Source organism: Dipteris shenzhenensis, chromosome 8 (genome assembly GCF_047967505.1).
Source record: "Dipteris shenzhenensis isolate YYH24624 ecotype China chromosome 8, Dip_SZ_1.0, whole genome shotgun sequence".
Taxonomy (NCBI): Eukaryota; Viridiplantae; Streptophyta; class Polypodiopsida; order Gleicheniales; family Dipteridaceae; genus Dipteris; species Dipteris shenzhenensis.
In genome coordinates this window covers 737505-881683 of record NC_141603.1, presented here as the reverse complement: position 1 = coordinate 881683, position 144179 = coordinate 737505, and the positions used below count along the sequence as shown (strand labels likewise).

The 144179-nt window shown below is 42.6% G+C and overlaps 4 protein-coding genes across 5 annotated transcripts; 1 reads left to right on the top strand and 3 right to left on the bottom strand.

The window, feature by feature from the left end:
• Window positions 1–5795: 5795 nt before the first annotated feature.
• Window positions 5796–19578, bottom strand: LOC147898928 (Endosomal targeting BRO1-like domain-containing protein). The gene is made up of 7 exons (XM_087378186.1): window positions 19204–19578; window positions 18936–19103; window positions 18580–18841; window positions 18253–18419; window positions 16628–16777; window positions 16400–16541; window positions 5796–6148 (listed from the first exon to the last, which is right to left on the bottom strand). The coding sequence occupies exons 1-7, from the start codon at window positions 19246–19248 to the stop codon at window positions 5943–5945; spliced, it is 1140 nt and encodes a 379-aa protein (XP_087234312.1). The 5' UTR covers window positions 19249–19578; the 3' UTR covers window positions 5796–5942.
• LOC147898927 (ATP-dependent helicase/nuclease subunit) lies at window positions 19302–19812 on the bottom strand. Its single transcript, XM_087378187.1, has 2 exons — window positions 19606–19812; window positions 19302–19441 (listed from the first exon to the last, which is right to left on the bottom strand). Exons 1-2 carry the CDS (start codon window positions 19705–19707, stop codon window positions 19364–19366), a joined length of 180 nt encoding a protein of 59 aa, XP_087234313.1. The 5' UTR covers window positions 19708–19812; the 3' UTR covers window positions 19302–19363.
• A 47787-nt stretch (window positions 19813–67599) lies between these two features.
• LOC147898926 (Vps51/Vps67 family (components of vesicular transport) protein) lies at window positions 67600–78202 on the top strand. The gene is made up of 6 exons (XM_087377868.1): window positions 67600–70390; window positions 70707–70901; window positions 71707–72020; window positions 72144–72326; window positions 76904–77063; window positions 77459–78202. Exons 1-6 carry the CDS (start codon window positions 67907–67909, stop codon window positions 77645–77647), a joined length of 3525 nt encoding a protein of 1174 aa, XP_087233994.1. The 5' UTR covers window positions 67600–67906; the 3' UTR covers window positions 77648–78202.
• Window positions 78203–91129: 12927 nt separating this feature from the next.
• LOC147898925 (nucleobase-ascorbate transporter 1-like) lies at window positions 91130–125358 on the bottom strand. 2 transcript variants are annotated; one of them, XM_087377938.1, is made up of 15 exons: window positions 124912–125358; window positions 124590–124772; window positions 123864–123961; window positions 123519–123695; window positions 123174–123274; window positions 122971–123046; window positions 111816–111875; window positions 111477–111661; window positions 111149–111245; window positions 110783–110869; window positions 110610–110668; window positions 110422–110513; window positions 93639–93716; window positions 92130–92290; window positions 91130–91894 (listed from the first exon to the last, which is right to left on the bottom strand). In XM_087377938.1, the coding sequence occupies exons 2-15, from the start codon at window positions 124678–124680 to the stop codon at window positions 91682–91684; spliced, it is 1575 nt and encodes a 524-aa protein (XP_087234064.1). In that variant the 5' UTR covers window positions 124681–124772; window positions 124912–125358; the 3' UTR covers window positions 91130–91681. The 2 variants fall into 2 exon arrangements, with proteins under 2 accessions (XP_087234064.1, XP_087234065.1); XM_087377939.1 differs by lacking the exon at window positions 124912–125358 and having other exon boundaries at window positions 123864–123977; window positions 124590–124768.
• Window positions 125359–144179: the final 18821 nt, after the last annotated feature.

Here is a 144179-nt window from a genome sequence, read left to right as displayed (position 1 = left end):
CATGAGACACGATATAGGGTCTGATAGGACCGAATTCTCCCTGTAAATGTGAGGGGTGGTGCCTTATTACTGACTTGGTGATGTCCATATTATTTGTGCCTTTTGGGAGTTCAAGCCCAATAAATACATGAATAAGACGATGCTAACAAGAGCTCGTTATTCATCCTCGTTGCAGAGTATACAAAATTTTGGCATGGACTACAACTATATGAATAAAGGTGTTGATGTCCTTCGATCTTACATCCAGCTTAGCTTTCTTGTCTCCCTCGCATCAAGAACATGCATCAATCAAAAGAGAGGAATGTTGTAAGAATTTAGATTGAAAGAAGCAATTTTGTATGGATGAGCAATTCAAAATATATGTATGATAATATATAATATAATTATTGTAACCACATAGTGTGTGGGTAAGGAGGCACAGTGTGCTTCCTTCTCCAAAGAATTATAATCTGAGGGAATGGGCCCTTCCCTGAGCATCAAGTTTTTGAGCATCGAGAATATTAGCACCAATAATAAGTTTCAGGAATGGATAAGATACTAGAATATTACCTAAATGTTAATAGTTGTATCAGTATTACAACTTGAAAAATCAACATCTCGCATGCACTAGTGATCTGCTGCTATTTTTGTAATTTTCAAATCCAATAGTTTTGCTATTCCATCAAAACATATCGTGACAAATCCAAAACTATTGTGCCTATTACCGATGAAGTCCAAGAGTCCTGAATCTTGCTCCTAGAAGATACTACCATAAAATACACCTTGCATGGTGGAGAACTTTAAATTTGTGGGTAAAGGACTTCATGTTGTAGTGGTGCGAGATGAAGCATAGAGTCATGGGCTGGTCACCAAGACGGTTGCACATAGAGGTATGCACAAGAGGTAACCTCGTGCATATGCTCCCTGGGCTAACAGAAGGCATATTGTTCCCTTTTTCATGTACCTTGTGCATTATAATGTCATGAAAGAGGGGCAAGATACTTTCGCAATGAACTTTTTGGTGCTTAACGAATTTGAGCTCGACAAAAATATGGCAAACAATCTATCCATGTAAATCTATCCGTGTAACCATTTCAGCAAAGTTGATCGACATTCCTCTATTTGATTCCAGCAAAGCTAATCGACATTCCTTCTGGAATCTGATCCTCCTCTCTCTCCTCGCCCCTTCTCCTCTCCCTCCCCCATCCCCATGCTCTTACACCTTCTTCCTCTCCCACTCTTATGCTTTCCCTACCCTCTTAGAGTACTTCCTCAACCCTTGACCTCCATGATCTATGAGGGAGATGAGTTCTCCACCATGCACTCTACTCCGAACCTGAATCCTCCTTCCAACCTTAAACCTCCTTCTGAACCCTCCTTCTAACCCTGAAGCCCTTCTGAACCCTGAAACCTTTTCTAAACCCTAGAACCTCTTCTAAACCCTTAACTCTATTTGAACCCTGAAACTCTTTCTAAATCTTAAAACCCTCAATGGAGGCAAAAGCCTTCATTACCCCAACCATGTTGATAAATGTTCCTTTAACACAAGCATGCGCAATGTTTGCTCAAGTGTTCCCCCCACTTGAGCCTATGTCTCTCACTGGAATACAACCTGAGGTCTTAAGCTACAATTAAACTACAAATGATGACATCGACATACTTATAGGTGACAAAAAGGCTTGGAACCGTGCACACCTTGCTCATCCCAATGTCCGAGAGAGATAAACCCCCATGAGTCTAGGCAGCTTGAGTTGAGACCAAGGGACATAGTGATACCTTCTAGCATGACTTTCTTCCGCCCATAGGAAACCCCTCAATAGCCTATCTATCCCCTTCCAATGACACTCCTTTAACGACCAGACGAAGCAACATAAGTCATAATAGCAACCAGCACATGATCAATAATAAGTACACGAGCATTCCACCCTAGGCAAAGCCCATGCCAGCAAGCCAATTTTTGAGAAATCCGCTCCTTGAACCACATGAATATTTGACATAAGCCGAGTCCCAACCCTAGAGGAGCTCCTAGACAACGAACTATTTCTCCATGCAGGACCCATTGGACAAGAAAAGTATTATCCCACTAAGGTAGAGGGTCCATACTTACCCTGATAGCAAAAGTCTTGGGTAGATTGCACACCAATCTAGAGATATCATAGTAAAATTGAATCACCCAAAATAAGGCATCCACACACTCCAAGAATAAGGCATCCACACACTCCTTGGACTCCAAAGAATTAGACCACCAAATCATCTGCAAACATTTGCAAACTAAACTGACATCCTAAGGGAAGAGCTACCCCCTTGCAAACCCCCTGTTGCATCCTTCCTTTATTAAACTCATCAAAAGCAGTGCCAAGGGCAAATAAAAGGAGAGCTAATGGCCAACCTTGCCTCACAGATCTGCAAAAATTAAAATTCCCTACGAGCCCATCATTGAGGCAAAGGATTGTAGAGGCTTTCCCAAAGAGGGCACGAGCCATCTTAACAAAAATAGACCCAAAACTAAGGTAATCCAGCTGCCCCAATATGCTCCCAAGAAACACGATCATATGCTTTGTCAAAATCAAACCCAAACAAGATGCACTTCTGCCTTGATCAAGCATAATCCAAAATAGTAGACACACTCATGATATTTTCCAAGATATCCCTCCCTTTAATGAAGCCATTTTGTTCCCTATCCACCAAGTGCATGCATGTCGCTTGGATTCTTAAGGCTATAGCCTTTGCAATGACTTTATAAGATGTGTTCAACATGGTGATGGGCCGCCAATCACCCACCCTTGGCCTCACCTATCTCTTAGGAAATAACTTCAACAAACCAACATTGACATCAGCAGATAAAAACCCCACTCCATAGATTGATTCGCCATATTAACCAAAGCAAATTGTATAAGATCCCAAAAGTGTGAAAGAATTCAACAGTGAAACCATCAGGCCCACGAGAACGCTCTTTCTTCATCTGTGTTAGAGTATCCCAAAATTCAAAAACTATGAAAGGTCTTGCAACCCTGGCCCTATCCTCTACAAGAACCCTGGCCTTAATAGAATCCAAGGCCTGAGCGATCTTCTCTTTGCATACCGTATCATCAGAGAACGGAGTGCTCACAATCGCACGTAACTCTGACTTGAATACCTCTGCTATCTTCCAAATATCAGTGTGACTATATTTCCCTACTAGTCTTGCACTCTATCAATATGGTCTCTCACATATTTCCTTTTTACCATTTGAAAAAAGAATTTGGATGGGCAATCACCCATGTCCAGCCAAATTTGCCTACTAAGAATACAAGCTCTCTGCTGCTTCAAGAGCTCCATGCTCTATGTTTCAGGATGGCTTACCTTAGTGGAGCTGGACATGGAGAAATCGGAGCTGCAGGGTCGAGGACTAAACCGATTTGTTTCTAAGAGCTTCTTCATGAAAGTTGATGAAGCATTTGCATCAAATAGTGGGTGTAGGCCCACAATTGGTCGGTGAGGGGGGGTGTTGGAATTTAGTAGGCACCTCACCACCTCTAATCCCTAAATGAGGACATGGGGGAAGATGACCTGAAATGGTTAAGTGGTCAAAGAGAAGCCACATGGGAAAATGGAGACATGATGTGGGAGCAAATATAGCAGTGCAGTGCAACAGGCCTTGCACTCGGCAACAAATTCGTACAATAGTTGTATGGCTATAGGATGGAAGGTACAAGTAGGTACCAAGCCATTCAAAGGTCTTGAGTTGGTCGACAACAATTGTAGACAAGGTAACAGAGGGCAGACAAGCAACTGGTACAAGCAGCTGCACGCGGCCATACAACTGCACTATCACTGCCATGTGGCAAGGTTCATACAGCAAGTTGCATATTGGCAATAGGGCCAACCTCTGGTCGCCTGGTCTGTAGGTTGTGGTCAACAAGTTCAAGGGCTTCCAATCCCTATAAAAGGTCCCATTTGAGGCATTGTCATGCAGTTCAACCTGTAGCATTCATGCACCTCCAAAAGCACTCAGCATAACACAGAAGAGCCTATTGAGGTGCAAAGAAAGGTGCATAGGTGGACTCAATCTCAAAGCTACTGAAAGATTTGGAGGCACATAGTGAACAAGAAAAGTTCCTACAAAATAGGATACAGAGCTCTTTGTGGTGCATATATGTTGGTAGAATTTGTAACAGATTTTGTACTTCATTTCTATATCGATAAGTTTTCCTTTCAGCTGTACTTCTGAGTGTATCCATCCTCTTCTAGATTTGAAGTGTCTCTATTACTCGTGTGCACAAGATATGAGATTCTTGGGCATAGCGTTCTACTATGGGAACGTTGGCTACATGAAGCAACCTCCATCTATTATTCTAACACTCACAATGTCCACAAATCCCCATCCCCCCAAACCTTACTCTCCGCAATTTGACATTTTCCTCGATTTATTATCTCGAGCTCAGAGAGTTGTAGGTTCTTATTTTATGATTAATTCTCACTTATTATTATCACTCATGATATCTCCCAAGCACACCACATAATTGTTTAGTGTGACTCGTGAACAACAATCTAGTAAGAGCTTTTAGCTTTGAAATGTACGTGGATGAGGCACCTCTAGGGCTAGGGAGGGGGAGGGGGAGGGGGAGGGCAAATGGGCATGGGAAAAAAAGGGAAACTAAGATTTCCAACTTTAAAAGACACAGATTTGAACTTACCGAAGTTATCAATAAATTGCTGGTCCTTTCTTCCATCTTATGACCCATGACCTTGCATCAAGCTGGATACTTTTCCGTGCAGTTCATATCTTGCAATGTGTAGTATACACTTACTTCAATGTTCCAATTCAAACTAAGGAGGGTCCCTTTCATAAGGAGACCAATCCATGGGAGATGCTATAAGCCTGCCTAGCAATGGTATAATCAAGCACAATCAAGCTCATCATAGTTAGCCCAGATTCATGATCATTCTTGCCAAAAACAACAGACCCATATTTCAAAGGCAAAGGGAAAAAGGCAGAAGTGATGGAAACATTTTGAGGGCTAGCAACATCTCCCCAATAGGTTAGCTTTGTTAAGTCAAATTTCAAAAAACTTGTGCCCACGCTTTACAATCAACAATAAGAAATGTATAATTCATCCTCTCTGTAGAATGGGAAAACTTTGGTGCACTAACTCGTGTTAAAAATGGCATGCAAATTTCCAGTCAAACCTCAATCCTCTTCTTTCAGATGGCTACTTGTCATCTCCATATGCATTGCAATTTGGAGGCTTACGCTGGGTAACACTAGCTTTCAAAGAGAAATGCTTCATAGTTGTCTCAAATTGCGTGGGGACGTTATAGAAGTTCAGGAATATACTTAGTGTAAGAGAGGGGAGCAGAGAAACCCCAAGTAAACAAAATGTAAACCCATCTTCTACCCTGCCAGAACCTCAATGTATTTTGCATTGATACTGCAACGGCATGATGTTTGGACTTGGAAGGTAAAAATTTTGATGCCCGCACTAGCTACTTTCACCTTGTCTAACATATAGATTCTAATATCACACTATATCCAAAGAGAAACCCACCCGTTTCCCCTTCATGCCATGGACTTTTAAAGATAATTCTCAGAAAGGTTAGATTGCTAAGGTAATGTGTTGCTGGTGAAGCATACAAGGAAGAGCCCATTGTAAAGTTTGATTTGATATTACTGGCCTAAAACCTAAACCTGATGATGATGAAAAGAGGAATCTAAGCTCTCTTAATGCCCTGACATGAACTGCGCATTGGATTGCATTGTAAACTGAGGCTGACGGTGACTTTCCAGGAAAATATTGCACTCAAGAGCCAAAAACGTAGATCTATATCATCATGCATATGAAAACAAGAAAGAGCTTGAGCTATATGCACGGTATGCAAATGCACAAGCTTGTTTTTTTCAACTGGATGATATATTACATATCATGGATTCAAAAGAAAGAATGAAACCTTTAAAGACAAAGACGGCTGTAGCCAACCTATGTTCAAGTTACAAATATGAAATCCCTGTCCAGCCTACACGGCTCGTAATTCAGTGGAGCTACAATTTGCTTGCCTTCTAAGATAGGCAATTCATCTAGCCTGGGGGGCTTTTCACGCCAGATGAATTCATTCTCATTCTCACATTTCCTTAGCAAATCTCCTAAAGCATCAGCTTCTTGCCTGAAAACAGCCTTCCAAGCCTCCTCTCCTACAAGAAGCAGAACATTGAAAGTGAGAAGAGCACAACATTCATAACCAAACAGATTATCTGAAACAAGACCACTTTATTTCCAGGCACATCCAAGAAAAAGCTGCAGCCTGATGTGCTAATTCTAGCATGATTCTGTATAAAACACAAATCTAGTTAACTTCCTACTTAGCTTCACTAACAGACATTGATACTGGAGCAAGAAAACCTTGGGTGTTTTCCAGCCTTCGAATAGACGAAATAGAATTGAGATCTACCATACTAAGACAGTGTTCAAGGTGTTCTAAGTCTAGTCCCTTTATGGCTCATTCTGAATCACTCTTTACCTTGCATCAGAACCATCCCTATCAACATCCCATTCACATCTGTACCCAATTTGAAGAAGAGATTCTCGAAAGTTTAAGACCTGGCACAGAGTTTCGATGCTCAAGCTCACATTTTCACGCAGGGATAAATGGACTGCTCTCTACATAGAGTGATGCTTTCTTGAAAGAGTCTGTTTGCTTAAGGGCCATAGATGTTAATAAAGAGAAAGCAAACAAGGACATGGAAGATATTTGGAGCTGGCCACTCCCAATAATTTTTAACCCAAGGGTGTCCAAAACATTTGCTACAATAATTGGCAGTCACTCAGAAAACAAACCCTTCTTTCTTTAATGGATCAAACTATACTTTATTTCAGTGCCATGTACATGCTGCTTACACATCCAACCTCCAAAGCATCAACTACAACCAATAACTCCTCATAAAAGCTCAATATTTGATTCAGCAGTTTGCTGCTAGCTGATTTCAAAGTCCATTGATGCTGTTCTTGCATCTGCCATCAACGTCCAACTAGCATGCAGGGTTTTGCCATTTTGCAAGTAAATTTTCTAGGGTAGTGTAAATTTAACTCACAAAATCGCACCAAATTTACCCTCGAAATGAAAAACCCACACAATTGCAGTAGCTCCTCTCCCTTTTGCCAAAAATCATCAGCCAGGAAGCCTACACCTTACCGGAAGCAATATTCAGGCATTAAAGTTGAGATTCAAGAAAGTTCCATCATCTAGCATTCCAATCTGTGATGATCATCAGCACAAATATGGAACGCTATCCAAAAAGCTTCAGTTTTGCACCATAACTGGTATCACCTTTCCTAGGTGATGCCACCTTTCCAAGGTGATGGTACATCAGCATCTGATGATGTTAAATAGGTCAACCTGCTGCATGTACTTATTTCATAGACTGGATTAACTGTGACACCCAAATTGGTACCAGGTTGTTAGAATATATAGGTCAACTCCCTATTTGTAAGCCCCTAAATGAGGAGAGCATGGGGGAGTGACACCTGTAGAGAACTAGGGAGCTGGAGAGGTATCAAAAGATTGCCATGTGGGCCTGCCATATGGGCAGGTCACAGACTTCCTTCTTATGATCCACCCTTTAGGGCAGACCTGTACTTCAATGATCAGCCATGGTGTTGGGCCACACAAGGACACTGATCCCGGGCAGCGATGCAGGTTAAGCTCCATTGGAAGGTCACAAGGGTCTACCATTGGCCGTGTTTATGGACAGAAATGGAGCGGGCCTGAGGGGTTTTTATAGGGCCCCCAAAACTGCCCTGATCGGACTGGGTTGGCCAGGTTTACAGACCAGCCAGCCAAGCCCCAGGGCCAGTCGGCCAGTTTGGAGGGCATTCCAGCCCTATAAAAGGCCCGCATTGGGGGAAAACAAAGCTATCATCAGTCCAGCCTTGCAGACTGTGAAAACCTCTGGACTGCTCGAAGGGCACGGAGAGAAGGCAGTAAAGGACAGCTGCAAGGACTGAGAATCACAACAACTACTCCAGCCATTAGAAGTACCTCATGGTACTAGAGAAGGTTGAGGCTACAGCAGCAGCAGGCTGCAGCAGAAGCATAAGCAGCAGCAGCAGGCGTCAACAATTGTGTAAAGACTATCTGGTGAGCTTAACATAGAGGTGCAGGAAGATAGCAATCGTAGGCATTTTGGGGATCCACCCTAAGCGTCGCCTCCTTTGCTGAATCGCCATCTACAAGAGTGTGGAGCTGCTTTGCCGCCGCTGCCATCCTTCAGCCCTTGCACAATGCCAATCTTCTGCACACCTCTAGTTCCAGCAGTGACGCCTCTGATGCACCTAATCCTACTGTTCATCAATTTACTGTTTGAGACTTACCTCGGGCTGGTTGTCACTCTGAGAACTAGCCACTGCCTCTTTCGTCTCCAATTTTACCTTCAAAGTATGTGCTGGTCCCTGCTACCCCTCCAGCTAGCTGTCATTCTGGAGGACACAGATACTTCTGTGCAGCTTTCTATAACAGTCGTGTCGTTTCTCTGCTGCACAGATTACCGTCGGTTTTCTCTGTACTGTCCGTACAGACTGTAGTTACATTTATCTGTGTGCTGTACGCAGTTTTGGTTAACACATTCGACGCAATTCTGTTCACAGTGATTTGCAGCTTCAATTTGCGGACCAGTCATCTGTTGCAGTCAAAGGTTGACTGCAGTCAACTCTCTTGACTTTTGACTGACAGTACAGTCAGGATTTGGGGGTCTTGCGCCATTCACTTTTTGCATTAGGCCCTTGTGCCTCGGGGTCCTTTTCAGGTTCAGAGAGTTGCAGCATTGTGCAAGAAGCACACTTTGGCACACAGTTGCTGTATAAGCAGTGGACCTTGTGTGGTTAAAATTGGACATTTGCACCTTTTTTCAGTGATTTGATCCAGTCAGATTACTTTCAGTTTTGTGCATTTTGCCTCGGTTGCAACAGCAAGCAATGCTTTGTCTGGTATGCTAGCCCTAGAAGACAAGTTGGATGGCACCAACTCTCCCATGTGTTTTACATGATGCACCATGTGTTGGTGGCCAAAAAACTTGTCGAATATCATTGCAGGCTTTAAGGATAGACTTCATCACAAGCACCTGCCACTACACCTGTCATTACAGGGGGTGTGAATGCTCTCGACTCTTCATCTTCCAACACTACTATTAAGATACGATGGCAGAGATACCCAAACTCAAGCGTTGATTGCATTGTCAGTGAAAAGGGTTATAATCCTTCACATGAGATCTTGCAAAACAAAAAAGGATGCTTGGGATAAATCCACCTCTTTTGTATCAGATCCACAATGAAGCAAGAGTTGCATACTTGTAAGAATAACTTGTATCATGGTAATTACTTACACTTGCAATTCAGTTCACACTTACGGCCGTCTACATATGGTTTTGTTGCTCAGCATTTGTGTCGCCTTAAGCTCTTGCCTTTGGTTCAGCGTCGCCTCCAGCTCTTGCATTCCCGCTTCCATTACGCTTCACTCCGTTGAGAGGCGTGAGTACCAAGAGTGTGTAGAACCGTGGGCAGCTGTACATGGCATTAATACTAGCACTAATGGGCAGCATCCTGCTGTCACATAGAGAAGTGTGTGAGTGCAGCTTTTGTATCTGTTTTGGTCGTATCTATTGTTGGATGTGTTTAGATATACAGTTATTGGTAGAAATATCTCTCTATCTACTTCACATCTGGACATGGCATATCCTAAGTAGATCTAGATTCTAACATGTGATCTCATGGACAATCCATTTTTCGCTACGTATTCTGATTTGTCAAAGCTAGTATATATCTTTTTTCCAACAAGCGAATCTGTGATTTAGAGGTGTAAGCCTAAAAAGGTGATTGAGCTCCAAGGACCCACAGATTGACGCAGGAGTGGACCAAAGGGTCAACTGGAAGGGTGTGCTTGAAGAAAGGAAATGGTAAGCAAAATCTGCTATCTATCAGTTTACTTTCTAATTTATTTTAAGATCTGATGGCTTCACAAATGCCATAACCCAACTTTGGGGACGATGGCAACCTAGATAACAGCAATACCCGATCTAGAAGATGAAGATAAGTAGCCCCATTTTAAAAGGTCACCACAAGAAAAGAACTAAAGCCCCAAGATTTTGCCACAACTGGAAGGGTGTGCTTGAAGAAAGGAAATGGTAAGCAAAATCTGCTATCTATCAGTTTACTTTCTAATTTATTTTAAGATCTGATGGCTTCACAAATGCCGTAACCCAACTTTGGGGACGATGGCAACCTAGATAACAGCAATACCCGATCTAGAAGATGAAGATAAGTAGCCCCATGGTGGCTAGGAAATTTTGAAAGGTCACCACAAGCAAAGAGCTAAAGCCCCAAGATTTTGCCACAACATCAGATGCAATGATTGCACACATGCAATTGGTGGATACTTCAGAGGAGGTCCAAACACTACTAAAAGACTTGTACGAGACAACACTGTCCACATCCTTACACTCCATAACCAGTTGTTTACAATGAAGATGGAGGAAGAAGATCTCCTAAGTGAGTGTTTGGTTGAAGTCACGGTCGACACAAATCAACTAGCGTTGTCATTGTTGAATATGCTTTCCAAGAGCTTCAAGGGTTCGGTCACGACACTAACCCCTACAAAGTGATCCAAGCCACTAAACTTTTGAGGAGCTAGGACCAATGCTCATCAAGAGGAAGACAAGGAGAAGAAGTACGGGACGACGACGCAAGGCAACTTCAAGCAAAGGAAAGGCGAGCAAGGGCGAACTTGGACAGCATAATCCCGAGGATTAGGAAGGCCCTCATTGGGGGGAAATACAAAGCTATTCATCAGTCCAACCTAGCAGATTGTGGAAGGCCTCTCAAGAGTGCTCCAAAGACCCCAAGAGAAGGCAGTAAACAGCAACAAGGGCTGAGGATCAAGACAATACCCCAACCATCAAAACTGCAACAGAAGATGGAGACTACAGCAGCATCGTCTTTGTTTTGCCCGTTCTATTGCCATTGTCAGCAACCTAGAGTGTCTCACCTCGCATCATTGTCCTTGTTTTGCCCATTATGTTGCCATCATTGGCAATCTAGTGTGTCTCACGTCAGTTACCAAGCAGTCCTAACTGCTGAAAGGAGGTCTAGAGAGAGAGAAAAGGCTTTTTATAAAATCTTTATTTTAGGCTTCCTATAAGCCCATTTCGAGGAACCTCCTCATTAACCCTTATCTTGAGCCTCTCCACCCTTGCTTCGGGTTTCACCGCACACTGTAAATTGGAAACCTACATCTTTTCCATTGCGCCCGATTGCACTTGTGCAATGTCGGGCAGTTGTGTCTATCATTTTGGGGACTCATCTTGTACGTATCTAACCACACATTGGCACTTCATTTTGCTGGAGGGAAAACCTCAATCAAGTGATGAGATCAAGTCTCTTGGTCAAGTGTTAGTTAGGTTTGATGGCTAAATTGCCAACAGTCGCGTTGTATGCAGGTAGAGAGAGAGCTCCCACGTAAGCCATGACCTTTGTTTTGATCATGGCAGATTTCGGGACTTAGCTTAGCCATTTTTTCTAGAATCGTGCCATGATAATCGGCTGTTGCTCGTGGCAATGCGGTTTTTGGCGAGATTCTTTGCCTCTTATCTTCTCAATCCTATATCTACTCATGATTCTGAAACCGGCCTTCAATAAATTAAAGGGCAGTAAAACTAACAAGTAACCAGACAACTCTATCACATTAACAATACCCTGCATAGCCTTTACTATTCACTGCTCTCACCACTCCTGGCAGCAGGTCTCCCTCCCTAATCCAGGAAGCTTGCACACAACCCGGACTGTCACTAGTAGCCACACTTGGGCACACAGTTCCCCATAGCTGTCACGAGTGCCCAAAAAGTTAACTATCTGCTCAAAGCAGAAAAAGAAAGCATACGTAAGCTTTCTCCACTGTCCAGGACTGCCATGACCAATAGTCTCTCACCTTATGGGTCACACATATCCTGATACATCAACTTGTTTATGGTGGGAAGAAGAGTGGGCTCTTCCGAGTTCTTTCGAGCTCATGGCAACATGAAGCAGAGCGAGGGAGGCAAATAGGATGGGGGGGACGATGCTCTGAAACATTGAGTCCTCACGAAACACAATGTGATCCATATATCTTGCAGCTGTGGTGTTCAGATCTTGGGGACTTTGCCGCTCACCCACTACACCTTTCATGAATCTGTAGAAGCGAGTTCTCTTTGCTGTATACTCAAGTGTAGGTCTCCTACTTTTGCTATATACTCAGGTGTAGGTCTCCTACCCTTTAGTGATTGTGTCTTTCCACATGCGATCCATAACTCCCTTGCCTTTATCAGGACCTCAAAAAGGTTTTTTTCATCGGATATACAGCCGAATTCAACCTGCTTGATTCTAGAATAGAGTTTGAGTCATCATTAAATATGCATATTAAACAAATGACCCATTGAAACTTTTCTATCACTCAAACTGTGGCAAATTTCCTTTTTGTTGCTCATCAAGGGCGATCCTTCAAGCTTCACAAAATTATTGCCCATCAATGGGCTCAAACCTGGAGCTCTCCAAGAACCTACTTTTTGCTAGCATATATCTCTTCTTGATGTCACTCCCATATCTACTCTGGTACAAACCCCCTATATGAACAAAGTAACTCTCTTTCAAGTCTTCAAAGGCTTTGAGAAAATCTCCATTCTTTTGAAATGTGACCCCACTCAATGTAGGATCATCTTCTAGACTATCCAACTCCTCGCCTATTTCTAAATAAGCTGCACTCAAACAATTTGCACATGGAGCTAGAGTTCTTTTGGGTCTATTAGTATAGCATTACCTTCATCTCTCCTTCAAGAATCTCTTGATAGGGAGTTTTCCTCAGAAATGAAGGGAGAAACGAGTCCATCCAAGAGCAAGGCGCTAAGTTTACGCCTTTAACTCAAAATCCCGTACACATGGATTATAATCCAAGTGTGAGAGGGAGAGAGAAGTCTCCAATTGGTTTCTCAGCTTAGCCATATGATTGAACAGTCCATTATGACAAAATTAGGAACTAAGAGGGTGCTGAATTTTGGGGATGACGATTTTAGTACCACTTCAAAGAGAGCTAAATTCCAACCCCAAGAGAGAATAGAGTTCCCAAAGTATGATGGAGCAAGAGAGGCGGATAAAATCCTCAATTGGATTCGCCATTTTGAGCTATATTTTGCCCATCAAGATAAGACCAATCACGAGAAACTTGCTCTTGCCACACTGCCTCTACAGAAGGATGCTTTGATGTGGTGGTCCTTATTACAAACGAAAAAAGAGCCTATTCTTCAATGGTCCAAATTTGTAGAGCAACTTAAGGCCACTTTCATGCCTCCGAGGCATGAAGAAGAATTGACCTTCCATCCGGGAAAGGTTTAGGCAATTCGAAAACGAGAGTAACGCCGAATTTACAACTAGGTTCTAGAAACTCTCTTTAGAGTTACCTGAGAAGAGCGAGGATGATAGAATGAAGAAGTACTTAGCAGCCCTAACCCCGAAAATGAGGTATGAGGTTGAAATGTTCAACCCAACCACCTTGAAAGATCTCACTAAATTGGCTGAGATTGCTGAGAGGAAATTGAATCCTCGTAAACCCTTCAACAAAGGAAAGGAGAAAGCTATTGTACAAAATGTTAACAGCCAATCACATCCTGGATGGATATCATTTCTTTCCATGACTGACAATGAGAACTAAAAGCTACTTAAGGAGGGTAAATGTTTCGGATGTAAGAACATAAGCCAGGGCATCCATGGCATAAATATCCTACTCTATTAGCCAAAATTGCCAAAACAAACTATGTAAAAGGGGAAGGCAAAGCATCCAAGCAGAAGGGTGAGGCTTCTACCTCCTCATCCCAAGACTCTACGGTGAACATAGAACCAAGAGTAAATGCTATCACTTCAGCCAACACTAGTGTATGGATGTATGAACTGAATAGAGAGTAGGCATATACATTATAGAGTATAGACGGAGAAAAATCCATGTAGAGCGTCTGATAGGATGAATAGAGCTGAAATAGAAGAGTTGGAAAAGGAGATTGAAGCTCTATAGTTTCTATAGACTAAGTAGCTCTCCATCGCAAAATCATCTATAGCCAAGGTCTACCTAGTTCAATAACACATTTGGGTGAGAGAACATCTTTTGAATACTGACCAATTTGTTGAGAATGTGTTTCAGCTTATTGAGCAGGTTACTGTAAAGAGATTTCAGCAGCTAAGTATTCAAAAGAGGATTTTGAGCATGAAGAGATACTTAAGAGGCACTGCAGTGGTACTTCTGCATTTTGAATATTCAGCATCAAGAGGAACCAGAACTTGAGGATGGGATTTAACTTCCGATTCAGAAGAGATTGTGTACCAAGAGAAGACTATTGCAGAGTATGTAGAGGAGATGCAAATGCAGAAGTAAAAGAGAAGCATACACAAGAGAAAGAGACAAGAGGATCCAAGAAGAAGAGATTGTGTACTACCAAGAGAAGACTATTGCAGAATATGTAGAGGAGATGCAAATGCACAAGTAAAAGAGAAGCGTACGCAAGAGAAAGAGACAAGAGGATCCAAGAAGAGGACTTCTGCCCATTCAAGCAAGAGGGAGTGTCATGACAAGAGAAATCACCAATCCGTGATTAGTAGACATTATATATTATACGCCAATGGTGTAACATGTATATGTATTTATGATGGACACCGACCGATTTGTTATGGCGGTGGATCATCTCAGTAGATAGGACTAGTCGAGCTGGAGCCACTGCTTCAGATGGCATCAAATTTAGACATGTGATACTTATTCTATTGATAAAAATATGCACACATGTGTCTAGGTCCTAGGGGCAATAGGAAGGGAAAGGTGCATTGAATGGTAGATGCATGGGTCATAGGCTAAGGGTAGGTGTAAATGGGAAGATGGAACTTGAGTGATCTCAAGGGACATTAATGAAAGGGTATCACCCTTTCATTATGAATCTCATGTAGCATTCTTTATTCACCTTGCATTCATCCGCCATCTATCTCCCACCTTGCATGTAGGTCGAAAATAGAAACAAGTACTCTCACGAGGGCGCTCTTCCCCATTGGAGGACCAATTGGCATTCAAATTCTGCATGCATTGCACACATTTGCATTCTCGAAAAGTCTGGTTCTTCACAGAGGTGACCACTAAATCCCAACATTGTTACAGAGAGGCACAACACTTTTCAAGGAATTGAAATCTAACCCTAAAGAGACTCAGTCTTCAATATTATGTTAGCATTACAAATAGTCATGTTTTTATGATAAGTTTGGCTTCACGAACTCCTATCATCTATGGGGTTCATGCATTTGCATTTAGCAATTTTATGCAATAAGCTGTCCCTTCAAGCTTTTCTACAAAAAATGTTGTCTGGGTGCTTGTCGAAGCTCTTTTTCACTTAAGTCTGCTCATCTTCACCTATCTTGAAATTGAGAGTTCTTCCGCAAGGCTTAGATCATCATCGACTCTTGTAAGTCCAAGTCTGATTGTGCCAGTGAAAAGCAAAAATCCTAGGTAGTAGGAGCAAATAAACCCCTGCATGCTCAAATCGTTCATAGATGGTGCCAGAGAAACTCAACGCTGGCACTTCTTCCACCTTTTGCTTGTCTCAGGTACCTGTCTAGAAATTGTAATTTGTCCTGAAAGCTTCTTGTTGCACTTTATATTCCAATGTTTGGGCCTTCTAGTAATTTTTCCTACCTATTTTCCTCATTGATTGTTGACCTTGCAGGATTTTGTGGCTACGCTTGCACTTATGTTACAAAATTAGACCTGCAGGCATATGTAATAGCCTCATTTTTTGATTATTTTATGTTCTATCTTGTTCTAATCCTACATAGGTTTAATTTCCTGTAAATCTATCACAGATACCAAGGTGATTGGCTTTGGACACTCTCCTTGGAAGACTTACTCCGTTTATTCCACTGGATCAGTCGTAACATCCATACACTGTATTTTATATACCCGACATTTTATTTTTTTTTCAGTTATCGCACCTATAATTTCATCTTGTGCATAGACTACTAATTTGTGTGGAGTTTCCTTTCAACAGGACTCTACACGACCCCGGTCATCAAATTCGAATGCTCCACAAAAGATTGTTCCACTAAAGATCCAAAAGGACGGAGCACATGTGAACAAATAGGAGCCCAACTATTTCTCAACAAACATCCAAAATGGTACAAGTTGATACAAGAGAAGAAGCAAAATGAGGCACAGCACCTACACACACACACACACACAAACAGACACACATAGACAGAAAAATAGATAGAAATGTGGATGCCAACAAGCTCCTCAAGGCATACTCACAAAAGTAGAAATTTCCATCCAGAATTTTCCTTTCATGAACTTCCCTCTTTTTCAGCGCACAGAATATAAATGTTGCTCTAGAAAGAGCACTCACCAGGGGACTTCCCTTGAAGCTTGCCCATAGCATATCGCAAAACACCAACTGCTACACCCAGCTTTTCCATCTTCTTGTAATCATTTGCAATATATCTTTGACTTCGAGCCTCATGCAGCACCATGCACGTGTTGATAAATCTCTGCAACACCCAGCTTGCTATAAAGTTAAAGTTTGTCAGACATCAACGTGTGTGTCCAGTTCTCCCATGTACAAATGTTTGACTACCTTAAATTTTTCTGAAACATCATTCCAGTCATCAGCATGTACACGAAGGAGAATGCTAGCCTCTTCCAAGAACTGCACAACTCCAAAATGTAGCTTTGCAAGCAGGCCTCCACTTGTTGCTTTTTCTTCCGCTTTTCGAACAATCACAGCCTGTCAATAGAACCCACAAGGGCATAAGAGTAAGTTTCAGTCCAAGAAAATCACTACCGTAGAAAAACAAAAGGAATGCCAGAACTTCTAAATTGCCTTCATTGGCTTAGCCGAACATCTATAAAAGGCATGCATCTAAAGGCAGCAAATAAATCCCATTCCCCAAACCAAACAAAAAGAGAAAAAGGGCAAGTCACCATCACATTCTAGGCAGCCAATCTTGCTAAAAAAAGTTAGTTATGATCAATGCCACAATTGACATAGACAGACTTGGTCCTTCACTACTCCGAACCCAAAAAGGTCACTAAATCTTCTCTCACCCCATTCATGGGGTCGACAAAGCATTACAACTTTGGAAAGACCTTCCATTGACAAAGCATTACAACACTTCATTGTAAGGTTCAGAAATTTTGGATGCCTTGATAAGATGCACTTATGGCTCTTTCAAATCCAAAAGATACACATCAACCCTCACTGATTACTCTGAGTCCAACACTTACAAAACTTTGTATTCCACAGGGAATAAATGCCAAACGATAAGCTCATAAGCAATAAATCAAGCTCAGAGAGTCCCTGTCTAACAGCCACTCCAACTTTAACTTAAGAACACTTGCAAGGGCAGTATATCAGAACTCCACCCAGACTCAACAGCTAAACCTGTCAACCTCACCTGCCTCCCTCTCTCTTCTACAATCATAGTGCATTATCTAGGGGAAAGTGCAGGAAGCCACCTGGTGTCTCCATCCTCTTCTCCAAGCATAAATGATTATCTGGGGAGTAAGGGCAGGATCCATGTGGTGTTTAGTATTAATTTACAGAAACTAAAGTAGTTCCTCACAGTCAGCTCTAGATGTTAGCCTTCTAACTCATTTCAAATATTGTTAACACTTCAATCCTCTTCAGCATAGTCTGCAGCCATGGATTTAATGTCAAAATAGACCGCAGGGCAATCCTCTTCAGTGCAGTCTGTGGCAATGGTTTTAATGTCAATATAGACTGCAGGCCCTTACCCAATAACCTCTATCCAAAGATATTGACTGCAAATCTTTATATTGTGGCACCTTAAGGGCCTCCGACAGCTAGTTCGTTCATACCCATGTACATGAGCCTAAGAAAACCTTATAAAACTTCCATTTCCCTTCAGACTCTTCAATTGAGCATTGTGTTGAAAGCTATGTCAAAAGAGTGTCTCTTTATGTAATCAAGGATTCAATTGATAGCTTGTAATTCTCCTTTAGATTGTAGAGTCAAAAATATATTTAGTGCGGCCACGGCATAAAAAAGTGCTGTACTGTCATAAGCAGCCACAATAAAAGTTAACGGCAGATGCTGCAGGTAAGACAGCATTTCTTGAAGGTTCTGGAAAGTCCCTCACAAGTTTAAAATGTGTAAGAACTTGTGAACAAAGGAAACAACGATACGCTTTATATTGCTAAGTGTAGCAATGAAATACAGCTCTCATTAGGCTCATATACCTGAGCCTCTGCAAGACAGATGATGCTCATGATACTGGCCATGGAAGCCGTGACTTCTGGAATCCGATCTGGTGGGAGCACAGCCTGCAAAGATGGAAGCACCTCTTGTGCCATATGTTGATATACTCCAGCTGCTTTTCGAAACAAAGTAGCTGCTTCCACTAAATCTGCATTAATGTCACCTTATGTCACTTTATAGGCATGTTCATGGTCGTACAAGACTCAAAGAAAATGCTTACAAGAACTGCACCAGTAAAAACCCTTACGACTTCACACATAGAGGCCATTCTCACGACTGCTTTATTTTCATTCGGAATAGATGCGTACCAGTAGACAAAACCTCTAATGCTCTTTCACGCAATAGTCCCCCATAGAGAAAGAGCACCATTCCCAGCTCAAATCTCAACTTGTCTACACGGAAATACTTGAGAGATGCCAACCCAAATGGACCAGACCCACACAGAACGCTGGTCCAACGTATCCTCAGGTCTGTCGTCCACTGCAAAATCTGTGTATTGGTGCTCGCTGCCTCCACACGAATTACCAGATTTGCTAGTAAAGGTATATAACGCTCCAATTTTTGAAGATCCTGCAACGTGCAAAATCACGTTTCTTAAAGAAGTCGCCAAAACTCGGAAGAGTGTTCGTCAAAACATTGGTAAGATCGGTGTCCAAAGTCGTACCTGCAGAATTGGGGATGAAATACCACCAGCCATCTCCCTCGCGATTGCAGGTGTGAGTTGGTTCGACCCATTGAGAGAGTCCTCGATAGCTTTTCTTCTAGTGGTAAGGTCCTTGAGCTGTTCCAAGGTGCCAGAATCTCGGGCATAATATGTTTCCTCAAAAACAACCTGAAGCACCGGTAATGCAAGCCCTTCATATAACACATTCTTCAAGTGATTGAATCATTGCAAGATCGGGTTCAGATTTTGGGAGAAACAGAAGAGACACCTTTTTTGTCTTGATCTTGACTGGATCTTGGTAATGCAGCAGCATCCTTCAAAGCACGCTGAGAAAGGTCCCTCTAATTGGGATTAGAAAGAATGTCCGTCGAGAGCATAAATAATGAATCGAGGTCAGCTAGGGCCGGAACTACTTGCAGTGTTCCGAGTTATGTCTCCTCTTGCGCAGACGACTCGTTCGAGAGCTGCTCTCGGTCACGTCTTGCAATCTCCTCCCTCAGCTTCTCCTGATTGCACATAAAAGAATGCGAAGGTGAGAACAGACTTGCGGGGGTACGGCTTCTATTATTGTCGGCGAGTGGCAATCCGAGGGAGCAACAGATAAAAAACGAAGAAAGCAGAGAACTGTCGTTGATCGTTGGTAAGCTAGAAACTGGAGAGGTGCAAGAACCTTATAGGAGAGCTCAACGTGGTGCTGAACGTAGAAGCCGAAGATGCCACCGACGAGGGTGCCGATGATGATGGCTGCGTGAGATCGCCAAGAGCTGGACATGATGCTGCTAATTAGCGCGTGAACATCGCCGTCGCCATCCACATCAAACGGATGGATGATGAAGAACGACTCGAAGGAAGAAATGAAATGAATCAACCAACGAAACCAAGACCTCTCTCCTAGGATTTGTGACTTTCCATTTGTAATTTCTAAAACAAATTAAAATAATCCTTTGCTTACATCCCAAAGTCCTTAGGAGGCCGTGCTTACGTGCACCTGTGTGCTCTTGTTTATATCAACAGACAAGTTAATCTTCGTATGTACATACATACATGTACATATATGCATATGTATGCACATATATGCTTGCATGTATGTCATATAGTTACATATGCATAATGCACGCGCACATACATAGGTTTAATTTCTACAATATTTCCCATTATGTGATTGCATATGTATAATGGCAGAGGTGAGATGTTTTGCAATCTAAGAACGAATTAAGCATTAAACATGGATACAAAATTTAACATCTACACTAAGTGTTTATGTGTGTGCATGAATGCATGGGCAAGTGCACATGCACCCACAGACACACACACACACAACTTTTCCCTGGACTCGGCCAAAAATCATTCTTGAATGTAAGGGTCTACGAGAGTACAAAATGGCATAGAGTGAGGTGCACATGGTGTCATAGGCAATCATTGTGTCCTATCCATGGTATTAACCTTCCGCTCTTGTTATTTATTTTTTTGTGCATAAAAGAAACAAAGCCTACATGTGGCATTTGTTACAATACTTCTTATTCTAAGACTCAATGACTACACCAACTATAAAACCCCAACAAGCCAAATTATAATGCAAAGAAGCATATACAATTCAAGGTAGAAGGACAAAGTTTGGTGACACAAAGTATTGTGTTGATACCTATACATTTGGTACAAGAAGAAAAAAGAAAAAGGCCTACCCAATCTTCAAAGTAAGAATCACCTCTAAGAAGATAAAATTTGCTAGGCTATAAAGCCAAGTAAAGAGCAACCAAGCACATCAACACCTAGCAAATTCAAATTTTTTATGGATAACATAGGATGGGACAATATTCTCGGAGAAGCCATAATTGACAGTTATGGTGCAAACTTTGACTGGGATCAGCAGATGGAAGAGCTAATAATGCTAAGTTGTAGGGTCAAGTCTACGAGAAAGACTTTCGCATTCTATAAACCCTCTTATTTCCAAGGATAGATCTTCCCAAATCGAACAATATCACAAGATCAAGTAGTAAGAAAGAAGATCATAAGGCTAAAGTCAAACACTCTAATGTGTTCAAGAGGGTGGAAACAAGCACGATACAATGGTACTTTACTAAATTAGTAAAGAAAACCAAGGTTTGAAATCTAGATTGGGATTCCAAGGGGCTTGAAGGAGTCTATACTACAAAAAGAACTACATCTTGGAAATCATCCACAACAAATGAAAATTAAACCCTCACTGCCTAAAGCAAAAAAGTTACAAAACTTTGAACTAAATGTGAGGACGAAATTCAACTCAAAGATGCAAGTGGATATACAAGTCATTACCATTAATTGGAAGTGTAGCCATTGCAATGCTCAAACTAGAACAAGAGTCAGAAGTTGACAAATTGCGAGCATTAGAGAAGACCTAAGGCATTAGAGAAATACTAATGTTTGTCAACGAGCAACTCAACCAAGAAGAAAAGAATGAACTAGGTAAACTGCATGGACCATGTGTCATGGTTCTACAAGGAAATGAAGGGAATCTCAGTATAAATACTAGGACACACCATATTGATCATAGAAGGTGCTAAATCAAAGGTACATGGACCATAGAGAACATCCAAAGCATAGCACCTATGAAATTGTTCACATTGATAGGGCATCCCCAATAGTCATTGTGCTCAAGAAGAACAAGCAAGCAAGAATATGTGTAAATAGAATATGTTAATGCCACCACAATTTGGGACCACTATTCATTACCATTGATAGAAGCATTCTTGATGAGAGTGGCAATGTACAGTGTCTTGGATGTATTCAGGTATATAACTAAGGAAAACTTGCCACATAAAAGAAAGCATTTGCAATGGAATGGGAAATTTTCACTCTATTTGGATTGTGGAATGCTCTTGTGACATTCCAAAGTGTCAATACAACAAATTCCTACAGGTGTTCTTGGATGACTTTTCTGCATTCATGTAAGAAAGAACACTTGAAACGCCTTGAAAAAGTCTTAATTTTTAAAAGATAGTATAGCATTCTTTAAACTCGATGAGATGTTAGTTCATCATTTCTTACGAAGTTGATTTGCAGCACATTGGTCACCCCTGCTTAATGTCAACTATGTGCATGCATTCATGGGTCATGTAGGATATTACAAGAGGTTCATTCTTGTATATTATATGATTGCAAGGTGGAATTCACATGGATAGAAAAATGTGAGCATGCGTTTGAGATCTAGAACCTAAGCACCATAACCCCTTTTCAAAGAGCCCTGATTGAAAGATTGAGTTCCACGTACATATCAATAGATCCAAATATGTAATTGGGAGTATGTTGTACCAGTCGGTTTACTTTGTTGGCATGGAATTGAATAATGTGCAAATCAATTACACTAACATGAAAAGAGAAGCCTTAACAATGATATATATTGTGAATAAATTTTGACATTACTTATTGGCAAATGATTGTATATTACACTGACTCTATCAAAGCCTTAGATAAACCAATGACTTTTATTGTTATAGGAATTTGAATTCAAAATAGTGGTACATACCTTTGTTTAGATCATATGTCCCAATTAGGACTAGAGAAGAACTAACATGGGTAGGAGACAATATCGCAAATGCACCCCTTTTCCAAATAGAAGTTCTTGATTGGTGTGCAAATATATTAGATGTCAGGAGTCAAGAAGACCACCTCCTAAATTGAGATTTATTAATGCAAGAAAGTTAACACTAAAGGCATCCCCATATAGCTCATAGCAAGGCAACTCGATAAAATAAGAAGATATCAAATATTATTAAGGTGTTCTATGCCACATGAGATCTTGAGGATTGTCCAAAAATTCATGGAGGCATAGTAGTTGGGCATTTTGCTTATAAACATGTGCCAAAGGATTAATAAACCTCAAGACAATGAATTCAATTCACCCCCTTAACAATCATTGTTTCTCAAAACTAAAAAATGGGTGATTGATTATCTTGGATCCATATGCCCTACTAAAAAAATACTCAAGTCAAATATACTAGACTATTTCACCAATTGGGTAGAGGCTAGAGTTGTAAGGAAAGAGAATCCTATAGCATAATAAAATATCTTTACGAATAGATGATCTACTAATATGGACGCTCATTTGGATTTGTGTCAACACATTTCAATCAATAATCTGATTTCAGAGATTTTGACTAGCTTTATGGTTATATACTGATAAATATCTCATGCTATCCACAAATAAATGGGTAAGCAAATTCCACAATCAAAATTTGATGCAATGCTCTCACAAATATAGTAGAGCTAAAATGTCTTGGTTGGGAAAAAAGGTTAAATGCTACCTTAAAGGCATCTAGAGCTACATTCAAAGTCAACATTGGATTTAGGCTTTCCCAACTAGTAAATGGTCTTAACGTCTTCAATTTGTTGTACCAAACTTGTGTGTAGAAATTGATGAATGCCTAAGAGGACAAGAATCTCTTGAAGAGAGACTCTACCACCTCACAAAGCACACTTGAGAGCCTATCACATGACAAGGGAATAAAAAAGAAGAAAAGCATGGTGATAGTACGATAGGGAATCTCAAAAATAAAGAACAATGAGGGAGATTTTACTTTTTTTTAAAACCCAAGGTCCACAAAAGGAAACTAAAATATGTGGGATGATGAACATATATAGTCAAGAAGATTGCTCAATCAAAATAGTACTACTTGAGACATTAGACAACATCTAGTTCTCCTCAATGATAGCCAAGAGTAAGCTCAAGCAATCCTATGATGATCAAACCTACCCCACTATAAAGAACCAAAATTCTTCAGCATGAATAAATTTCATAATTAAACACTAATGATTGATGCACAAGCACCGACATGTTTTCGACCTTGTAGACACAATAAATGCACAATAATCCTATGCTAATAGTATGTTAAATTCCATCATATTATAGTATACACCATCACCCTATAGAATTGCAGACTTGTATACAATATAATTCAACGTGAAAAGGCTTGATGGAAAAAACATAGATATACGAGGCACTCACAAAAGAAAGTGCACAGATGTCAAGTATCTATGTGGAAATAGGCATATAAATAATCTTGCTATGCAATGCCACATTGAAAAGGAATAATATTAGAATGGGGGAAGAAAGCTCAAAGACCCCACAAGTGAATGCAAAGCTTGTTAGAAGAAGAAGAGAACAACTGCAAACCTAAAGATCAAATCATAGAGTTTCAAAAAATACTCAAATGCCAAAACTTTCAATTAGAACAATTAAGATTAGTATGCATAACAACATAAGGGCAATTATAGAATGCATTATAAGAGATTGCACAAAACGAGTGCTATTGTAATTCTAGGACCAAAAAACTAAACATGTCGCATCACAAGATCATCGGGCTCAACAATTCAAAATACTCAAAAAGGCCTATACATGTCCCTCCTCAGTACCATCACTATTATTATCACTTATCAAAGCAAGCCACTGCTCTTTATCTTTGCCCATTCTTTATGCCATTACTAACTAATTGCCCACCTGCAAAATTTCTCTATCGGAAAGATTAGACACACGTTAATGCCTAGATACATACACTTGAATTGTATGCTTAATTGGCCAAGAATACAAAGTACTTAAATGTGAAATTGTCAATATGAGCTACACTCGTAAGAGCACTTAAGCAATATGCCAAGTAGCCTTGATCCAATCTTAAAGCATAGTGCCACATTTAGTCAAACACTAGTAGCAATCATCAAAGGCCCCCTCATAATCAACATACATCATCTGCCCCACTCAACTTTTAACAAAACAAGAAGATATATCATCATAACACAACCACCTCTACAACAATGTTAGAACAATTAAAGGTGCTATGTGTATTTATTTGAAAGAATGGTTGATAGACAAACCATAGACTATACAGAGCCAAAGCATTAACAAAGTATCCAAAGTCACATTTAGTTCTCCATTTTGTTGAGTTGGGTTAGTAAGTTTGATTCAATGATTTGTATAAAAATTCACGAGTGATAATGAAATATATATTCACCACCTCTATTTGATCTTAGTACCTTGAATTTTCTTCATATAAAGTTATCGATCAATGCTTTGCATTCTCTAAAGTTTTCTAGTGCTTCAAATTTCTCTATGATGAAATATACTCAACAATATGTGTTGTAAGCATCAATAAGTATGACATGGTGTAGTGAATCGATCATGCTTCTAATTGGAGAATAAACCCAAACATCATGTTGTCTCTTTGTCACATTCTACACCTTATTTGATACTATTTGTAAGCATTGAAAAAAATCATTTAGGATTGCTTACATTGAGGGCTATGTTGGCTATAGCGCTTGGATTTGTTTGTCTATATTTGCTAGCCCTAGTAGATGTTACATCCATTGTGTGATCTCCCTTAGGAATTTCAAGAGCATGATATATGACTTGTCATTGGTGATCGACATGCCCGTGTGTGCATTCACACGTTTGTGCACCCATGCATGTGCGTGTTGAGAAGTGTGTTGCCAAAGTGCACATGGATGCATTCCTAGAGGATAGAAAGAGTGGTATTGAGAAGAAAAATAGTGATTGGATGTGAGTGATTGTGACAAGAAATGATTGGCTAGAACCATCTAGAAGGATGAGATGGACCTTGTACTTGGCCTATAGAGAGGTAGCTTTCTAAACAAGAAAAGCATGAGTTTTTCCTCCTACCATGAGGCTTGTCTTTGATCCTCCCTAGATTTGGTAACCTGATATCAGAGCCTGTGAAAGGTCCTTCCATAGAACCCTCTTCCTTCTATGTTGTAGTGCACACTCCTCTTGCTATTTGCATCCATTTTTCACTAGCTACAAAACGCCTTCCCTTCATGTTGGCTCTTATGCTCCCAGGATAGCTTTGTCGGCTCAGCCCCATTTCTCCTTAAGGCTTGTGATTATTAGCTTGCTGTTGTTTGCTTGAGTCAGCTATCTAAGCCTCATTCTTGACTCCCACAATGCTCAAGAGTAGCATCAGCTAAATAGGGCATGAATTTTTCTGAAGGGCGACAACCTAGTTGCATTCAATATTGGTCATTGGAGAGCTCTTTGTTTGCAAGACTTAGCTGTGATAATGGCTGACCCAAAGCATGAAGATGGGCACGAGAGTCAAGTGATCCTATGCTGGAAGAAGATGTGTTCCCAATAAATTGGTGCACGCTACAATGACCGAAGCACATAGTGATGATCCAATGGTAGCGGTAGCTCGAATGACGATGACAATGTTGACAATGCAAGCCTAAATAGTTCCATAGTCATTACAAAGAAGTATCGAAGGTGACGCTCTTTGAAAATCTATTTTGAGAACGAGTGATGTTTCAAGCCAAAAGGGAAGACGATTTTGGCTAAGTTGATGATTTACATAACAAAAACCTGAAGAAAGTGCCGTGCAATTTCAAGAGCTCCTAAAGTTACCTGATGATAGATTAAAACTCCTGTTCGCGACTACTCTTGATCTTTGCCATGATGGATTTCAATGTTTGATGGGCTTTTAGGTTTTGGCTAAGGTTAAAGGTAGTCTCTCTTTAAGACATGTGACACATAGTAATCTTTTAAAGCACACTGTGAAGTCTACATGTGAACTTGCATGCCATGCCATGTCATTAGGACTTTAATCCTCTATAATGAGTGATCTATTGAGAATTTTGGGTGGTTCAGAAAGCAAAATTGTATGATTTTTTGAGCTCTACATATAGTTGTTGCTACATATTGTAAAGTGAGGTAGACACTACCAAGTAGTGCTTGGGAAGACCCCTCATCGATAGTGCACATCGGCATTAAAGCAACAACTGACAAGTATGAAGAAAAAGATTGAAGAAGATGAAGCTACAGCTGTACTTCTCAATGTTGTCGATAAAAAGCCATATGATACTCTAGTATCCACACTCAAAAATGCTAGTTAAACTCTCAATGAAATTGAAGCAGTGCTACTTGAGCATGAAGAAAACGTTAAAGACAAAGTACTCCCTATCCCATCACGTTATCAAGCACTCTATGTCAAAGGAAAGAAAAATAACTCCTCAACTCTACCAAGATGTTACCATGGGAACACCAAAAATGAATGTCGCAAACAACAAGCACAAACCAAAGTTGGAATGCACATTTTGTGGAAAGATTAAGCACGTAGAAGAGCAATGCTATCACAATAAGAATCAAGCCAACTACTCCAAATCCAAAGAAGTTGTAGTCGAGGATAAAGAAGGGCTTCTATAAGAGCCATGGTATGTTTTCACACCTTTTTCTCTACAAAAAGTGTTGTAATCGACCCTCCAAGAGGCTATATGATGCACTCAAGGTAAAGAGCCAAAGTAGTTACAAGGCCAAAGTTACCTGAACACATAGGGAGAATGAGGAAGAGTGAAGATACCGTGCAGTAGCTATGTTGGCACCAAGGGGGGGTGTTGAGAATTGTGGTGCCAAAGTGCACATGGCTGCATTCCTAAAGGATAGAACGAGTGGTATTGAGAAAAAAAAGAATGATTGGATGTGAGTGATTGTGACAAGCAATGATTGGCTAGAACCATCTAGAAGGATGAGATTGACCTTGTACTTGGCCTATGTAGAGGCAGCTTTCTAAAGCAAGAAAAACATGAGTTTTTCTTGCTATCACAAGGCTTGCCTTTGATCCTCCCTAGATTTTATAATAACACTGCGTGCATGCACACACATACACACATGCACACACACACATTAGTGCCTACATATGTTAGTGCATGATCAATCAAATTTTTGTACCAGCTATTTTGTATATTTCAAAAGTCTATTTTGTACTAGCTATTTGGCATATTTCAAAAGTCTATTTTTGTTTCTAAGTACCTGACAATCACTATGTTTTGTAAATGCTTTTTGGTGCCTAAAAGATGTTGCCATATTATGTTTTAATACCTTAGAGCCAAGCTTTCTCTTTAAATAGAGAAATTTTCCTAAGTTATGGATTTTCTCTTATCAATATGTGGACATATTTTATAACTATAAAGTTGGTTTTTTTTAATAGGTATTTGAAAAACTAGATTTAAATTTTCAATCTCAATCTAAAAGACCAAAACTTATGGAGATTATGAAAAATGTTTACATATGGTTCTAGCTTATTTTGATTTTTTCATTATGATACTCCACTTTTAATCTAAAAATAGTCACTTGGAGGATATGTTGTTTCATTTTTAGAACATGATCCCATTCTAAGATAGCTGTGGATGTGGCACTAGAGAAGATTGGCTTCATGGTATGGAATATAGAAAAGTGCCTTTCAACAAACAACAAATTTAAGAGATGGAATATGTGTGCTTTGCAAATCCAAACAAGATTTGTTAATCATTGAGCAATTTTTTACTTATCTCTATATTTGTAACAATATGTCAATTCTTCTACGTTGAAGGGCTATAATAGAACTAAATATTTGAGCCATGTCAAATACTTATGGAAATGTGTTGGAAATACCTTTTATATGATTTGGGCTTAATTCTAAATATTTGATCGTACAAGATATTGTAGTTTGAGTTAGGAGTTAGCTAGACCAAATTCAATTTAAGAGAAAAGCTAGAGTCATTCTTGATAGATATGAATATAAATGCATAATCAAAGGCAAATCCAGAGCATGTTAATGATTGCAAAAAGCAGCCAAAAAAGGTAGACTTTCCATAATGATAGCATCAATCTCAAACCTACATATAATATCAACTGAGTACCAACCTATGCCCACTGTGAAATCTATGACACCAAGGACATGGTTATCTGAGATTCAAGAGTTTGAGGTATATAAAAAACTAGAATATGGCCATATGCATCTTAATGTTTTTTTATACATCTCAAAAATTAGATTACGGCCATGTTCATTCAAATAAATTTCTAAAGGAATCTTAGAAAGCATGTTCTTTTTCCAAACAAGCTAGAGCTTGCTTTGGAAAAAGCAAACCAAAGTAAAAAGTGGCTCTCAATTTGATACACTCTACAAGAAACAAAGCCTCAAACATTGCCTTTTCATCAAGTGTATTGGGAGCATATCGACACCCACATTAGAGCCTTGTAGAGGAGATTTTGACATAGTAGCAAAAGTCAAAGACATATGAGTGATGCAATACACAATGACCGGTAGCATTACATCACACAACAACTAGGAACAACAAACTCAACATTGCATGCAGAGAAAGAGGAAAAGCCATGAGCTTTCCTATTCCCTACCTCTACTTCACATTTCTCATTGTAGATGTGGATGACTTCACAACTACCCCTAAAGAATTAGGAGTAAACCTTCTTAGAGTAACAAGTGACTACCACACATGCAAAATGATATTGACAAGTGACCAACACACATTAAAAGCTTAGTTAATTTAAATTCTAACTCAAATTGTGATAGCAAGATAAATTTCTTAGCATTGATCCCACATCACATAGAAGGTATTCAAACCATTTTCAAAAGTATTAGATGTATCTCAAAGATTTATCGCTACTTATAGTGCTTTAACCTAGCAAAATTGAGAAATTGATACCAATATAGAGATAAGTAGAAAGATAAGCAATTGATTAACAAGTGTTTCTTGAAGTTGATTGATTTGCATCAAAATGCTCGTATTTCATCTTTAAATTTTGTTGTTTGTGGAAAGAAAATTTAATACATTCCACAACATGAAGTCAATCTTCTCTAGTGACATATCTACATCTCTCTCAGAATGGGTCCATGTTCTATAGACTGAAAAATCTCTTCCTAAGCTTCATCAACATATTTTTAGATTTCAAGTGGACTAACATATAAGAAGAAATTCAAGATAAGCTAGAACCATGTAAACATTTCGCATAATCTCAATAAGCTTTTGGTTTTTGGCTTGAATTAAAATCTCATATCTATTTTTCAAATACATGTCAAAAGCAAAACGATTTCTCAGTTATAGAATATATCAATAGATTGATAAGAGAAAATACACAACATAAAAAATCTCTATGTAAGAGAAAGCTCAATGTAAGAGAAAGCTCACTTTAAGGTATCAGCATAGCATTATAAAAGCATAATATGGGAACCAAACAAAATTTATAAAACATATTGAATCTCATGTACTAAGATTGGTAAAAAGACTCTTGAATATACTAAATAGCTTTAATAAGATTTAGTATGCACAAAGATATCAAAATAGAAATCATCGATGACAAAGCATGCACATGCCTTAAATATAAACAAATGCACACATGCACATGCACAAATGTATGCATGCGCACACACAGCATGCACACATGGGTATGCATGTGTGTAGGTGTGTGTGTGCATGCACACGTGTGCACCTACATGTGTGTGTGCACATGCATGCGTGTGTGTGTGCACGTATGTGTGCATGTGCATGTGGTGCAATTGTGCTATGCACACACTTAAACATCCTTATCCCTGTGCACTTGCTTTCATAGGTAATCCTATATTGTAACTAAAATCATACTTGTTTGAGAATGGAGTATTATTCTTGATCATGGACTTTGAGTCTTTGATTTACTTTGGTTTTCTTTTATATTATGCAATCTCTATGCAATAAGAGTTCTTTGTCCATGGAAGTATGACGTACTTTGATATTGTGACTGATTGGAGTATTAAGATGCATGTTGTAAGAGCGGCACACTCTTGCTTCTTATGTTATTGTTTCTAAAAATGGGAATATTCAAAGCTTTGGTTCATGGATCCATTTTGAATGACATCATTTTTGTATATGTTTATTGTTATGGACTTTGAGTCTTCATTTTACTTTGCTTGTATATGGAATTATACTTATTTGAGAATGGAAAATTTTTATCCATGGAGATGGTGATGTACTTTAAAAATGTAATTGATTAAGTATTACCCCACAAATTGTAGGAGGTAATGGTCCACTAATGGTTTCACCCTTTCCTATGATTCTATCTTCTTGCAAAAAGAAGCTCATCATCCATGGAGATGGTGATGTACTTTAAAATTGTAATTTATTAAGTATTACAACACAAATTGTAGGAGGGAATGGCCCACTAATGGTTTCACCCTTCTTTGTTTCCTATGGATTGACAAGGTTTTTTTCTTTTGGGATGGAAGCTTATTTCGGTCTAGTTTGTCACATTGTGGGGTCAATTTCTTATCTTAAAATGAAGATGAGAAATCTTGTGAAGGAATTGTTATCAATCTTCTTGATGCCACTCAATTTGTCATGTCCATGAGCAAAGACGAGCATGAGGATGTCATTTGGTATATCTCAATCGACAAATTCCTTGAATCAACAAGCAAGGATAAATGACACCAATTCTCATTGAATTTGTGGAAGTATTCACTCATCCACACATGCTTGTATAGGAAGAGGGGGACATGGTCCTTTGGTGTTGTGCGCTTCCACACAAAAGGCAAATCATCAACAAGCTTGGCCAATTTCCAAGCCCTCCTATGAATGTAGTTCTATGATCAAGATCCTGTAGTTGAAGCCATCAACGACCTCAACTCTTACATCTTGACAATGCAAACATTCCATTCAGCTAGATGACATTGCCATTACCAAAGAAGTAATCACAAAGCTACCAAACACAAAGGAGAATACCTCAATACGGTTGCCCAAACAAGGACATCTCATGAGAAAAATGCAAGCCCCTGATGCCAGCAATTTCTTTCATTTCTTTTTGAATGAGTCAAAATCAAGAGCATGGGCATCTGCATAACCCAACAAGTACCATAGAAGGTATTCAAGATGGCAAAAGATGAAGGTCTTAGCTGCTAAGGATGGTCACCAATACAATCACTAATTAAGGCATGAAGATTTAAAATGGCAAGTAGAAGGGATATAAGTGGGGGAACATCTATGCCGAGTAGTCAAAGCAGTGTAGATGCATCAATCTAGCCTCTAATTGGCACCAGGAGCATAATTGATGATCTTTCATTGAGTCTCCAAAGCCCAAACCACTAATTTCTAGTTCGGCAATGATTCATGTGTCGTGGGGATCTCGGAAGAATGACGTCGAAGCCTCTACTCCTGAGCAACTCCTTGTGGGAGCTTCATATGCACAATCTTCATGCTTGTCACCCAAGCATCTACCAGATTGTGTGCAAGTGATCCCACGAGAGAGAAGGGTGAGAGGGGAAAGAGAGGAAGGGAAAGGGGAGAAGGGAATGAGAGTGAGAGGAGGGAGGAAATGGGGGAGGGGGATAGTGGCAATCACAAGGCAATTAGCAAAAGGAAACAAGAAGACTCAATGCAAGAGAATGTAGAGGAAGAGAGAGCTTCTATTTCCAAAGTTGCAAGTACACAATGAAGACCAAAGTCAAACTTTTGGCCTTAAATACACTCCACCTTTTGAAGGGAGGGCTAACCCTTGTACTCTCTAATACCTCTCTCATTCATATTACAAACACGGGCCCATACGGCTCCATGGCAAATAGCTTAGATAATCTCATGCTTTTTCCTACATCTCCGCTTGCTTTTACAATATATGAACCATTAATCATTGCAGTGGTTAACATGCCCCCCCTTCCTATGCCTGGATTGTGTCCGGTGCATAATGTTGAACTTTAGGGCATTGTTCATTATCCGGTACCAATCATGAGATGTGACAAAATGGGTGGAGTGGCTTCCAAAAATGTGTCTTGAACATATCTTCAGAGGCCTTAATATGGTGACCGTGAAGATTGCAGGACACATACATATAGTCACATAACTTGAGGGAATAAGAGTCCCTCATTCAAGTTAAAAATTATCTCCGCTCGAAGTGAAAACATTGGAGGATTCAACTTCTTTTGTGAATGAGTGCGGCTGCCAATATCTAGATGGGCAACTGATAGTCATAGGTGATACATGTAGCAACAAAGAGAGATCCAAACAATGAGAATGCACCTTGAACAATAGTTAGGAAAAATAGTGGACCTTGAAAGCATTGTATCAAGGATTATACTAAGGTGGAAAACGAATTCCTCAAGATCACAAAGCTAATGATTAACTGAAGAGGGAAGGACTTGCAAAGTGAGAGTGCTCTCAACGGAAGCAAGAACGGAAGAAGAAGAGAGAGAGACAGAGAGCCACACAAGTTTGGTGGGTGCAGAACCGCCGTAATCTTCTTTTTCATTCATTTATATATGTGTTTGAGTATTGTACATAACCGAGGTTAAGGCACAGTGACCTTTAACCCCCACAACCTCCCACTTAAAGGACAATGTGCCTTTAAGGGAGAACAACTAGTGAGCATACTATCCAATGCCCATCAATACACGACAATACTCAAACCGCTGACTAGGTAGACTCTTCGTCAGCATATCTACAGGGTTATCATCTGTATGAACCTTGACAAGCTCTATGCGCTTGTCCTCAAGTACCTCCCTGATGAAATGGTACCTGAACTCAATGTGTTTGGTCTTTGCATGAAAGACCGGATTCCGTGCTAGCTGAATAGCACTCATGGAATCACTATGCAATGTCGATACACCTGTATGAATCCCCAAATCTTCCACTAGCCGATCAAGCCATATAGCCTCCTTGCAACCCTCTGTGACTGCAACATACTCAGCCTCTGTGATAGACAAACAACGCACTTCTGTGCGCGAGACATCCATGACACTGCACCACCTGCAAAGGTGAACACATAACCAGAAGTGGATCTCCTACTATCCACATGCCCTGCATAGTCTGAATCTGTGTACCCAAGTACACGCATGTCTCCTTTACCAAAGCAGATGCACATCTCCTTGGTACCCTTCATGTACCTCATGATGCACTTAACTGCCTCCCAATGCCTTTTTCCTAGATTAGCCATATACCGGCTAACAACTCCCACTGCAAATGCAATGTCTGGTCTAGTAGCTATCATAGCATACATAAGACTCCCAACTGGTGATGCATAAGGAACCTTGGCCATCATGGCCCTCTCCTCATCTGATTTGGGACTATTTGTATGACTCAGTTTCACATATGGAGGCAATGGAGTACTCACTGCCTTCCCCCCCTCCATATTGAAACGCTGCAATACTTTTGTGACATACTCTTTTTGTGAAAGCTAAAGGAGTTTCCTACTCCGATCACGCGTGATGCGCATACTAAGAATATGACCTGCAAATCCCAAATCCTTCATATCAAAGGCCTCATGCAACTTGGCCTTTAATGCATCTAGCTCATAAGTATTCTTGCTAGCCAATAGCATATCATCCACATATAGTGCTAAGATTATCAGCCTATTATCCTTAGCCCTTTTAGTGTAGAGGTAGTGATCAATTTCACTCCTTCTAAAACCCTGGGACCAACTGAAAGCATCAAACTTCTGATACCATTCTCTAGGTGCTTGCTTAAGACCATAGAGACTCTTCTTCAGCTTGCAAACTAAATGCTCTTTGCCCTTTTCTTCAAAGCCTTCTGGCTGCACCATGTAAATTTCCTCATGCAAATCCCCATGCAAGAAAGCTGTCTTGACATCCATCTGCATAAGCTCCATATCCTCTGATGCCACTAGTCCAAGCATGCATCTAAGTGTGGTCATCTTCACAACCGGAGAGAATATCTCATCAAAGTCCACTCCCTTCTCTTGCTTGAACCCTTCAGCGACCAAACGGGCCTTATACCTAGGACATTATCACCTGTGACCTTCATTTTGTAGACCCAAATCTTACATGGCAATGCTTTCTTTCCATGTGGCAAAGAAACCAAGTCCCAAATCTTATTCTTCAGAAGTGAACTCATATCTGATTGCATAGCATACTCCCACTTGCGTTGATCCTCACGCATCATAGCCTCTCTGTAGCAAGAAGGCTCCCCGCAATCAGTAAGCATCACATAGTCTACCCCTGGAACAAACCTATCAGGTGGTCTAGACACTCTAGATGATCTTCTCAAGGGCATTTCAGCTTGTTGTCCCACCTACATATCAGCCACATTTGGCTCATCATTTCCACCAATAGATGATCCATCATCTACCCTTGATTGTATAGTTGTGGGAGTACTTGGTGGTACCATTTCTTGCACATTTGGTGCATGGACAGCTTGCTGTCTATCAACATATGCAGGTGGATTCACATCTTGGAAAGTGATTCTCCTCATTTCCACATCCCTCATGGGTGCCTTACGCATCTTCTTCTCATTGAAGACCACATCATGGCTGCGTATTATCTTTTTTTGCTTCTAAATCCCAGAGACGATAGCCCATCTCTCCACTTTCACCATAACCCAGAAAGATGCATTTCCTAGACTTAGGATCTAGCTTCTTTCGGAGCTCTTTTGGCACATGTGCATATGCCTCACACCCAAATATGCGCAAATGAGAGTAAGAGGGCTTCTTGCCACTCCATGCCTCTTCAGGAATACCACCATCCAAACTCTTACTAGGTGATCTATTGATCACATGCACTGCAGTCTTCATTGCCTCAGCCCAAAAACCACCAGAAAGACTTGCATTGGAAAGCATGCATTGCAACGTTTCTTGAATGGTACGGTTCATCTTTTCTGCAAGTGGATTTTGCTCTGGAGTATGAGGGGATGTGAGCTCCCTCTTAATCCCACGTGTATCATAGAAATGCTGAAAGTCATGAGAGAGATACTCTCCACCATTGTCAGTCCGTAGGCATTTAAGCGTTCTACCTGACTGATTCTCAACCAAGGCCAGCCATTTCTGAAATACCTGGAACACATCACTCTTCCGAGCTATAGCATAAGCCCACACTTTCCTAGTTGCATCATCAATGAATGTCACATAGTATTCAAACCCGCCTAATGACCGTGTAGGCATGGGACCACATACGTCTGAATGCACCAAATCAAGCTTTTCAAACTCTTTCTTTCCCCTTCTTTTATGGGCTGATTTAGTCTGCTTCCCATAGAGACAGTGCTCACAAAATTCAAAATCAGAGAAACTCAAATGCGGTACATAACCCAAATGGCATGAGAGTTTCATTCCATTTTGGCTCATGTGCCCCATCCTGCAATGCCACAAAGAAGTGCTTGGCTGCTCGGTTATTGCAACAACATGATCAAATACCCCTGATACATGTAAGGGATACAAAGTCCCACACTTGGTACCCCTGGCCAAAAGAATAGAGCCCTTCTGAATTTTCCAACTCTGAAAGCCAAAAGTGGTGTGAAAACTAGCATCATCTAGCTGACCCACTAAAGACTCTTGGTCAGCTTAGGCACATGTCTCACATGTTTCAAAACAAATGCAGACCCATTTGCAAAAGAAAACTTTATGTCACCTGCTCCCACTATGTCACATGCATAGTCATTTTCAAGATGCACACAACCTGTCTTTCCACTGTCATAAGTGGAGAACCATTCCCTATGGGGAGTAACATGGAATGAAGCACCAAAATCCAAAATCCAATCCTGGGAATATGCATCATCTGAAGTGGTAAGCAACTCTGCAGATAAAATAGACATGAAGAGAACGTCATTGTCACTATCATGTGTGATTGCATTGATCTCCCCGATCTTCACTTTTCCTTTGTCCTCCCTTGGACTCTCTTCCTTTTGATTTGCACCCCAATTTGCATTCTTTTTCTTATCCTTTTGCTCTCTTTTCAGCTTGTAGCAATCCTTTTTCATATGGCCCTTCTTGCCACAATGGTAACACTCAATGTTCCGTGCCCTGGATTTGCTACGAGGCTTCCCTCTTTCTTGGGACTTCCCCCTGAACTGTGATCTGCCCCTTTGCACATTTAAGGCTGCATCCTGCTTGTTGCCGCCGTCCAGAGACTTCCGTCTAATCTCCTCAGCCAACAAGCTACCCACAACATCATCAAATTTCAGTACTCCACCAGGTGCAGAGTTACTAACAACTGTACGGAACGTATCCCATGAGGATGGCAATGAACATAAGAGAAATATTGCCTTAGTCTCCGCATCAAAATTCATTTTCTGAGCCTGAAGCTGGCTGAAAATAATATTGAATTCATTCAAGTGAGAAGCAAAGGAGACCCCTTCCTTCATCTGCAGCTTAAACAACCTCTTCATGAGGTAAACTTTATAAGAGGCAGTTTCCTTTTCATAAGTGGCACATAGTTTCTTCCACAAATCTTCCGTAGTCTGCTCATTTACTACTGTGAAATAAACTGACTCTGCAAGATGAAGTCTAATAGTAGACTTTGCTAATGCATCCAACTCATTCCAATCATCCTCAGACATATTTGCAGGCTTAGCTTCAATCCCTACCAAGGGTTTAATCTGCTTCTTTTGAATAAGCACATCCCTTATTTGTTCTTTCCACAAAGAAAAGTTTGTCCCATCAAACTTTTTAATGTTGAAAAACTCCTTTTCAGACATGGAAGAGGACGCCATGATGCAAATGAAACAAAATCCCAAATGCTAGTGCCTGCAAGAGAGAATCACACCAAATACCAGGTGCACCCAAATGTGTATGCCATAATAGAGTGAAATATCACTGAAACTCATGTTTCAAAGCATCTGACTCATGTGCATACATTATGCAGCCATATGAGCAAATCTGGCCCAAAAGAAAATGCCAACTGCAATGGCAATCCAAAATGCTAATAAGTGCCAAATGACTCAAGCACAAACACCGTCCACTGGCATATGCATTAATAATATCTCATCCAAGAGAGCATAGCACTATCAGTGCATCACCTGCAATGTGTCAAAGCTATCCCTCAGCATAAGATAGCATCCATGTGCAAAGCGTCCATAAAAAATAGCATCCCACAAGGCAATTTCGGCCTATCAACGCATCCAATAAGGACCGCAATGCATCCAAATGGCCTATAAATCATCCACTGCAACCCAATGCATACCACGAATGAGCACACACACTGCTCAAACTGCAACTGGAGTGATCTGCATAAGGTATGCTCAAGAAATCATAGTCCTACGGTAATGAGCGCTACTAAAAATAGAACCTGAGATGCCTCAAAACATGGGCGCCATTGCATAATCGGACTCAGCAAGAAAATCTGCAAATATCTCTCTTCTGCCAAAACTCCAAAATTCCAACCGATCAGTGAGAAATGGGAGTCAATACTTATCCACTGCCATGTGGCATAAATCTAAGGTTTCAAAACCTTAGAATGAAAAAATGCATAACAGAGAGACGAAATCGAATACACAGAGATCTATAACTCTGAAAATCCTCCACCGAATCGCGCAAGAACTGACAGGTAGAGGTTTTTGGGCGTCCGGAACGCAATGGGACAGACAGTTTTGGAAACCGTGGTCTCAATCACTGGGTCCAACACACGGACTGAAAAACGTTTTTGGAAATAGAGCTATTTGTAAACTCCACCGGAGTGCGAATGATGAGCAACATAGAAGTTTTAGGACCTCCTAAGTCCACCGAAACTGACAGATCTGCAAATGGTTGCTCTAAACTTGAGTTCCAACTCCCGGACAAAAAACGCAGGAACTGATACAATGAGTCAGAAATCCAATGAAATGATCCCAGATTCAAGAATGAAGGTGTTTCCAAGCTCCTGAAGTGAAGTGGACACCAAAAGCAAGCAATAGTTGCCTCTACAAGTCAATACGGAGTCTCTGTCATCAAATGGAATAGGGAAAAGCTCAAAAAACGACTTTTTCTTTGAAAACTCTTAACAGGCTCTCAAAACCACTTCGAAAAGCCAAAGTGACTTTTCCAAAGTTCCCCCAAGGTCTCTACACACTCGAATGCAAGTAAAGTCACCCACAAAGCTTCCCACAGAGCTTCTCCTTCCTCCCACAGAGCTACTGAGCTTCAAGCATTCACGCACGCTCAGCTAGATCACCCGAGCTCTGATACCAGTTGAGAGGGCTCTCAACGGAAGCAAGAACAGAAGAAGAAGAGAGAGAGACAGAGAGCCACACAAGTTTGGTGGGTGCAGAACCACCCTAATCTTCTTTTTCATTCATTTATATATGTGTTTGAGTATTGTACATAACCGGGGTTAAGGCACAGTGACCTTTAACCCCCACACAAAGGACCAAAGATGGCAAAGGTTAGGTGAATGGGAAGCCACTCCTTCCCAAATTCAATGTAGCCTACCTGATAATGCCAAAACCAAGATATCCATTGCACCATAGGATAAGTTGTTAACATCCACAGAGTACAGTCGTAGAATGCAGGGTAACTAGTGATTATCTCTCACAAGGAAGTATCTTAGAGTGGAGATCCCACTGGTCTGACAGTCATTGACTCGTGGTCTTAGCGCTTCTCCCACAACCGTCGCTATATTGGTATCCCGTCGATCAGTGCCTTTAGTTACCCCCACGCTCATCGATATATTCATATCTCATCGATCGAGATATGTTGCCGACCGATGTGTTAAGCTCATCCGTGCGACTGTTGCCGTCTAGCTACCCCCACCCATGTGCCCATACCATTATCACGTTGACCTCGTTATCCCTCCGCCTGTAGTCTTAGCTCATCCCTACGACCATGGGGATACCCACTTGCGTCCCATCCCACCGATACGTGGCACTGCCTATCCCACTGATCGATGGGTTAGGCACTATCTCGCCACCCATTGTCATACTGGTATCCCACCAACCAATGCGCTAAGCTATCCCTACAATCATTGCAATAGTCCTATCCCTACGCCCATCGGGATACCTCTGGGATAGTCCATTAAAAAACACATAATTAAAATTTTAACCTGAGTGTGCCCTGTTACAGGTCTTATACATGTACTTGCGGTCTGGAAGAATTTTGTCCAAGGAGCATGTGCCTAAAGACAGCTCTTCAAGCTACTCTTAGCCCACCTTTCACCCTAGCTGGGGATCGGTCTAAACCAGAAGCTTGATTCCTAGCTCCCACTCTATAATAGGACCCCGACAAGAGGATCCATCGACAAGATGGAGAGCTTGGATGAGGAGGTGCAAGCCCCTGTGGGTCCAAGGGCTTCCAAAGCCCCCTTCCTTAGTGTGGCCTCTCCCAACTCTCCTGCTCCTTTTGTAGCATCTAGGTTAAGAGGTACATTCTCCAACATGTTTGGACGTTTAGGCCGAATAGATTCTTCAGACATGGAGAACCCCTTCGCTAGCATGTCAGTGGGAAGGGAAGGTTAGCAAAACAACCAGCTCTTGAAACACAAACATGGACTAAAGCCACCTTTGTGGACCTAGGGCCCACCTCCATCGCAAGGCACCCTCAGTGGGAATGCATGGAGGATGAAGACCCATGGATGAGGGACTTTCAAGGACAAAACTATAGCGGAGGAGATGCGAGAGGCTCCCAAAGAGGGGCGTCTTATGAACCCCCAACCTTTTCAGTGCGACCGACCTTCACCAACTATGTGGCCCCACAAGCTCCACCCTATTGCCCAATACAAGGAACCTCCATGCCAATGCCCATCTAACCATTTCCACCTGCATTTGTTGCTCTAATAAATGTAGGCCTTGGCGCATCTGCCCCAATGCCGGTACCGGCAACTTAATGGATTCCACCACTAGGGCTAAGGCCACCCCTATGTCTCGTTAGGCCCATAATGGCATCACCTCCACCAAGTTGCCCAAACGGTGCTAGTAGATGAGGCGATGCACATCCTACTAAAAGGGCTAGGAAGGGGGGCCACACTACCTCTGCCCACCCCAGTGTTTCCCACAGGGATCATGAATCCCTTAAGGAGCCGACCTATTGCTATCTCCAAGTTAATGAGTAAATTCCTTGGGGAAGGAGACCAGGTCTCCCACATGGAGCGATTTGTGCAAATATGTGAAGCCTTCAGAGCTCCCAGAGATCTAGAAATGGCTAATGCATTTGGTCTCAGTCTAGATGGCAAAGCAAGCCAATGGAATTGGGCTCTCACCCCAGAAGAAAAAGTCAACTGGGAGACACTAAGAAAAGCCTTCATTGTAGGGTTCGCCACCAGTGGACATAAATGGAGCCCGATTAATCAGTTATATAAGGTGAAGCAGAATGACAAGGAATCCCTTTGGGATTACATAGCTAGAATAAAGCACCTCAATTCCCATTGCAAACCATATGAGCAAATGAGCAACGAACAATTGTTACCCCGCTTCCTCATCAGGTTGGCAGACCCAAAGCTATACCCACATGATGGTTATGGTTATGAATCCTACCTCCTTTGAACTATGTAGCAATGTGGCTATCTGTATAAGCAATAATATGATGGACAAGGCTAATTGGATAAAACCCCGACCCCATCAGAAGTATCACCATCGGTCAAGTCTTCCAGTGTGGAGACAACTAAGAAGGAGATCAACTAGCCCAAGGGCTTGGATATGAGTGAGCTGGCCTCAAATTTGCAAAATTAGCTTGGCCAACAGTGGAGGTCAGGGACCTCCAAGGAGGCACCAAGCAACCTCCAATTGTTTCCATGGAGAGACAACTTTGGTGCAAGGTATGTAATGGCAATCATCCCTCCAATGAGTGTCCTCGCCTTAGGGCAAGGCCAGCCTTCTACTCACACATTGTCATAGATGGGGGAGCCACGATACCCCCCAATGTTGATTTCTGAGGTCCTTGCCGCAACCTATGTATCAAGCGAGACCCCCATTAGCCCTGACGGTGACACCTAATCATATAAATGCACAAGGTGCCCCTTTGGCTAGTTTAAGCTAGTACAGAGCACAATAGGCTCTATTATCACTGTCCATACTAGGTCCTCAACCTCCCCTACCCCATATAGCTCTTATCAATCAAGTCTTCGTAGAGGAAGTTCCCAATGATTGGGAGGAGACGGATCTAGAGCATAGACCTCTCAACTACTACCCCTATGAGGAAGGAAGTGGCACCCTAAGTACTACCTCCTGCAAGAGGATTAGCGAGTCCCCATGTTCCAGATTGCTCACTTGAATGCAAGGGCTAGAGACATAAACTTTGCTACTCAAAGGCCCCTGATCCAATGCTATACCTGCTAGGGCCTGCATAGGGTGAGAGCGAGTGCCCCTCCAAAGGTACTTCGAACCCTCTGATGTCATGCTTCAAGTGTCAGGGGCCACATTTCTTAAAGGATTGCCCCTATAGGGACCTTACCCCAGCCGTTCCTCCCATGACCAGCCTTACACCCTTGTGTGTGGGGTGTAGAATTGAGCATTTGTTCAAGGACTATCCCTTGAGAAGACCAGCAACACTAGTCACCCCGATTAAGAGCACTAGCCTTAACTTGCTCAGTATCAAACAAGGCCAAGTGGTCGTGGTACCCTTAAAGGTCATCACAAGTATGCAAGCCAAAGCCATAGGTAGGGTAATGAGGAAATAGGCTAGGAAGGATAGAGGGCCCCTACTGCAAGGCTCTAAGATTCCTCAACATCCGCAAACCCGGTCCAAGAAAGCCATATGGGTAGGTAATGGGCCTGTGACTAGGTGCTCATTCAAGACGGTTCCGATGAGGAGACAACCACCCTCACCATCTCCTCTACCTTAGGATATGCTTCCACCTAGGGTGACATGGAAGTACCTCTGAGCTCACAAGTGTAAACAAGCCAGTGCAGGCCCAAGGCCTTTCACCCCCACTCCCATATAAAGAAACCTACCTGGACCCAATCCTAGAGATTTAATGTATAATAGAGGCCCAGAACTTGGTACAGGATTGCCCAAAAAAGTTTGATCAGAGACTTAAGGCAAGCAGAGGGTCGGATACCATCCACCCATCCCACTTAACTAACCACCGAGGAGCAAAGGCACTCAAGGTGTCGGAAAGGGTGGAAGAAGAGGAATGTTTCAACTTTGATAAGTCAGAGGCTCGACATTTGATGCAACAAATGTTCCAAGAGGACCTAGTATTGCAAAACCTATAGGAATAAGGAGACCTTTATGGTTTTGAGGACCTGCTATCAATGGGAAGGGCATCTTCACAGGAACCATGCAATAGTGTTGGGTTGGCTGCCTTCCTCTCAACTAAGGTAAATGTTGATTGCCTCCCTGTTGAGAGGGAATCCCCTCCTTTGGTGAGACCTATCCAACTAGATGAACAAACAATTCCTGACCCCAGGCCCTGCTAGCCCTAAGGCCAACCAATTGTTGCCAGAGGAGGGGCAAAACTTACCCAAGTTTTCCATCAATAAGCTAGGCCAATCCTTCGAAGGTGATGACATGAACGCGGCTATCCCCATAACCTATCAACACCAAAAGATTTATGCCATCTTGGATGGGGGACAGGGAGTGAGTGTCTGTACCAAGGAATGCTGGGTAAAGTGGGGGAAAACTACGCTCAAGCAAACCCATCTAGTGGTGAAGTTGGCCGATGGCAGAACTACAAAACCCTTGGGAGTCCTCACTAGTATTAACATTAAAGTATTCGGATTCACGTACCCCATCAGGTTCGTAGTCATGGACTTCACCCAGCAGCCGAGATATGAAGCCATCCTAGGAAGACCCTTTTTATGAATGTTTGGGCTCGTACACGACTAGCATATTGATAACATCTATCTGCGACATGAGGAACAAATCATGCAAGTGGACTTACCTATAAGGCCCACCCTTTGTTAGGACACCTTTTCACCGTGGAATTTGACACAACCATTCGGACAACATACCTGAAGCTGTTCCAACACTTTGAGAGGGAAGAGGATGAAAAAGAGTTCGATGAATTTTGGTATGCACCACTTCCCAAGCCGGAATTTTCTCAGAATTGGATGCACATCTTGGCCAACATTGATGTTCGAGAGAGAATAGGATTCCAAATTACAAACCCCAAGCTCGAGAGAATGACCCCGATGGTTCCCCTTAGGATGTTTAACATGCTCAAACCCTGTGAGGTGAGCAAAGGGACAATAAGGGTCAAATCAGACCACTAGCTAGCATATGTTGGCAACACTACCGCCCACCATAAGTTCTCTTCTAATTGGGGAGCTAGGGTGAGTAAGATAACCTCGTCAATTGGCTCTATAAGTGCCATGAAAGAGCCCCCTTTAGGTCTAAAGCTCTCGTTATCCAAAAGCTCGGTTAAGGCCAAGAGGACCACTCCTCCTCAAGAAATAGAAAAGGACAGTGAAGAGAAGGAAGACCTGCGACAGGTACCAGCCCACTACAAGGCCTACACGATCAAGGATCACAAGATCTTATATCAACAGGCCAAGAGATCTCGGGAAGATGAGTGCTTCCAAGGATATGATGGTCTAGCCCCGGTCAAGGAGGTAAACCTGGCTCTGGAAGGGCAAGACCCCCAACCTGTATTCATTGTCGATGAGGAGAATGCCCTAATAGCTCTCCTATGAGAATACAAGGACTGTATGGCCTAAAAATACACTGATATGAAAGGGGTGCCCACTGAAGTTGTGCAGCACATGATACCCATGTTGGAAGATGCTAGGATGATACGTTAATGTCCCTACCCTATGAATCCCAAATACACGCTCATAGTGAGGGAGGAAATCCAGAAACTCATAGATACAGGATTCATCTATGAGATCGAGCATGCCAACTGGGTGTCACCCATCGTGATAGTCCTAAAGAAGAACGGAAAGATTCGAGTATGCATGGACTTGAAAAAAGTTACACTACCACCAGGCATGATCACTACCCCTTGCCATTCACGAAACATGTTTTGGAAAGGGTAGCCAGAAAGGAAGCCTATAGCTTCCTAGACAGATTCTCTGGATAGAACCAAGTGTCCATCACCCCGCCAGATCAACACAAAATAGCCTTTGCAACTGAGTGGGGTGTGTATGTAGCTAGAGTAATGATACTTGGGTCGACCACTGCACTTGCCACCTTCCAACGAATGATGATCACGGTCTTCAAGGAGTACTTGAGGGACTTCGTGGAAGGCTTCTCGAATGACATATGCATGAGAACGATGTGGGATGATCACTTGAAATACCTAAGACTCGTCCTGAAAAAGTGTCGGTTGTACCGCATATCCTTGAACCCCCTTAAGTGCCAATTCTAGGTCTATCATGGCGTAATTCTTGGGTACATAGTGTCCTAGAATGGAATCTCCATGGACCGCAACAAAATCAAACTCATCTTGAATTACCACCCCACCAACGCTGAGGGAGTACAGTGATTTACTGGCCACATGGGCTACTACAGAAGGTTCATCTTGTTCTACATGAACATAGCCTGCCCCTTATACAAGCTATTAGTATTCTTTGAGTGGACTGAGGAATGCCAAAACCCTCAAACTAGCCTTGGCCATCACACCGGTGTTCAGAGCACTAGACTAGGATCTAATATTCCACGTTCATATAGATGCTTCCAATTTTGCTATTAGGGGTGTGTGCTAGCCCAATCAAGGGAGCATAACCTGGACTACCTAATGTGCTTTGCGAGTTGGCAACAACTAAATGAGGCCGAGGTCAACTACACAACAACTGAGAGGGAGGGTCTGGCCATGGTCTATGTAGTCAAGAAGTTTAGGCATTACTTGTTGGCCAACAAGTTCATCTTCTTTGTGGACCACCAAGCATTGTTATACTTGGTCAACAAGCCATGCATGACGGGATGCATCACCAGGTGGATGCTAATCCTCTTGGAGTTTGACTTCATAGTCATTATTCATAAAGGCAAGACCCATGTCCTAGTTGACCACCTATCGAGAATCCCAAATGGCAAAGCCCCGAGGGGAGTCGAAGATGACCTCCTTGATGCTTCCCTCTTTCTCATCGACATCATACCTGAATGGGCTGCCAAGATTGATCACTACCTGGCCAATGGCCTACCCCTGGGCTAAGCTCTCAACAAGAAAGATAGAGCCCACAAACTCATTAAGGACATAGTGCCATATCATTAGCTAATTGCAAGCCAACTATACTGCATGGGCAAAGACGGCATCATGTGTAGATGTGTGTGCTAGCATGAATACATCAAGGTACTTGAAGAAGCCCACTCTGGAATTATGAGAGGGCATTTTGCCACTAATGCTGTAGCACGTAAGGTGCTCCAGGCTGGCCTTTGGTGGCCGACTCTCTTCGGAGATGCAACCAAATTTATCAAGCAGTGCGACCCCTACCAGCATGTGCAAGTCCCATAGAAGGTGGACATGATGCCCTTAACTAGAATATTAACTGATTAGCCCTTTGAGAAATGGGGCATATATTTTATTGGACCTATAATCCCAGTGGCTAAAGGAACTGGGGCTAGATACATCATCTTGGCCACATATTACTTCACCAAGTGGGTAGAAGGGAGAGCCACCGTGAAGGCAGATGTGAGATACACCGCTAAATTCTTATACGAGCAAGTTATCACGCAGTTCGGATGTCCCTTAGAGTTAGTCAGTGACTGAGGAACTCATTTCCTCAATGAAACTATAGCAATCCTAACTAGCGAATTCATGATCATACATAGGAAGTCAATGCCATACTATCCTAGGGTGAATGGCTTGGCTAAGAGCACCAATAAAACTTGTAAGACCATAACTTGCATAGTAGAAGCCAATCATACCAATTGGGAGCATAAGCTCACTGCAACCTTATGGGCCTATAGAACATCCAAGGTGGCCACAAACTGCACCCCCTTCAGTCTCGCCTTTGGTGTGGAGATAGTGATGCCAATGGAGTATATAGTGCCTAACCTCCACCTTACTATCAAAGAAAGACTCACCGAGAATGCCTTGGCAGAAGGCTTAATTGACCTTGAAAAGCTAGATGAGACAAGGTTACGTGTAGCCTACTACCTCTAGGTGGAGAAGGCTCAACATAAAAAGCAGTTTGACCGCAACCTCAAGAACAAAGATCTTGTAGAGGGCAATCTTGCACTCCTCTACAATGTCAGTAATACCAAGCCCAAGCTCAAGTATCGAGGCATGGGTCCCTACCACATGGTAGAGATCACCCCACAAGGGGTGTGCTGAATAGCCACCCTTGATGGAGTAGAAATGGAAGGCTACCTCAATGGGAGCAAATTGAAGAGATATTACAAGCCACTCACACTGCCTACCCTTCAACAAGTGATCCATAGAGAAAAAGAGCTTAAGGTCGAGGTAGCCTAGATGAAACGCCAAGCCATCGAAGAAGCTAGGGCATGTAGCAAATGGCAATTCTTAAGGCAACGCTTGAACACCTAGGACTGACGGATGAACTAACGATAGAACCATCTAGGTTGCATGTCCAATTTGTAGGGTCCGGGCTTGCGCATACGAGCACTCGTGGATCCAAGAGCGGCGAGCCACAAATTCATCTCCGATGAGGTATGGGAAAAGCTACAGGTACCCCTAAACCTCACTGTCGCTTCGATAAGGGCTATCAATGGCCAACTCTTAAGCACGTTGGGTTTTGTGAACTTGAGTCTATAATGGTTGTTCGCAGGAAGTAGAAATCCACTGTTATGTTCTCCCCACAAAAGCAACTAAAGAACAGATCATATTGGGAAGGACCCGGTGTTATGCCGTGAACTGTCAAATTGACTGGCGGGCCACAACAGTTTCCCTCACAAATGGTGGTAGAACTGCATAATCCTGCTTTGTGAAGCATGTCCTACTCCTTCTGCTGCACCTCGGCATCCCAAGGTAAGGAAGTTCTATGGGAGGGCGGACCTAAAGCTCCATCCACCTCCAACCTTCCAAACACTGACCCTCCAAAGAAAGTCTGACACCGAAAGGAGCTAAGAACCAACCGTGGCAGCAACTAGGTGCAATTGCCCATTACTCCACCATTGCTGTCCCCCACTTAGGAAAGTCGTGAATAGCAAGTACAAGAGGCTATTCTCTATGCTCAATGCTATTTCCACAGCAATCGATGACTAGAAAAGATCCAAGTAGGGCATGACTCCCTAATCACTCCAGGGACGTCTCTGTTGAAGGCCACCTCACCTAGGAGAAGGACATGATGCCATCCAATGCCTCAGCTTCTAGGCCCTACTCCACCTCCTCAACCACAGCATGCCCCCAAATGCTGGGTCGCCACCAAGCTCTTGGAAGACTGAGATAGTTACAATAGCAATAGGTCATCTGAAGTTCAAGTCCCAAACCACAGGGTTCTGAAGGTAGCAATACAAGAACCTGTGGACCCTAGATGCAGTACCACATGAACCTACCGTTGAACAGGCCACAACAAACAAGCACCAGAGTCCTAAACATGCTCTAGTACCATGAATTGTACAACTCAACACGACGATCGCCCAAGACAATGAGGGAGCCACACAAGAATCGACCCCTATAATGAGGGGAGTTACACAAGAACCTTCTTCCAAATCCCAAGGCAAACCATCAAAGGTAGTTTTGGCCATACCATCACCAACGGTGTCGCCCGACTCATGACAACAAGTATTTGCACCGAGGGCAGTCACATAAGAATCTGCTTATCCCACGACAAAGGTTCATCTAGCAAGGAATCGTCACCACATCAATGTACCTTTGGCATCCAGAGTGAGACACATGCTCTACATGGCTATTAACATGCTATACGACAGTGCAACATTCATCAACACCGCATTCCTCATGATCATTGAGTCTAGGTCTAAGTGAGTCAGTACGGTAGGCATACCACCCTGACACACCTGCAGCCCACAAGTCACTTCCTTGCACATATGCCCACACGTATGCACGGTCAGCACTAGGTAAATAGGACCAATGCGACCCTTTTGCATTTTTGTATCCTTCCACATTAACCTCACAGCCCATGCCTCACCTATACACCTCATGTACCCAACCACCACTTCTTAACCCTTTCCCTTTTCTCTCTCACCTTCCCACTTCCCCCCTTCTTTTCCTTTCCCTACTTTCCTCAAACAGTATCCCACTGGTCGTTGCCATAGCACTATCCCACTGACCATCACCATCCAACTATCCCATTGACTGTCACCATCTGACTATCCCATCAACCATTGCCATCCGATTATCCTATCAACCATCGCCATGCGATTATCCCACCTACCGTCGTCATCTGACTATACCATCGATCGCCGCCATTCGACTATCCTGTCAATCGTTGCCATCTGATTATCCCATCGACCGTTGCCATTTGACTATCTCACCGACTATCGCCATCTGACTATCTCACCAACCGTTGCCTTACGCCATCCCCTTAGCTGTGGGGATATAAAAATCTATATAAAGGAGCCCTATCCCAGCGGGTTGCCACCATAGCAGTTACCCCCAGACTGTCAAAATTCTGTCAAAAATCTCCTAGTCCCCTGCCCTCTTCCACACAACAATCTAGCACTCAGTATATGTCCTCAAGCTCCCCCTCTTCCATTAATTCCCTCATCACTCAGTTGCCCTCCTTCTTTCTAATGGATCCAAAGAATGAATTTTTTAAGTTTGAGTCAGAGTTTGGCCTCCAACCCCAATCCCCTAACCCACAAGCCACCGGTCCCTCCGACTCGCAAAGTACGCCCTTGGCCACGATCCGTATGCCCTCTAACTTTCCAGCTTAAGATTTACAAGCAAAGGAAGAAATATCTTCACAATAGGCCACCTAGGAGGTACCAACAACAGCAGGCACACCCCCCTCAAGGATGTCAAGAAAGCGCACCCTGGCACCCACACAAGGGGAGTACAAAATCATGCGCTCACAAATGCACTTGCCGCTTAGAGAGGCATGACTCCAACAACTCAACGCATGTACCATCCACTCTTGCTACACATACAAGGGGCATGATTACACCCTCCATTACCACACGGCAGTGACATATGAAGTGCTAAAGGAGCCGACAGTGCAAGATGTGCTCGCAGTGGACACGCTTGGGATCCGTGGGTGGTAGACCGCCTTCCTTACCACTTGGACATGAGGCTCTTGGGAGAGTTCCTCCAAGCCTATAACTCCAACACAAATGTGGGCATTCTTCGAGATGAAATAGGCACTCCTCACTTCTACCACCTCAACGTGGACGTGGTGCGAGCCGTCTTTGGCCTACTAGTCATCGCGGCGACAAATACGCAATGAAGAAGATGATGTCCGAGGCCCTTAGTAAAATATGCCACTACGACCACAAAAAGATCAAAGGGCACATCCATTTCACAGAGATCATCAACCCAGAAGTGGAAAGGCTAGCAAGGGCCCTACAGTTGGTTGACTCAAGTCAGGCACACTAACCACCACTAGTCAATCGTGCCAAACATTTGGTTGCAGCTGGTAGAACCCCAGGTCATGAACTGGGTTGATTACTTCTGTAACCAGATGCCGAAGGACGTTAAAACACATGGAGAGGTCATCGGCAACCCGATGCTATACATGTCGATTCTCTACCATCATACACTGCAACAGCATTCATTATCGGCTATGGGTTGCTCGAAAAGTTAGCCACAGGACCGATACTAGTAGAGCAAGAAGAAGCCAGCCGAAGTGAGCAAGAATAGAGCCCAGCGCCACTCCGGCTAGCCGCCCCATGCAACCTGACCGAAGTCAATTGCTTACACAGTATGAGGCTGGCCAGGTACTATAGGCATTCCTACGTCGTCAGTTACACCTTGAGCAATCGGATCCTCAGGACAAGGGCAAAGTGTACAATAGGAGCCCATCTTGGTGGATGGCCTCTCGGGTGATGAGATAGTCACGATTGGCTTTCATCTAAGAGCTCAAGCTATCCCGGCAACCCCTGCTACGCCCCAGATCTTGACCTCAGTCACAACCCATCCTCATGAAACCACCTCCTTTGTCACTAGCTCCTCCTCCTCTCCATGGGCAAGCCTCACAAAAGCCATACAATTTTGTAGCATGCCCCATTATCGGGCACCAAGTGGTTATAGCCACATGATAGTAGAGTAGCTCTCTCGTGCCAACCAGATGGAGCAAAATTTATTTGAGGCAATGGCATAGCTCCCACAATTGGCACAAACAATTCTCTAGCAGTAGCAAGAACATGCCTCACAACTCTTCGTGACCCTCCCCTAGGCATAGCTCTCCATGTGCGATAGCCACACCCTGATGGTTGCCACCCAAGCCACAGGGAAAATGGCTCTAGATTGAGTAGAGGAGTATCGTACCAAAGCTGAAGCGCTAGAGTTGTCAGTCACCAAGCTCAAGGATGAGCTTGTCGTCGCAACCTAAATCCCTAGTCCAAACGCTCATGGATTAGGTCAATAAAGTAGAGTCTAGCCTCCGAACGGCAATAGAGTAAAAGGTGCAAGTAGAGGCACAACAAGCAAGGATTCAGGAAGGCTATGAATGTTAGATCCATATATTGTAGGATCTCTTGGCACAAGAATGAGCACTGATCGTGTCTGTGTAGGAACAAAATGAGCGGCTACATACCCCGGCCACCCAAAAGACTCAAGGGTGGAAGACCATGAGCAGCAAGAATTTCGGATGTATAGGGGGGTCTTCGCACAATTAGCCACCTACACACTCGCCCCACACACTATCCCTCGAACACTCCAAATGCACTTCGACGCACTTTGCACACAAAATCTCATTTTCCACCTCGACCTCACTACCCCACTCCCTCCTAACGCCCCCACTCCCTCCTAATGCCCTCCAAACCATCCTTTGTCATCGTAATCCCGATCATTGCTGCCCCATTCTTGCCATGTCTTATTTCTCATTAGACCTTCAGCCATCTAGCCTCTCTCTCCTTTGCCCCTCTGACCTCCAAACTCTCACCACCCATCCCATTTTGCTTAATTTCTAAGCATGGTGCCAGGTCATCAACGGAGTCCATAAGTTATCCTACGGATAATGATGTGATGCAATTAGCAAAGCCCGAGGAGCTCAGTCCGTGGGTCTGCACTCTAGATAGTTTACAAGCTGACATTAATGGGATGCAAACCTACGGCCAAGCCTCCATAATACAAAAGCCTCTTGGCTTACCAATCCACCACCTACAATCCCCTTGGCATAATAATCCTCTTTAATCGAGTGCTACAAGCTCTCCAAGACTCACTTGAGTCCTTGGTGAGCAATTTTGAAACAATCCATGTAGCATATCTCAAGGAAGTTGCCAAGGAGGAAGGCCAAGAAGCCATTACAATATTTAGTTCTATTGCCCCCCTACTGAGATTCCATAACCACCTCCCCTGGATCTCGCCTAGCCCACCCAATAAGCCACCCAACCTCCCCCGCCCCACTTCCTCACACAAATCTACCTGAGTACTCTTCCAATGCCTCTAACATCACCACTGCACAACACAGACCTTCCCGTCCATCTCATCTACTGCTCCGATCAACCTCCCAGAAGAGGCCCTCAATACGCTGCTTAAGGCAACCAATTTTGTACATATGCCCACCGATACAATGCCCATAAAGACAGTGGAGGAGGAACCAATGCCGATTGAAGATGATGAGGTTCCTCAAACTCCTCCCTCCTCCTCACTTGAAAATGTACAATGGAGACCCGACCTGCAGTCGTTCTAGGAACTACCGGATAGTGCCCTCATGCACCATTGGAAGCAGCAGCTTGAAGGCTCCCACCTCCACCTCTACGAAATCCTGGAGGTGTGCCCCTCATGCAGTTCATCACCTAGTCCTTCAACAAGACTGGCAGTGCGCGCATCCAAAGCGCACAAGAGGAGGTTACCATCTTGCCCTTGATGCTCCAATTCCCCTGACTAATGTCGATGCCAATCTACAACCTCATTGGCACATTCCCTTTCTTAAAAAGGAGCAATTTTGGCATTACTACTAGAGTGCCCACGTCAATAGCCGGATCCACCCCTTGTATATGCCCATGGAATGTTGATGGAATTGGGACAAATTTTGCGAGCCTTAGCAATGGGACCCCAACATGTTGTATAATTTTCCCAAGTACAACTTCCCGAAAGAGATGATGCAAGAGGGATTTTGCTTTCGTCTCCAGTCCTTCAATGACACATACGGTTGGGTACCCAATCCAATTATCATTGCAGCGGTCCACTTCAACTGCCTTCTCCTATTACTCCTCTGCAATCTCCCCATCCACAGTCGGCCCATTGATGACCACCTCCACAATTTGACCAATCAGATTGTCTTCAACTGTGACATCGGTCCCACTTAGTTTCAAGGCCTCCACTTCTACCTCTGCGTTTGTAATCTCCATAGCCACCACATCCACACGTACAAAGACATACAGGCCACCCATTTTTGGAAGTTCCGCTTCGGCTCACTCCATGCCAACTAGACTGCTACGTAGTCCTTCAAACGGTCCTCTCCACACACCTCCTCTAACATGACTGAGAGGGCAGCTCAGTAATAGGAAGGGGGGCATGTTAACATCCACAGAGTATAGTCACAGAATGCAGGGTAACCAGTGAGATTAGAGGTGATTAGTCTTCATGATTTACTTCAATGGTTGCAGCCATGGAAGGAGTATAGTGCAAGCTCAGGGAGTTTGAGCCCCAAATATCCCAAATGATCATAGGTTCAGGCTGCAAATTGCCACAAACACATCATGTGGTTATTTGCCTCATGGGGGTCAAGCCACAAGTAACTCAAGATCGGCCTTGCCACTCCAGGTTTTGAGCCTCACATAGGGGGTTTGAGCCCCAAATATTTTCGGCCTCAGAGGCTTGATGCTAACACAAGTGCTATTTAGTGCTCTTATATGGTTAACACAAGTGCTATTTTCGACACACAAGAGTGGAACAATAGGGGAGAGATGGAAAGGATAGCAAAGATGCCTTGGCACCCTACAGGCCCAAGAGCCTTTTAAATGTAAAGAAAGAGAGAGTGCTAAAAGGAAAAGGGTTGGCCCTCCCTTCAAAAGGTGACATGTATAAAAGACCAAATGGTTGACTTTGGTCTTCATTGTTGTATGCACAAGTTTGGAATACAAGCTCCCTCTACTCTCATTCCCTTCTCCTTCTCCCTTCCTTCTCCCCTCTCCACTTTCCCTCTTTCTCTCGTGGAAACACCGTGGAAACACACTGCAACAATCCGAAAGCCACTTCTGTGACATAAGTGGCCGGCTCGTGCTTGCATTGCTCTCACAAGGAAGTAGCTTGGAGTGGATGCTCCAATGGCATTCCTTCAAGATTCCCATGACACGTGAGTCACTGTCGAGAGTGTCTCATAAGGGTAAGAGAACAAGGGCCATGATTGAGGCCTTAGTGGATGTCAGGGAGGCCAACACACATAAGATGTGTGAAGTCAAAAGTGTCAAAGCTAGGATGTAATGGCACCTACCCTTCTAATGAGTAGGTGTGAATGATTGTGCATCATGAAAGTCAAAGACTTGTGTGGGTAGTACCCACCATGAATGTCAGATATTTGTGTGTATGAAGTCCTAGAGTTGTCTTATTTAGAGCAATGTGTGCATATAGAGTGTGGCCTCTATACCATTTGTATATTCACTATCGATTGGCTAAGTAATAGATGAGCTCAATTCCAATTTGACGTGCATCTCTTCTCTTTCCTTTCCATTAGTTTTGAAGTAGTGTGTTTCCCCCTTTCCTGCACATGACTTACATATATATATCATCCCTGTGCACTCATTTGCTACAAAGCATATCCAAAGAAGCTAGAGCAAAGCAAAGGGCAATAGAATGGATTGAGACATCAGGAATAGAACCACAATTCGTTCTTAATTATTATGTATATAACCTTTGAGGTGCTTAAATCAATATTCTCTTGATTGAGCTCTCTATTGTCTTTGATTTACTTGTACTATCCCTTGGATGCTTATCTTAGCCTAGCATATCATCCTCGAGATGCTTACTTCCCTATCCTCCCACTTTGTCATATAGTCCAAATTTCCATTAGGTAGGTGAATCTAATGGACCCAAATGCCACCTCAACTCAATGGTATGAGTTCTGTGTACTTAGTTCACCACCTTTGAGTCTTTGTTAACCAGGGGTTAACAAATTGGAATGTCCATTAGGGCAACAAGTGCTAGATGGCTAGACATAGGAGAGCTACTCCAAGATCCCAACACATGCTAAAACGTTCTTAGTCTCACTTAGGCAATATTGATATGATGTAAACTAGAGGCAACAAATATGGCTTTAAGGTGTAAAACAAGGACAAAGGATTTTTGGCATGGCTTTTTGGGGTCCCTAATCCTTAGGCCATTTTAGATGCATGTATCCAAGCAGAGTAATGTTGTCTTTGGGACCCAGCTCTCATGGTCTTGTTGGCTAGAGGGGAAAGTGGATCTAGATGAGAAAAGCGATTACAAGCAACGTGGAAGTGACAAAGATCCAAGTGGTGCTGACAAGGAAGAGTCTGACAGATTCTGAGAGAAGGCAAGAATCCAACAATATCAACCAATAGAGGAATGTAGTCTATCAAATTAGCTAGACTTGGAAAGTGGTGAACTCGCCCTAGGTAGTTGACAAGCTTTTATTTAGGTAAAAGGTTCAGTAGTACCAAGAGATAAGACTGTTGTGTATCTATAGATAGAGTGGCTCTTGTGAGACTATCCAGAGACTAAGTTAGAGAGTCTAGGTAATTAGAGGGCTCATAGAGCTTCTAGCCCAGTTGAGGCATAGGGAAGGTGAGTCCAGGTGGAGCTATTTTGAACTATGTAGCCACAAGATATTGTAATCAAAGAATAATGGAAGACCATGAAGATGGCATGAATTCAAAGCTAATACATGATGGCCGATGGAATTGGGAAGAGGATCCAAGGAATCACCTACTGCGAGATGACAAGCTCAGATAAGGACTCCACCGCAAGCAAAGAAGAGTTGTTCCAAAATACAACATGGACACAAAAAGTAAGCCAATTCTAAGTGTACGTCTAAGGCAACTCGAGCCTTTAAATAGAGAGGAACTTTTCAAGCATCGGCAAGAAGATTCTGAGTAGTCATCCACAAAGAGTCTCATTCAAAAAAGTCCAATAGGTTACGCTGTTGATCGAGATACAAGCACAATTCTCCAAGCCAACACCATGAATCTAGATATGAAAATAGACTTTTTTTATGCAAGGAACAATGACAGGTGTCCATATGAGTGTCAGAGGTAGAAGATCGGGAGACTCAACACAATCATGGCTAAGCTTCTACCCGAGTCTCAAAGTGATGTCATAGTAGTGGTGCATCAAGATAACCATTGTTGTCGAGTCAAAGGATAGTAGCCATCCTCTAGAAATTGAACACCAAGCTCGGGATGTAGCCATACACATCATCAAATATCGAGGCTAGAAATATTGAAGGTCTAAGTGGCTAGCCAGCAAGTGCCAGCTTCTTTAGTGAAAGGTGACAATGCCATGAGTATTTCCATACAGGGGAGTGCCATCATGAAAATGGCATTCGAGCTGAGGAAGAACTAGCAAAACCCGAGTTGCCTATGGTCAAGGTCAAACTGGATATGCCATCAAGGTCAAATTCTAGGATTTCAAGGGGACTAAAGATTTTTTTATGGGTTTGCCATATATCAATGGCACTATGACAAAGCAAAAATATATGAATTACCTCCTATCTACATTGGCTAAGATAGCTCAATGTTGGTTCAACCAATTTCCCATTGTGTACTTCAAGGATTGGTAGCAAATATTCAAGGATTTCCTTAAGAGGTTTTGAGATCTGACTAGAGATCAATGAGGAGGATGTCTGCACTAAACTCAGTGACCTGAAGTAGAAGGAATATGAATCCATTTAGGGTTCTATGCTTAGGCATAGAGCTTTGATTAGCTAGCTTAGTACACCTCCAGATGACACATCATTATGAGGTTGGTTGATTATAGGATCCACTCAAATTGATGTATGATCCCCTAAAATAGTCAATCCCACGAAGACGTATAAAGACTTATTGAAGCAAGATGTTGCACTAGCGAACAATGTGACCTTCAAGAAGAAGCCCAAGAAGAAGATGGAAGCAAGTGATGATGAGGATGCCTCAACAAAGCCTGACAAGTTGAAATCCACTGTGAAAAAGGCCTTAAAGGAGATGGGTTATTAGGAAAAACCAAGTTAGGAAGAGAAATGGTGTAATAGGTGCTTCAAGAAGGGACATATAGAAGATGACTACAGGACAAAATATTGTGGATTTGTTCCAAATTTGGGCATGATGAATCTAATTACTAGTATGCCAAAAAGAAGATGCCAAAAGTGAATCATGTTGAGCTTGAGTCTAAGAATAAGGAAGCACAACCACTAAAGCCCACGCAAGGCAAGGGTAAAAGCAAAAATGGGGAGGACAAGAATCAAGGACTTTCACAAATTCATTGCTACTTTTGTAATGGAAACCACACAAAGGTTGAATGCCCTTTGTGTTCAGAGCATTTGAAGTTGCTCTGATAGACAAAGGTGAGAGGTCGACCCAAAATTCCAGGCAATACTAGTCGAGCTCTCGAGTTTAGTTGATACCAATGTAGTGACCCACTTGTGACAATAGATCACTAATGAAGAAGGTTTGGTCTCACCCATGGGTGACCTTAATTGGAAGGTCCAAAAGCATATTGTCTCATGAATTACTTGGGAAGTGAAAGGGAAAGATCTAGTAGGGGACCCGCCTCCTGATTTGAGTAAGGTACCACTAGCAGATAACATGATCGAAGCCTTGACAAGTTATTCTCAAGAAATCTCAAGTTTTGAAGGAGAAGTGAGTCCTAAAATGAAAAAAGCATGGGGAATTTTCCAATATATAAAGGTTAGTCTCATTATAGAAGAGTTGCTCAAGATTGCCTCTTATTACATGGATTTTCTACTACAACATCTTCAAACTGAAGAAGCCACTATCAAGACTATGGATTCATTGGCTACTATTCCCATCATTGATACCCCAATGGTAGATGACAAGTCCCCCTGATTATCGTAAAAATTAAAAAGCAGAAGGTCTCAAGCATTGTTGTGGATTGCATTTTTGGAGTCAATATAGTTACTATGGCTGTAGTGAATAAGTTGTGGTTGAAGAATATAAAACCATCTCCATTATGAGTTCAAATGGTTGATTAATGATCTTTTGAGTCTATAGGTATGCTTTTTAATGTTGTTTTGACTATTGGTGGCAATCATTATAGAGTGAGTTTGGTGGTTATTCCGATGGAAGAGAATGCATATCCCTTATCGCTTGGAAGACCTTGGTTGAAAAGTGCCAAGTTGTTACATAATTGGGGAATCGAGTTGATGACAATCAAAACTAGAGACAAGGAAATCTAGATTCCAACCAATCCAAGTATTGCGCCAAAGACTTGTAGACCTCAAGATCTGGAAGTCAATAATCTGTTTTCACAAGATGTTGAAACCCCGCTTATGGAACTTCGGATCCGTCTAGTAGGAGAGCTTGACATATTCTAGATAGATGTTGATCTCAAGTAGAAGACTAAAGAAGAAAAGATCAAAACCTATATCCCAGCAATTTCACTAAAGATGTAGTTGGGGAAAGAGACATTGCTAACCCTCAACTCCCAATTACTTGGTTAGGCTCTGAGCAGTTGCTTCCAGAGCCAACTCAAGAATCAAATCTTGGATCAAGATCAAGAGCCTAAAACAATAGTCATCGATGCTTATGTAGTTGATGATTATTAAGCTAAAGTTAAGAATCAGCTCATGCAATATAAGGATGTTTTTGCATGGAGATACACAAATTTGAAAGGAGTTCCTCTAGAAATTTCTCAGCATCAAATACCCTTGGTCCCTAACAACAAACCTATTAGGCAACAAAGGTATAGAATGAACCCAAATTATGCAAACCAAGTCAAGGTTGATCTAATAAGCTCATTCAAGCTAGTTTATTTACGCTATTGATAGAAGTGATTGGATTTTTCCTATAGTAGTGATACCTAAGAAAAATGGCAAACTTTGAGTTTATGTGGATTATAGAAAGTTAAATGCCCAAACTGTACTAGGCCCTTTACCTATTCCATTCATAGTAGATAGTATATATGATCAAGTTGTAGGACATGAGATGTACTCATTCATGGATGGCAGTCTAATTTTTGTTGCATCGGAAGATGAAACCAAACTACTTTTGTGACTAAAGGGGGGGTGTATGCCACTTAGGTTATGCCCTTTAGATTCACAAATATACCTTCTACTTTTTAGAGATTTATGGTTAAAACTTTTAGGGATTATTTGAGTGAGTTAACTGCCATTTATTTGGATGATTTCTATGTTTACTCAGTTGTCTCTACTCATTTGCAATATTTGAGTAAGTTGGTATCTCTCTAAATCCAAGCAAAAGTTTTTTGTGTGTTTGAGTTGGATTACTGCTTGGTCATGTCATATCTAAGGATGGAATCATAAACCTGGCAAGACCAACGCTATTGAGTCTATGCTTGAACCAACTAGTCTAACTCAACTCTGATCTTTTGTTGGGCTCATCAATTTCTACAGGGGTTTCATTCGAGATTTTGCTAAAATATATGCCCTATTACATGAGCTCACTAAGAAGGGTGTCAAGTTCCAGTGGACCCCCGAGTTGTCCAAAGTTTTCCATGAACTATAGTAGAAGGATTCTAAAACCCCGATTCTTAGACAACCATAATGGGATGCCATATTTCATGTGCATGTGGATGCTTCTAGACATGCTATTGGGAATACTTTAGCTCAACCAGAGGGTAAGTTGGATTATCTTGTTTACTATGCTAGTAGACTGATGATCGACCTCGAGTGCAATTATAGTACAACTGAAAAAGAAGCTTTGGGAATGGTTTATAGTGTTTAGAAATTTCATCATTATTTGTTGGGTAACCAATTCATTTTTTATGTGGATCACCAGGATTTATTATCTCTTATCAACAAAACTATCATTCGAGGCATGTTGGTAAGATGGATGCTTTTGTTTTGCAAGATTTAATTTCAAAATTATTCAAAAGCATGGTAAATCACACACGGAAATAGATCATTTGTCTCAACTTCCACAATAAACATTTGATTCAAAAATTACTATAGAGTTGCCCAACGCTAATCTATTTGTTATTGGATTCAGTGAAACTGAATATGATGACTTGGTACAATATTTATCTCAGGGCAATTTTTCTAAGCAAATACCAAAAGATAAGTGCAGGAGAATTGCTATCAAATCCTAGAAATACACTTTTTTGGGTGGTCAATTATATTGCCAATGTGCTGATGGTGTCTTACATCGATGGGTTTTGCCACACTAGCAAACAATGGTGCTTGAGGATTGTAATGGAGTACACTATTTTTGTGATGCCCACGCCTTTACTCTTTAGTGTGATACTTGTTAACATACAAGAAGGATGCTTTTTCCAAATCATATGCCTTTGCAAGTGAGTGAAGATTTTTAGAGCTGGGATCTAGACTTCATTGGTCCTTTCAAAAAAACTAAAAAACAGAATAAGTATCCGATTGTTGTGACTAATTATGCTACTTATTGAGCTGAAGCAAAGGTTGTCAGAGATAACTCGGCTCACACTACTGCTATGTTTGTCTTTGAGAACATAATCTGAAGATATGGCTGACTGATTGAGATTGTAATTGATCAAGGTACTCATTTCATGAAGAAGTATTTGATATTTTGACAAAGGAATTCATCATTATTCATCGAGTTGCTACTACTTTACTGCCCAAGGTGCAATGGACAAGATGAGTCTACTAATAAAACTTTGAAAGTAGTATTGACAAAGATTGTCAATTCTAATCACACTGATTGAGATACTAAATTACATGCAGCTTTATGGGCATATAGAATGTCTTATAAGGTCACTACCACTCTTATTCCATTTTGTATGGCCTTTTGATTGGAAGCTGTAGTCCGAGTCGAGTTTCAGATCCCTAGTTTGAGGGTGTATGTAGGACATGCATTAGGGGAACCTAAGGCAATGTAGCACCGCCTAAAACAACTCACTGAACTAGATGAATTGCACTTAAGAGCTTTGTGGACACAATAGGTAATTCAAAGGAGGAGGAAGGCTTGGCATGAGAGGTATATTGTGCCCAAAAATTTGAAGGAGGGTATGCTCATATTGCTATACCATATACATGATGTTAGGATGAAACTAATTTCAAATTTGTTTGGGATGGTCCAATACAAGTAGGTGGAAGTTTATGACAATGAGACTACTAAATTGGCTGACTTGGAAGGCAAGGTGATTCCCAAGCTAATCAATGGAAGCTGAGTTAAGCCCTACCACAATGTTATAGTGAGTTTAGTAATAGTGGCCATTGGCCAGAGGATGCCACGTGGGACCGAGTCTCTTAAAATCACCACTTCTGGCACTAATCATCATCATGATGATTACAGCTAGTGGGTTCCAATCGAGGAGTCACATGGGATGCTTAAATTAGGTGCAAGTCATCAAGAGCTAGCCGTTGGATCATGCACGACATTGTGTTGTGTTCCCCTCATCTCTCCCATTCTACATTCTCATACCCATAGCCTCCCTTACAACTTCTTCAGCAAGTTTGGCTGTCCCCTATAATCATTGTCCTCCTTATTTTTTTCATTCACACCATAGTCATGGATTTTTCTATGTCTTGCAAGGTTGAGCGAGCTACCAAGAGGCAATAAGTAGCTCTATAGCCTGCAAGGACCCCATTGAGTGACCTACGCTCACTGTGCAGATGCTCGAGAGGAATAGGCTCTTGGACATGGCGAATTTGCCATAAATGGATATGCGGAGTCTCATAGTCGCACAGGAGATCTTGAACTCCTATAAAGAAACACCCCTAGCATCAGTATCTTGGGAAGGAGGATCCATCTAGATAGATGGTTTTTATGTAGAAGTTTTCAGGTTGGCTCAAATGCCGGTAGGACATTCCAAGAAGGAGCAACAAGCTACATGCAGTTCGAAGATCACACCTTCCACCAGTCACAAGGCTAATTGATCAACAAGGCCATCAATGCTGATTCTACAGGTTCCTCACTAAGTGAATTGGACTAAAGAAAAGTCCAGGATACATCTCTCGCAAGTTCGTGGCCAAGGCGCTCATTGCTTATGAGGACAAATTCCAAATCAATTGGCTACACATTTTTATAGAGACGTTCTACAAGTAGCTGAAGGGGATGTATGTGGCACACCAAGCTCATTGCTTGGCCCACACTTATGCATGATTTGGCATCAGTAGGAATCTAGGGCAATAGGGTGGCCAAGAAATCCAAGGCTAGGAAGGCCAACCCCACAGCTAATGCTTATGGAGCACCGAGTAGATTGGGGGAAATCTTTGCAAACGTCGCAAAGGAGGCAACATCAATAGAAGTAGGAGGATCCAACAAAATAGTTGAGGCTAGTTCGACAATCGAATAGTTTGAGGTCAAAGTCATAGGGTCTCGGGGGACCATCATCTACTTCGTTATGAGTTTCTTATGGAAGAAGGGAATTTTGGGCCCGATCCCAAGTCCACAACTATGGTTAAATTGCTAACTAGTGTAGTTGCCACCATGAGCTTAGAAGAAGCTACAATTGAAGTCTGAAGGATCACAGATGAGGTAGTTACATAAGCCCAAGGAAACCCCACTAGTTCCGATAAACCAGTGGTTGCCTAAGTCAACCATTGCAGCTGCCCCTAAGAGCTTAGAAGAAGCTACAACTAAAGTTTGACAAATTGTAGATGAGGCAATTACAAAAGCCTGAGGCAACCCCACCAGGTTCGACAAACCAAGTCTAGACACAACAACCCTGGTAGCTTCAATGGGTATAGAGATATTGGTTGCCCAAGTCAACCATGGGGCCACTGTCGGGACAATTACCTTAGGGGGCACATGCAGCAAAACAACATAAATTATAGTTGAGCCCACAAGCAAGGACCAGTGGAAGGCAAGTAGGGGCAAGGAGATATAGGTCATTGACGAGGAGGAGGAGGAGAATAGAGAATAGCCGTGATGTAGTGAGTTTTAGGATCATCCCCTTTAGCAACTCAGTGAGTGTCTCACCTCCCTCCCCCTCGAACATCTTGCTAAGTGAGGGCATTAACCCTCTATTCTACTTTGAGGATATCTCCAGCCCCAAGTGGTGGCCACCAATTGGTAGCAGCTACAAGAATTAGTGATGGAGGTTGCTCGGATGCTCAATCATACAACAGAGACATGGGTACCACCGCAAGCTCTTTTCTATGAGTGACAAGAACACTCAAGACATGTTAGGGAGATGCAGACTTGGTGACCTAGTAGAGCTCCTCACAAAATGGGTGAAGAAAATTGACAAGAAGTACACTTGGTTATAGGCGGCTCTAACAGGATTGTGAGGATAATGCCATTCTAATGCAAAGGGCTGTCGAGGACCAGGTGGGAGAAATAGTATGTCGTGTTGATGCCAACACTCAAACGTCTCCCCCTTGACTCATGAAATAGGAATTAGTGCCTACCAAGATTTTTGTGTGTAGGGAGGAATCACATTTTGAAGAGACAAATCCTTATACAAAATAAACCCAGGTACTTCTTAAGCAAATCTGAGTTTTGACAGGAGTGACTCTCCCTCGACCTTTATTTTTTACAGGAGAAGAGTGGGAAGATATGCAAGTCCACAATATCTAGTTTTAATCAATCTTCTTGGATCTAAATTGTGATTCAAATAAAGAGGTATCACATTAGGAGTGTGCAACCAGTGCCTTCGATGATGAGGTCTTAGCTATGGCATACGAACAGCAAAACACCTTTATAGCTCAATGGGGCGATTGCCCATCAACTTATCAACAAACCGCCCCTTAAGCATGTCCCGGCTACCCTCTTACTTTGCACCTTGTGAGGCAATTGCTTCTGGGTATAAAGCCTTGACAGAGGTAGAAAATAATTAAGCAACTCTGTCATCTATCTTATGCCAAGTGGATTAGGCTAGGACGATTGGCTATCTGCCAATATAACACAATGTTTGAGTCCCCAATCCTGGATGCAACTTGACCTCAGTGAACTAGTCATGATAAGGATAGATGCTTTCCAATACCCATTGTGTTAGTTGTAGAGGATAGTGATCTCTACTTGTGGTAGCATTTAGATTTTTGAAATTGACACAAATACTCAATTTCTTGTTCTTTATTGGCATAATGAATATTGGGGACACCTAATTGGTGTGCTCAATTTTGTCTATGAAGATGACTTCCAATAGGTTCTCTAGCTCTTTCTACATTAAGGTACCAAACCTTGAATTTGTTTTGCAAGGCTTGCATACCTTTGGATTGGAAACCTTCCCTAATGATTATGGTATTTACTACCACTTTTTGAGATATTCCTTTGATTTCTTTATAGGGCCAAGTATTCCGTTTGTAAAAATGATTTTACTTCATCTTCTTCTTGTTGAGTGAGTTGTTTGCCAATGAATACAAAATTTTTTTCTTCCCTTCCAGGGCAAGATTATATTTTTTAGCCTTGGTTTGAACCCCATTCTACCTTCATATATTAGCAGTCTATTTAATGCTATTGATTTTGCTGACTTTTGACTCTTGATTGGTTTGGGCATTGCTATGATTGTAGTGACTATTGTATACTTATTGAAGTAGTTGGGTACTCTCTGATTAGCTTATGCATGTGAGGCACTCGATTGGCTTTTATTGCTTGTCATTGATGGATCTTGACCTTTATTTTTAATGCTTTCATGTACCAAAGTCCTTGTAGTTGCCAAATTCTATGAGTTGGCCTTCATTTTATGTTTGGCTTGAAATTTCATATCTTCTTCTGATTGATAAGGGTTGATTTTCCATGGAATTTAGATTCCCAAGTAATGGTTCTTCCTCATTAGACTCCTTTAAGGCCTTTTGGATTCCATTAAAAAGTCATAGTTTTTGGCCTTTGTGATGGTTTGGTCAGATATATCTCCATCCTTGTTTGCAACCTTTTGAACTCATTGTTTTGTTTGACCTTAGACTTTTGGGATTGCCTTGACCTCCTACTATTGATTAGTTCAAGAGGGCCCATCTTCAAGAATTCTACTACCATTCGTACTTGGAGAATTATCCAATTGTATTCGTTAGCTTGGTATTCTACTATGGCATTTTTCCATAATCGAAGTCTAAACCATATTATGGCTCCCTTTAGAACATTGATTTGATGTGATCTATAAATATTTTGACTCTAGACTCTTTTGGTTCTTTGTTCGGCATTAGAGATACTATTGATATCATTTTAGCATCTATTTTGGGCAACTTCAAGTTTTGAGTTTTAAAAATTTCAATGATTGCCAAGCCTGTATCCAATTGTTTATATCAATTTGGGAATCACCTTCACTAGTTTTACATATTTTACTATCTGCTTTTTGCAAAGCTAGTCTTATTGAAGTTGTAGTGGAGGAGGTGTCATCAATGTTCTTGGATTAGAGCACCTACTTTCGCAAGTACCAAAATTCCCTTTGAAACTATAACCCTATTTTGGATAGATAGTATGTTGTTTCCCAATCATGAAGTAACAATAATTCTCTCAACCATGGTAATTATGGTGAATTGCATGGTAAATATAACTCTTGCAAACTTGATAGGTAAAAGTCTACAACTCTCATTAACTTCTTTCACGAATGGTTGGCAATTCTTATGTGACGGGTGCTTGCCTCATTGGTGGAAAACCTATCCATCATATAGGTCTTTTGATAGGATGTTCATTCTTGCCCTACCATCCTTTGTGTATGAGAGTTGGTTACATCCTTATGTTGGTGGATGGGACTAGTTACATTTTTAATGTCATTATCTTAACTAATAGGTCATCCATGTCCCTTCCATGTCCTCCTCATGATGAGGAGTTCTTCCTACTTCAACTCATGCTTGGAAACTTTCCCATAATGTAGGACAATTTCTAAATTCTTAATACGTTTCTAATAGATATTGTAACTGGGTGGGTGGATGAGACTGGCCAACATTGTTCCTACAAGCTATTTGCTAAGGCAGAATGGGATCCATGACTCTCTATTTGACTGGAGGTTCAATAGTTATACAATGCTTGGTTCTAGCATTTGCATCTGATATCTTTTTTGCCTCAAAATACACTTAGTCTTGTTCAACCCAATGTCAAAGTGCTTAGTCTCTCGCCTTCTCTTTTTTTGCATTTGGCTACATTTTACCTTCAAATTTTTAATCTTGCTCTTGGCATTGATCTCGCATTGATGAGCTTTGGAGTTTGTTTGCTTGGCTTGAGAATGGGTGAGTCTTGGACTTTTGCTAATGACTTTGCCTTTTAAACTAGAGGTGGTTTTTAGATGGTTGCTTCCTTTTGTCTCCTTGCAATCACAAGTATGAATTGTGACATTTTTGTGTTGCCATGGTTACATTCAACTCTAATTGAAACAAGCAATACTTTGGCTTTGTTTCATTAGGCTATTGAGGTTTTATTCTTAGTGGGCACTCCACGGAGGATTGAGGAGCACTCCATGGAGGATTTGGGGCTTGTGGGCACTGGTGAGAATTAAGATTTCTCAAAAGTTAAGGGACTTCTATCCTTGTCAGGATGGATCCATCCTAGAGCCTTGTGTCATTTGTGCAGATGTTCGCATGTATACATGAGTCAATGTTTGTTGATAGTTTTGAGGCCTCATATTATAAAAACATGGGTTGACATCATGTCCATGCACATTATAATTTGGCCACCACAGGCTAGAAGTTTTTGGTGGTTGATTCCTTTTTGAAATGAGTTTGGATCTCAGTATTAAACGCTCATTTGTTATATGATTGGTTATGCAATGATGGAGCCGTACATTTTCCCTTCCTGGATTAGTTGGCATTAAATAGGTTGGGACTCTCTTAGCTTCTCACCTGAGTGTCCCTATTACAAAATTTATCATTTTTGTTGAATTCTCGAGTGACCTTTGCCATCATTGTTAGTGTCGAAGTAGTCATGATACCATCTTTGATTTCTATTAGTCTCTCATGTGCAAAAACCTATTGCTTGTAGCTACTCACCTTCTTCATGTCTTTTCAAATGGGCTTCTTCAATCCGTCTGAGAGCCAAGCTATTAGATATTGTCATCACAGTGACGATCACCTCTAGATATTAGTATGTTCTGACTTCCTCCATTCTAACCTTTCTTGACTTTTTGAAGTTGTAGTGTAGGGTTGTCTAGTGTGGAAAAAAGCTAAATCCTATTGTTTGTCCAACCTATGAGGTTCGGCCTTATGATTTTTAGATGTTCAAATTTTGGTGCACTTCCATCAATTGACACTTTCCTCAATAATGAGTTTAAATTTGATTGAAAATTTTTATAAGAATTATTGCATTTGATAGACTAAAGATATTAGCGAAGACAATTCTCATTTATGATAAAAATTGTGTAAACTTATGGTTGGTACCGACACTTTAATTAGGATGACTAACATGTCAAAGTAAACGACTATTGGGCTAGAAAAATTCCTTAAAACTTGAATTTTTTTTGTGGGAGATCTTATTTTGACACGGTATGACATCCAATATTTGGGTCAGATTTAAAGTATCTCAAGAACCACATTATAAAGCAAGAGTTATTGGCAATAAGGCCTTCAAGATCTAAGGATAAACATAATTGGGCTTGCTATAGGGTCTAACTAAACATCTAACCTAACCTAACTCCATATATTTATGACATTTAGTCATGGGCTTCAAAGATTGGAAAAAGGGAAGCATGTGATGCTCTTGCTTATGGAAGGCTTAACATGGTTTTATGACATAAGCTTGTTTCTTCCATGGGAACTAGGCATACAAAATGATGTTGTCTATAGGTCTGTAAGAGGTCATCCCCATACCCACGATAGAGACCACCTTTGCAGGTGGGTATGGGGGTTAGCCTCACCAAGCACATCCTTGTAGTTTGCACTACCCTCTATCGAGGAGGGTTTGGGGAGTGGGAAAGGGTACCTACCACCACCTTTGTACGATGATGAAAGGTGTCACAGTTACACGAAGGATAATTTTTGAGGGCTGCTTGCTGTGTCTTGCATGTTATCGTGTTGGTCCCTCGCTTTGCACTTGTAGAAATTACTTTAACTAGGCTTCCTACTCTCGTAGAGGTTTGCAGGCAGAGGTTTCAGAAGCTTGGCATGGGGAGAACTCAGAGTTGTAGAGGCCACCTAGCGAGTGGATGGGGACGGTTGTAATCTACAAAGGTAAATAATCAGGCGACAGGCACAATGGGTGGTGATAAAAGCATCAGTGTGACCACTTGAAGTGGTACTCACGAATCATGGTTGATTAAACTAAGGAAGCACAAGGCGAGGGTTGAGAGAGAGAGAGAGAGAACCCAACCAAAGTTGAGAATTGGACTCACGCCTGAGATGAGAGGTAGGTGTTTTTATGCAGTCTTGGTATGGAACTTTTGTGTGTAAAAATTCAACACATAGAAGAGCTCTCGATCGCTGCACGAATTGCTCGTTTGTTCTCCATCCACCCTCAACCTGCATTATATCGTCTCGATCTCCATAGGCCGACTTCCCTCACAATTGCCATGTTCCTTTCGCCCTCTCCCTAGATCTGGATCTCATTTCGCTTCCTCCTCCAAGATAATGGTCAATGCATCCCTTGCTTCGCCCCCTCCTTGCTTCTTTCTTTGTGATCCATTGCCTACCTTTCTGTGATGCGAGGAGGCAGATTCCAGCAGAAGACCACTGAAGATGCCAGTCTCCGCAATGCCGAGGCTCTCTTCGAGAGCCGCGGCGTGGTGGATATCCGCGATGTGGAGGCCAAGACGCGCAAGGAGATCGAGGAAAAGAAAGAGGAGCTACGACAGCTCGTGGGAGCCAGCTATCGCGATTTGATCGATTCTGCTGACTCTATCGTCTACATGAAAAATTCATGCGAGAATGCGGCTCAAAACATCAGCAAAATGGAAGACGGATTCAAGTCTCTCAAGGACAGCATGGCTGTTCCACCGGCTGCTCCCGAGGTGGATAAAGAAAAGAAGCGGAGAGAGAAACTGTATGGAATTGGAAGCAGAGTCAAGTACATAGTAGACACGCCTGAGAAGATATGGGGGTGCCTCGACGAACACATGTACCTCGAGGGTGCTCAGAGATACTTTCGAGCCAGAAAAGTGCAGACTCTGCTCACTGAGACCGAAGGGAAAGGCGAGAAGAAGGAACTCTTATCTCACTTTCCCCTTCTCCGGCATCAGTGGTCTTTGGTGGAAACATTTCGTGGGCAGATTTCTCAGAGAAGTAGAGATCGACTTCTAGACCCCGGCCTGGATGTACGTCAGTACGCCGTTGCCCTCGCAGCCGTTGCCGTCATAGATGAACTTAGCCCGTCCCAGATATTCACCCTCTTCTTTGAGACAAGGAGAGCTTGGTTGAGGGCACATCTACGCTCAGCAACGGCCATTCGAGATAGGGCAAGGGAAAATAAGGCAATGGAATCGATTGGAATGGTATGGGATCTGAAAGAGGAGAAGACGAACTTCACCACGGCTGAGAGCCGGCAGCAACAGAGCAAGAAGGCAGAGAACGTAGAGAGAAGTAAGGAGAGGCAGGGTGTGGGAGAGCAATCGGAAGATGTCAGGAATGGTTTAGCACTCCCCTTGCCTCACATTGATGCCACTGCCACGGTTTTTTACAAGGCAGCAAACATCATACAGGTCTCCCTCTGTCAAGCTGGGCAGCTTTTTCTGGAAGTGAACGGGGATTCACCGCTTTTCTTCAGTACTGTTCTCAACTCGCCTCCAGGTTCCCAACTGTTTGGGGGCATTCCAAATCCAGAAGATGAAGTTCAACTGTGGAAACTCCATTGGGAGAAACTTGAGACTAGAATGGGTTCTTTGTCAGTTCAATGCATCTCTGAGACCTGTACATCATGGATCCACACTTGCCGTGAGGATCTTAAGGTGGAAGGAAAAATGCTGCTGGATCTCGTGGATCGGGGTAAGGATTTGGAAATAATTGAACAACTCGTTAGGAAAGAAGGTGACAGTCAAAAAGCCCTGGAGGGATGCATGGAGTGGCTAGAGAGTGCTTTTGGGAAATCTATAGGCTCCCCCTGGGACTACGTCACTGCGTTGCTTTTGAAAGAGCCCTTAGATCTGTGGAATACATTGTTCGAGTACATTTTTGTGGAGAGGGCTAAGGGGATTATTGATTTAGGATTAGCCCAAATTAATATCGAGGAGACTGTAGATGGTTTTCTGGCTTCTATCACTTCTTCTTGGTCATCTGATTCACAAGAGGGGATCAACCCTTCGTTCCAGGTCTTGGGTTTGGGATATACGAGTCTGAGATGGTTTGACGGCATTCAAAAGGACAAAATGATTACTGACTTTTTCGAGACTGTAGCTGGAGCTTCAGGCAGGATACAGGAGGAAGAATGGTTTGGGATTTCAACTTCTTATTTGGCTTTGGAAGTCTCTCAAATAAAAGAAGGGATTGATTTGAAATTAAGAACTCTACTTGAGGACTCCGTATGTTTTATCCAGGCCAGGCATAACTCGGCCAGATCACTAGAACTTGCTCCGTACTTGCAAAAGAGTTGCTTTACATGGATGTCCAGTATTATCAACGAGCTTCAAATGAAGCTTCTGAATCTGTCAGATAGTATTGGCCAATCTGTAGGAAAGCTTGGGAAATTTACAAGTTCTATGAAAAGTGCTTTGGACAATCGCGATAAATTAGGAAGCAACAGGAAGGCCGTTGAATTATTGGAGGTCGATGTGGTCAATGTTTCACCTGCCATTGAGAAAGCCCTCTTTTTGGGTCGCATGTTTACAGCATTCTCACAGCGTTCATGGGCTCTTCCAACTATTTTACATCCTTCAAAGCCATGGAATCTGGAAAACTTGTATTCTGCGGAAGTCTCTGTGGCACGAATGCCGTCCTTACGGCACAGGCACTTCTGGTTGGATATGAAGGAACCGACCTCAGAAGGGAGGCAGCCTATAAAAGCAGGGATAATTATGGATCCCTGGAAAAATGATGATGATAACTCAGAGTTCACAAAGTTGCAGTTGGCTTTAAGACTTTCAAGTCTTGTCGCGCATGGCATATGGGTGTCATGGAGCGTTGAAAAGTTAACTACACTTCTTGCAAAAGATTTAGTAAAGGATGATGATCTGGCATCATTGGTACCTTTAAAGGTAATTCTGACAGACTTGTTAAAACTCAAAGAGTGCAGAGAGCACAGTTTCTTGTTGGGATGCTCTAGGTTCAGATGGATTATAAAGAGGCATTTGGTACATCTTTCTTTTTTTTCCTTTTGGGGGGGGGCGGGCATGTTTCCTTTTGGAGCAAGGTGAAAGATTTTTAATGACTGTGCGGAAATTACTGTATTGCATTTCTTGATCGCTGGTCTGGCCAGCCATTTTTTGACAGCCTATTTCAGAATTGCAACCAATATTATTTGGACTTTGGATTCTATTTAGTACTGACTCTGACTACAACATTCATGTGAAGGGATGGGAGGAGACAGTCTTAAGGCAACGAAATGAAGGTGGAAATGAAATCGAAGTTCGACTGCCATTACCAGCAATGCCATCTCCATACGTGATCTTGTTTCTCTTCAAGAGCTGCCAAGAGATTTATCGTGTGGGAGGGCATGCCCTCGACAAGGGCATCTTGCAAATGTTTGCTTGGAGACTGCTAGAAAGGGTGGGTGCAGAAACCTCCTTTATTTTTTGTTGCTTTCGAGATTTCTGCTTGTTGCATTTCCACGAGTTTGGAATGGTCTGGTTGCATATCAGGTGTGGGTAGGTAAAACAGGAGGTGGAATTTTGTGAAGGAAAAAAATCCAGTCACCGGACTGCAAAGTTTTATGGCAAATGCCTGGTTCGAAACTATTAGACTAGATAGTTGCATAATATTGTCGACATTTGTGTCACTTGATACTTTGTGAAGTTGCCACCATGCTCTTGTGGGAAAAATACCCCTGTGTTTTTTTGTACCTTTACAGGGATTTAGCTGTTTTTGCAATTGTCACTTGGGACTTTTCCAAATTCCAGCAGTGCCTGAAATGGGACTTGATATGCCAGATGCTAGTCAATACAATCCCTTTGACTCATGAAAACGCTGCTGTACAGAATTAAGTATTTGTGTGGTAAAGCCACAGCTAGCTAGAAGGTTGGGCTCGGTACGAGTCCTTGAATTTGCAAGATGAAGGTCATGCTGAAGCCTAGATATTTTGTTTCTAGATAATGTAATGATACTAATATGGGTGTTCTTATTATGGAAGGATGCTGTATAATAGATTAAACCTCATGGTTTACCTAGCATGAAAATTAAAGCGTAGAGATAGAGTTGGAACTGTTTACTTGAAAGGTACAATAGCAGGAAATTTTGTGCCCAGTTTCTTTTGGGCCCTTATAAGTTCTCTTTCCATTCGTGTACATGATATTGACATGTAAATACAGGTGTAAGACAATTTTCAGATTGACACACGGCTTTACATGATGTGCAGGTGTTAATTTTATATGAAGGTTTCATTTTGGAACTGAATGGTGCTAATAATCGGGTTTCAGAGAAGGGAATACTGCAAATTCTCTTTGATCTGCGTTTTTTGGGAGACATGCTATCTGGAGGCCAACAGCTTAATTTTGACTCACATTTCTTGAAAGACAAGGAAGTTCTTTCTTCTATTTTTTCAACTTCGAATTTGTCTAGAATAAAGCAGCTAATGTTCGAGACTGATGGAGCTATGCAAGGAAGGAAGAAATGGCTTGTTAGCTTGCTGGAGAAGCTCTCAAGCCTACTTGATCCAATTGATTGGGCCACGTGAGTATTGTGGCTTACACTTGCAAGGCTTATGTACTCTCTTGTGAATATGTAGTACTTTTTTTAACTTCATGGAGGGCATCATGGAGGACTGGAAAAACATCATCTCTTTCTCTTGTGCAGATATGAACCTCATCTTTGGGAGAATGAGCAACAGTCCTATCAACGGTGTGCTGTTCTTTTTGGTTTCTTGGTTCAACTGAATCGTCTGTACCGAGACACTTCTCAGAAAACACCCTTGAGTAGTGAATCAAATACCCTCAAAGTTTCTGCCTCGGTTCCTCGGTTCACGTATCTTCCAATCAGGTTTGGCTATCTGTATGGATTAGTATAAGATTGACGGCTATTATCACCATCTTATAAGTAAGTTTTGTCCTGCTGAAGCTGTTGTTCTTGTTCAAAACATCATGTAGCCTTGCATGTTTTTGCTTCATGGCCTGCAGATTGCTGCTTTTTGTGCAACACCGTGTCTTCAGATGCTTTGTCACACCTGTTCAGTTAGTTTCAGCCATAACTTTGAAACAGGAGCAGTGTGATGATGACACAGTAGGATGTATAATAATTGCAAGGAAAGATTACAGAAGTTTTAGAAATAGAAAGGAGAAGTACAAATGATGTTAAAGAGGCTGTCAGTGGGTGGGCAGCTACATAGTAACAAGGGCAAAATGTCTCTTTCTTGGAAGATCCAAAAGCTTGGGAGAGAGAAAGAAAATGCATTATAGAAGCTTTAGAAATAGAAAGGACAAGTATGTAAAAGAGGCTGTCAGTACCTGCTTATCAATCGAAGCGGTTCAACGTACCTTCATCTCTTTGAGAAATTAAGCCTACTCTCTGTCACAATCAGGCCTCCTGAAAAAGGAATTTGTCCTGAGAATCTGCTGTAAGGCAGGAAGTGGTTGCTGCAGCTGCAAAACTAAACATACAGAAGGGACCAAAGGCACTGATTAAAAACAGGATACTGAGTAGGCTCTGTGGCATGGAAATGGTGTCATCCTGTCCTACTCTCAGGCACGACAGTCTTCTGCAGGGTACTACTGTTAGTGTCCCATCAGGAATTTGGTTTCGAGTATGAGATTTCTGAATCAGGGAACTTTTGTAGGTAGAGGGTCAATCTGTCTATTCTTTTCCATCAGAGGAAAATCTGCTGCAACAAATTCAGGATCCACATGAATAGGTTATGTATTGTAGAGCTTATTGAACTCATAAACAAGGTCCATCCCTCCTGGTTATAATATCTGTATGCAAGCTTTGTATCGGTATTGCCTCTGCAGGATGTATAGGTGGGCAATATCTTATCGTTGAAATCATGGTCACAAAAAAACGCGTTTCATTGATTCTGAAACATTTCGGTGTTTCGAAATGTTTCACAGTCAATGAAACATGGCAGCTTGTCCCCTAAACAAGCTGAAACAAACACAGCTTTTACTACTGAGAACATGGCAACTCATTGCAAGCCAAACAAACACATCTGAATGTGGAAGCATTTCCTCCTATGCAAGAATATTACCCTTCAGTTTGAATAGCATTTCCTCCTATGCAAGAATATCACCCTTCAGTTTGAATAAGGTCTTAGTCACAGATCTCCTGGGCTTTGACTCACGAGCTTGACCTGGGAACCATGGCTATCCTTGACTGACAACCGGGCTCTGATACCATGTTAGAGGATCTCAACATGTACCAGTAACTCTGGAGACTAGCTCTACTACCATGTCAGAGAATATAAGATCATGCATGCACTACTTCACAAGGTCTGGATACCATGTCAAACAAGAGAGCTTGGTTGCTACAGCCTATTTCCTGCACCAGCAGTAGACTTTCCTGAGATCACATGACATGACATGAGACATCAACTCACTCCATGCGTATGCAAATAGAGAAAACACTTCAGATCTGGAAGATGCAACACTTCGATGTACAGCCAAAAGAATACTTATATAGATGCAGGAATCCAAGTACAAAACATACCAAAATCTGTACCAAGACCTGCAGCATACTCCGGCTGCTGCACCACTTGCTGTAGATTCTTCCTGGTCACCATGTGCCCTCCTGTAGGCTTCAGTAGTTACACGGTGAGTACTCTCTTGTGTGCCACAATAGGCTCTTCTACCACTCTGTAGATCTGTCCCTTTGTGTGCTCCTAGAAGGATGAAATCCATGCTTGCTCAACTAACCCCCCAAGGGGGCTGGAGAACCCTGGATCTGGCCGACCAGATCCACAGACTAGCTGACCTGCCAGTCTGACAATCTGGTCCACTGTCCTGAACCAACCACAGACTGCCGACTGCAGTCTGTGGAACTGCAACCAGGGCGCTGGGCCTAAAAATGGCCCCAATTGTGGCTCATTTGCTGCTCCTATGCTTGCCCTTCCCCAGTTTGGGACCCACATAAGAACCTCGTGAAGGCATTATCATCTTCATGTCACAATTCTTGTTGGTCTTGAAAATATTATGTATCCTTTCATTTCCTTGCAATGTAATGCCGGCCATGGTTTCTCACATAAATTGCTGGTCCAGCCTCCCCCTCGTCCTTTCATCCCAAGTCTGTTGTGATACCTCTCATTCAAGAATGAGAGTCCTGTTTGAGGTGAGTGTCGATGTGTATATCCTTTGTCTTCTTATCTTTTCATCTACATTAAATAAATCAACCCAACCTACAGGCATATGTTTCTTGTTGATTATGAGGAAATAGCTTAGTAAAGTTGTAAGATTGGTATACAGGAAACCATAATGGTATTACACTCATTCGCATTGTAGTCCGCATAAGCACCTGTTTGTTTTTTTGTAGTATCTTGTATGTATCTTAAATTTGGCAAGTGGCATGCACATCAGATACCATTTCTATAAGTTACCAGAAGATGCAAACATTCTAGAAGGTGCACATTAGGTGCAGGTTTCAGGATAGTTCTAGAAGCTTTGAACATTGTAGAACTAGGTGAAATCTAGAAGACTACAGATGATATCTCTAGAGACATTCTAGGATATAAAATTCTAGATGCATTGTTCTTGACGTGAGAGCTCTGGAAGCTCTTTTCACCTATGAATCTTTGCTTAAGCAATTAGTTGGGCACTTGTATGAGAGATCCACTATCAGTTGAACCTGCCCTCTAAGAGCTCTTATATATTATTCCTGTAATAAACTCCCTCGTCTTTGGCTCTTATATTTTGTGAGACCTGTCAGCAGAAATCACCTAAGCACAAACTTGTCCATCAGGGTTGACAAGCCTCACGCCTCGTGTGCATGGCATCTGGCACACATTGGGCTGCCTGTGGCGCCGTAGGCTGGCCTGTCTTGTATGGCATGCATGGAAGATGGGGCTCTTTGCAATAGCAATGCAACTAGTTGTTGTAAGGTCTTTGTCTGCTTCCAGGTGCTTGAAGATCCACTCAGCCAAACTGCTTTGTTATTGCTTGGCACGTGGTCTTATATTGATTTTGTGTGGGTGAGGGAGCTGCTACGAGTTGTTTCGCGCTTATTCAAGATACACAACCTTTTCTGTGTGGGACACAGTAGCCTGAAATCAAATCTGGATCATGTGCCCAGCCTGAGTGTAACAGAAAGGCAAGCTATGTTCTTATTCTTATTAGGCTGAACAGGCCAACTAATTGAGTGCGGAAGCAGAAGGACTAACTGAAATAGAGAGATGTACAGCTTGTGCTTTCATTCACGTGTCTGCAATACTGGGTGCAACTAGACCCCCTTTGTAGAATATTTCATATAAATGCATAGAGGCAAACTGTATACAGCTGAAAGCTGAGGGCTGACTGCTGATGTGTTGATACGGCTGCCTGCATGGCTGTTCTGCTGTCTGCCTGTGTGTGGAAGCTGCGTGTACCTGGCAGCCTGCATGGAAGCCATGTGTACCTACTTCTTTTCGGCTGATTATGCGGCAGTATGTACCCTGTTTTTCCCATCCTGGCTCCTCTGTAGACTGGAAAGATGGCACAGGCTGCAAAGCATATGGTGGCCCCATGTGGGCAGCCAACGGCCATGCAGAATACCCAGTATCATCACCTAACCTGGCCTTGAAATGGGACTGCCCAGATGGAGCTTAGTGGATCCTGTGTGGAACGCAACCGTGTGCCCCTCCCCCCCCCCCCAAACACACACACGCACACAAATCCCCTTCCCCCCTGAGAAAAAAGCACCTCTTTCATGGCCTGAGCCACACAAGTGGAGGCTTTGCACTCGTTGGGAAAGTCTAGTGAAACCATCAATGTGCTTTGCACACAGCAAGGAGATCTTGTAATTGATTCTTGGAGCTATAACAGATGTCGAAAAGAGTCGGTGTGTCCTCATGTAACATTTAAAGAACTTAAACAATAATGAATAAAGATATGGCCAGTTATCTGACCCATCTTCTGAATAGATTTGCTGAGGTGAGATATTTTTCACATAAAAAGGCATTAGCATACCTTTAACTCTTGCGGTTTATCCGGGATTGTGTAAAGGCCATATACCGTACCCCTTTGCCTTGGCATAATTTAGGCTGGGATCTTGATTTTTCTCTCCTTGCAACTCTACCTGTAAGCCTTGTAGCATCTGTTTGAATTGCATAGACACCAAGTCTTAATCCTTGAGGCAGAGCTATTTTTGTGGGAGACTTGGATGGACACTACAGCGCTGTGTCACTCCACACCATGAACTCTGCAATGGACTTGCATGCATGAATTTCTGTACTTTTTATGTATTGATTGGTGTGGCTGCTGCTGGGCCTTACACTACATTTCCGTAACTCATGATGTGGCCTGTGGGTTGAGTGCTGATCAGCTTATTAGTTTGTACTCGAGCCAACTGTTCCTGTTAATTGTTGTCTCAGCCTGTATTGTGTAGAGCTTTTGACAGGAGATGGAGAGATCTCAGTTTGCAGTTTCTTGTTATTGCAGTACTCCATCTCTGATCAAGAAAAGTTCCAATGATGATAGTGGGGTAACATGGAAAAGCTTGGCCTCCAATGAGCATGCTTCGAAGCTAATGTTTGATGATGATTCCAGCTTCTCGTCGGTTGTTGGCGCAAGGCCTCTGTTGAGATCCTTCATGAATCAGGTATCTAACCTTCCCCTTGTTTTGTGGAGACTTGCGGTAAATTTAATCAGCAAATTAAGAAGGCACAAGTTACAAGTTTAGATAGGATTTCCTCAATGCTTTTTTATGTATTATTCAAGGTCCTCTACAAGCTGATCTAGAGATCATCTCCTCTTTTATAAAAATCCTTCGAGTTTTGGGTAATCGGCGAAGAAAGGGGGGACTCTCTGATATGTTCACTGTATGTCCTCAGCGCCTTTCATGATGCTCTCTCCCCTTTTCCCCACAATGATATGTCCACTGTATGTCCTCAGTGCCTTTCATGCCTCTCTCCCCTATTCCCCGCAACAAATAGAAAGAAAGCATGAGTTTGCCAAGGTGATTCGATTTCACATTTTAGGGTTCTGTCTTGCCAGGTTGGTAGCAGGTTTGGGGAGGGAACCTTCAAGTTGGGTTCTATGCTGACAGATGGGCAAGTGAGCCGACTAAAAGATAGATCAGCTGCTGCAATCTCCACATTTGGGGAGATATTACCCGCACAAGCTGCGGGCTTGTTCTCTTCACTCACTGCAGGGACTGCCAAGTCAGATACATCGTATTATTGACTCATGGTATTTACAATACGGACATAGGGTATATAGTCAAGCCTTCATCTTTGTTGCGATATTGTGCCTTTCAAACAGGACAAGTACCCATCACCACAGGGAGCAAGGAGCATCGGCAAGCTGATTACAGGCACGGATCACTCTCAAAACAGTGCTGTTTTCTGGAGTATGCACATCAAGAGAATCCAGTGATACCAAAGTTTCTGTTGATGCAAACAGGGTGAGTAGAAGGATGATTCTGGAAGGATCAGCTCTTTTTTCTGTTTTTGTTGACGCAGAGATTCTGCTGGTTCAACCTGAAGGAGGGGGATGTGACTGCATACACACTGGACAGCTATGGCATAAGAAGCACTTCATGCTTTGATGCCTCGCAATTTTTTCGAGGAAAGTACTCTTGCGAAAGCGACACCACGTTCCTTGTACAAAGTCAGGCATGTGCAAATTGAGATGGAGTTACTTAAAAGTAGAATGAGATGTTATTTTCTGACAACTTATTCCCTCTTGGGCTGTATATTAATTCATTCTTTCGTATTTTTCTTAGATCGATATATCATTAAATTCAATCTAGGATTGTGTTTTTTTTTCGGGGGCGCGGGGTGGGTGGGTGATCGTTAGTATTGGATACTCAAAAATTGTTAACGAAAAAGTATGTAACATTTTAATTTACTTGTCTACTTGTCATAATTAGAATTTGCATTCTTGTTTGCAGATATGATTCTTTATATTTTCATTCCACAGCAGTGATTTCAGATCTCGTTTTAATCAATGTTGTATCCATTTAAGTGATTGCTTTTATGTTCTCTGTTTGCAACAAAGTGTTTGCTTGATGGAGCCAACTCCAAAATATTCCAGTTTCGCAGAAGAGAAAGAGTTTGTTTTGTCCTTGAACATTTTATAAGATACTTTCTGCTTTACCTTTACTGTGAGACAGGTCAATTCCAACCACTAAAGCTCCTGCATATGGGTAGTTTTTTATTGGAAACCTTAAGACCTGGTCATGGGACAAGGTCAATTGGTCAATTTAGGACTTTAAAGCTTCCACTGGCTCATCACTAAGTGGATTGTATGGGCCATCAAATTGCAACTCCAATCTCCAATTATCATGTGCCAGTCTTGGAGAGGGCCTCCAAATTAATATTCGCATTAAATCCAAATAATTTTGTTTCTAGTCTTTCCTGGAGCTGAATGTATGTTGATGGCTATAAAAGTGACTGTTTTGGTTGAGTTATAGCTCTATCTGCAAATCGCCCATGTTTCTATATGTTGTGCTGCGTCTTTTCAGGACGGTCAGTTGCGGCTTATTGGTTTTGAGTACGGAGTCCAGAAAGCATATTCTTTGAACGTAAAAGCTTGTAACTTGAGGTGTCTGCAAAGTTTGACTAGGTTTGGATGAGTTCACCCGAAAAGTCACTCAGGTTTTGAGGTTTTATGACAAGCAGAACCTCAATAGCTCTAGCAACACCTTGTCTCTGTGCCTTCATGTGCATTTCTGCAAGTTTCTACTCACTATATCCACTTGGAGCTCTTGTTATGTAGAGCTATCATTCCCATCACCCAAGCTAAAATATTGTACCTTCTCTTGAATATTGTCCTCCCAGTCTTAATGTTAAACTCTTTGAACGTAGTACTTGAATTGAAGTGTTGAAGTAGTGGACTTGATATCAAGTATGAACCGTGTTCGCATCCATACTGTTCTACAACCATGTTTCCAAAAACCCCTCAAGTACAATGCCACCATCCATCCATCCTATGCACTTGTACATATGTTGTATCAAAGGAGGGATGGTTTTCGATAGTCTACACAATTCAACATTCGGTTTGGGCCTTCATCTCTCTTGAAATGAGCATTCAAGAGTCTTCTTTGGAATTCCAAAGAGAGGACCATTTACTCTCTTGCGAAAATGCAACAAATATGATTATAAGGTCTCCATGCCAACTTGATAATTTAGGTCATCATAACATAATCCCATGTATATAATGGATTCGTTTGAGCATATGAGCTTAGCTATCCCTAAGCTTGTAATTCACACACATGGATTCTCCCAACCATCATGGCTCATGTCAATGAAGTGCTCTACATCAATGTCGTTGATGACCGATATATCGACTTTGTATCATGATTTGATAAGCAATATCATACAAGCTAAAATTGTTATTGATTATATCCTTTACGGTGCTCTCCATGGCATTCTTCTTTATCTTTGTATATATCATCTCCATAACTTTCGGCATCTTGGCTCTCACATCCTTTGTTGGTGTTGCATGACTTCATCCACCTAATTGCACAAGTCTTGTCAATGATTTGACCAAGGCCTTATTAACGTCATATGTTTTACTAACTCCTCATCTAAACTCCGCAAAAATGATAATGTTGAGTAAATAGCTTTAGGTAACAATGGTTTTTTAATGCTTGGTAGAGTTTGAACATGTGTTCCGAGAGGTGCTACTTGAAGTTCTCCAAGTGAATTGACTCTAATACGTGGTTATCCATTCCATTTATATTTCAAAGAGTCAAAAACATGTAGTGTATGTAGAAAACCTTTCGAATCTATCTAGATCGTGTGTGCAAAGCCATCATATTTTCATCCACTTTATAAACACCAAATTGTTATCCCATTTTGAAGCCCTGTTTAGTTTAATATATATCAAATCTTTAGTCTACTATGACAAACTTCTCCAAGTTAATTGTGTTTTCAGGATCTAGATCGTTTGCCAAGTCAATTGTCTTCAAATCTCAATGTGGTCACTTGTAGCCTTTGTACAACTTCCTCAAAATTTTATAGTATAGTCATCATTTGAAATATTTAATTTATCCAAATAACCACCGTCAAGTATTCCAACTTCCCAAGTCCATAACGTTTCTTCTGCAACTTCCATTTCCTTGTATAATTTCTTTTGTTTTTCACCATCTAAATCTTTGAACATTGAGCTTTATAGTATGAATAAACTAGAATCTTAAGTATAAATGAAACAACAATGAATAATGTCCAAACCAAGATGGAGTGAAAGTGTCCTTTAATCTTGAAGCATTTGCTATGTAATCAATCCTTGCGCTTGCGAACAAGAAAGGATAATTATTGTAGATTTTTATTTTATTTTCTTGGTTAAACTGTTGATATATATAGACTTTTGCTCATATGAGATCCATGCTGGAGAATATTGCAAAGTGTCCCATGGAAGGGCATTGAATAGAACAAGCGTTCTAGAGGATGTATTTTGTAAGGTCTAGTTGGGGACACTTGATTAAACCTACATTTTATTAGGATTTCTTAGTTTCGTTTTCACCGATTCTAATTAATACTAACAACAATAGTGTGAAGGGTGTTGCCATTAAATCTTTTTACTACTGATAGCAATAGTAGTTATTGAATCTAGTTAAAATTAGCAACAATAATGTGAAGGTGTTTTTGTGCAATTAGGTGAATATTGAGGGTGCTAGAGATTTGGTGGTGATGTTAGAGGGTTGTGAACATAACTAGCATAGATGAGGTTAGATCCTATATATTGAGATAAGATGTGGCATGGTTGAGTTGAACATGGCAAAGCCTGGTCCCCAAGTAAAGTCACTTTATGGCATCCACACTAAAGTTAAGTCTTAATGCTAAAGATAGTCAAAGCTAGCCTATAAGTATAGGCCAGGGGCTCCATTAGCAAGGGTCTAGAGAAGTGTGCTCCTAGATGGTGTAGACCTTATGGCTTGGGAGCAATAGTTAGAGACAAGGGCATGTGGTATGTGATGCATATCTGGACTTTGAGGCTAGCTGGCTCTCTGTGGTGGTCTAGACCTCAAGCTTAGCAGAGGCTCGACGTAGTAAGCCTACAACTGGGAGGTGAGCTACTACCTCCAACACTTAAGGGTTGTTTGTGAGTGTGTCTCATGGTTTGTATGACTCTACCTTGAAGTTGTCTGCTACCAGGGTTTGATGCTTACTAGATTAGGTGAGGGGTTGTTTCATTATGGTGTCATGAGGCCTTTGTGTTAAGTGTAATTATGTTGGGATTGGTTGCTTTTGTGATTCATTTCAGTAATTATTACTAACATGATTGGTATCTTTAAGATTAGTAATGAGGAACAAAGAGATAATAAATTAGTTATCACTGAAGACTCAATAGAGTCGCTTTGGGAGATTATGTAAAGAGTGCATATTGTGTTGTGGCATCATTTTTTTACTTTTATTAAGTTTGGATGGAGGATTCAATAGAGTGGTTGAATCACTTTAAGAGATTTTGTAAAGGGTCCATATTGAGGGTGTGGCATAATTTTCTTATTTTTATTAAGTTTGGATGGAGGAATAACAAGATTTTGACTTATTAAAATCTTATGGCTTGTTTGAGAATCCCTCTAATTGTTGACAAAGAATATTTTTAGATATACTATTTTTGGCACATTTTTTTTGCGATGAAAATTTATGTGTTCTCGATTTCTATTATCTTGGTATTGTTTAGTCATTAGTGAACATTATGGTATCAATTTGTGGCACAAATTTCAATGAAACTTTCCATCTCTAACAAGCTACCTTCAATATTATTTTCTTATGGCTAGAGAGAAAGATTTTGACCTTGTTTACATCATAAACTTTATGCTTGGATCTAATTGCCAAATTCTTTCTTGATATGTTACTGTATACAATGAAATATATGTACTTAGTTTGGAGGTGATACTATTGCATGAGCGCTTATATTACTTGATACAATGGAATATATGCACTTAGTTTGGTAGTGATACTATTGCATTAGCACTTGTGAATGACAAACCTATGCAATGATATGTTAAAGGGAACTTTTATGCCAAACCAGTTTTGACATTCATTGTGCATCAATGAGAATTTTCAAAATATCTATGTATTATCATTCAAAGTCTTGAAGCTCCTCACGAGCAACCAAATATGGGCAAGGTGCATCTAAAGGTAGAAAATATATCAATCTAGGCTCATTAGGCATACACATAATACAATCCATCAAAAGTTCTTGGCGAACAATCTTATTGCACGCACACATGAGACACATAGTATGTCAAGATGAGTCATTGAACATGCCTCTGGACCAAGTGATGACAAGGGCATTTCAGCACAATCTAGGCCATTGATTATAATGATAAAATGCACCTTAGGGGGTCTTAAAAGATTCTAGAACTGGAACCCTATCCACCTCCCACACAAGCCATTAGTCTATAGATTTGTTCATCTTAAATTTCCTTACTCCTTCCAAAGTTTCATTTATTTATTCAAAAAATTGCTGTGGGCAACGTTTGTTCATCTTAAATTTCCTTACTCCTTCCAAATTTTCATTTTTATTTATTCAAAAAATTGCTTTAAAGCATAGACTACATCCAATAATCAACGAGTGTCTGCAAGAATCAAAGAGGTCATTGTTTCATATTCAAGGAAGTAATATATAAAAATAGTTTGCGTTTTATGCCTACCTCATGTACTTATCCCATTTTAGAGATGGCGTGAGTAAAGTAATGGTAAGAGTAGGAAACGTTATATTCTAGTTTGGTGATATGACCTTGGATAGATTAGTTGTGACAATTACCATGGAGTGCTTTAATGAGTCAAAGCCTAATGGGTGTGACAATTACCATGGAGTGGTTTAATGCTAATTGTATGACGATTTTGGGGACGCACAGGTGGGATTATAAAGTCGACAACGGGATCATGATTATGTATAAGAGCATATATTTTTGAGCCACAAGATGATTATCATGTTGGAAGGCCCCAATTTTTCAACTCGCCCCAATATTTTACTAGCTACCATTTCTTAATAGACTCCTTAATTGCATAGTACTACTATTGTCATCAGATCCATTGTGCCACATGGACCCTCTAGTTCTTTGAGTGTTTTCATGCATGCCACAGTGGCACACATCTATTGCAAGACGTGTTTTTATGCATGCCACAGTGACACATCGATTAGCTGTAAAGATTACTTAGCATTTATTCATTCAATCACAAGCGTTTCTCATGTTATGATTATATTCTTGGTCCTTGCTTCATGCAAATTTGATGCAAACAATAAGATGCAGAAACTTTACAACATTGTTTTCAATTAATAATGTAGCATTAGAGATATCAGGGGAATTTAAAAACGTGTTTATCGCTCAAAATATGGGTATTTGAAATTTCTTCCTTTAAGGGCAATGCTTTGGAATACCCCATTTTTGACCCACCCTCACTTACCTTCTTATGAACCTGCTTTTGGAGAAACCCATTTCATGTCTGAAAATTTCCCTAGAAGCAATTGTGTCTTCTAGGAATATAGGTCTCTCCACACCATATCCCCAATTGTATATTCTCACAAAAATAGTTTCTAACAGGTCACAAGAGAGATGTTGATATGAGTGGGGGCCAAATGAGGTCTATATCAGGAAGCTACATAGATTCTCAAGTAGTGCATTCTCCGAGCTCAATGGGCATACTTGCCTAATACAAGAATTAAGGATATAATTATTAGATCTTGCATGCCAATCTACATAATGGGAACTTGGGTTTTTTGAAAAAAACTACCAAGACGGTCTCGAAAAGGCAGCCTTGATGTAGAGTTTCCATGGAAGGAAGCTCTAAAAATTACATTCAGAGTCAAAATTCATTTTTAAAAGCTTTTCTGGTAAAAATTTTCCATGTGAGTAATAGACACCGGTCCACGCTATGGAGCAAAACGGCAATGACTTGTCCAGGAGTTATTTGGACCAATTGAGGTTTATCAAATAAGCAATCGAATCTTACCATCAAGAGATCAACTTGATGCTCTAGCTGGAGACAAGTTGATTGATGCATCTTGGAGTATGGTCACTCAATGCTAATAATACACCTTAGCTCCTTTTGGCAACTGAGTTGTACGGTGTTTTTCAAGCATTAATAGAAGCTTTTTTGGGGAGAAGAAATGCTAATAATACATCCTACGGTGGAGAATTGCATAGCATGCATAGCAATATACTAAGTAGTAGAAAAGTGCCGCAACTTTCCTTAGCCGTCAAGCTAACTTTTACACGGACAATGCAATGAAGCAAGCCATGAGGTCCCACCCTATAATGAGGTTGTAAGAGGAGGCTACAAGAGTACATGCATATGTTGCAGACATGTCTATAACAAAAGGATTTTGATGGTAGAGTGATGCATTTGGGATTAGCAGAGGGGAGACTTAGAAGGTTGTAACAGGGATGCAAACAAGCTTGCTATCAACCTTCAAAAGTACAATGAGATTTTCAAGCAACCACACAATATCGAGAGAAGAAGCAATTGTTGCACTCGAAACTAAGATGTTGCAAAAGGAAGCTCTAGGAGCTTCTTGAGAAATCTAGTTTGATGCAGATTGGGGTAATTTCAAGCTGATAAGATGCCTTAGGTTGAGTAGTGTTGAGTTGGACCAAGATTTAAAAAAAAGGACTATTTTATAGGTCAATTGATTGGATCTAACAACATGCTTGAGCTATTGTAGGGAATAAAAGTAGTTGCTTAAGTTACGAAGATTATATTTCTTACATGAATTGCTAGTGATATTATTTTTATTATAGTCATGTTGCCTATGGCTAATTATGCCATAGGAGCACACGAGACACAACAAAAATCTTGTCGGTGCTTTGTGTGGTTTGGTTGGGATGACTAAGTGAACTTGTGCTTTGCCAAGCTAGATGTTTATTATTGCGGGTAATTCCATGTTGATACTAATGTTGCTAGTGTGACTATTGTTATGTTGGTGTGATGATTTAGCAATTGATTGTTAACAAAATTGGCCAATTGAGTACAGATGATGAGTTGGATAATGAGATGGTGAAGATGGATATTTAAAAAAATGAATATTAGCCGTGGGCTAATTTATTTCATTAATTTTGATGAGGCAATATTAAGTCTTGAGGCTATGTTGAGCAGTCCCTCCAATTGTAGACAAGGGATGCTTTTGAATGTACTATTTTTTTGGCTCTTTGCTTTTTGGAATATACAATTATAAATACTCTCTCTTTGAGGGCAATAATACAATTATTGGCTCCTGAAAATATACAATTATAACAACTCTAGATGGGAAGCAAGAGGCACCATCATAGAGGGGGAAGATTGGACCTCATGTAGCATCGTTTTTTTCTCTCTCCCTATTCTTCGTTCATGTCTTTTTGTCTTATGCTTGAATTTGGGGCATGGCTTATTTTCCATTTTACATTAAACAAGAAAAACAAGCTGCTCAATGTCGACCAGCTATAGGCAAGTTTAAAGAGAAAGAGAACATCAATTAGACTAATTGCAATGGTTACAATATTTGTGGTCTTACAGGCCCATATAAAGCTATGGAGCTATCTCAATTTCCAACTTTCAATAAGATTTCTCCTACTTTTCTTGCCTCCACCGCAATCCATTTGCCTTGGGGACCTTCTACAATCCTCTTCAAAATAAAATCACTAGATTGTAGGATTCCAATGTCTGTAACCGATTTGCCTTCAGCACGGCTAGTATGGTTAGAAGAGAACCATGTTTATTTTTGTCCCACTTTTTTTCAATCTATTCTTGAGATTTTTAGGTGATTATTAAGAATTTTCAATTAGTTCTAGTTTTTGTGTACTGCCCTAGATCGTGCTCTTTAAGAAAAGACCTTTGGATTGAGTTACCTTTTCATGGAGACAACCCCATTCTACTAGGAGTCTTTAACATGATTGAAGATAAAAAGGACAGGTATCTTGAGAAAGGGACAATGACTAGAGGAGTTCGACTACAAAAGCAAGAAGAAGCAAAGCAAAATATGTAGATAGTCAAGCTTGATGTTAGCTCTAACTTCACCTGGTCTAAATCGAGCTTAAACAAAATTAATGCCTCTAAATCACTCTAGGTTGCCATATTAAGGTTGGATCCCAAGGCTCACTAGTCAATGATGTTTTTTATCACAAATCAATGCTTGTGCTTATGACTTTGGAATGGTCAAAGACCTCAGTTCTAGTTAAAGCTTTTGATTATATAGAAGCAAGTCAAGGTCATATGGGGCATGGTTTTTTGATCCAATAGCACTATAGATGATAATACATGCAGCACTTTCCTTAGCAAAACCTAAGGATGGATGGCTTATGGAAAGACCCCTGGGAGGATGGGCTGCATGTAAATTTTTATAAAGAGATTGGAGAAAGTGTTGGGGCTCACCTTCTTGAGGTGCAAGAGTGCTTATTGGCTAGCTCTCTCCCATCACACATGAATGAAGGCCTCATCATCTATTACCAAAGGGGCATCCTATGGAGGAACTAAATAATTTGAGACCTCTTACAATGCTCAACTATAGTTAGAAGATCCTAGCTAAGGCATTAGCTCTTGGCAACAATGTGAAATCTAGAGCAAAAAGGATTCATTAGAGGAAAATACATAATATTGGGAGTTGTTATCAAGCTTTGGGAGGGCTGTGACTATGCCAAAGAGATAGGGAAATACATAATAGGAGTTCTTATTAATCTTTGGGAGGGTTTTGAATATGCCAAAGAAGTAGGACAAGATGTATGATTTATAATGATGGACTTTGACAAGGCAATGACAAGTTCACTTGGGACTTTCTTCTTCAACCCCTGATGTGGGGGAGTCCATAGTTTCATATGGATTGGAACTCACTAATCTTTCAGCCAAAGTTGACATCAATGATGAGCTTTTAAAGTATTTTCACTTGAAGAGATCGATAAGGCAAGGATGGACTTTTTGCCATAGCCGTAGAATGCCCTACAATGGCTCATAGATCATGAGGTCAATAATGTGGACATCAAAGGCATAGAGATTCCTTATGGATCACAATTGGCTTACCATAGTTTGTAGATTGCACCATGCTTACATCTAGGAAAATGATGCGGTAAGAGTTATAGCTTGTTTTGAGACCTTTGCCTACCTTCTATGTCTCTTATAGTAATCACACAAAGGCCTTCTCTCCCCTTCTAATAGTTCATCATCCTTTTCTAGGGACGCCTTAAGATATGCCATAGGATTAAGAAGGTAATAGTATTCATATTGCTAGGCATACTAATGGGTTTTGGAATCTCTACGAAACTTCTAGAAAAAAGGTGGAGAAGTGGAAAGGATTTTGGAAATATCAAGATAATTCTTGCATTTCTTTTGAATGAGGTGGAAACAAAAAACATTGCATTTACAAGCCATGTGTAGATAAAGCATTAGCTACCATTAAGATGTATATCAAAGTCTCATCGTTTTTAGAAAGCCTCAAGCCATAATGTCTATTTTGGAGACAAGGTTCATGATTCGTCATGATTTACTAACTAGTCTCAAAAATTTTATAAAGCTAATGGAACAAGTTCGATTTCCTTGTGCAAATCTAATAGAATATGGGCTCAACACACCCTTGGACTTAACATCCTATCTCTTAAATGATAATATGAAGGATAAGGATCAACCAAAGAAGTCCCCTATGGCTTCCTTCAAGGTGTCCCATACCGACCATGAAGTGGTAGTCCAAATGCCTCTTCATTGAAACCAGAAAGACAAACAAGACTTTAATAAATAACCTATCATTTATTACAATCATCGGCCCTCAACATTAAGAGGGGCTTTGAAGCTAGACTTAGCACCTAGACTTTTAGCTAAGGTGTCAAAAGGAAAAGAACCCTCCAATGCCTATCAACATGGTGACTTCAAAACCAAGATAAGAGAATAGAAGATCTAATATACAATCCTACTAGAATGGAATACATCAAAATCCTCCTTAAATACGATAGCCACTAGCCCTATCGGTGGGGAATCTAAAGTAGCTCAAAGAAATCCTCCATTAAATATAGAAAATGAAAAGGAGAGGGATAAAAATGTAGCGTGAAAATGGTGGAGAGGAAATGTTAATGGAAGGGGGAGGCGCAACCATTAATTACAAAGGGGAAGGTGGAGTAAATGGGAGAGTGCAATCCCTTATCATACATTTAGTACTATTTTCTCATCATTGTCCAAGACTTAGCAATCATGACTACAAAGGCAAAAAGGCAATGTGTGGTGAGGAACAATAATTGTGCAGGAAGGGACACATGGTTAGAGTGGTTAGAAGGAAATCATGTGCAACTCTAAAGGAGTTTGTACTCACACAAGCTTCATGAGGGCTGTGATATCCTCATCTATGTCCATTGGTTTGTTCTCCTCTGCTATATGCTGGTTGAATAGATAGAGCAAAGAAGAGAGAGTAGACACATGTAAAAGGTCAAAATAGTAAGTTCAATTTTATGTCACTGGCCAAAAAAATAAGTGAGAAAGCAACCCATTTGTTGCAGTTGAAGGGAAAGGGAAGGATATAGAGGTGTGAAGACAAAAATTAAAACCCAAAAGGGCACCTAAGGTCCCTTTTGAAGGAGATAAAAATGAAGAAGGTTGGGCAACCGAGGAGGTAGAACTTATAGTAGAAGGAAGTACGCCTGAATCCAAACCTCCATGATTGGTCCCAAATGTTATACCTATGACCATTAGCAATACAAGAATTAGTAGTCAAGCTATTAGTAGAAGGGAGACTATAAAGGCAAATGTTAGTGTTATGTCACAAACAGAGGCTAAGAAGAATGCAAAGAAGACTACACAATAGATGAACTTCCATGTAAAGAAAAACTTGGAGTAAAGCAATCATTTATTTGCCCCTAAATAATGTTACGAACATTGTTAATGACTTTGTTTTTATGTTTAAAGAGTGTATTGTTACACTAGAAAGGTATTTATATGCACCAATATTTTAAAAATGCCATGAATTACTTGAGCATTTTTGTGAGTTTGATGTCAAAGTTTAGGATATAATATTATCCACAGAGGACATTTCACATATTGCATTACCTAGTAGAAGATAGTTTTTGGAAATTTGAGATTGTTGTCTCATTGGTTTTTGCTCATTCACTATTTTAAATATGTTTGTGGAAATTTGAGATTGTTGTCTCATTGGTTTTTGCTCGTTCACTATTTTAAATAGGTTTGTGTTATACTTGCATTTGTAAATTCGCATTGCACCCAAAATCCATGCTCTTTATTGATGCTACTTTACACAAGTTTCTTCCATCTCTTGGAGCTTGTAGACAACTTTTTCCCTTCTTTGAAAGTTTAGTTGCACTTGCAACTTCATTTGACAATGTCTTAGTCAATTGAATCGCTTCCTTTTGGTAGTTTCCTTTTCATAGTGACATAAATAATGTGAGTTTCCAATCTTTTTATAAAAAAATTATGTGCTTGTCGCTTTACATAGGGCTGAGTTCCTTTTGGCTGTCCTTTGGAAATACCGTTGAGAAAATATCCCTTGAATACATCAAGTCCCTTCTTTGTTCAATTTTGCTAGGCTTATGCCCTTCTTTACATTTGTAACTAATACATATACAAATTTCTATATATTGGGCTTTGGTAGTTTCCATTATATAAAAGAGTTTTAGTTTCAATAACTACTTTTACATATGCGTATTGGGCTTTTCCTTTGCATGACATAGATTTGTATCTATGGGACCTTATCAGTTCCATAATATAAAGGAGTTTCAAAATTAATGATTGTTGTGACATTAAGATTAATATCTTAATGATTGGAATGTTTATGTAATATTTTAGTTATATTTTGGGCTTTACCCATTTCCATAATATTTAAGAGATTTTCAAATGAGGATAATGTTATGGGGCATAGGCAACATTAAGGGGACACAGAGAGGCACACCCAAAGAGAGAAAAATGTATCAACGTCCGTGGGACGCCTCGCGGGCCTAAGGGACAAAGTACAAAATACACCAAAAGAGAAAAATCATACAAAGCCTTGGTGAGCTGGAGCAAAGGGCACGCTAAGGCCCTTGCTCAGTACTATGTACTATGCTAATATAGAGCTTAGTAGCTCGAGCAAAAACCAAGTACCAAACATGTACTAACTAATTGAGATAAGCTGAGAGCTAGGACTCAGAAACCGTCTGGGCTCATCTGTGAGCGGTGAAAACGTCTCGGATCTGCGTCTATCGCGTTGTCTCACGCTATGGTGGCGGAGGGGGACGCGGTCTCCCATAGTAGTCCGCTTTACCACACGGACTTGCACTTTAGTAGGAATTATGGAGAATTTTCGGCCTAAATTGATAGTTTTCATGGGCTGATGCATACGCACATGATACTTGATAGGACCACTGCGGTGGCTGACTTAAGCAAGCCTAGGCTACTATCCTGTACATTAGAAGATGTACCTTTTTATCATACAGTCTTTATAACTAAATTTAACGTTACATAATGCATGCGGTGAGTAATTCAACTTTGCATGAAATTGTTTCCATTGGAATGTTTCATTCAACTTCTTGTCAATCGACAATATCTTCCTCGCACATTTTATGGATGAAAAGAGTAAAGCATAGAATTTCAAAATGTCCTTCAAAGGGCTGCAAATTAGTTATCATCGAAAACAACAAAGACATTAAAACGTTGCGCTTAATACGTAATTGCATTAAATACCTGCCGTTTTCGATATGCTTCAATCAGTTACACTGCGAAATGATCACTTGCTACATTTACTCTACATTCGCATGTCAGATTGGTGAGGATAGATATAAACAAGAACAAACAAGATGTAAAATCACCAAGAGTCGCTTGGCAAATATATGCTCTTCTGAGACGCTGCAACCACATACAACATTGCAAGTCTGTTATGTTGATGCAAAATAGGAACAGAAACAATGACCGCGGTTTGGGTATTGTCATAAATCCCATCTGAGGTTTAAAGACACATTCTCTCCCTTTTTTATTTTGCACCACAAGACCCATGCAGTGATGCTATGAATCGATTGTTACAAATAAAAGCAGACGATGTACAGCCTTTTTTACAGCATGTTACCCCTGCTGAGAACAGATGACTGCCCATTACAGACACCACTTGCATTTAATCTGGATTCCAGTGGTGGCAATGACATGCAGTGGAAAGATCACATCAAGAATCGAATACCAGTCTCCCTGTCTGGAAGTTGATCTTTACCTTTGCTACCAAAGCCTTGAAATGCACGGTGAACAAACTGTATTTACGCACAGCTCAACAAGATCCTTCAGGTATGACGTGCTGTCAAAAAATGTAAGACTGGCTGCATCACTGAAATAGGTACTATGTTGGAGGAAAGAACTTGTGAAGATTGAAGGGCAGTGAATAAAACTCATCATTGCGATTATCCCCTCTAAACGACCGAAATTTGGCCCACCAAGGCATACCCCTATCGATCTTTGATGCTCTCACGAGATATGTCAAGTCTAAAAATACTGCCACAATCAAGGCCACAGTTGCTGGCGATGAAAAAAGGACATCTAGGATGTCATTGAACTGCAAATAAGCCATTCACAATACATGAGCTAACGCGGAAATCTCCCATTTGCAGTTAGAAGGGGAAACAAGGAAAAATATTCTCATTTCCAAGCATAGGACTCATTTCTAAGCATAGGACAGATCAAAGTGTTAGCATTTTTCATATCAAACATAATTCCAAGTAGTAAATCATCAAACTAGCATAGGTTTGACAAGTGTAACATCTAGTGTAAATAGGGTTTTTGGGCGATACCCATCTTGCATTCGAACGAACTGGACCATACCCAGCAGTGGCTGTGTACTCATTGAAGTATTGGGGCACAGAAATACCCAAGAACAGTGAAACACCAATGATGAATAGGGAGCGCAAAGAGTTCAGATTTGTGAACTGTAGAAAAGAGATGCCTGTAGCAGCTGCATACAACCAAAATCCATTCTATCCTTCAATTGCAACATTTTGATTACTACATGCATACTTCCTCAATTGGCATGAAAATATTTCTCTGTTTTTTAACGTTGAGCATTTACATAATTGCCATCCGTCTTATTGCTTTGGTTATTGATGTAAATTGCCATCCGTCTTATTGCTTTGGTTATTGTTTCCAACATCATGTAATTACTTTGAACAACCCTTTCATAATATATGGAAGTATGGCACTCCAAAATTCCTTGTTCTACTTTGCTGTTCAAAATTCCGTGTTGTATAGTTTTTTTGTGTAAAAACTGTCAAGGCATAAGATGATCCACACATATTGCTAGTTCAGGCATATGCACCATCTATTCAATCATGCATACATCTTTGGTCGTTCAAAAAACACAGAAGTCTTAGCATTGCCGCAGCCACCAAGAAGAACATTGCAATGGTGCTGGAGCACCGGTAAGTAGAATCAAATATTGTGCCTATGAAACTCAGATTGCGCACTGCTACAGATGGCATTAGTAACACTACTCTTGTAAATGTCCTAGATGTGAATCTAATCAGCATCTCATTGGCCATCACCTCTATGATTTGCCATGGTGACAATGCGATGCATTCGAGATCAATGCATTAAATGGATTAACAACTTTTGGAGGTAGCACAGAGCGTCCAGTTACTAAAGTCCATCTAGCATAACAACTTAGAATTGAGACTCTTAACCTCCTAAATTTGCATTAGTGGGTGACTTTATGAAAAAACCAAAGCAACATCTGTGTGAAGCTGCAAGACCGTGCACAGCATCCCTGTGACACACTGTCAGGATTGTGTGGTGCTCTACCAAAAGATCTGGTTTAAGGCCAGAGTTCTGACAAACAATGAGAATTTAGGTGAAATATAAAAAGGGGAAGACTACGACCGTAAAACAAAGGAAAGCATCCAGATGAGAGACCAAAGGTATCTATGAGAGATCATGTTGTATCAATTTAAATAAGACTGTAAAGATAGCCTAGTGTATTGTTTGAACCTATCTGACTTGCTCTGAATCATAAACAGGTAGATTTTCCATGAAACTTCAGCTGAAGGCAAGGCACATGCAAAAACAGTATCATAACCAACATCCAGAAGCTAAATTTTTTGTTCATGTCTTTGAGTTATAGGTAAAGTATCTACACCCACTAATGGTTACCATAATCCTGCTAGCTGTCTCCATACAGATGGACACTGTGCATGTTATAGTTTCATTTATAGCTACAAATATAAACATAGGTGCTTGTGCATGTGCCAATGTTCACAAAAGAAGCGAGTTCAGAGAAAGAAGAAGATAGGCATACACCTGGAACTTACCCACTATACCAAAGACTATGCAGTAGATTGCAGAAAATATTGGAAAAGGAATGGATGCAAAAAAAGCACCAAATTTCCCTGAAACAATCCCCAGAAGAGACGTTATTTTTTAGCATACTAATACTTCAATGCAAAAAATAAATGTTCTTTGACATTTTAGTGCTCTCTTGGATATGCAGACATCACACATATAAGAAGCAAAAAACCTTGACTTTAAAAAAAACTTTGTACCTGACACAACTCCTATTTTTACTATCCTGTCAGTGTCCTTGCTTAGAAGTCAGTACAGTTAACTGCACCCTCAGTTTTAAAGCTTGTACAGGTGAATCTTCTGCAAAGAATATGTATGATATTATTAACACAGTCCCAGTTTTGCTGGGACATTATTGACCTTAAGATCCCAGATCTAGTTAACCTTTTGGCAGGCGAGGATAATATGGAAGTGTGTTCTCCTGTCATAATCAGATGAGAGCAGGTCGCCTGATGCAAGGTAGGACTGTGGTTTTGTCATTCTGGTGTGATTTCCTGTAATTTTGTTTTATAGACGAAAATGTCCTGTATGCATATGTTTTAGATATCCTTGTATGGGGTCGAACTGGCCGATCTGGAAGGTGAAAATCCGGAGCCATTTGGTGGCTCGGAAGTTGTGGAAGTTGACAACGGGGGTCGATGCAAAGCCCGAAGATATGCTTGACAGCAAGGGGAAGATCATGATTCCAGTAGATGGAGAGGAGCTTGAGAATTGGGAAGATAAAGATGCCCACTCCCTAGCATTAATCATCGGGACCATGGTGGACTCTGTTCTTCCACACATCTAGATGGCCGAGATGTTTGTAGAGGCGTGGGCTATTCTGAAGGAACTATATGAAACAGAAAACACATCTCGTATTCTCCTTCTTCAACATCAACTTTACACTATGGACATCAATGAGGCAGACAATGTTCATGACCATCTGACAAAAGTCAAGGTGGCAAGGGACCGGCTCGCGACAGTTGGTCACAAGTAGACTCAAGTCATCTAGCATTGCTGACATTACATAAGCTACCTCGTAGTTTCAAGAGTTTCGTTACTATGGTCACTGCAGGACAGAGGACCAAGCCTCTCACCTTCGAGGAGCTTGGCCCCTTACTATTGCATGAAGAGGCTTGTGAAAAGCTATTTACTCAATCGGTCGAGAAGGCTCTCGTGGCAAGGGACAAGCCCGGCAAGGGTAAGTCCAAAGACTCCAAGAACAACAACAAGACCGAGGATGCATAGAAAAAGAGACAGATGAAGTACTTCTACTAGGAGAATATACCTAGATGAATCCAGGAACATTCCCAAACTCATCCTCTAAAAACACAACATAGTGCACTTTCAATCTCATGATAGTCACTCACAAGGTTGAAAACCATAAACTCCATCATGCATAGCAGGGACTAGCTACTATGACATCCCCACTGACGTCATCAGCGCCCAACAGTGGGTGTAGACCATAGTATAAAAATATGCTCTCACACATACAAATCCACACACCCACACATACTTGAGCATCCATTTATACAAAGTCTTCGTACTGAGTTTCTACTGGAGAAGCTTGGTCATTCTACTAAAGAGTGCTGCAAGAAGAGGACGGACCAATGAGCTTTGGCTAGAGCAAATAGTAACAGAGTGCAACAAGAAGAAAGTTGAATACTCACATGAGTAGGAGACAAGATGCTCTGATACCATTGTTGGGTGTGGGGAGCAATGGAATGGAATGCAAGGGGGCGGACAACAAGCTGAAGGAAGATGAAGTACTTGCAAATGGATAATGAGAAAGAAGAAGTGCTTACCAATGAAGTCACCCTGAGGGTCCCTCCTCGTCCCATCCTTTCTCTCTTTTGTATTTCTGCCCAGCCCTCTTCCGAAGGTTTTCCTAAGCTGTCTCACAATCTTCCAGCCCCTAGACGAAGTGATTTGCAATTGGCGAACTGTTCTAAAGTGCTGTGAATATCTCCTGTTGCTGTGATTCAGATTTCAACTACTTGTTAGGGTGATTTTCTGAAGTGCAATTTAACTTGAAGGCTATGACCGGTTTTGTAGAAGCTGAGTTTTGGGTTTGGTTAAGTTTTCAGTAGAAGAGATATCAGAGCATATTTTGATATTGTCTCTCCATTGAGTGAGTTGACGTCAGACAAGGCACCTTTGTTGGAAATAGAGGACATAATCACTCACACCTTACACTCCCGATCTAGCTCAAACAACACTCAAACAGATGGAGAGAGAGAGAGGACAAAAAACTCGGATATAGTCCTCCACAATAGTGGAGGATGAGCACAAAGGACAGCAAGGCTGCTGTCAGCAAGAACTGAGTATTCTCCTCTCCTTGTGCGCTTGCCCGGTGCAAGGTAGGTCAAAGCTAGTGATCGAGAATGAGGGAGGAACGGAGCCCGTTTTATAGGAGGGCCTGGTGCCCTGAAACTGGCCGACCAGGCCAGTCTGTTGCAGCCGACTGAACCAACCTGGTCAGGGCCCCTTTTGGGGCTGAATCTGGGCCGACCAAACCTAGCTGGTCTGGCCTATAAATAGGCCCCCTCTGTGGGCCTTTTGCTGCCCCTGGCTGGTCCTAGTACTGCTCTATGTGCCCTCGTACAGTGCTGGCGCAATCTTCCACGTAGGCTTGCTGGCGCAGTCCTCCACACAGCTAGGTAACCTCAGCTCTTTTCCCCTACTACAGTCTCTTGTCCCCTTGTCCCCTCCAATCAGGGGCTCATAGGTGGGGCAGTGACATTTCTAACACCCCCTCTCAATGACACAACCGTGGGTCAATACCTATGCGTCGAATGAGGTGTTCCATCTGCTCCCTGGGAAGCACCTTAGTGAAGACATAGGAGATGTTGTCGTTGGTCGGGCAGTACATCAACTCTACGACTTCTTCGTCGATGAGTTCTCGAACAAAGTGGTAGTGGACCTCGATGTGCTTCGTCCATGTGTGAAACACAGGGTTGTTGGCGATCGCTATGCAACTCTGGTTGTTGCACATAACCACCTTCGCATCTTCTTGGGTCACATCCATGTCCTCCAAGATCCACCTGAGCCACAATGCTTCGCATGCCGCTGTACAAGCAGCGATGTACTCCATCTTTGTAGATGAAAGGGCAACAGTAGGTTGTTTCTTACTCAGCCATGACACAGCTCCTAATGAGAGTAAGAAACAATATCCAGAGGTCGATCTCCGGGTATCAATGTCACCTGCCCAATCACTATCGCAGCAACCTCCCAACTCAATGCCTCTCGTACAAGTGATGCCGTAGGTGCAGATACCCTTCAAGTACCTTAGCACCTTCATACGTGCATCCCAATGGGCCTTCTTGGGTGTGGCGGAGAACCGACAGAGCAATCCAACTGCATAGGAAATATCCGGTCGAGTATTGGTGAGGTAAAGCAAACTCCCCACTAAGCATCGATACAATGATGAATCGACCGGCTGAGATGGATCACGCACACTCAGCTTCAGACCAGTTTCCATGGAAGTCACTGCTGCTTTGCAATTTTCCATCTGAAAGCATTTGAGCAGTTCCTTGCAATATTTCTCCTGTGAAATAAAGATACAGCTCTTTCCCTACTTCACCTCAATCCCAAGAAAGTAGTGAAACCGATCTGAAGTTAGCAAAAACCGAGCTGAAGGCGGGTGTCAGTCATCTCGAACTCCTCTATGAGAAGTCTCTTGACTTGAGTAATCTTCTTCGTCTGGACATGTGCTTTGAAGCTCCAATTTCCACATACCAACCTTCCTTTCCTTCACTGACTGCATAAACGGAGCAGTACTCTGATGATAAAGAGAGCGCTAGTCGTGACGTTTGCCAATTCGGTCTTTGGCTCCTCCTTGGACTTGGATTCCCTGCGCTTGAGTTGCTCATGTGCAAGTTCATACACCCTGCTATCAAACATCTGCACAGCTATGTCACACATCTGTTGTACGTCGTTCGTCAAGTGTAAACATCGAGCTACTATATCAATCGGCTCCTCACACATCAATCTCCTTGGTCGTGGAAGTAAGTTCTAGCTGTTGCACCTGCCGGACAATCACCGTACAACATCCCAACTTCATCCTCATTCATCCGTACAAAAGTATGACGCCTCATCCATACGGCTGTCCATACGTCCTACCAGACATTCATACGTAGCTGCAAAGGTTTGTCCATATAGACTTACGGCTATCCATATGTTACTAAAAATTAACATCCATACGATACCTGCCATTGTTTGTGCAACTGTACAGTTGGTTGTACAATCTGCAACGTCAATCATCCATACAAGTTTTGCAGTGACATTTGCTCCTTTTATAAGATTGTTGGAAATTTTGCACTATTTTTTTGGGGCTCAATTTCATCTTCGAAGTTCGGGCTTTTGGGTCTATTGCAGCTATATGCATGATATTTTCAGATTTGCAGGTTAGTTTTTCACATTTGTACACATTGCAGTGACATTTGGCTGCTTTGATCTGAGATTGGGGGTATTTCATTGACATTGGCTAGAAATTGCAGCACATTGAGTCACATTTGCAGAATTGTAGGCAAATTTGGGGCTTTCTTCAATTTGCTCTCCACCTTTGGGGTTTTTGACAGATTGCTGCCAATTGCAATGACTTTTTTTTAAATTCAGCCAATTTTAGCATTTTCTTGCATTTGCCCTTTAATTGGATTATTTGTCCTTCAGAATTTGGGGATTGTGTATCTTGTGCCCTCCATTTGGCACTCATGCCTCGAGGATTGCCTTACAACACATTCAGCCGCTATTTGTGAACCGATTTAGCTCAGATTTGCATTAGACAGATTTGCATTGCTCACATTTGTATTGGATATATTTGCAGACATTTGCCCTTTGATTTGGGCCACGGTTACTTTTGCAGGCCAGTGTTTCTTGTAGCAACTTTTGGGAACAGCTTGTATATTTTGCTCAATGTTTGAGCAACCACTTTTGGCATTCACATTTGCAGAAATTGCTGTCATTTTTTGCCCTGGCATTTGTCTTTAGCAATCAGAACTTTGAACAGCCAGCTCTTTGCAGACATTTCCATGGCACTCTTCTTCTTTAGGGGATTTTCTTTTCAAATGGCAAACCCATGAGTGCTTGCACTTGAGGCCAGACTTGATGGTACTTGGTCCGCTACCTGTTGGTGTCAAGGAACTTTTGGGAGATTGTATTTGGATCGAAGACTAGACTTGTCTCTCTCTCCCCGCAGCCACTACTTCTGCCACTTTTGATTCATCTACCATTGCTCCCACAGTACTTGCTACAGTGACTCCCACACCTGAACAGATTCGTTGGGATTAGCAAGATGCACTAGCACATGCAGTGATTGCTATGAATTAAAAAAGGGAGGTTATACCTCACATTCAGTCTTACATGACAGCCAAGGATGCGTGGGATATTTTGACTAACCTCTATCAAATAAGGAGTGAGGCTAGCGTTGCCTAGTTGCACAGGCAGCTCGATGGTGTTAAGATGAACAAAGGGGACAGCATGGATGCTTACCTCACACAGATTAAGGGTTACAGAGAGCAGCTCATCAATGGTGATGAGGTTGTCCTAAATTCACAGGTAGTGTGTACACCACACTTGATGGGCTCCCTAACTCATACCACGGATTTGCTATGACATTGAGCCTAGTCGCCATGGGTAACCCAACCACTATTCTTTAGATCAACTTGTTTTTCTACTCGTGCAAGAGGAGCAAAGTCATCGAAAAAGAAACAAAACTGTCTCTACTTATGCCAGATCAGGCCTTTGACACTGATCACAAGGGCAAAGACAAGGGGAGGAAAATTACAGCAAGCCCAAACCTTCATCTAGTACCTCATCATCTTTTTATCTTGCTGACAGGAAGAAGAAGCACTAAAATTATTTCAAGAAGCCTGGCCATGACATCTCTAAATGTTGAAAGCGCATTGCTTCGGAGAAGGAAAAAAAAACAAAAAGGTTCTTGCATTCACACATGCTTCTGCTGCCCATGATCACCCTCACGAGGCAACAAGCTTGGCTCAGGATGAGTGGGCGTTTGTTGTGACCTACCATTACAATCCTAGTATTTTGACAGCACATTACCTCGTGCAAGTCTCTATTTCAGTCCTTGAGTAATGCTCTACATGGGGGCATTGTCACTTGTGCAAACAATGCAGCTTATCCCATTTAAAGGATTGGATAGGTGCTAGTCACATCAATGTCAAGTGATACAGTGACAATTGTGAAAGTCCTATATGTTCCAGGTATCAAGAAGAATCTAATTTCTATTTCAGCAAAGTTCCATGAGATTGAAGTCAGATGTTTTCTCTCGCTTCAAGCATTTTCTTGCCTTAGCAGAGAATGAGAGTGGGGAAACACTCTTGACCCTCCGCGCTGACAGGCAGGTGAGTACTTATCCCGGGAATTTTCTGATATTTTTGCAGCCAAAAAACTTTGTAAAGAGGCAACAAATATTGCAGCAAAGTCGACTCGGAAAAGAGCACAGAAATCTCTGGCAGAGCCTCTACCAGCTCACCGATGAGTGTCAGGTCTCTAGCTCTAGATGAGCATGAGAGAACTGCCACCGCTTTGGACACATCTAGGAACAAGAACAAAATGAGCTGGAGGTTGCATTTGGTGGATCGAGAAGGTGGAGACGAGTGTGGAGTACGAGGTGCTACAGGAGGGTTGAGTAGGAGACTAGGGTGAGACGTGAGAGTGTAGTAGCGTGAAGTTGATGAGGGTTGTGGAGACAAGGGTAGAGCATTGTTAAGTCAATGAGGGTGGTGGAGACAACGAGGGTGGAGCAATGTGAAGGCAACGAGACTGCATGGCACTTAAATAGCCAGTGCCCATAGAGCCACCTCGATGAGCAATTGGCTATATTGATCAAATTTTTGCTTGCTAAGGGGAACTACAAGAATTTTTTTCCAACATGGCAATTTGTTGTGAAGGGGGGAAAGGGCAAAGGGCAAAAAATCACCCCAACAAGTGATTGGTATCCAAATCGCAGCAATGGGAGATAATTTACAGTACTTTAGAACAGTTTGCCAATTGAAAATCACTTCATCTTGGGGCTGGAAGATTGCGAGACAGCTTGGGAAACCTTCAAAAGAGGGCCAGGCAGAAATCGCAATAGAGAGACAGTGGGGGAGGAGGAGGGAGAGAAAGAAAACATACAGCACTAGGAGCCAAAAATAAGGGATGGCCCCCTGTAAGTCTTTATTGCAATAGAAATCTGTTTGTACAAGATGGCTCATGAGGGAGCAAGAGCTGAGTACAAATCTCAACAACTTTGCGGAGAATGGCTCTCAGTTTATAGATTGGTGTGGGCAGCTAGAAAGCATACGCTTTCTAAAAGCTGCCCCCTGCTTTATGAAAGCTGGAGCTTTCTTAGCTTTCCCAAAAGCAGGGCTTTAGAGGTTTCTCCAAAAGCAGGCACTTTCCTTAAAAGTGGGTGCCACTGATCACTTGTCTCAGATGTTCACTATGTTCAACAAGACTCCTACTGTAAACTTATATATCTTCAATAAAATTACTATAAATTTTCCGATATACGGTGTAGTAAATCATTCATCAGCATGAAAAGTGCAGCTAGAGCATTGGTAAGCCCGAATGGCAATACCAAGAACTTAAAGTGACTAAACCTGCTCCTAAAAGCAGTCTTGGGCACATCTTGAGCACGAATTCTGATCTGATGGTAGCCATATTTCAAATCTATTTTACTAAAAATTATAGCAGCATGCAACACATCCAACAAACTCATCTATTCTTGCCATCAGGTATCTTTGCTTAATAGTAATATTGTTCAATCCTCGGTAGCCGATATATAACCGAAAGGTGCCGTCTTTCTTTTCTCCAATATTACTAGTGAGCAAAAGGTGAGAAACTTGGTTGAATCAACTCCAATGTAAGAGATAAGCTAAGTAAGGATTGATACTCACTCCTTGTAATATGTAGTAAAGATAACTCGCGCCTCAGTCAAATCAATAGGTTGCAACCACTTGCAAACATCGTCTATGGTCTTTTGCTTATTGCTAAGTACATTAGAAACAGGAGGATCAACCATATATGCACGTCTCTATATATATAGGGGAAGCTGTCAAACTCATCTATTCTTGCCATCAGATATCTTTGCTTAATAGTAATATTGTTCAATCCTCGGTAGCCGATACATAACCAAAAGGTGCCGTCTTTCTTTTCTCCAATATTACTAGTGAGCAAAAGGTGAGAAACTTGGTTGAATCAACTCCAATGTAAGAGATAAGCTAAGTAAGGATTGATACTCACTCCTTGTAATATGTAGTAAAGATAACTCGCGCCTCAGTCAAATCAATAGGTTGCAAACACTTGCAAACATCGTCTATGGTCTTTTGCTTATTGCTAAGTACATTAGAAACAGGAGGATCGACCATATATGCACGTCTCTATATATATAGGGGAAGCTGTTCTAAAACCATACTACAATAAAAAGAAAAGAATATTAGTTCATTTGATCCAATGGAAATACAAAAGCATAAAGTCAAGAAAAGGTTTGTGTCAAACTTGAGGATGGCTATTATGACTTTGTCATTAACCTCTTTCTTGGGGTTTAAGAGAATTGAAATAGCCTCTTCATCGAATATAAAAGTAAGAGGTTGTTGTTGAACTTCAAACCTAACTTGACTTTCAAATGTCTATGCACCACAAGTTCTTTTGTAAAGCCTAGCCTAAAAGGCAATCTATTCACAAATTCTGTCCCTAGAATAACTCCAATCTTATGGTGATACAAAAGGTAACTCATCTCTAAAACAATCAGAAATTCTCTGAGAATCTGATTAGGTAATAAGGCCATCTCCCCACCTTGGATAGTCGAGGAATCTATTGGTGCATTCGTACACTAGTACTATAAATGTGCTTCTGTCAACTCACCTCATGATTTTTCTTTCAGTGCCACGCCATCCAAGTGCTACATCTACGTAAGCAAGACTGGTAATCTCAAACACCAGCTTCTCCGCATAGCCTTACATACGTAGCTCTAGCTTAATGATCCTTTGGTCCCACATCTCAATCGGACTCCCATCCACCATCCAAACTATGTGAGGAGATGAGCTGATTTTGAACCTTCAGTCTCTTTACCAGTTTGGGAATTAATAACATTGTGGGTTGACGCTGAGTCAAAAAACACGACGACATTATGCTCGGTAACTTGTTTATTAATTCCATTCCGGTAAAAATCCTTCTAACTTGAGAGAAGGTCCCACTAGCTGAATCTACAGGTCGTCAGCCCTAGGATTCGCTTCCATTTTCATATCGCATTTTGTGACGACCCTTATTCTTTGACTTCCATAAATGCGGTTGAAGGCATCCAAAACACAGTCCTTTTGCTGAAGAGTCAAGGAGGACATGTGTGTGGCTTCTCGAATCATCATTACTCCATTATAAACTTCACAAATGACAAATGCCTCACCCCATTATGAAGCCATGCCTCAATGATATCCGAGTTTCTATTAGCCATTCTACCTGCATATTTCTCAGGCCTATAGTTTGCTATATTAGGTCACTTTAACTTACTCTTTTCCATGGTATCAACACTAGACTCAAGTTCCATTATTTCCCTTTATCTTCTCTGGAGAGTCTACGTATCAGAGCATGAATGGCTTCACATTTCCGCCTCCCACACGACGAAGACCTATACAACAGTGTTAGAAATCAAGAGGGAATGAATCACTCAAACCTCCACCCAAGATCTCTCCAACTCTTACACACACTCAACTCAGATAGATGATCACATATGCAACAAACACTCTCTCAGAAATAAATATGGACGGAGAGAGAAAGAGAGTATATTCATCCACCAGATGGTGGGCAGAAAAATAGCTCCAAGGGAGCAGTACAAAACACACCAAAGTGCTAGAGAATATTGATGGACTCTCTCTCTCATCAACTGCTCCAGATCTGAGTGCTGAACATAGCCTTGGAGAGGGGCTTTCAGTCTTACACTGGATGCTAGAATCAATGGAGGAATAGGCCTTTTATAGGCACTGCCCAGGCCCCTTGAGTTGACCAACCAGCAGGGTTGGTACCCTGTCTGGTGGCCGACCACATGGGCCCTAGAAAACCGACCAGGGTTGGCCCTGGTCGGTGGCCCTGGTTGGGCCGACTTGGCTTGGCCAGCCACAGGCCCTTATATCAGGGCGCCCTGGGTGGCCAATCAATGCTGCTCCTGGTGCCTCTGTGTGAGGCCTAGAGCCCCATTTTACCTGCTGTTGTAGGCTGCAACCAGCCCGTGTGCTGATTGCCTATGATACCGGCCTGAGTCTCTCTCCCCAGCCCTCCTACCTCTCACAGTCCCTTGTCCCCTCAAATCGGGGGCTCACACGTGGGCATAGTGAGTTTCTAACACCCCCCCTCAATGTCACAACTGTGGGCCAATCCCCATTCATTTGATGAGGTGCTCCATCTGTTCTCGAGGGAGTGCCTTCGTGAAGAGGTCGGACAAGTTGTCAGCGGTCGGGCAGTACATGAGCTCGATCACGTCCTCGATGATGAGTTCTCGAACAAAGTGGTAATGAACTTCAATGTGCTTGGTCCGCACATGGTACACTAGATTCTTGGCAATGGCTATGCAACTCTGATTGTCACACATCAGCACTGTTGCGCTCTCTTGACACACGTCCATGTCCTCCAGAATCCACCTCAACCACAGTGCCTCACAAGCTGCTGTACACGCGGCTCTGTACTCTACCTCTGTAGATGAAAGGGCCACTGTGGGTTGCTTCTTACTCAGCCAAGAGATGGCACCAGATGCAAGTAAAAAACAATACCCTATTGTTGATCTCCTGGTGTCAGCATCACCCACCCAATCACTGTCACAGAACCCGCCTAGTTCGATGCCTTTGGTATAGGTGATCCCGTAGGTGCAAGTAGCCTTTAGATACCTCAACACCCATAAACCTGCATCCCAATGACTCTTCATGGGAGAAGCAGAGAATTGGCATAATAGCCCAACTGCATAATGAATATCAGGTCGAGTATTGGTAAGGTAAAGCGAACTTCCTACCAATCGTCGGTACAAAGGAGTATCGGCCGGCTGAGATGTGTTGTGAACACTTAGCTTGAGCCCGATCTCCATGGGAGTTACTGCTGTCCTGCAATCCTTCATCTGAAATCTCTTTAGAAGTTCTCTGCAATATTTCTCCTGTGAAATGAAGATCCTGTCTTTGGCCTGCTTTACTTCTATCCCAAGGAAGTAGTGTAATAACCCAAGGTCAGTCATCTCAAACTCAGACATGAGTAGCTCCTTGACCTGAGAAACCTTCTTGACATGGTCACCTATCAAGATAAGATCATCAACATAGAGAATGAGTACCAATCGCAATCCCTTCTCAATGAACAAGTAGAGGTTTGCCTCAGAAGGGCTCCGACTTAGCCCTATCTTCTGAAAGAATACATCAATCCTTTGGTACCAAGCTCTGGGGGCCTGTTTCAGCCCGTATAGCGCCTTCTTCAACCTTCAGACCTTTAATGGGGACCCTGGATCTTGAAAGCCCGGTGGCTGCTCTACGTATACCTCCTCCTCCAGGGTTCCATTAAGGAATGCGGACTTCACATCCATTTGAAAAATAGGCCACTAGAATTGGGCAGCAAGGGCAATCACTGTCCAGATAGTAACCATGCGAGCTGTGGGAGCAAAAGTTTCATCAAAATTCATGCCTTTAGTTTGAGCAAAACCTTTGACCACTAACCTTGCTTTATACTTATCCAAGCTGCCGTCTGATTTGTATTTAAGTTTGGATACCCACTTAGTGCCGATGACTTTCCGTCGCGGGGGCCTGGCCACTAAGTCCCAGGTATTGTTCTTCAGGATAGCATCCATCTCTGCTTGCATGGCAGCCTGCCATTCTGGATGGTCCTTCGCCTCCTCGAAGGTCCTTGGCTCTTCAAGCTGAGCCACCAACGCAAAATTCATGGATGGGGTCTTCTGAAGACGTTGGGACCATTGCAATCCGGAACTGCTACTCTCAGGTATTTCGGTGACCCGAGAGTCTTCCAATGTCCGTAGGTACCATTGGGGCAACCTCTTCTACTTCTCAGTGGGAGGAGGAACTGGAACTCCTTTTGGAACATCCTGCTCTTCCTCACTACCTTGTGGAACATCAGCTTCCGATTTCGCCACCTCTTGGATGGTCAACTTGAGGCGGGGTGGGTTCGGGGGTTGAACAATTTCCTCCTCCTCAATCTAAGGCTCCTCCTGGGGTTCAGGTTCCTTTTCCTCGAAGACAACATCTCGACTGATAAGGATCTGCTTCTTTACTGGGTCGAAGAGTCGATAGGCCTTGGATTCTTCGCTATACCCAACAAAGATACATTTTCTGCTCCGAGAATCAAGCTTGGTCATGTCTTCCTTGTGCACATGCACCCATGCGTTAGAACCAAAAATGCGAAGATGAGTGATAGAGGGCTTCTTACCATAAAATGCCTCATATGGAGTCTTGTCCTTGATGGCCTTCGTCTTGGTCCTGTTGAGAATGTGTATGGCTGTATTGATAGCTTCACTCCAATAGGCTTTAGAAAGGTTCCTACCTCGGAGCATAGCAAGCCCTGTCTCCGTGGTGGTTCTATGCTTCCTCTCGGCTACCACGTTTTGATGAGAAGTATGTGCTGTGGTGAGTTGTCGCTTGATCCCATGCTTGCGACAAAATGTGTTGAACTCATTTGAGGTGAATTCTCCCCCCCTATCTGTACGGAACGTCTTGACATCCTCCCCTGTCTCCTTTTCAACTCTGGCCTTCCAGTCCTTGAACTTCTCGAAAGCCTATGACTTTTTGGCCAAGCAATACACCCAGGTCATTCTACTGAAATCATCCACAAAGAGAAGTGAGTACCTGGATCCTGCCCACGATGCTGTAGACATTGGGCCACAAATGTCGGCATGAACCAACTCAAGAGGTTTGCTGGCCTGAAACGAGGCCTCTTGTGGGAACTTGTCCCTGTGCTGCTTGCCTTCTAAACAAGCCCTACAGACACCATCCTTGCCTGTAATTGGTGGAAGTCCATCCACCATCTTCGACTTTGACATTTCAGCCAAAGTTCCATAGCTGACATGACCCTCATGCCAAAGTTTGGACTTTCCGTTGTCTTCATGAACCAACATTGCACTGAGGCGGTACAGTCCGTTCTCTTCAACTCCTTGAGCCACCATCTGTCCATTTGCTTTGGATGTCACGGTGACCTTGCCATCTTGAAAGAGAACTGCCATGTTGTTTTTGTCCATCTAACTTACAGAAAGTAAGTTCTTGCAAAGGTTGGGTACATAAAGTACTCCAGAGATATCCTTCTCCTCACCCGCGGTTGTAATGAAAGGAATGCTACCGATGCCCTTCACAGGACACGTCCGGCTATCCCCAACAGAAACTTTGGAATCCGGGTGTGTACTTTCCATGGTTTTTAACCAAGTCTTTTTGTTAGACATGTGCTTTGAAGCACCGCTGTCAACATACCAACCCTCTTTTCCTTCACTGATTGCATACGCTGAACAATGTTCACTGATTAAAAACAATTGTCCAGTCGTCACATTGACAGAATCATTCTTAGGCTCTTCTTTGTTCCTAGCTTCTCTCTTCCGCTTCTGATCCGCCTTCTTCTTTTTTTCGGCATTCTTTGGCGGAGTGGCCAAGCTTTTCACAATAATAGCACTTCATTTTCTTCTTTCCGTCAGATCTCTTGAACTCCTTTGGCTTGCCTTTTCCAGGCTTGTCTTTGGCCACTAATGCCTTCTCGTCGGTTTGCGTAAAGAGTTTTTCTCGAGCCTCCTCCTCAAGCAGGAGTGGGCCAAGCTCCTCAAAGGTGATTGGCTTAGTCCGTTGACCTGTAGTGACCGTAGTCACAAAACTTTTGAAACTCCATGGCAACTTGTGGAGTGTGAGCAACGCCAATTGACTCAAGTCCACCTTCTGACCAACCGCTGCGAGCTGGTCCCGCACGACTTTCACCTTTGTCAGATGGTCATGCACACTATCACCCTCATTCATATCAAGATTATAAAGCTGATGCTGAAGAGTAATGATACGGGCTGTATTATCGGTTTCATATAGCTCCTTCAGTATGGCCCACGCCTCTGAAGACGTCTCTGCCAACTGGATATGAGGAATCACAGCATCTGTTGTCGTGCCAATTAGCATTGCTAAGGCTTGAGCATCCCTCTCCTCCCATGTACTGAGTTCATCCACATCTGCTTCAAATAAAACTTCACCTTTTTGTCCACAATGTCCTCCGGCTTCTCCTCGGTCCCAATCACAATCTTCCACAGCTTTCGTGCCAACAGATGGCTTCGGATCTTGACTTTCCAGATTGGATAGTTCGTCCCATCGAGCTTTCCAGCTTCACCAAAATTGGGAATAAATGAAGAAGGAAGATGACTGGAGAAGGAGGAAGGACGAGCAGTGGGTGTAGAGGCTTCTGAACGCTGATCCATCTCGGTGAATAGCAAACTGAAAAACTGAAGCAAAAAAAGATGTACTGACCTCCCGTGCTAGCCTGAGCTGAAAGCAGAATCGCCTTTCTGCCAAAGGACTCCTTCCTTCAGAGAGTGCTTTGATGAAGAAGAGTTGAGAGCCTATGGCTCTGATACCATGTTAGAAATCAAGAGGGATGAATCACTGAAACCTCCACCCAAGATCTCTCCAACTCTTACACACACTCAACCTAGATAGATGATCACAGATGCAACAAACACTCTCTCAGAAATAAATATGGACGGAGAGAGAAAGAGAGTATATTCATCCACCAGATGGTGGGCAGAAAAATAGCTCCAAGGGAGCAGTACAAAACACACCAAAGTGTTGGAGAATATTGATGGACTCTCTCTCTCACCAACTGCTCCATATTTTAGTGCTGAACACAGCCTTGGAGACGGGCTTTCAGTCTTGCACTGGATGCTGGAATCAATGGAGGAGTAGGCCTTTTATAGGCACTGCCCAGGCCCCTTGAGTTGACCGACCAGCAGGGTCGGTACCCTGTCTGGTGGCCGACCACATGGGCCCTAGAAAACCGACCAGGGTTGGCCCTGGTCAGTGGCCCTGGTTGGGCCGACTTGGCCAGCCACAGGCCCTTATTTAAGGGCGCCCTGGGCGCCCAGTCAATGCTGCTCCTGGTGCCTCTGTGTGAGGCCTAGAGCCCCGTTTTACCTGCTGTTGCAGGCTGCAACCAGCCTGTGTGCTGGTTGCCTATGATGCCGGCCTGAGTCTCTCTCTCTCCCCAGCCCTCCTACCTCTCACTGCCCCTTGTCCCCTCAAATCGGGGGCTCACAGGTGGGCACAGTGAGTTTCTAACGAACAGTATTGTCCCCGTTCACTACTGACATCTCATACAAACATTTGACTGTCAAATTGCTCCAAAACCAATGCATCAGGTCACCAACAAATCCCAATGACTCACGTTTAACTTCCCGTCACTTGCCATCCGGGCTACTGACACCATACAAACATTTGACTATCCATTGCTCCAAAACCAGCGCATCGAATTACCAACAGATCAACGCAAACAAGCAGTGCTAACCCTGATGACTCGCGTATAGCTTCCTGTCTCTTGCCGTCTGTGTCATCCCTTGTTAAACCACACAGCTTTGAACCCCATCACCTCTTCACCAATGAATCACACCGATTGATGCAACACTCTCATGATAAAATTGGTGAGTAAGTATCAACGCAATTCAAGCCTAAAAATCTTTGCTCAAATCCCATAGACCCGAACCTCACTGTCACTAGACTGACGCTCAATGAATATCAGCCAATCTTGATACCAAATGCTAACCCACAACTTAGAGCAACCTGACCTCGCTTCTGTTTGGCTCTGATACTGAATGCTACAATCAAATTCCTCAACGCATACAATACTACACAAGTGTTTGAAATTCAAAATCTCCACACACCTTGCATTGACGCACCTCTATACACCCCAACTTGAGTCACCCTAGGAGGCCCCTTAATATTCCTATCCACTTGCTAGATCCTAACCCCCCTTTTATATAAACTTTTGCCTCTTTTGGCTATTTCACTGGTTCATTAACCACATCTTGCCCCTAGGCACTCAATCTTGGGTGCGTGGTTAACAAATTAACCAACCTTAATGTCCATGGAGGTTCCCGAGTTTTCTAGTCGTCTCAAACCACGGTCATCAAAGACCTTGACAGCTGAATCCTTGACCAATTCCCCTTTAATACAATAGAACAATCAAATATTTACATTTGTATACATTAACTTTGTTGTGAGAGATAAAGAGAGAGGGACTCTTCGTGGGTATGCCAGCCCGGAGAGAGGATAGGCACACATTCTGGGGTGGAGCCAGATACATGAGCATATTTGCGAAAGTTCAGGGCAGACTTCAGGCCTATTTGAGGATGGCTGGGACAAATCAACTTGGCCCAAGGTTAGTGCAGGGTTGGGGCCAGTTTGGGAACCAGCCAGGTCAGGTCACCCAACTTGCCTGGGTAGGTCAAACCGCCCTACCCTGACCCTGTTTGGGTCAGGTCGGCTGGGATGTTCAGTCTTGGGGTTAATTTCAAAGTTTTGCTGTGGGCTTAAGTATTAAATTTCAAGTGGATTAATGATCGGCCATATATGCTTTTTCACACGATTATGACACATACGCCGCGTTAAAAATGTGCATCTTCCGTCGTTACACCTAGCTGCACCAAGTTATAAATACTTTTGAACCGTAAAAGTATGAAACAGCAATAGTTGAAAGGAAGGGAAATGCTAGAGGCTGCTCCTGATAGATTGCAGAAATAGAGCTTTGAATCGGACATGATTGCATATTAAGGATTGCAGTTCAAACCTAGTATGGAGAAAAATATCATGAATCCTGCTGATATCTGGACTACCCTCCGACTGCCCACACGAGTGATTCCCAAAAGCCCAGTGTTTTCACTGCAAAGTTCAAGGATGAAAACTTTACATTTGAATGTCAAAATCAAATAGAACAGATCAATTCCCAAACCAAAATACTTGTTACCAGATACATACACAGAGACTGTAGAGCCAGTTGAAGTGCCAAACAATCCATCAAGTAATATCCCAATTCCCTGATATAGACAAGGTGGCAACTTTCAGGGCTAGCTAGAAAGGAATTTTTTCTTGAGACAAAAAGAGAGGCTCCACAAAATTGTACATTACACACAAAAATCACTTCATCTTACCTGCCATCCTATTCCACGACTCAAGACATAAGCTGGCGGGGGTGTTGCACTAGCTAATCGAGAGACTGCAAGGAATGCTCCTGTGGACTGCAAACATCATTATATATATATATATATATATATATATATATATATATATACCTATCATTATGCAGTTATATTAAATACAAGACACAAGGTTAGCCAGCAATGGCAGACAGAACTCCTACTCGTCCGAGCAGCATTTCTTCCATTTTGGAGAGAAAATGGGAGGCAAAAGTTGGCACATTGAGGGAGTGGAGAAACAAAGTAGAAAAAATGAGAGTTCACCGAAACATAGATGGATTATGTAATGAAGGAAGATTAAATCAAATCTAAGATAGGCACCTCCACAAGGGAAACAAAGACAGAAGCCATCATTGCAAATGCATGGCCAGCATCAAAAGTGGGGGCACCCCATTGAAGAGGGTAGGGAATCCTTATCCTGAAAAATAGAGCACACCACAGAGTAACCAGTAAATGTCAACCCACATCCAATAAGCCATGAAAAAAAAACCAAACCCAGAAACCAGCTGTGTGAAAAAGTGTAAGAACCAAACCATTAAATAAAACACTTATTAAGAATCCACATGTCGAGGGCACTGACAAGCATCTACGCAAAACTAACTACACCATCTTCAATAAGACTGCAGTTTTTTTTAGAAGGTGCATTTACCAAGGAGCTGTTGAGATCAGATCAGCTTGGTCTGTCCGACAATGTAACTTTGTTTTGTGAGGGACATTTTTATAAGCTCCAGCCACAGTCAAAAGGTAGGCAAAAGCCCAGATAATTATTACTGATAGCAGGATTGGAAATCTCTCAAATAGAGGGAGACCCAAGACTCTCAGATGCCTCAAGTACTGTATTGACACAGACAATCAACTTTGTCAGTGTGTTCCGCCGCTAACTTTTATCGCTTAAACAACCATTATACAATTTCAACTTTTTTCCAAGTGAGCCATATTCATTATTTGTGTAAAACACAAAGCACAAACTCATTAATAGAATACCTACCAGAGAAACTCCAATTAGCAGAAGCAGCTCCAAAAGCCCTATTTCCACACACTTTGCAACCTGCACAGTTTAAAAACAGTCAACTCTCTCTCTCTCTCTCTCTCTCTCTCTCTCTCTCTCTCTCTCTCTCTCTCTCTCTCCCCCCCGTCCCCTCCCCGTCGCTCAGCCCCCCCCTCCCCGTCCGTCGCTCAGCCCCCCCTCCCCGTCGCAGCACTCGTCCGTCGCTCAGCCCCCCCTCCCGTCGCTCAGCCCCCTCCCCTCGTCCGTCGCTCCCCCCCCCTCCCCGTCGCTCAGCCCCCCCCCCCTCCCCGTCGCTCAGCCCCCTCCCCTCGTCCGTCGCTCAGCCCCCTCCCAGTCGCTCAGCCCCCTCCCCTCGTCCGTCGCTCAGCCCTTCTCCACTTCCTCTCCCCACTCTTGGCTGGGCTGTACCCCAGGCCCAGCCAAGGGGTTAGCCCAGCCAAAAGGGTGATAGTCGATATGGCCAGCCCACCCTCCCCTCATCCCCCCAAGCTTTACTCCGCCATGGTAGCCACAACCCCTACTCCCTTCGACAGGACGTACTCTAGGTATAAGATTCACCCTCCCCCGACGCCGACCAAGCCGCAAGAGCAGATTTACCATCTCCAGCAAGAAGTGCGAGACCTGAGGTCCCAGCTCACCCAAGCCCTAGCTCGTATTGCAGCTTTGGAAGGCCCAGGGAAGCAGGAGATTATTGCAGCAGCCGTACAAACATGTAAAGCTGAGCCTCCAACATCACAGCTGATTTCCACGGTTAGAGAGCTTATCCAGGTGCAAGTGACAGCTGAACCCAAGGTTGACATCCAAACAGAGATCCAAGAACATCACCTTCGGAAAGAGACTGCTATGAAGATTCGGATGGGGGGAATACCCGATTGGCAGCACGAGGATGACACTTTCGAGGAGGCAATCGACAGAATCAAGGCAGCAGTCCCGGCCATTGATTGGTCAGCAAGCCCAACTGATGACAAGAATGATGATGAAGAGGAGTCTTCCCCAGTTTATTTATCGCCTAGGAATGAACACGTTGTCATCACCTTCAACTCGAAGACACTTAGGAAGAGGATTCTACAACAATCCTATAAGCTGAAGGGGACAAAGATATGGATTGCTGAGGAGCTTACAAGAACCCAACTGAAGAACAAAGCTACCGAGCTTGCTAAGGTTCGGGCAGCCAGGGAAGCAGGAAAATGGGCAGTATATCGTGATGGTCTTGCAGTGATTAGAGAATTTAAGACAAAATCTAAAGACGCTCAGTCTTAAACTAATGTAATGGCCACTCCATAGCCTAGTACTTAGTTCCTTTTATGTTTTATGTTCTATGTGTTTTGTTTTTTTGGAGGAATCTGATGATACTCCCAGGGAGGTTGCCTATGGCCCTCTCTGTATTGATGTATAAGCAGGTCTCTTTTGTCCCATAGACCTTTTTAGGTCTCCAGTGGACATTAATAAACTTTCTTTCTTTCTTTCTCTCTCTCGGCCCGTTTAGTAACTCCACCCATCAGTTTCATTTATCAGTTATTTCATTCTCATAGACCCTTTTTGGTCTTCTGAAGACTTTAACAGACTCTCTCTCTCTCTCTCTCTCTGAGACATCAAAGTGACTCCGGATGGGAGATGCAAAGCAACTCAGAGAAATGAAAGTGACTCCCAAGGATGCAGAGCAATGGATCTGAAAAACAAGAAACTCCGAAAAGAGATGGCAGCTATGCAGGCCACCATGCAAGGGAAACATGCTAAATTCACGCAGCAACTTACCAAGCAGAAGTGGAGATGCTAGAGTGGAAAGAGGTGGTTAAAAAGGGTACATCAGCCCCCATGAAGGAGTTTAGATCCAATGCCTCAGAAGGAGATAAGAGACCGAACAGCAACGACATAAATATCCTTATGGCAGATGCTGAAGCATTGTTCACCAAGATGGGTGTCAACCGTACTTGTGATGCAGCTTGGAGAGTGGGCAAGACTGATGCACCAACCAGGTCATTAGTAGTGATATTCCAGAGAGAGGGGATGATACGTGTGATGGCAGCAAGACAAGAGGGGAAATGGGCTGCCTACAGAGACGGCAAAGTGGTTATTCGAGAGAGAGCATAAAGGGAAGAAAAGGAAGAGGGGTAGATGGACAGCACATAGGAAGGAGATGAGGAGAGACAGCGGGATCTGAGGTTCTGAAAAACTGCAATTCTTTTCAGATCACATCTGAGACCACATATTTCTGTGATGCGGAAGGAGGAGCATGCACGACACATACGAATATGTGTTCAGTCGCTTGACACATGCCCGATTTTCATTGCAATACGCTACGCCCCCCCGGATACATCATCCTATGCACATGAGGCCACCACACAGGGTCACAATCGATATGAGATGATACATGATGATATCATGGAGTTCTCTAGGCAAGGGGAGATCCTCCTCTTAGGTGACTTCAATGCATGTATGGGGTAGACGGGTGGGCTTACTTGACTTTGGATCAGATCCCCTTAAAGTACCGAAGATAGACTTAGTTGAGCTTGAGATAGTGAGACATTCTGAGGATGCCCCACAGGTGACAGGGTATGGGTGGGTGGAAATTATTGGAGATGGGAACAATACGTGACTTGATCATATATAGAGATAGCCATTATCCAGAGGGCTCACTTGCTTTCCACATGGAGGGGGGACCAGCACAGTGGACTACTTGAGGGGCTCCCCAACCTTTGTGCCGTGAGTACATGACTTTATTGTCCCTCCACCCCCAATCAGCACTGACCACTCCTATCTCACATTCAGCATTTTGATTGCCACAGGACAGGACCCTCCTATTCCCACTCGTGTCTATATACACTTTGACCATGCTCTTGATGCAGTTTATATAAGCCACTTGTCTCCTGAGCTACCAACCTTCCTTGGATATGACGCACACCTCACCCATGCCTCAGACACTCTTGTATCAATAATTCAAGATGCTGCTGCCAAATCCTTCCCCACGACTCGATCCGTAGCACCCCCCCTGAACTGGAAAGATGCTCCAGAACCATGGTTCAATGGATCTCACGTCACCTCACCCTGTAAGAGGTAGGTCTTCTCTCACATAGGATGGATGAGGTCAATCCTTTTCGAGGAGGGGACCCCACTATTGCATGCAAGCTTCTCTTTGAGGGGAAGCCACATACCCCATCCCAGATGCACCTGTCTGGCACACTTATGCACATCAGGCACCACCTGACTTGTCCTCTTTGCCCAAGCCCACCACATCCTTTTTTGTTTACTACAAAATGTACGAGCTGCATTGTGTTGGCTCCACCAGACTAAGCACTTTGCACATGGACGGGGACAGAGAGAGAGAGAGAGAGAGAGAGAGAGAGAGAGAGAGAGAACGACAAATCTTGGTGGCCATGGCCGCCAAAGGAGAGAGGGAGGGAGAGAGTAGAGAGGTAGAGAGAGAGATAGAGAGAGGGAGAGAGAGAGAGAGAGAGAGAGAGAGAGAGAGAATGAGAAATCTTGGCGACCATGGCCACCAGAGGATAGCGGGAGGGAGGGAGAAAGAAAGAAAGAAATTTTATTACAGTCTTCGGAAGACCGATGGGTCTATGAGACTGAAAGAAAACCTGATACAAATCACAGTAAGGGTGGAGCTACTGAAACGAGCATCATCACCCGTGCTGAACCTTAAGTCTGATCATACATAATCAAATACATCTGGATGTAACAATGAAAAGAAAAGAAAAGGACTGGAGCGAAGCAGAATCCTCTGTATGTCATGTCGCCCTGGTTGGTGCATAGCCAGTGATGGGACACTGGCGCCCGTCAAGGTGTGCCGTGCGTCTCAATCTCCTGGACGAGGCTCAACATAAGACCAGAGCCACCGTGACTCCCATGGGACGTATCCCGGGTCTAAACAATGACGGGAGGTCCCCCAGAGTGATCTGTGTCCCCCCTCAATGTCTCATGTGTTGTGCTGCGATCGTCGGGTTGGGGTCTCTGTCACCTCTGCAGCTAGAGACTGGACAATCAATGTCACTCGATGGGAAGAACTCTGTGATCCTGCTCTGAGAGGTGTCTGATGATGTGGCCAAGCCTCGTCGCCTGAGTTAGTACTCTCTGTGTCGGACCCCCTCGTGAATGAAGGCCGCGAGGCATCCTTGATCTAGGTAGGCGAGAAATCTGGAAAGGATCCCGGAGCCATCTCTGAAGAGGGGAGAAAAAGAAAGAAAGAAAGAAAGAAAGAAATATTAACATCCGCGAGAGGCCTCATATCAAGTCAGGCCAGAAAAGCCAAATAGTGTGTAACATGAGTGAGGCATGTCAGGCGCTCAGGGCTAATGCTCCAAGAACATGATCTGGCTCCATGTATCCAGGCTCCATGATAGCTCTCTAGTGCAACACAAAGAGCTCACGTATCTGCATCTCTCGAGCTGTCTGGCGCTGTGGTGGGGGGCGTGGTCTCCTTGATCTCTGGATCCGATGGGCTATGTCAAGTGTAATGCCACATCTCTATCGGTCGCCTCTGAGGAGAGCTGAGATAGGTCGAACCTCAATCGTGTGTGCTCTGGTCTCCAATCGCATGTGAGATCCCCGTGTCCCTTGTCCAGTAGTGGTGTCGTGTCGACTCCCTCTACTGACCCATCTATCTCTCATGTCAGCTAGCTCCTCCTCCTCTACTCCCGAGTGCCATGGAGCTGACTCAAATGCATAGAAGTCGGTGACTTGCCTCTGCGCTCGATCCACCTCAGTGTCCTGTGACGTGGTGGTCGCATCCTACTGCTCTCTGAGTGTCTCTTTGCGTCTCCGCATCTCCATCAGGTAGAGCCCAAATCCCTTTCTCACACTGTTTGGGAGATGCCTTCAGATCTTGTACAAGGTGTTCATACTCTGCTATTGCTACTACTAACTCAAAATGTAGGATTCAATGAAGAGGCTACCAATTTCTCCTTTCATGTCCCCTCTTGTGCCTACAAGAGGCAATGAAGCCAATATATGCCTTCACTGCCTATTGCTATTAGTTTTTTGTAAGGTTTTAGTGTTGTTAGTCTTTAATTAGACTAGTTGAACTTCCATACATAAACTCTGATGATGTACAAAGTTTTTCAAGTTTAATATAAACACTTTTTTTGCCCCAAAAAAAAAGACAATGGAGGCTTTGTCCGCTACTCTCTGGGTATGCCTGCAGCTCTCCCTACCTCAATCTTCAACTGATGGGAGGAGACTCGCATCTGTCCAATGGCAATCCTCAGTGCGTGAGACTCCTCTGTCCTCAAGATACTGGGGTCTGATGATGAGGCCATCCTCCAATACTCTCAAGAAATGGTCATAGTAGAGCTGGGTCTTGGTGGGGAACTCTTGCCCCCCCCCCCCAGTCCGAAATGTGTGAAGCTGAAGGAGGTCTAACCGTATGATGCGGTTAATCTCATCTCGCGGAATCAACTCGGGGAGTGCATCCATGCTGTACTGAAAAGGGGGAGCCTGTCCATCTGAATGCCATGACTGGCGAACCAAGCAGAGACGCGTGCATACCATGCTGTATCAAACCCACTCTCTGCCAATCAAATAGAGGATTCCAATGCCAGTCTCCGTAGCCTCTCACAAGGTAGGTCCCAGACTTTATGGAGGAAGGTCACTGTCTGAAAGGTGGCATCGATCTGAAGAGGGGTCATAGCAAACTCTGCCTGTACTATATGATGGGGGACCGAGGGCTTACTACCAATCATCCTGGATCCCATGATTATCTGTAGCTGCTCAAATCTCTTCCACTCTGCTGCTGAAATATCACACCCCCAGAATGGTGCTGCATACATGGCAGTTGGTCTCACTAGGGTGTCGAAAAGCCAGCGAAGTGCGCCTAGAAACATTGTCGCTCTAGCCGGGCCAAAACACCATATCCTCGTGTGAGGCGTGCTCGAGCTGCATGGATCATCGTGAAAACTGGCCCAGTGAAACTCACCTCGGTGAAACTGCACCCAAGTATGTATAGGACTGCACAATCTCTACTGGCTGACCTCGGTAAGTGAAGCTATGTCGATGGAGCACTGGGCGTGAGGTGTTGAAGATCATAACCTTGGTCTTCCCAATATTAATTGTCAGATCTCTCTCTCTGTGCAGAACACCTCGAGGGCCTCCAGATGTCTCTGTAATTCCTCTGCTGAGGACAGCAGGAGGACTATGTCATCCGCATATAGTAGTATCGGTACCAACAAATCAGCCAACGGTGACCCCTCGCCTCCCAGGCGGTCTATGAAGGATGTGATCTCATCAATGTAGACGCCGAAGAGAGTCGGTGAGAGGGGGCATCCCTGCTTCACCCCAATCGAGCTCTCCACCCAGCCTGATAGGCCTCTTGGGGCACGAACTCGTCTCTTGACGGACTCATATAGGCTCATCACCCCCCAAATCAAAACCTCTGGAATCTGCATCTCCTGGAGTCTCCTAATCATGCGGGATCGTGGGACAATATGGAAAGCCTTCCGAAAGTCTACAAAGCAGGCATAGACTTTCTGATGCCTCGACCTCGCTTCCTCAATGATAGCCCTCAGTGTGAAGATGTGGTCTAGGGTGGAATGCTGTCTCCGAAATCCTGCCTATCCTAGAGCACGCTGCCCACGTGCCTCTGTGTGACTGCTGATCTCTCTCTCTAGTACAGATCCATAGATCTTGGTTAGAGTGTGGCCAATCATGAGAGTGCGGTAGTTCCCAGTGCCCATTGGGTCACTTGCCTTGTGTATTGGGACGATGGTGGTAGTGCTCCAAGAGGGTGGAAAGCCATGGCATATGGCGTGGTTGAACATTTGTGCTAGGATCGGGGCCAAAACCTCGTGCCCGTGTGCGAAATGCTCCGTCTGTAGCCCCTCATGATCCTGTGCTCTTCGGTTATGTAGCCAACGGAGTGCCGCCCGCACATTCTATGCAGTGAACAAGTGACAAGTGGCGGGTCTGGGCATAGCGGACATATCAGGTGGTGCCTGCATCGGAACATCATAGAGAGAGCATGCGTATATGTGCCAAACACCCGGGTCTGTGATGGATAGGCAGCTTCCTCTCCGATAGGAGCCCTCATCTGATAGTAGGATCCCCTCCTATGAATGAACTAATCACCTCGTCCATCCTATGGGTGAGGAAAGCCCGCCACTTGCGGCGTGTTAGCCGTCGTGAGATCCTCTGTGCCTCAGGTGGTGTCAAGTGGCCAAGGGCTTAAGCGCTCACGTGTGAGGTGAGCTCTCATCTCTCTACACTCATCATCATAACAGAGGTCCCCAAGTAGTAAACCTGGGAGCTCCTGTGCCAAATGGCTCATGTAAACGGGGTCAAGGGTCCGGTTAAAGTGGACCTGTACACAAGTGGGAGTAGGGGGGGCTCTCCATGTGACTGGCGTAGTGGTGGAGATACTGAAGGATAGGTATGAGTGGTCAGCACCTAGCGGGGGAGGAGGCACAGCGAAGTCGTGTACCCGTGAGGTGAAGGACAGGGGACCGAGTAGGTAATCCACTGTACTAGTACTTCCGCCATGCGGGAAACAAGTGAGCCCACCAGATAATGGCCATCTCTGTAGGCCATTATATATGATAAGGTCATGGATAGCCACCAAGTCAAGTAGATGCCGGCCGTATCCCGTCACGTGTGGTGTATCCGCTAAGTGCCTCACTATCCCAAGCTCTGCAGTGTCTAGTTCTGGTACTATGAGAGAGTCTAATGTAAAGTCAAGTAGGCCGACTTGCCTATCACCTGTGCGTGCATTGAAGTCACCAAGAAGGAGGCTGTCTCCTAGTCTGAAGAACTCAATGAAATCATCATGTATCATCTCATATGGGTTGTGTCCCTTCGTAGTGACTGCGTGTGCATAAGATGATGTATCTGGGGGAAAGTAGCATACTGCCAAGATTGGTCGGGCATTAGGTATATGGACACGGACCCATGTCGCGCGTGCTCCTCTCTCCAAACCACTGAAATGAGGGGTCTTAAATGTGATCTGAAGAGGATGGCCACTCCTCCGGAGCCACGCACTCCACTGTCCCCCCTCATTTCCTTCCGGTGGGCTGACTCCCATGTATATCCTGCCATAGTGGGCAGTCCTCTCTCTAGACTCTCATGTGTCTCGGTGTTAAAGATCATGTCTCTCCCAGTGTATGTCTCCGAAAATCCTCCTAGGTCAGATCAGAGTGTGCCATTGCAGTTCCACACTGCCATCTTGAGTTCATTCTATGCATTCATCCCATTGGTCTGACACTGTCATAACTCCCCATCTTCCTTCTCTTCCCTGGCTGGTCTCTCGCGGATAATGACTTTACCATCTCTATATACAGCCCTTTTCCCTGCCTCCCTTGCTGCCATTACCCGTACCATTCCCTCACTTCTGTGCTCCTGCTGTAGGAGGGTTAGATCATCATCCAAATCCTGGTCCCTTTCAAGGCTGCTCCTACGCTCATAATGGTGGACCTATCCATGGCTCTCATTATCCTTTGCATCGTGCGTGCTCTCGTCATCCTTTGCATCGTGCATGATCTCTCTCTCTCTCTCTCTCTCTCCTCTGGTGGCCATGGCCGCAAGAATTTGTCGTTCTCTCTCTCTCTCTCTCCCCCCCTACCTCCCTCTCTCCTCTGGCAGCCATGGCCGCCAGTCTCTCTCTCTCTCTCTCTCTCTCTCTATCTCTCTCTCACTCCCTCTCTCCTCTGGCGGCCATGGCCGCCAAGAATTCTCTCTCTCTCTCTCTCTCTCTCTCTCTCTCGACCAGCCAGGGAAGAGAAGGAAGATGGGGAGTTATGACGGTGTCGGACCAAAGGGATGAATGCACATAATGAACTCAAGATGGCAGTGTGGAACTGCAATGGCTCACTCTGGTCTGACCCAGGAGAATTCTCGGAGACATACACTCGGAGAGACATAATCTTTTACACCGAGACACATGAGAGTCCAGAGAGAGGACTGCCCACTGTGGCAGGATATACATGGGAGTCAGCCCACCGGAAGGAAATGAGGGGGGACAGTGGAGTGCATGGCTCAGGAGGAGTGGCCATCCTCTTCAGATCACATTTGAGACCCCTCATTTCAGTGATTCGGAGAGAGGAGCACGCGTGACATATCTGGGTCCGTGTCCGGATACCTGATGCCCGACCAATCTACATGGTAGTGTGCTACTTTCCCCCAAATACATCATCTTATGCACACACAGTCACTACGAAGGGACACAGCCCATATGAGATGATACATGATGATCTCATTGAGTTCTCCAGACTAGGAGACAGCCTCCTCCTTGGTGACTTCAATGCAAACACAGGTGGCACCACACGTGACAGGATACGGCCGGCATCTACTTGACCTAGGGGCTATCCATGACCTAATCATATATAATGGCCTACAAGGATGGCCATTATCTAGTGGGCTCACTTGTTTCCCGCATGGCGGAAGTACTAGTACAGTGGATTACCTACTCGGCCCCCTATCCTTCACCTCACAAGTACACGACTTCGTTGTGCCTCCTCCCCCGCTAAGTGCTAACCACTCATACCTATCCTTCAGTATCTCTACCACTACGCCAGTCACATGGAGGGCCCCCCCCACTCCCACTTGTGTACGGGTCCACTTTGACCGGACCCTTGACCCCGTTTACGTGAGCCATTTGGCACAGAAGCTCCCAGGTTTACTACTCGGGGACGAGGTAGACCTCACCCACGCATCAAACACCCTTGCCACAGTGGTCACGACGCAGCTATCAGATCTTTCCCTACGACTCGGCCTGGGCGCGTTTCAGTGGGAAAGATGCCTCAGAACCCCTGGTATGATGATGAGTGCAGAGAGATGAGAGTTCACCTCACTCGTGCAGGGACGAAAAATACAAGAAGAATGGAGGAAAGAAAAGGCCAAGAAAGAGGATTGGGAACAAGAAAAAACAGAATGGATTAATGAGAAGGTAAAGCTCCAAGACAAGATGCATTCACTGGGTGTTGAATTACAGCAAATGAAGGATATGCAAATGCCTTTAGTGGGGAGTTGTAAAGCAATGGAAATACTCAGAACAGAGAATGCAGCAGTCCTTATATGATGCCTTGCATGAGGAGGATTTGGATGTCTCTTGCATTGAGTTTTTATTTTACTGTTTCTGATGGATAGGGCATTGGCTCTTTTCTGGAGCCCTGCCTTGTTGTAAAATGGTTGTTTCATAATATAATGTTCATAGTTTCACGCAAAAAAGGTTTGTGCGCGCCAGCACGCGCATGTGTGTGTGTGTGTGTTGGGGGGGGGAGATGCTTGCACCTGGTGAGGTGCCTCAGGCCATAGCTGGCAGGTCCCAAAACATGAAAGAGTGCTGCTAAAACCGCAGATTACAGCTATGTTTATGCAATGGCATGCCAATTGTTCAAGCCCAGGTTTTCAAAACAGATAAGACAATGTCACAAAGATCCAAGACCACTATAGTTCACTTAATAGTGAATTTCATGCTACTATGGAGCGAAGAATAAAAAAAGCAACAGAGAAACATCAAACAGGGCTATGGGTTTTGGAAAGCTGACATCACAAACCACTTACTCTACGCATCTTCATGGAAGAGACCAGCTTGCAAAGAGAAGTCAAACTATGCCAATTTAGTGGGCTTTAAGAAGGCTTCTAACATGACATCCAAGAGCTGGTAGACTAAAGTATGACAAAAATCACATGCCAGGAATATCTCAAAGAGGTCTCCATCTGCTTTGCACGATATTTAACCATGCCTGGGGTAGCTCAAAGGCATCTTGAAGGCTGTATGTGAAATTTAAACCAAGGCTAAAAATTGTTTGTTTGTATATCAGAAACCCAAGTCATCAAACTATGTGCACGAGGAGATGAAACAGCACTAGTGCCAGAAGCCACACACTGCGGGTATATTTCCATCAGCGACAGCTGCATGTAGATGTTTTCAAGTTTCATGTCTGCACTAAGAATGCAGCACAAACCTTACAGCTCCCCTCACTGAGCCAGAAAAGCTCTCCCAGGCCGGATATCTCCACGCTCTTTCTAAGTTGGTTGAAGAGAGGTTGTGATGGCAAAGGATAAGCTTCCTCTCCTCATCAATTTATAAAAATATTGGTCGATTTGAACATGATGTGCATTCATTGCTTTATATTGTAATTGCATGCACAAGCCGAATGGACAAAACCAGAATTCAAGAGAACTTCGAACAATCACATACCCCAGGAAAGCCTAGTTCGTATAGACCAAGGCCAACCAAGGCGATGGCAGGTGCTGCTCCCAGTGGACTCAGAAAGCTGTCCGTTCAACAACATAGCACTTGGAGTCAGAAATTCACCATATTATGCAAGCCTTGACGTACTGACGCCTTTCCTGATTGTCACTGCTGAAAAATGAAAACTTGAGCTCAAGGGTCATGCCTACCGTGAAAAGATTCCCCAGAGTCCACTGAAGCCAAGAATTATTTGCAAACTTGATGAAGCAATCAAAGCACCTTGCACTGCACGCATTGTGTGCTGAAATCTCTGAAAGTGTATGTTGATGAGACACATAGGTTAAATGAAAAGCCAACCACATCCCATGTGATGCAAACTGAAAGCATCCCTATGGCAGCCTCGCATTTCTTTGCATACCTCAAATTCTTACCTTCCTCTAGACTGCCTTATCTAATGACGGCATATGGGTCTACATCTTATCATTGCAAACATACCCTTCCCATATGCATGCGTCCTCTAGACTGCCTGATCTAGGGATAATGATCTAGCTTACCTCCTCATTGTCATTAATGAGCTGCAGGGACCCTGAATTTATGATGGTCATTATTGGAATCAAAAAAGCATAAGAACCACCAATCACAGCTGGCAATCGTGTCCCAAACAATGTCTGCAACAATGTATTGATGCCAGCTACGAACAGCAAAGTTTGGATCACACGAACCTTGTCATCCTGTCAAACACAGAAAATAATTTATCTAGTATTCCAAGTACCCACGAATCCACCCTCCCACTTCAACTCAAATGTGAAACTTTGTTGAGCCTCTGAAAAGTACTCTGAAAGAGACCAATCCTTGGAGACATAGGCCTTCTAGAATGGGATTATGGCAGAATAACGTACATCACTTCCTCCCATTTGAGGTACCAAAAGAGTTGGTATCATAACGGTTGTTCCAAGCATTACGATGTAGTGCTGGAAACCCAGAATAACGGCTTCACCTGTGCAAGCAACAGCCTAGAAACGCTGAGATTTTAAAGCAATTCTCCGCCAAACCTTTGGAGCAATTAAGAAGAACATTCGGAATTTCGTTTTAGAACATATTAGAAAATCCGATCAGATTGAGGCGAGTGCCAAAGCATCTGGGTTAATAAACGCCAAATTGGTTCCTTTTTAAGGAGAGAAAGCACGTGGCTCCCAATTCCCCATGTAGACAACCGAGCCAGTAAAGCTGCAGGTACCCTCTGCCACTAATCAAGCAGAACCTTAACCGCTCCCAATTCCCCATGTAGACAACCGAGCCAGTAAAGCTAAAGGTACCCTCTGCCACTAATCAAGCAGAACCTTAACCGACCACACGCAGCGCATGACAGGTTTATGCAATGGTCCAATTCCCAGACACTTCTTTTCGATCCACGTGCATTGGTCCATGTTATAACAAGTTTCCTGAAACGGTACTAGATCACAAAGCAAAAGCAGATCTGACTGCAAATTTGAGTGGAAATCTTGCAGGATCCTCGAGCGCATGCCATTTATGAAAACACGTGGAGACGAATTGCGAAATGCTAGTAATGGTGGAAAACAATTTCGAAGCAACCCACTTCCAGGTAGCGATGGATTGAAGATTACCCCAGGGAGGATTAGAGTCGATGCAGTACTCGAAGCCGAGAAGCTGTTCTGAGGGAGGGTGAGAGATCTCCTCCACCTTGGGACCTGCCATCTCGCTGCGGCTAAGTTTCCCTTGAAAGCTCTAATTTTGTGTAGGCGGAAGCGGTCCAAAACGAGAGGTAGACTACAAATTCATTTGGTATTCTGTTCCACAAAGGGACGAGTCAAGGCGTTGGCGTACGGACTCAGAGACTGCCGTACTTACGGGCGATCAAAAGGCACTTCATCGACTTACTACGAACGTTTCAGACCAATCCGATTATCTCGGCACCGGAAACGTTACCTTGTGAATCGCTCTCTCGCGTGCATTCACGCCCACAAATCGTGCAACTGTGGGCAGCTCCATGGAGGGTAGAAACGAAGCGGCCGCTAGCACCCTCCCTTCATCTCTCCCACAGGACGAGCAATAAGCAGATCCCCAGCTACAGATGGGCTGGCAGGGATAGGCGGGGCGGGTAGGAGCGACGCGCGTGTAGGCATTTTCGGGGAGGGCGCGGTGCCTGAAAATGTGCAAGCGGACAAGTGAGCAGGTGCGCGTAAAAACCTGTGGGCACGAGGAAAAGCAGCAAGGGTGGTGACTCGTCTTTGACAGAGAGACAGAAGCAAACAAGAGCAGCTACAACAATCCCGATAAAATAATAATCAAGCTACGAAGCAGTGGAGGCCATAGCACGCATAAAACTGGCGTGAATCCAAATGAAATGAGGGTGAAGAGTAAAACTGTAGTAGTGATGAGTAGTAGGTAGTAGAAGAAGAAGCAGAAGAAGCCAGTTGATGTATCAGTTAAGATGTCCATTTCCTTGATATAAAACCATTGATTGAATTCATTCATTCATATTTCATTTTCCGTTTTCGTTTTCATGGCCAGCCAACCATCCCTCATCGATCATCATCCACCTCGTCATGGTTGCTGTTGTTGATTACGATCCGTGACGTGTGACGTGGTGCCTGCTGGAGCACCCATGCATCTCGACTTTTCCACAATTGGGCTTTTGATTCTTCCCCAATGCCAATTACGTTGTTTTTATTTCTCATTATATACCTTCCACCATTTTGCCCTAAATGGCTTTCAATTCACCAACATCTTCGACGAATTAATCATAAGGCCTGCCCAAGATCAAACAAGGTGAATGATATTTAATCATTCATAAGCCTTCTCAAGATCAAAAAAGCAAACAAAAAGGAAATGGTGTGGAGGAAGAGGGGAGAGAGAGAGAGAGAGAGAGAGGCGGGGGGGTTGGGGGGGAGGGAGAAAAGGTGGAGATGGTGTGTAAGAAGACTTGAGGACTCAGGAGATAAAGAAGGAGAGAGAGAGAGAGAGAGAGAGAGTCAACCACTTTAAAGTCTGCATTCAAGTCCAATGACATATTGTCCAATAGGAAAAATGCACTTCCAAATATTCTAAAAATGCCCAATTTTTGCTTTGCCAAATTTGAAACGTTGCTAAGGCTACCTAGAGGGCAGGCCAAAAAGCTCAAAATTGGGCATCCGCTGAGCAAACAAGATAATTGAAAATTCCTCGCATTTATGGGCGGAATGAAAAGCATGGGCAATCTTGGGAGGCCAAGGCAATTACCTAATGAGCGCATCTTAGTCATATCTTTTCGCCCATTTGTGAAACTTTGGGGTGGACATGAGCAACGTTTACTAGTGGACAAGTGGGACCTATGGACATTTTAGGCACAACCAAGTATGAATCCTCCCTTAATTAGCAAGCAAGTGAAGCAACATTAGCATAAGGATGGTTAACCAACCTTAGAGCCAACTCTCTCTCTCTCTCTCTCTCTCTCTCTCTCTCTAACACACACACACAAAACCACAACACCTCATATGTTATTTAGAACAATCACCCACATATGGTACATTTGTTAACCTATGCTTGAACAAGGGTGGTTGTTCAAAAGGCCACAACATAACCAAGCAACCTATCATGAGGGAGCAATTGCCACCTACCAAAGCACCTACATTACAATTAGACCCCTCGCTCAATCTATAGCTAAGATGCCAAGTCTCAAGTTGTTGATGCATTAAATACTATTGTATTTGCTCACAATTTGTTGTCTGAAATATTGCGAGGATTGGGAATGTACTTCATCTTTGTACATATATGTGTACAAGCACCACAAGAATTCTGCATTGCTAAGCCCTACTAGTCATTCGATTTCAATTTTTGTGCATGAACAAAATTATTAAAATCCATTAGGCATCTCCAAACATCTACATTGCTAATCACTAGGAGCACGTGATGAGGTTCTCATTCCCTCATAACAATGCACTTGACCATCCACTCACATGCACGAGAATAAAGGAATACTTAAGCTATCTAGAGTTATTTAAAATTTTGAGATTGGATACACAAGCCCCATGATCACACGCCTCTATAAACACAATAGTACAATGTCCAACGAGTTCCACTTGCCTTAGGGTAAAATTTTACCTTCCCATAATAGACACAAAGACCGCTAATTGCTTCTATTACTATTTCCAAACTCCCCCTCACCTCCTTAGGTGGAATCACAAACCAGGATGTTGAGATAAAAAGAGAAAAGAAAGCTTAATAAGATTTGTGATCAACAACAAAAACATTCACAAATATTAAAGTTGCTCTAACATTTTGGATATCAAGATTGCCCATCTTTTATGTTATATCAGTAACACATCCCCTATTTTGCTAACAACCAAAATGGTGCCATCCTATCCAAAATAATGCAATGTAATCCATAGAACAAGGGCCAAGGACATAAAACAATTAAAAGTTGCATTATTGGCCTTGCATATGTTTGGTTAGTCACAAGTTTGAAGTTTAGCGAGCCTTGCTTCAAGGCAAAGCAAAAAGGAATTGAAAACTTTAGAGAAGTTACATAGCATCTACAAATAGTTTAGGAGCCTACACAGTTTTCTAAAAGCAAGAGTTCTTGACCTTTGCAAAAAAATAAAGATATGTGAGCTATTCAAGAAATGATCTCCTCTCAATAACTCCAAGTACCACTACTTACATCATAGAAGACTTTAACATAGACTTGAATAAAGCATAAAGATATTGGTACAATGCTTATGATGCAATGAAAAGTTAAGGCCCAATCCATATTGATCATGGTTTGCTTCTTAGAGAAAAGGATTGCTTCCTATAGCTGAATGGACAAAACCAGAATTCAAGAGAGCTTCCAACAATCACTTGAATGCCAAGTCACTCATGTGCTTATTGAGAGGGCACACACAAATATTCAACTAAATGAATCTCATAAATAGAGGTACTGTCCAAGAACAAAATATAGCCAAAATAGTGACAACACCATGAAGAAACATACAATGAGGTAAGCCACCAAGTGGCAAGAGTGGGCTTGGTTTCCCGATCCTTCTATTGTAGACTCCTCCTTGATCATCGAGTGTCCCCAATGGATTTTAGTAGCTACTCTAGGTTGAGCATTCCTGCAAAATCCACTCACAAATTCTTTGCAAATGATGCTCCCTCCGTTGCATCACCTTATGCTCTCTATAGTGTGTCATGGATTAGCCAACTGATCTATGAGCCAATCGGCTTGACCCATTGCGTTGCTGTCCCACCCTACATACCCAAACTTGGGGCCTAGATAAGATTCCCTATAGGCACGTGCCCTTGGTTGGCTCGGTACCTATTGCCTTCTGTAGGCCTTGCACTAGCCTTGCTACTTAGCTACTACTAGATGCTCTCCAATCATCGACTGTTGCTTCTGTTTTGCCTATCAATTGCAAATGTTTTAGATCTACTATCGTACTACCAACTGGTATTACACTTGTTGTACTAGCCCTTTTCTTTGTTCTATAGCCCTTCTGTTGGCCCCATCTAAATATATTGGTACAATGCTTATGATGCAATGAAATATAAGTTAAGGCCCAATCCATATTGATCATGGTTTGCTTCTTAGAGAAAAGGATTGCTTCCTATAGCCAAATGGACAAAACCAGAATTCAAGAGAGCTTCAAACAATCACTTGAATGCCAAATCACTCATGTGCTTATTAAGAGGGCACACACAAATATTCAACTAAATGAATCTCATAAATAGAGGTACTATCCAAGAACAAAATATAGCCAAAATAGTGACAACACCATGAAGAAACATACAATGAGGTAAGCCACCAAGGGGCAAGAGTGGGCTTGGTTTCCCGATCCTTCTATTGTAGACTCCTCCTTGATCATCGAGTGTCCCCAATGGATTTTGGTAGCTACTCTAGGTTGAGCATTCCTGCAAAATCCACTCGCAAATTCTTTGCAAATGATGCTCCCTCCGTTGCATCACCTTATGCTCTCTATAGTGTGTCATGGATTGGCCAACTGATCTATGAGCCAATCGGCTTGACCCATTGCGTTGCTGTCCCACCCTACATACCCAAACTTGGGGCCTAGATAAGATTCCCTATAGGCAGGTGCCCTTGGTTGGCTCGGTACCCATTGCCTTCTGTAGGCCTTGCACTAGCCTTGCTACTTAGCTACTACTAGATGCTCTCCAATCATCGACTGTTGCTTCTGTTTTGCCTATCAATTGCAAATGTTTTAGATCTACTATCGTACTACCAACTAGTATTACACTTGTTGTACTAGCCCTTTTCTTTGTTCTATAGCCCTTCTATTGGCCCCATTTGCTCTAGCGTATGTGCCCTTAGGGTCATTGTTTTCTGGGGTAGAGCCATTTCAGGTGAGGTTTAGGGCCATTTTTGTATATAGGTATCTTGTTTGACCCATAACTTATGCATTGCTCAACAAAATTTGACAAATTTTATCAAGTTGTAGTACACATTCTAATCTTGAACACGAGACAAAAAACACGGTATAAAGATTTGGAACGAGACCGTTAAAGCATTACAAGTTCTATGTTGCATGTGAAGCATGCATCCTGAAGAATATAAGATATAACAATTTTTCTTTGCACATATATCTAATCAAGTAATCATTCAAAAACATCAAAATTTTATTATGTACATACATGTAACCAAGTAATTGTTTCAAAAGCACACTACGTGAACTTCTCCTCAACCCAAGGACACACCTAATTGAGAACCTTAGGTATGATTTAAGGGACCTCCAATGTTGTGCTAAAATTATGCACACTCATTCGAGCGCACACTCCATAACTTTTTCTTGATTTGTTAAAAACCAAAACGGGTTGAGAATTTGGGATCCAAACTAGTGGGACTACTACATGGTGGTCTTAAAACATTGATAGTTTTGGTGATATTGGTATCTAGATTCATTCTAGACCAAGGCACTCGTGAAGGATTAGCTTCAGGTCATCTTCAGAGACTCGGCATTGGGCCAAGAAGGTAGTTCACCTACGGGTGGACATTGAGGGGGGGTGTTAGATATGCTCAATGCCCCACCCTCCCGGTAACCACCAATGGTCCAAGGTGCTCAAGTTGTAAGGCCCCCATATGAGGAGAAGCCATGTGTGAGCCCGGGACACTGGATGGATCCTGACTTGCATGTCAAATGAGGTCTATCACAATGAGACCATTGATGGTAGAAAGGTGATTGTGTAGGAGCCCCTTATTCTTACTGGGGCCTAAGGGCTAGCTGGTGGCCCCCAGCTGGGGGGTCCCAGGAGGGCCAGTAGCCCCCCTAGTGGGGGTTCAGGGGCGGGAGCCCCTGAGGCGACAGTATAGGAAATATTCCTTGAATATTCCATGGATGACTAGTCGGTTCCACCGACTAGGTTGACTGGTCGGCTTCATCGACTAGGTTGACTGGTCGATTTCACCAACTACGTTGATCCGACTACCGCCCTCATAGCTATAAAGAGGCGACCTCCTCAGTCCATTGCACCCGATCAGATCTTCCAGCAGAGATCTTCTTTTATTAAATCCAATACTATTTACAATTTTATGTTGGTTCTTTTTCATGCACACCACTTGCTATATGGCTCATAAGCATGCCACAGGTCATTGCATTTCATCATACATAGCATCAACCTCGATAGCATGCCGTTTGGCCTATTTGTGTTTTGAAGCAATTTAGGCCACATTGCACTTGCTTGGGATATCCAATTTTATTGACGTGAATCATCGGAGGGGGGAAACGCTGACAATTGAAAATTTCGCTACCCCCATAAATTTAAAAATTTCACACCTTGCCTACAAGTCTTTGAATACCGCAACCTACACTGTAAGCCCTGCTCATCATCCTGCCCTTTAACACATACCCAAAACTTCACTCCCCTTGCATCGGCATTGAGATGTTGAATGTTGAGATAGCCCTTGCAGCCTAGAGGATGTATAGCAGCAGGTGGTGCATAAAAACATTGAGGTTGGACCACTCGGGCAAGCTGTCTTCTATTCTTTGCTCGCCTCACAAGCTAGCTGGTCTCTGTTCTGGAGGTTCTATTTTGGCAGTTCACTGATCGTTGCCATGGCATCAATGGCAAGATGCAGCTCATCATGACTTGCAAGAGAAGTAGATAGAGGATGTATGATAGGAAAGCTTAAAAGCTTGGTTAAGACACAAGGAACAAATTGCACATTGAGGAAAGTAATGGCACGGAATCGAAACGGCAATGGAAGACAGTTTTACAATTGCGGAGGGAGAAATAATAAGAAGAAAGAAGACTTCTTGCAGAGCAACAACAGGAAGTGGTTGCAACAACATGCCATCAGAGCGAAGAACATGAGCTTAGATCAACTAGCTATAAAGGGGCGACACTAGCTATGTTGGTGTCCCTTGAAACACAGGAAAAACCGCTTCGGCGCACAATGTCGAAGATGTTATCAATCAAAAGGACCAACATGGCTCCAACTGTTGGACATAGAGCGAAAGCAATGCACGATCATCCCGATCTGGAATAAGAAGGACATCTGCAGAAAGCATGCAAGAAGTTGGACGAGCACATCATACACATGCTAGATACAACGCACGACAGTGGTTGCCTAAACCAGCCCAATGGTTGTTTGTGATTGAGTTTTAATTGTTTATTTTTGAAATGGGTTTGGCTTGGACTTAATGTGATTGTCCTAAACTAGCTGGTGGTTGGAACATCATTTGATTGTCCTAAACCAGCTCTGTGGTTGTCCGTGATTGAATTTTGGAATGTTTAATTTCTACATCGGGCTGTGGCTCAAGCTTAATGTAGTTGTCCTAAACCAGCCTAGTGGTTGGAACATCAAGCAATTGTGGCTAGTTTAGGTCAAATACTAGTTATGTGATTGTCCTAAACCAGCGTGGTTGAACATAAATTAACATTAGTATATTTTGCACTAGTTATGTGGTTGTCCTAAACCATCTCAGTGGTTGTCTATGATTGAGTTTTGGAATGTTTAATTTCTACATCGGGCTGTCTTGGACTTAATGTAATTGTCTAAAACCAACCTAGTGGTTGGAACATCGGTCAAACACTAGTTATGTGATTGTCCTAAACCAGCATGGTTGAACATAAATTAACAGCAATATATTTCACAATAATAGAGCACTAATATAGTGTTATTGTGTAGTTAATGACTAGGCCAATGGTTGAAATTATTGTGTTTCCTAGTAGTTAAATTATTAAATTTATTTTTTTAGGTTGGGAAAAAATACAGAAGTGAACATAAACACATTGTTATTGTCTAATTGCTATATATCACCGAGATTTGTTCAGGTCAGACACCAGTTATGTGACTGTCCACCTGTTATGTGACTATCCTAAACTAGCTTGGTGGTAGAAATTGTTTTGTTTTCTAGTAGCTTTGATTAGTTTAATTGTTAGCTTGATAAGTTTAAGTAGATTGTGCTTTTTGCATGTACAACAATATATTACCAAGCTGATTTAGTTCAGACACCAGCCTGGTGGTTGAAATTGTGACTATCCTAAACTAGCTTGGTTGTTTTTCTTTACTAGTAGCTTGATTAGTTTAATTGATGAGTTTAATTATTAGCTTGATTATATGTGACTGTCCTAAATTGAAATTGTTTTGCTTTACTAGTAGCTTGATTAGTTTAATTATTAGCTTGATTACTTTAATTTATTAGATTAATTCTTAGTTTGATTATATGTGACTGCCCTAAACTAGCCCGATGGTTGAAATTGTTTTGTTTTCCTCATATTAGTGTGAAAAGGGGGCTCAGTACAATTTTTCGTGCATGTTGGGTGAGCAGACTCAAGGTCATCTAATTTGAAATATCCACATTGCAGTACCATCCTCTTCAAATGGATCGATGTCTATTCCAAGTGGGTAGCTCTAAGAGACCATATAATTTGTAGGCTCAAATTTTTAAGATCGACATTGCAGACTCAGGACCATCTCTAATTTGTAGGCTCAGATTTTGAAGATCGAAAGATCCACATTGCAGTACTATCCTTCAAGTGGATTGATGTCCATTCCAAGTAGGCAGCTCTAAGAGACCATCTACTTTGTAGGCTCAAAGTTTGAAGATTGACATTGCAGACTTGAGACCATTTAATTTGTAGGCTTAGGTTTTCAAGATCCACATTGCAATTTGAAATGTTTTTGAAATGGACTAATGTCTATTCTTGGATAGCTCTAAGATTGTGGATGATCAAAGTTTATTTGGACAATTATAGCCACTGGGTAAACACCACCCCTGCATGAAAGCCATCATGACCATCTAAATTTTTTGTCTCACATTAGCTTGAATCAAACTGTTATTGAACAATGTTAGGACTGCAAACTCAGATTAGCATTGAGCTAGAAATAAACTGTAAGAACAATAGGAAATTCAACTCTTAGAATTTTAGAATTTCTAGTTATAATGCCATTCAAAATGGTAGTTTCCTTGCCATTTAATTATTATGATCTTGGCTCTGATGACAGAGAAATTCTCCCATGGCAACCATCTAATCACACGTCATGGGTGGCCAGACGATGATGTATATGACCACCTATACTAGGTTAGGCATCTAGCAAGGTGGGTGCTAGCTGGAATATTTAATTTGGACTTTGCATGTGCCACCAATCGTCCCCCCTCACCTCGACAAGGTGTCATTTAAGGGGGTGCCAGTATCATGATTGTCTGGTTGTAGTAAAATCCAACGGTGGATTGTGTAATCATAGCAGCTATAGGCACCCAGAGTCACACGAACTAAGGTAAAAAATGAAGGGGGAAAGAATGGGAGGGCGGCAAGTCCTCCAACTAGCCCTCAAATTTGAAGGGTAGCCTAGAATTTCATTTTGAGGGCAATTTAAGAGTTATCCTTCTCGTAAGTTACTTTTGAAGGGTGATGTGGCATTTTCTTTGTAAATTTTCCCAAAGTGGTCCTTCTTTTGAAGGTTCATCGCTCTATTTCTCTTCTGGGGAAGGGTAAAAACCCCTTTGAAGGTGTTACAGCTTCAAATTTGAGGGCTGCCTCCAACCCTTTATATAAAGCCTTAAGGGGAGAGGAAAATTTGTTGCACCCATGAAAAGCCCTCTCCTACCCCCTTCCATGCTCTCAAAGCCCCCATCCACCCCTGTGATGAATCTTCTACTACAATATTGATCCCCCTTTTGCTTAATGCTACTCAAGTCATGGGATCCATTGTTTGCCTTGGCTATCCATCCTGTAACACTCAACCAGCCATAGCCATGCCCAGAAGAGTTGCAGCATGGGTAGGTAAGGGAAACAGTCTTAATGAGGGGCTTCCAAAAAAGGCTAGATAGAATTGGTGCCATGAAGAGGCAGAGAACTAGCTCCTAGCAGAGCACACAAGGCACACCCTTCTTCTGGTTCTCCTGTGGACCTGTCATCAGGTAACCATTCCAAAATGGAATGGTTGAGCCAAGCGATTGACAACTATGATTCAACAACAAAGACCTTCCAAGTCAGAGCGAGGAAGATGGAGATCAATGAAGCATAGGTGACACCCGCCTTCAATCTACCCAATGAAGAGGATAATATGGCATATTCATGTCCTAATGGGGGGATTCTAGTATTTGTGCTGAGTTTGGAGACCACCATGAAGGGGCGGAGACCTAGCCTACAGTGGCAGAGACCTTGCCTACAGTGGCGGAGACCTAGCCTACAATGGTAGAGACCCTTCCTGCAGTGGTGGAGACCCAGCCTGTCTAGAAGGTTACTAGCCTTTCCATGCCTATCAATTTCCCTTTCTGTGAAGGTAAGGGAAATGGAAGGTCAAAAGATGTTGGGAGTCTCTCATACCATCATGGTTCCATCAAGACCATCCATGGGTAGCCAAGGTTTTTCCACCATCATAGCTCATACCATTCTAAGTATTAAGCCAAGGCACCATTAGCCCTTCTTCTGGTTCTAGGAAAGGTTAGTCCAGCAAATTGTTCTAGCCTTGGTAAGAGAAGCACACTTTATAGCAGCTCATGAGATCCTGTGTATCTTGGAGTTGAGAGTAGCTACTACTCTCAGCTCCAAGATAGTGAGAGCATCTCTATAGCTATAATGTGTGCTTCCTTTACCTAGGTTAAGTTCTTTTAGTGCCTTGAAGGAAGCTGCGATGACAAAAGCTATGCTCAATTACGAGGTATTGTCCTTGGCTACTCATGGAACACAGAGCATATGGTGGTATGCAAAACGAGGAATGTTGGGAGTTGGGACAAGCAAACTCAGTAGGATCATAGAGCTCAATGATGATAAGGAGTCGTGGGTGCTCTTGATATCCTTGATGTAATCTAGTGGTATTACCAGTCACTTCGTGCATGCGATTTTATATCCCCGAGGTATTTTTTGATTTTTTAAAGTGCAATTAATTACTATGGTCGCATGTCCTTAAATAGCAGTTCATTGAAGCTCTTCATCACAAGCATCTCCTCCTCCCTATCGCCTACCTCAAAAATCTCCTCACCAAAAACTCACATCAACACATGGCAAGCAAACACCAGAAATAGGCTGAGTACTTGGAGTCTTTGTTTTGCCAGTAGTTTGAGATAATGAAGCATGAAGTCAATATCATGCTTCTGCTGGGAGCACACTCGTTCCACTTTGAAAGGTTCTACCGACATCGATCCCGATACATGGGGATACCTAAGGAAGAGGTGCTAGAGATGGCAATTGAAGATTTACAAGATATGATTTAAAAGGAGGGGTACATGCTTGTTGCCACATGCTCGTTGACAAACCCATCTCCAAGATCTCGAAGGACCCGCCTCCAAGACCTCGAGCTCCACTTCCAACCCCAAACAAGAGTAGCTACCTCTATTTTGAACTATACTTTGCTCTGAGAAGTAATTTTATAATAGCCAATAAACCCAGTAGGAATGAGCCTTTGATAATGAAATTAACCCCTCCATTTGTTCCTTTATCGTAGATTTTCTTTCTACAGAAATGTGTAGTTCTCTTTTTTTGGCCTTGCTAAGGGTCTATGGAGATTTGGGATGGTTTTTTGCTAATGAGGGTGGATGTCGTGAAGTATATGGCCATGTTAGTTGTGTAGTTGAACATGTGGATAGTGTTCTAAAGTACATGTCACCCCTAACATTCAAGGATATGCTTATCCAAAAATATGATAACCTTACTAGTCACGATGTAATAAATTACATTGCCATAGTACAAATAAGTACATTGACCCCTTATTAAGGAGGTATGTGTGCTACTTAGTGAAATTCATATCAACAACATGCTAAGGCGAGAAGTCAAAAAGGATGAAACAAGTATCGTGGCCCATGGGATGGCATGGTAAGAAACTTGGCTTGCTTTAGTAATGGCAATGGGTATAATCATAGTATCCTTGCATGTAAAATAACTTTAATCAAAGGCCAATGTACCTTGACAAAGCCAGCATGACTCACGAGGTAACTCCAATGATAATATTGGTGTTAGATATCAATGCTCCACTCTCATGGAACTACGCGGGAACTAGCTAACTCTACTTGTAAGCCCCCCATATGAGGAGAAGGCATTTGAGTAGCTCGGTTATCTGGTAGGTCCTGGTTTGGACACCAGATGGGGACCATGTGTGGCCTGATGGCTGGACGGAGTTGGCACACTGCCAACTAGGCTACATGCAAGTACGGGAAGGCATCCTATGACTGACCGCGCTGAGGGTAGACAGAGCATTTCTCGAGGCAGCCCACTCTCAGGTTGCGAGGCCCGTTTGGAGTCCCAGATGATCTCGGATGGCTATGGCCGTAGGTTAGTTGCTCTATTTTACGCCACGGTTCTATCGCGTGGTCGGTGGCCTATTTCGGGATCGACCCCCAGTCGACCGTTTTGGTCAGACCGGGTCGGTCACCCAATTGGGTCCAACTGACTATGACTAGTGGCTATATAAGAGCAAGCTGTGAAGCCCATTTCATCACTGGCTACAGCAACCCTGATTCCTTAGCATCCAGCCTCCGTTCTCTACTATTTTTAGCTCGCCATCGAAGCTTCTTTCATAGGAGTGCACGGCTGGGAGGTAGCACCATCTATTGTATCAGTTTTACAGTAATCAAATTTTTGATTCTCCATACTATCTGTTTTCTCTCTTGTGTACGAGATCCTGTTATCTGTTGAACACAGACATTATATTGTTTTCTTACATGGTATCAGAGCCTGGACTCTAGCAAGAAGATTTGGTAGTGTGTTTTTGTTTGCGAGCAGATTGTGAGAGATGGCCCAGCCCGAAAGACTGCGAATCCCACCGTTCGACGAAAGCAAAAAGTTGGACGGCTCTAACTATCCACTCTGGAAGTTCAAGATGAAGACCATCCTAAGCGCATATGAGCTTTGGGACACTGCTACTAGGGTGGATGTGAGGCCGGTTGTGAGACCAGGATCCAGCCAATGCAGGACAATAGATAGTACCAACTGCGGATGAGATTCTCACGTGGATAAGAAGAAATGCAGATGCGTTGTGTTCTATTGTTTGCAGTGTAAGTGATTCTGTCATGGCATTAATTCAACATGTCACCACAACAGAGGAGGCATGGACGGTCTTGAAAAATCAGTACGAGACCATGAATCAGACGCGGATTCAGAATCTGGAGACTCAACTCACGAATGAGAAATTGTCTGTGTCTAAAGCGACAGAGAAGTTCATCACCAGGGTGAAGAATCTGCGTGATCAGATGACTGCGATTGGCATCACCATCACTAGCGAGAATCTAGCATGAAGGTGCATACGGATTCTCCCACCAAAGTACGATGGTCTTGTTACGGCACTGAATACACAAAACATAAATCCGCCCCTCAACTTTGAGGATTTCAGTGCGATGCTTCTAGAGAAGGAGATGCATCAAAAGACAAGGACTGGAGAAGATTCGGCTTTCTATGCTGGATCAAAGAAAGGTAAGGGTAAGGACTCTGGTAACCCATCTTCTTCTGATGATAAAAAGAGAAAGAAGAAGATCAAGTGCTTCTATTGCAACAAGGTAGGGCACAAGCAAAATGAGTGCCGAAAGAAGATTGCAGATGAGAAGAACGGAGTAAAGAAAGAGTCCAGCAACAGCGCGCAGGCAGTACCAGTAGAGCTATTCGTAGCAATTGAGGAGATTTGCATGGAGGCAATTCATGTAGCTACAGATGAACCTTGGATTATTGATAGTGGTGCATCGCGCCACATGACCAGTTGGAAGGATTGGTATACCTCTCTACAGCTGGTAGGGAATGACATCTTGGTAGCAGTCGGCAATGATGCAAAATGTCCAGCAAAAGAAAAAGGTACGATTGCTCTCAAGTCAAATGGAGTTGTAAAACAGTTGTCCGATGTTCTTTATGTGCCATATATCAAGAGGAACTTCTTGTCCGTTTCTGCGATCATGGATCGGGACCTCAAAGTTCAATTCGATAAGAATGGTGCACAGATTTTGGATCTTCAAGGGAAGGTCATTGGTAAAGGTACACGGCGCAACAACATCTACGAACTCTCAGCTTTCAGTGCTTGAGCCGATGTGAAGAATACTAAGCTATGGCATGAGAGGTTTGGTGATCTAAGCCTTAGTTCTTTGAAGGAGATGCATAAAAGTGGAATGATTGCAGACCTACCAGAAATTTCAGATTTGCCTGATGTATGTGAAGCTTGCATGATGGGCAAGCAGCATCGGCAGCCCTTTCCTAAAGAGGCCAGTAGAGCAAAGGCTCCTCTAGAGCTCGTTCACACGGATCTCTGCGGAAAGATGGAGACGGAAGCTTTGGGTGATTCCTACTACTTCATGATGCTGATCGACGACTACAGTAGAAGGATATGGATATACTTCTTGAAGACTAAAGACGAGGCTTTTAGCAAGTTCAAGGAATGGCATGTCATGGTCGAGAAAGAATCGAGGAGGAAGGTGAAGAAATTGAGATCAAACAGAGGTGGAGAGTTCACATCAACTGAATTCGAAAGTTACTGCAAAAGTCACGGGATCAAGAGGCAAAAACCCCCGCCATATACATCACAGCAAAATGGAGTAGCAGAGCACAAGATGCATGTCATCTGCGAAATGGGCAGGAGTATGATGAAAGGGAAAGATTTGCCAAAGACTTTCTGGGCTGAAGCATGTAACATGGCAGTTTACATTCTGAATCGTAGCTACATGAAGGCTATGAATGGGATGACTCCACTGCAAGCCTTTTCTGGTAAGAAACCTTCAACTGCACATTTTAGAGTTTTTGGATGTGACTGTTTTGTGCATGTCCCTGATGCTAACAGGACCAAATGGGAACCGAAGTGCTGGAAGTGTATTTTCTTAGGCTACAGTGAAGAGGCGAAGGGTTACCGTCTCTATAACCCTGTTACCAAGAAGGTAATAGTAAGTCGTGATGTGATCTTCTCAGAACAGCCGCATTGATTGGAGGAGGATGCTTCCTTCCTAGACAACCAGGACCAGGATATCCATCCAGTACCACCACCAACAGCAGACCGAACTCCCCCAACGGTGCTTGGGAGGATTCAAGATAAAGAAGATGAAGAAGAGCTTACAAAACCACAATGGCAACGACCATTTCCGAAGTGGGTAAGGCAGCTTTTGGACGGCAGAGAACCTCAAGCCATTGAGGAGGAACCATCCGAACACTGTCGGTCCAAGAGATTAGAGGAGCAAAGAAGGGCGTAGGAACACTTGGTCAACTATGCTTTGATGACAGAAGTGATTCGTGCTGATGAACCCAAGTGTCTTGAAGAGGCACAGGGTGATGATAGGTGGATGGAGGCTATGCAGTCGGAGTATGGCTCTATAATGAAGAACAACACTTGGGACCTTGTGGATCGACCACCAAAACGCAAGGTAATTGGCACCAAGTGGGTATACAAGACCAAGTACAAGTCTGACAACATGTTAAATAAGTACAAGGCTTGGCTCGTGGCAAAAGGATTCGCATAGGCACATGGTTTTGATTATCAGGATACTTTTGCTCCCACAGCTCGACTAACCACAATTCGCAATGTTTTGGCTTTAGTTGCCCAGGGAAGTTGGCCCGTGTTTCAAATGGATGTAAAATCCGCCTTTCTAAATGGAGATCTCAAGGAGGAGGTATACGTGGAACAACCACTAGGTTTTGTGATCCCTGGTTCAGAAGGTGAAGTCTGTAAACTGAAGAAGACATTTTATGGGCTGAAGCAGGCCCCACGAGCATGGTACCAGTGGATTGATGCCTACTTTCTGCAAAATGGGTTCAGGAGGAGCCCATCTGATGCAAATTTGTATATCTTCAGAGAAGGAGGCAAGTGTATGATCGTGGTCCTTTATGTGGACGACCTTGTCATAATAGGGAACCATGAAGAGAAGATCTCGCAGATAAAGCATTTGCTAGGAAGAGAGTTTGAAATGACAGACCTTGGACTGATGCATTTCTGTTTGGGGATTGAAGTTTGGCAAGAGCCGAAACACAGATCTTCATTTCACAACTGAAGTATGCTGGAGAGATACTAAAAGCATTTGGCATGGCTGAGTGCAAGACAGTTGGTACCCCTATGGAGGTTGACGTGAAGCTCTCAAACAAGGATTCATCACCACTGGTGGACGAAGCGAAGTACATAAGACTTGTGGGCAGTTTGATTTACTTATGCAACACGCGGTCAGACATCAACTTTGTGATTGGTGTACTAAGCAAGTTTTCCAATAAGCCTCGAGAGAACCATTGGAGGGCAGGGATGTGAGTGTTGAAATACATCAAAGGCACACTTGATTATGGCATCACCTATACCAAGGGCAACATCTTGACCAGATTCTGTGACTCGGATTGGGCAGGAGACGTGGACAGCAGGAGATCAGTGACAGGTTTTTGTTTCTCACTTGGATCTGGAGCTGTGTCATGTCAGCAAGAAGCAACCCACAGTTGCTCTTTCTTCTACCGAGGCTGAGTACAAATCAGCATGCTTTGCTTCTTGCGAGGCAGTATGGTCGAGGAGGATTTTAGGGGACATGGGTGCAGTGCAGAACAAGCCTACGCAGTTATCATGACAATCAGAGTTGCATGGCGATTGCAAAGAACCCTGTGTTCCATGCTTGCACAAAACACATTGAGATTCAATATCACTTTGTACGCGAGCTCATCATGGATGGAGAGGTTGACTTGGTGTACTGTCCGATACAGAGAATGCTGCGGACATCTTCACAAAGGCTCTTGGAAGAGACTTGCTGGAGAGGCATCTTCATCGACTTGGCATTGGCCCGAAAAAGTAAGTTCACTTGCGGGTGGACATTGAGGGGGGTGTTAGATATCAATGCTCCACTCTCATGTAACTATGCGGGAACTAGCTAACTCTACTTGTAAGCCCCCCATATGAGGAGAAGGCATTTGAGTAGCTCGGTTATTTGGTAGGTCCTGGTTTGGACACCAGATGGGGGCCATGTGTGGCCTGATGGCTGGACGGAGTTGGCACACTACCAACTAGGCTACATGCAAGTGCGAGAAGGCATCCTATGACTGACCGCACTGAGGATAGACATAGCATTTCTCGGGGCAACCCACTCTCAAGTTGTGGGGCCCATTTGGAGTTCCAGATGATCCCAGATGGCTATGGGCCGAACGAAGACCGTAGGTTAGCTGCTCTATTTTACGACAAGGTTCTATTGTGTGGTCGGTGGCCTCCGACCCCTAATTAACCATTTTGGGCGGACTGGGTCAGTCACCCAATTGGGTCCAACCGACTACGACTAGTGGCTATATAAGAGTGAGCTCGTGAAGCCCATTTCATCACTGGCTATAGCAACCCTGATTCCTTAGCATCCAGCCTCCGTCCTCTACTGTTTCCAACTCACCATCGAAGCTTCTTTCACAGGAGCGCATGGCTGGGAGGCAGCGCCATCTATTGTATCAGTTTTATAGTAATCGAAATTTTGATTCTCCATACTATCTGTTTTCTCTCTTGCATATGAGATCCTGTTATCTGTTGAGCACAAACGTTGTATTGTTTTCTTACAATTGGATTGCCATGAGACTATATGTTTTTTATGACAATATATTTTTCCTAAGCCCTCATAGTTCCACCAGAGTGCCAATATTGTAAATTCGTGGTTTCTTTCGGTAAAGGGGAAGACATTTAAACATCCCTAGGTTAAACTAGCACTTGAAAATCATGAAGACCATTATTGATATACAAAATACATGGTTGTACGAGGTGTAGATTTTCATGTTTGGCCTTTTTTTGTTGTCAAATATACATAACCATGGACATTGAGAAGACCTGTGTAAAAGCAATTCATGATCAATGCATATTATCACGGTTAAAAGGTGTGTGAATTAGCTTAACAAATGGTACTTATATAATACCCTAATAGTGCCAAACATGCATGGGAATCTATAAGATCAGGCAGTGACACTAACCGACTCCTTAATAAGCTGACCTAGTCTGGCATGATTCGTAAAAGCTATATATTCTAGAGATCATTTACAGACCACATCGCTTTCCTCTACAAAACTAAGTGCTTGCAATTGGTGGGTTCATGGCTATATACAGCAGCTCCACCTATCTAGTAGATTGTCACCAAACAACTATGTACTCAAGTGTGTACTGCTCAGCCACCATCCTAAGTGCCAGGAAGTAGTAGCCAACAGTGTGCATTTGAAGACTACAAATGATTGCGCCTTGCAAAATCCACTCAGGAGCAATTGAGGGCCATGGTTGATAGCAAGGCATGCACGGATACTCGGCTAATGCGACTCTGCAAGCTGGTATTTTAACTTGTCAATAATGTTATTACGTCTTTTGTGTAGATACACGAACATATGCAATGCTCTGAAATTGCATGATACGATGAAATTGTGCATAGGTTGTGCTCACGAGCCTCTATAACTGCCATATGATTTTAAATAGAAGACATGTAATGAGCTTTTCATGTGACTAACTCTACAACTGTCAAAAAGAGAGCTAAGAAATAGCTAAACTATGGGCAATTGAAGGCTAGTGGTGATTGCAACTTACAAACTCCACTCAGGAGCAAGTGTGTGCCATGGTTGATAGATGAGCACACGCATATCCTCGTCCAACATGGCTCTACAAGATGGTGACTATCAAGAGTAAGCATACATGACAATATAACTATCAACTGACTACCACATTGGAGAATACAAAGCCCAACCACCAAGCTAGTCTGGGTAGAAAGCACGAGGGTGTCACCCCCAGTGAGCACTTTGAAAATGTAGTCACAAGCTTCTACCTTGCTAGATTGTCTTTTTTCAAGATAAATATACATCGAGGTTCTTATAGAAGAACTGGATTAAGGGATACTATCACGTCTTATACTTTTTGTGATAGTTAATAACCAAAAATAGGGATGAGCATGAATACTCGGTTGGGGATGGAAGGATCATACGGGCAATCAAAAGTCCATAGTTGTAACTAGGCCCAGTACATTATTGGCAACTTTCTATACTATGATTTTCAGTGACATGTCTTATACACATTCAAGAGCTATAGGGTTGTGATAAGGCTTGACTCTTGAGTCCCTAAAATGATGACCTCATTTTTTAAGAGGCAAAATTGGGATAGTGGTGTGTTGTTTTTCATGAATGATGTACTGCCACATACATGGCTTTTTCTCGGTAAAATTACTTCATATCAAGCTTAGCACATTGTTTTTTATGGGAGAGGATATACGAACATACCCCACATACATGGTGCATTTGGAAGCATGTGAATCTAATACTATGGTGCCATACAAGACACCACCAGCCAAGGTTGATTAAAATTGGATAACATATATAACATATGATATTACGACATCGATAACAAGTGGAGCTGTGCTATGAAGCCTACAGTCCCACATTAAAAAGTGCTTATTCTAACTTGTCTTTTATGTGGATGGATGTAGGTGAGTGGAGCTCCTTCAATGTCATGTGGTATTTTTTATAACAAAATCCAATTTTAAATGTAAAGGATCTTTTTCTATAGTTTTTCTTGTGGCTTCTCATCTTGAAAGGATTGAAATGGATTATGTTTGTCTTGAAATGACCACACACACACACACACACATAGGGGTTAAACAAGACTTCCCCCTCTCACCAACACTCTTTGGTCTTTTCATTGATGATTTGGAAGAGTGGATGAGATTGAACAACAAGGAAGGGGTTTTGATTGTGGGTATGCTTTATTAATGCTTATTTATGCAGATGATGTAGTTTTCTTACAAAGAATAAGTAGAGCTTGCAAGCACATTTGGATGCTTTGAGAGATTTCTACAGACACTCAGGGATGCAAGTCACTATAGAAAAAACAAAGGTAATGGCCATTGGGG

Coding starts and splice junctions, on each gene's coding strand:
- LOC147898926 (XM_087377868.1), top strand. CDS start 67,907: ATGCGAGGAGGCAGATTCCAGCAGAAGACCACTGAAGATGCCAGTCTC. Junction 70,902..71,706: donor CTTGGAGACTGCTAGAAAGG/GTGGGTGCAGAA, acceptor CATGATGTGCAG/GTGTTAATTTTATATGAAGG. Junction 77,064..77,458: donor TGAGATCCTTCATGAATCAG/GTATCTAACCTT, acceptor CTGTCTTGCCAG/GTTGGTAGCAGGTTTGGGGA.
- LOC147898925 (XM_087377938.1), bottom strand. CDS start 124,680: ATGGCAGGTCCCAAGGTGGAGGAGATCTCTCACCCTCCCTCAGAACAG. Junction 111,662..111,815: donor TGCTAATTGGAGTTTCTCTG/GTAGGTATTCTA, acceptor GTGTCAATACAG/TACTTGAGGCATCTGAGAGT. Junction 93,717..110,421: donor GATATTTTTCTCCATACTAG/GTTTGAACTGCA, acceptor GGATTGTTTCAG/GGAAATTTGGTGCTTTTTTT.
- LOC147898927 (XM_087378187.1), bottom strand. CDS start 19,707: ATGTCCAGCTCTTGGCGATCTCACGCAGCCATCATCATCGGCACCCTC. Junction 19,442..19,605: donor ACGTTGAGCTCTCCTATAAG/GTTCTTGCACCT, acceptor ATGTGCAATCAG/GAGAAGCTGAGGGAGGAGAT.
- LOC147898928 (XM_087378186.1), bottom strand. CDS start 19,248: ATGCTGCTGCATTACCAAGATCCAGTCAAGATCAAGACAAAAAAG. Junction 19,104..19,203: donor TCAAGATCAAGACAAAAAAG/GTGTCTCTTCTG, acceptor CCGGTGCTTCAG/GTTGTTTTTGAGGAAACATA. Junction 16,778..18,252: donor TCTGTCTTGCAGAGGCTCAG/GTATATGAGCCT, acceptor TTCTATTGACAG/GCTGTGATTGTTCGAAAAGC.